The sequence below is a fragment of the Staurois parvus genome, unplaced genomic scaffold, assembly GCF_062004578.1.
Source record: "Staurois parvus isolate SC_StPar_1 unplaced genomic scaffold, SC_StPar_1.0 ptg001718l, whole genome shotgun sequence".
Classification (NCBI taxonomy): domain Eukaryota; kingdom Metazoa; phylum Chordata; class Amphibia; order Anura; family Ranidae; genus Staurois; species Staurois parvus.
Window position 1 is genome coordinate 9,082 of NW_028319514.1, and position 139,773 is coordinate 148,854.

Sequence of the window (139,773 nt, forward strand, 5' to 3'; positions counted from 1 at the left end):
TCTATAAAAGTCTCGACAGCATACTCTTAACCCAATTTTGAGAACAAAAAAAAAGGAAGCCTAAATCTGATTGGTTCCTCTGGGGTGACTGAAAACAGTTCTTCCTTCGTGGTTTTGTAAACAAGACTCCTAAGTCGTTTCTACCATCTTCCTGCCAGCCATCTGCTTTCTATGTCCTTGGTAACTAGATGTGTGTGATGTTTAGTGTTTTTTTTGTCACAATTCTTTTAACTCGTTATTTATATTGTATCCAGGTGACAAACATGGTAAGTTGATGGCCCCACCAGTCCACCACTTGTGACTCTAGTTTTGCTTTGGCACAGTGTTTGGCTATTGGCTTTGGTCTGTGACCCCAGCTTGTGCTACCTTACCCTACAGAACATGATATGGAACCAAATGGCCTTCAGAAGGAAGTCACTGCTATGGAGGAGCAGGGCGTGGCGCCCAGTATCCGACTAGTGTCACCGAGCAGTGGCTTGGCCTATACAAGCATGCAAGCCTTACCAGCATGGTCATCACCTGCCTAAAAGTTAAACCTGCTTAACGACTGCTTTGGTGTGTTTACCATCATGCACCGTTGTCCAATACTGGACATACATGGCCGAATGACCCTTTCCTGTAGCAATACATATGAGTATAGAAGAGGTAGGGTGCAGGTAGCACAGTCTGGCAATAGACTGATATTCACGGATACCTAAACCATTTAACTCCTACCGGACACCTACATGCCAGGGTTTGTCCAAAGTCAAGGTTTAGTTCACTGCCCATCACATCACTGAGGCATGAGTTGCAAAAATTCACTGGTATTGTTTTTTTTCTAGTAATAAGCACACCTATTGATCAGATGAATTGGTAGAGAACTCGTCTCCCATCTGTCCCTTAATTTGGAGGTGCTGTCCCTCTTGGAACCAAATCCCTTTGTTCCTCATTCCTCATTTGTCCCTCAGTTAGGTCTGATATATAGACCTCTATATGAATGTATTTAAAGTGGTTGTAAACCTCTGAAATGAAAAATGAACGAAGCGTATCCCTCAATGGTGTGTACTTGCCTCAATCCAAAACCTTGAGTGTGGTTCCCATCTGTTCTCTTCCCTCTGCTATCTGCATGAGTCACTTCATGTGCCACCTCAGTTGTGCCTGTTTCCCTATGAGACTGTGTAGAGGGGGGTAGGTTCATTCTTTCCTCTCAGGTCTCAGACTACACTCAGTTCCTTGCTCTATGCTGTGCAGGGTGTGACATCAGATCCCTGCCTTCTGGATGGTCTCAGATGTCATTCTCGCCGAGGTAGTGGGAGACTGGGCAAAAGATTAGTTTTAGGGTGAAGGCCCACTTTAAGATATATCTATATATTTATAACTTTTATTATTATTTTGTTTTCTCTCAAAGGATAGGTACAGGAACTCCCCCTTTTAAGTCACCTCTTGTCTCCGCCCCCTACCCACCACCGAGCACCGGCCCTTGGTTCCACCCCCTACCCACCAACGAGCACCGGCCCTTGGTTCCACCCGCTACCCACCAACGAGCACCGGCCCTTGGTTCCACCCGCTACCCACCAACGAGCACCGGCCCTTGGTTCCACCCCCTACCCACCAACGAGCACCGGCCCCTGGTTCCACCCCCTACCCACCAACGAGCACCGGCCCTTGGTTCCACCCCCTACCCACCAATGAGCACCGGCCCTTGGTTTCACCCCCTACCCACCAACGAGCACCGGCCCTTGGTTCCACCCCCTACCCACCAACGAGCACCGGCCCTTGGTTCCACCCGCTACCCACCAACGAGCACCGGCCCTTGGTTCCACCCCCTACCCACCAACGAGCACCGGCCCCTGGTTCCACCCCCTACCCACCAACGAGCACCGGCCCTTGGTTCCACCCCCTACCCACCAATGAGCACCGGCCCTTGGTTTCACCCCCTACCCACCAACGAGCACCGGCCCTTGGTTCCACCCCCTACCCACCAACGAGCACCGGCCCTTGGTTCCACCCCCTACCCACCAACGAGCATCGGCCCTTGGTTCCACCCCCTACCCACCAACGAGCACCGGCCCTTGGTTCCACCCCCTACCCACCAACGAGCATCGGCCCTTGGTTCCACCCCCTACCCACCAACGAGCATCGGCCCTTGGTTCCACCCCCTACCCACCAACGAGCACCGGCCCTTGGTTCCACCCCCTACCCACCAACGAGCACCGGCCCTTGGTTCCACCCCCTACCCACCAACGAGCATCGGCCCTTGGTTCCACCCCCTACCCACCAACGAACACCGGCCCTTGGTTCCACCCCCTACCCACCAACGAGCACCGGCCCTTGGTTCCACCCCCTACCCACCAACGAGCACCGGCCCTTGGTTCCACCCCCTACCCACCAACGAGCACCGGCCCTTGGTTCCACCCCTTACCCACCAACGAGCACCGGGCTTGTTTCCACCCCCTACCCACCAACGAGCACCAGGCCTTGTTTCCACCCCCTACCCACCAACGAGCACCGGCCCTTGGTTCCACCCCCTACCCACCAACGAGCACCGGCCCTTGGTTTCACCCCCTACCCACCAACGAGCACCGGCCCTTGGTTTCACCCCCTACCCACCAACGAGCACCGGCCCTTGGTTTCACCCCCTACCCACCAACGAGCACCGGCCCTTGGTTCCACCCCCTACCCACCAACGAGCACCGGCCCTTGGTTCCACCCCCTACCCACCAACGAGCACCGGCCCTTGGTTCCACCCCCTACCCACCAACGAGCACCAGCCCTTGGTTCCACCCCCTACCCACCAACGAGCACCGGCCCTTGGTTCCACCCCCTACCCACCAACGAGCACCGGCCCTTGGTTCCACCCCCTACCCACCAACGAGCATCGGCCCTTGGTTCCACCCCCTACCTACCAACGAGCACCGGCCCTTGGTTCCACCCCCTACCTACCAACGAGCACCGGCCCTTGGTTCCACCCCCTACCCACCAACGAGCACCGGCCCTTGGTTCCACCCCCTACCCACCAACGACCACCTCCCAGTACTGCCCCTTTTAGGGAGTACAGAACCAAGTATCATTTTGCATTCCCCCCAGCCTCAATAGACCCCCCTTCCCACAGCAAAAGCCCCCAGCAACAAAAGATCCACCCCAGCATTAACAGACCGCCACCAGCAACAACAGATCTCCCAGCAGCCAATAGACCCTCCAATATCAAATAAAGACCCCTCCCTCAACAGTGGACCCTCCCAGAAGCAACAATAGATCCTCCAGCATACCGCGGCACCCCTTGCCATTAGATACATTCAATGCTGAAGGTGCCGGAACTGCGTTTCTCCACGTTCCGTCACCAGCAACAACAGAGCTCCCAACAGCCAGCACCAACAGACCCTCCAATATCAAATAACAAAGACCCCTCCCTCAACAGTGGACCCTCCCAGAAGCAACAATAGATCCTGTGGCATACCTTGCCATTAGATACATTCAGTGCTGAAGGTGCCGGAACTGCGTTTCTCCACGTTCCGCCACCAGCAACAACAGAGCTCCCAACAGCCAGCGCCAACAGACCCCCCAATATCAAATAACAAAGACCCCTCCCTCAAAAGTAGACCCTTCCTAGCAGCAACAATAGATCCTCCAGCATACCGCGGCACACCTTGCCGGAACTGCGTTTCTCCACGTTCCCGCTGTAAAAAAAAAGATATATATATATATATATATCATTTTTTTTTTCTTAATCGGTCAATTCCCCCATTCTCGCTAACAAGTGGATTGAGGGATCTCTACTGCCTGTTGTATTCAGGCAGCCACAGAACCCCCGGCTCCTTGCATACCAAACAGTGACTCCATCTGATTGGATTCATTCATTGTTTGGGCGATAATTTTCCACCTGGCTCGATTTTTAAAATCGACTTTTGAGCTGCTTGGTGCCGACAGGATGGCCAATGGCTTGAGTTATGTCAGGTTCAGCAGGGACTGGCTACAATTTGAGCCAAGTTGCTCGGCTTTAGTGGAAGTGATTTATAAGGGAGATACTATTATCAGCTATGAAGATCTTCCCCTACTTCAATGAAGAGAGATCAATGAAATTTGGGTGGTATAGGAATAGATAAGTTTCTCCTGCCACCACGGCAAATACGGTTTTCAAATCAAATATTCGCAAGCGAAACGTCCCTGTAAGCGCTTTGCGACTTTAGCTGGGTGATTGGGTCACGAGTTCCATTTTTTTTTTTTTTTGGCCTGATGCCCCAGTGATGTGTCTAGGGAAGTGTTGTGTCCCCGGTGCATGTAGGTGTCCCGTACCACGATGACACGATCTGAGAGTGGGGCACTACAGTAAGCTGCCAATAGGTCAGGACCCCCCCCCCACACAGCTGCATGTTTTTTGCTTTTCTTTTGTTTAATATCCACGCTTGTAGCTGCGCAAAAACCCGACTGTCTGCACAGAATTCAGTAACTGCATGCTAACTGTTATATTAAAGGATCAAACCGCCAAGGACAAAGCACTGCAGCACATGGCGGCCATGTCCTCCGCTCAGATTGTATCCGCCACTGCCATTCACAACAAGCTGGGCCTTCCAGGGATTCCTCGCCCGGCCTTTCCTGCTGCACCCGGGGTAAGTGTCCGCTCAGGGCTTTCTGTCATGGTTTCATGGTTAACTAGGTGGAAAAAAAGAAAAGACCAACGTCCATCCTCCCAAAATCTTCAGCAGTTTTGGTGTAGTGCAAGGGTAGGCAACCTGCGGCTCTCCAGCTGTTGTGGAACTACATTTCCCATGAGGCATTGCAAAGATTACAAAACTGACAGTTACAGCTACGACATGCAGAGGCATGATGGAACTTGTAGTCCTGCGGCTCTCAGGTTGCCTACCCCTGGTGTAGTGGAAGGTCAGACTGCAGTATGATGTGACTGCGGCCATATTTACTTTTAAAGGGGAAAAAAAAAAATCTTTCCTGTTCCAATAAAATAGTCTAGATCCAAGGGTCTCCAAACTACGAACTGTTGGCCAAATCTGGCCTGTTGCAAGATTTTATGCGGCCCTCGGATGTAAGAGGGGATCTTGATGTAAGAGGGGATCTTGATGTAAGAGGGGATCTTGATGTAAGAGGGGACCTTGATGTAAGAGGGGATCCTGATGTAAGGGGGGGTTCTGATGTATAGGGGGGCTCCAATGGGAGCTCTGATGGGCTCAGGTTTATTTGGAATTTCTTTGCTTCGTTTACTGATGTTTTTTTTTTCTGTGCTCTAAATCATAGCATGCTGATCACAAAAAAAAAAAACTCTTAAGTAAAACTTATGCAGGCCATAGATGGGTCAAAAACCGGGCGTTTTTAAAAAAAAACAAAAAACAAAAAATCGGTCGTTCGATCGCCCGTTACCAAAAACGGTAAAAAAAATCGGCCGATTTTCGTCCCGTCTACGGCCGGCATTTAATTACTTCTGTCCCTTGCAGAGAGCTCCGCTATTATATTTGACATGAAAAAGTATTGTGGTTGCAACAATGTATCCATTTGTATCCATTTCGGATACAGATGTTTTTATTCGGATAAAAAATAGATACATTGTTGCAACCGCAAGACTTTTCATGTAAAATATAGTAGCGGACTGGAATTCTTCTTCTTCTTTTTCTTCTTCTTTTTATTTTCTTCTTCTTTTTCTTCTTCTTCTTTTTGCAGGTCACGGCTCATGCACAGATTTTTTTATCGGTAAAACGATCGACCGATTTGCCCATAATTGCCGGAAAAATCGGCCGATCGTCAAAATCAGCCGCAAATTTTCCAACTTGACCGATAAAAATAATGTGCCAAAACCCCGAAAACCGGCCGACCAATTAACCCTCTAACGGTGCAAAAATCGCCAGATTTTCGACCCATCTATGGCCTGCACTACTCTTAAATTTGAGCTGTTCGTTTATAAAACTGATTATTTTCGGCCCCTGGATATTTATAAAATATACAGCGTGACCCTCATACTGAAATGTTTGGAGACCCCCTGCTCTAGATGAAAATATCACCATACTGGGCTTTAATGTTTTGGTAGGACAGGTCATAACTTTGAAATATAAAAGGTGCAATGCTAAAGTAATGAATGAATCAAATGAAATTCTTCTAAAAAAAAGTGCATATACATTAAAAAATATTTTATTTTTTATTATTTATTTTTTTTCAGGTACTTATATAGCGCCGTCAATTTACGCCGCGCTTTACATATTCACATCAGTCCCTAACCCTCAAGGGGTGTACAATCTAAGGTCCCTAACTCACATTCATACATACACATACTAAGGACAATTTAGACAGGAGACAATTCACCTACCAGCATGTCATTGGAGTGTGGGAGGAAACCGGAGTACCCGGAGGAATCCCACGCAGGCACAGGGAGCACATGCGAACTCCAGGCAGGTGGGGTTGTGGCTGGGATTCAACCAACGACCCGAGGGTGGGAGGAAACCGGAGTACCCGGAGGAAACCCACGCAGGCACAGGGAGCACATGCGAGCTCCAGGCAGGTGGCGCCGTGGCTGGGATTCAAACCAACGACCCGAGTACTGCCAGGCGTTTGGAGACCCCAATTGTAGAACGTCAGGGTGCCAAGTCAGGAAAGCAATCAGTGATCTTGATGCTGTCATCCTAGAGACACAAGAAGTATATAGTACATTCACATCAGTCCCTAACCCTCAAGGGGCGTACAATCTAAGGCCCTTAACTCACATACATACACATACTAGGGTGGACTGACCATTTGGAAACTCAGGCACTGCCCGAGGGCCCGGGGTCAGTAGGGGGCCCCATGAGGTGCCCCTGGTACCTTTTTCATAGGCTTTTTTGAGTTTGGGAAAGGACACAGGGTCCCCATGATTCCCTATTGCCCGGGGGCCCCATGAGTTGTCAGTCCGCCCCTGCTAGGGCCAATTTAGACAGGAGCCAATTCACCTAACAGCATGTCTTTGGAGTGTGGGAGGAAACTGGAGTACCCGGAGGAAACCCACACAGGCACAGGGAGAACATGCAAACTCCAGGCAGGTGGTGCTGTGGCTGGGATTCGAACCAATGACCCAAATACTGCCAGGCGGAAGTGCTAACCATTTAGCCACTGTACTTATTGATTATTATTGATTTATGTATATGCACATGTTTTAGAACACATGCACATGCACATGTATTTCATTTGATTCACTCATCACTGCAGCACTGCGCCTTTTATATTTCATTCACTAGTGAGGATACCAAGGGCGGTCCTTTAGTGCCAGCAGCTTATACCTTTCTACACACCCATAGAAAAGTAATTTACCTAATCTTTACATGGAGCATGGATATGTTTCTCATGTTATATAGCATAATTATAACTATACAGTACTTGCAACGGCACCAATAGACACTTAATTCTGTAGATCCAATCGAAAATAAAAAGTCACCATCGCTTAAGAATTAAAAAAAAAAAAAAAAAATGGGGGGAGGGGTGACGATTGTCACATATATAGCAAGACCCTCACTGGGTCTTGGACCCAGTGAGGGTCTTGGAGGTCACTGGGTCCCTTGGAGGTCTCACTTGGAGGTCTCACTGGGTCCCTTCTACAAGGCAGCATGGTGACCAACGTCATTGTGTCGTCTTGAAGAAGGGACCTTTCGAAACTCTGAAACATCAACTTGCTATACAGTACATGTGGTCTATTCAGGAATTATAACCACGGAGACAGCTATTTTTACTCTGTTTGCTCTACAAGGTGCAATATTCCCCTATAGATACACTCTAATTACATAGGATGACAGCTTGGTCAGTGCCGGGCCGGCACTTTTCATTCAAATTAACATGCAGACCATTATGGGTTAGACTAGATCACGGGTGTCAAAGTGGCGGCCCTCCAGCTGTTGCCAAACTACAAGTCCCATGAGGCATTGCAAGATTGACAGTTACGAGCATGACTCCCAAAGGCAAAGCCATGATGGGACTTGTAGTTTAGCAACTACTGGAGGGCCGACCAGTTTTGCAGCCCTGGACCAGATGGATGTCTTTTTTTTCCAACCTGACTAACTGTGTAAGACCAAGCTGTCCAGAAAAAAGTGGTATGGTTAGTGACAAACTGCCAGGAGTGGGGGTTGGATCGTCACATATATAGCAAGACCGTTTGGAGGTCTCACAGGATCCCTTCTACAAGGCAGCATGGTGACCAACGTCATTGTGTCGTCTTGAAGAAGGGACCTTTCGAAACTCTGAAACATCAACTTGCTATACGGTACATGTGGTCTGTTCACATTAGTACTGGTCAGGAATTATAACCACGGAGACAGCTATTTTTACTCTCCGTTTTCTCTACAAGGTGCAATATTCCCCAATAGATACACTCTAATTACATAGGATAATGACAGCTTGGTCAGTGCTTGGCCGGCACTGTTCATTCAAATTAACATGCAGACCATTATGGGTTAGATTAGGTCACGGGTGTCAAACTGGTGGCCCTCCAGCTGTTGCCAAACTACAAGTCCCATGAGGCATTGCAAGATTGACAGTTACGAGCATGACTCCCAAAAGCAAAGCCACGATGGGACTTGTAGTTTTTCAACAGCTGGAGGGTCGCCAGTTTGACACCCCTGGACCAGATGTATGTCTTTTTTTTTTTTCCAAGTTGACTAAGGCTGGCCAAACACTACAATTTTCTGTCCAATTTCTGCCCAATTTCCTTTAAATTTACCTTCAACTATGTAGTGCAAGAGCCGGCCTATTTGGATACAATTGAAAGTGTTGTTAGGTTTGCCATCCTATTATATGGTTTTTGGTAAATCTAAACCAAAAATCTCAAGAAAATTTGTATAATGTATGGCCAGCCTAACTGTGTAAGACCAAGCTGTCCAGAAAAAAGTGGTATGGTTAGGGACAAACTGCCAGGAGTGCTTACAGTGGTCACCTTTTAAGGGCCATTTAAAACTGCTCAACCATCTCTGATGGAGTCAAGTCTTATCCTGTTGGTTTTTCTGCATGCCCCTCCATGACATGTATCAATTGCAAACTGTTATCAGAATTAATGACTGTGGTACTTAAAATCAATCTGCTTTGCCACCCAAATATTTTAAAGTGAAAGTCCTGCCTAAGAAGAGACACCTCTGTGTGTCCCTCAGAATCTGGTTTTACTCTACTCACTGTGTGCTCCCAGACTGGACTTTATTTTAAAAGTTTTTCAGTGGCAAAGACCGTATATTCAGATATGCACACCAGCCTTTCAAAGCTATAGTTCCTCCAGACGTTGCTATAAGTTCCTTGAGCAGAATTGATACCTATCTATAATGGGTGGGAGGGGGGTCTTCCACTGACCACCAATAAAAAAGGGTCGTGCTTCCACTGACCACCATTAAAAGAGGGTCATCCTTCTACTGACCACCATTAAAAGAGGGTTATTCTTTCATTAACCACAATTGAACACATTGTCAGAGGGTCCATCTTCCACTGACTACCAATAAAAAACGGTTGTCTTTCTACTGACCACCATTAAAAGAGGGTTATTCTTTAATTGGCCACAATTGTACGCATTGTCAGAGGGTCCCTCTTCCACTGACTACTAATAAAAGGGGGTCGTCCTACTGACCACCATTAAAAGAGGGTTATTCTTTCTTTAACCACAATTGTACATATTGTCAGAGGGTCCCTCTTCCATTGTCTACCAATAAAAAAGAGTCGTCCTTCTACTGACCACCATTGAAAGAGGGTTATTCTTTCATTAGCCACAATTGTACGCATGGTCAGAGGGTCCCTCTTCCATTGTCTACCAATAAAAAAGGGTCGTCCTTCTACTGACCACCATTAAAAGAGGGTTATTCTTTAATTGGCCACAATTGTACGCATTGTCAGAGGGTCCAACTTCCATTGACTACCAATAAAAAAGGGTCACCTTCTACTGACCACTATTAAAAGAGGGTTAGTCTTTCATTAGCCACAATTGTACGCATCGTCAGAGGGTCCCTCTTCCACTGACTACCAATAGAAAGGGTTGTCCTTCTACTGACCACCATTGAAAGAGGGTTATTCTTTAATTGGCCACAATTGTACGCATTGTCAGAGGGTCCAACTTCCATTGACTACCAATAAAAAAGGGTCACCTTCTACTGACCACTATTAAAAGAGGGTTAGTCTTTCATTAGCCACAATTGTACGCATCGTCAGAGGGTCCCTCTTCCACTGACTACCAATAAAAAGGGTTGTCCTTCTACTGACCACCATTGAAAGAGGGTTATTCTTTCTTTAACCACAATTGTACGCATTGTCAGAGGGTCCCTCTTCCACTGACTACCAATAAAAAGGGGCGTCCTTCTACTGACCACCATTAAAAGAGGGTTATTCTTTCTTTAACCACAATTGTACGCATTGTCAGAGGGTCCCTCTTCCACTGACTACCAATAAAAAAGGGGCGTCCTTCTACTGACCACCATTAAAAGGGGGTTATTCTTTCATTAGCCACAATTGTATGCATCGTCAGAGGGTCCTTCTTCCACTGACTACCAATAAAAAAAGGGTCGTCCTTCTACTGACCACCATTACAAGACGGTTATTCTTTCATTAGCCACAATTGTACGCATTGTCAGAGGGTCCCTCTTCCATTGACTACCAATAAAAGAGCATCTTCCTTCCATTGACCACCAATAAAAGAGGATCCTTCTTCCACTGACCACCAATAAAATGGGGTCCTTCTTCCCCTGACTAAAAATAAAACAGGGTCCCTCTTCCACTGACCACCAATAGGAGGGTCCTTTTCCCACTTGCCACCAATGTCAGATGGTGTTTTTTCCATTGACTACCATGTTACTGGGCACCTCTTAATTGAAAACCAATGAGAGGCAACAACATCATTTCACGGTGTTTCTTTAATGGCCATTATTATAATTTGTTATATTTTATAATTATTAATGAATAATGGTGTCACATAGAAGAGCTATGGGTGTCAAGTTGGCTAATCGCATCACATTCCTTATTCTTTTATTAATTTTTTAGGGATCACCTTACTGTCCACAATAATGTACTGTGAGCTGTAGTATTACTAGCAGGGGTTCCTTGAGACCTAAAAAGTTATTTTTAGGGATCCTTTGTGATAAAGAAGGTTTAAAAGGCTGATACACGCCATCATTTTATGTATAATAAAGAAATGACCTCATTTTATATAAATTTGTTTCATTCTCTTTTCACAGTACTGGCCAGGAATGATACAGACGGGTCAGCCGGGATCCTCACAAGAGTAAGTACCGGGGAGGAGATTTGCTAAAACTGGAGCGCTCCGAATCTGGTACAGATGTACATGGGAGCCATTCAGCTTCTAACTTCAGTTTGTCCAATTTCGCTTTGACAATAAAACCTGGAAGCTGATTGGCCTCTGAGCAGAGCTGCACCAGATATGGCATGCTCCAGTTTTAGCAAATATGCTGATTTAATAGGAATGAGATGTATAATAATCTATAGCGACCGGATCTCACTTTTCATCAGTCTACTTTACAGTATGCCAGTGCTTCTCAAATAGTGGGGCTCCGTCAAGGGGGGCGCGTCGCCGTCCCCCCCCCCCCCCCTTCCGACAGAAGGGACACTAAGTACAGGGGTGGGCAGAGGGCTGCTGTCTCTTACCTGGCTCCCACGATGATCCATCCAGGAAGCGCTGCTCCTTCCGTCACTGCGGCCACTCCCTCACTCCTGCCGCTCGGCTCCGCCTCCTCACCGGTGATTGGCCGCCAGAACTGTAGCACCGGAAAGGTACACAGGCGGCCAATCATGGGCAAGGAGGCGGAGCCGAGCGGACCCGCAAAAATCGAGTGAGGGAAAAGCCGGTAAGTGTGCAGTGCAGAGGTGCTGCTGCAACCACATATGCTGGCTGCAGCAGCACCATACTGCAACAGGGGTCAGCAAGTGTCATTAGTGTCAGTGGGAGGAATAGTGCCGCATCATTGGTGTCACTGATACTAATGATGGGGCATTATTCCTCCCACTGACACCAACGATGGGGCACTATTCCTCCCACTGATACTAATGATGGGGCACTATTCCTCCCACTGACACCAATGATGGGGCACTATTCCTCCCACTGACACCAATGATGGGGCACTATTCCTCCCACTGATACCAATGATGGGGCACTATTCCACCCACTGATACCAATGATGGAGCACTATTCCTCCCACTGATACCAATGATGAGGCACTATTCCTCCCACTGATACCAATGATGAGGCACTATTCCTCCCACTGATACCAATGATGGGGCATTATTCCTCCCACTGATACCAATGATGGGGCACTATTCCTCCCACTGATACTAATGATGGAGCACTATTCCTCCCACTGATACCAATGATGGGGCACTATTCCTCCCACTGATACCAATGATGGGGCACTATTCCTCCCACTGATACCAATGATGGGGCACTATTCCTCCCACTGACACCAATGATGGGGCACTATTCCTGCCACTGACACCAATGATGAGGCACTATAGACAAATTATACTATTTACAGTCGCGCGGGGGGGGGGTGCGAAATGTTTTCTTCTTCCTAGGGGGGGCATGACAGAAAATAATTGAGAAGCACTGCAGTATGCCAACTTGTTAAAGCGGCGCTCCACCCAAAAGGGGAAGTTTCGCTTTAAGGACTGCTCCCCCGCTCCCCATTAAGGATTGGCACCTTTGGGGGGGAGTGGGTACCCGAATTTGACAGGTAACCGCTCCCACTTCCGGTCCGATTGCCTAGGCCAGGGGTGGGCAACTGTGGCCCTCCAGCTGTTTGTGAACTACAAATCCCATCATGCCTCTGCCTTTGGGAGTCATGCTTGTAACTGTCAGTTTTGCAATGCCTCATGGGACTTGTAGTTCTACAACAGCTGGAGGGCCACAGTTGCCCACCCCTGGCCTAGGCAACCGGAAGCAGAAGGTGTCCTCCCTCCCTGTAGTCTTTTGGGACACGTGACAGGTCCCAGAAGACTACAGGACCATTCATAAAGCGCAGCGCTACTCGCGCATGCGCAGTGGGTACCCGGCTGTGAAGCCGCGAGCTGTCACAGCCGGGTGCCCACATTGAAGATGCCGGCCTCCAGGAATACAGGACACCCGGTGAAATGGACTGCAGGGGACACACCACGGGACCGAGGAACTGGTAAGTAGCTGTTTTTTAAAAGTCAGCACCTACAGTTTTTGTAGCTGCTGACTTTTATTTTTTGACAGCGTGAGTGGAACTCCGCTTTAACCTCTTCTCACCTGCCACAGCCCTTTTCCCGCTGTCACAATGGTCACATGATTGGGAGCCTGACCCACTGGCTCTCAATCTTAGCTAAAGACCAGGAGCTGTCAGTGACAGCTCAGTTGCTGTGCTGGTAGCAAGCAGCAAGCACACTCTCAGCACAGAAACCTCAAATGCCATAGATGCATATGTGCGGTGTGTGGGCAATTAGGCCCCCACTGCATATAGGCAAGAGGATAAAAAAGCCCTTTGTGTAGAAAATGTGATAAAAAAGTAGTACAGCCTGCACCAATGGCCTTCTCTCCGTGTCACAAGTACTTCTATCCACATATGCAGTGTGACAGGAGTCACTTTGGGTGGGGGGGGGCCCATGGAACCCAGCTCTCTTTGGACCCCTGTCTCAGCTCTCCATATCCCTCTTATGTGTAAGTCACCCTGTGCCTGTTAGGGGTACAGGGTGATCTGTCCTAATATTGGACTGGGGGGGTTGTGGATTGTTTAATGCCATGTGGTTGCATCCCATGGTTCTATTGTGTGTCTTGCTTGGGAGCAAACTATTATGGGATGTATGTGTTTGTGTATTGGCTTGGTGGGGGGTGTCTCCAGCTCCCCTCTCTTCTGATGGGACTGTCTGCTGGTGTGTCTTGTAGTGTAGATTGCCCCGCCCTGTGTCATTATGCAGGGAGGGGGGATTTGTCCCCTGAGTGTATAAAAAGCCAGTTTGAGTTTCAAATAAAGAGTTCCCTGTTTATACAGACTGGTGTCCTCTAGTCTTGTATGGTCAGCGGTGGTGTCTGTGGTCGGTGTTCGGACGGGGAGGCGATAGTCTAACGGAAGTACACAAGTGCAGTCGGGGGCCGTTACATACAGTAAGTCAGAAAGTCAATGGGAATGCAGCTTGAAGGTAGGTCAGCTTAGGTGTGCGATCCGGATCAGCAGATAAGGCCTGATAAAAGAAAACTAACACAGTCACCACATTCATTGACAGTTAAGTGGCAAGATATTCCGGTTTTGTTCTTGGGTTTAGATCGATACAATTTAAAAGCAGAAAAAAAATCAGATCTGCATTCTATATGGAAATATTGTATCTGTTCTCCCCAATAGTTTTTAATTTTACCCCTAAATACTGACCACAAATAAATGTCCAGCTGGGTGTCCCAGTAGATGCATGACGGATATACGTGGAATTTCGCTACTTTGTTTATAACAAATGTTTCTCTGCATTGTTTTTCAGCGTCAAGCCATTTGTCCAGCAAGCATATCCCATCCAGCCCACCGTCACAGCGCCCCTAACAGGTAATATGAGCTATGGCACGCCATACATTATGCAATTTTCTTTCCGTCAACCACGGTTTGAAGGAAAGAAAATAGCTTGATTCCCCCCATCAACACAGTCAGTGCTGATGGGGGAATCCCTCCCGCAGCATTATCGTATTCTGGCAGTGGAAGGTTTCCCAGCTGTCTGCAGGGCCAGGACAAGGGGTGGGTGGAAGGGGCGGCTGCCCTGGGTGCAATGGCTTCCTGTAGGGATGGGGGCACCTTCCTTCTGTTAGAAGGCTGACAGGAGTAGTGACAGTGGCAGTGATTTTGACAAGCGAGTGACTACTAGGCATAAGACTGCTTAACCCCTTCACGCCGGCTCCTCCCGGCCCTTTAAGCGTTTCAGAAGCTGGGACGGGCGGGGCTTAGGGATCATGTGACACGTCACGGCGGTCACATGATCAGGAAAGGTCCTGATCGAAAGAGGAGATCGGGACCTTTCCGTGAGTACCGGACATGTGTGCTGGGAGCGGGCAGGGCGCGCGCTCTCAGCACATATTTTTTTTTTTCATTAGAATGCGAAGACGCTGGGAGGCAACACATTTGTGTGCGGCCGGCGTGAAGAGGTTAAAGTGGAGTTCCACCCAAAAGGGGAAGTTCCGCTTTTAAGACTGGTCCCCCGCTCCCCATTAAGGATTGGCAACTTTGGGGAACAGGTACTCGAATTTGACAGGTACCCGCTCCCACTTCCTCTGCGATCGCCTAGGCGATCGGAAATGGAAGTTGTCCTCCTCCCCCCCCCCCCTCCCTCCCCGAAGTCTTGTGGGACACGTGACAGGTCCCAGAAGACTACGGAGCCATTCAGGAAGCGCAGCGCTACTCGCGCATGCGCAGTGGGTACCCGGCTGTGAAGTTGCAAGCTGTCACAGCCGGGTGCCCACACTGAAGATTCTGGCGTCTGGAATACAGGACCGCTCCCTATTAAGGATTGGCACCTTTGGGGAACGGGTACCCGAATTTGACAGGTACCCACTCCCACTTCCGCTGTGATCGCCTAGGCGATCGGAAACGGAACTTGTCTCCCCCCCCTCCCTCCCCGAAGTCTTGTGGGACACGTGACAGGTCCCAGAATACTACAGGACCATTCAGGAAGTGCAGCGCTTCTCGCACATGCGCAGTGGGTACCCGGCTGTGAAGTCGCAAGCTGTCACCGTGGGGTGCCCACACTGAAGATTCCGGCGCCTAGAATACAGGACGGCCGGTGAAACGGGCAACGGCCGGGGCAACGCAGGATCGTGGGACAGGTAAGTGGCTGTTTTTTAAAAGTCCGCAGCTACAGTTTTTGTAGCTTCTGACTTTTATTTTTTTTTACAGAGTGAGTGGAACTCCGCTTTAAGAATGGTGGGGGGGTTCTGTAGTCCTGTCCTAGGGTGACAACCCTGCTCCTCCACAGATAAAGTATGGTGTGTGTTGTCACCCTAGGAAAAGCTAAAAATAGGACAAAAAGCCTGAAAAAAAAAGAAAACTAATACAGCCACCACATCTAAGGACTGATAAGCTGAAATATATGACAGATTTTGTAGCTGCTGACTTTTATTTTTTTACAGAGTGAGTGGAACTCCGCTTTCAGCTTGCACATCATGAACCTGGGGGGAGGAGGGGTGCATTTTGGCATCTTTGCCCTGGGAGCTGGATGGCCTTGTCCTGCATTGGCAGTCAGAATACAATGATCGCTGCTGGCAGCTATAGCCTTCAGCAGTGATTGAAAAAAAAAATGACCTGACAGGCTGGTTGTACTGAAGTCGATCGATGGATTGACTTCAGTACAACCAGCCTGCCCATAGATGGATTTAAATTTTACCGGTTCCTGCTTAAGCGACCGAATTTCAATCTGTCCATGGCCGGCCTAATGCAGACCATAGACGGTTTGAAAATCGGCCTATTTTTAAAAGATTGATCAGCCAATTTTCGCACTGTTAGCGGGTTAATTGGTCGGCTGGTTTTTGTTTTTTTGCACTTTTGGATTATCGATCGTGTTGGAAAATTTGTGGAAAACTACCGATTTTCACGGAAATGATGGCCGAGTCATACAATCTTTTTAACGAAAAGCCGTGACCTGGAAGGAACAGAAGTTTTGGCTGTTATATGGGGCGAACTTTATGACTCGGTCGGCCGATTTTTGTAATCGTTGGTGGTAACGTCTGTTTAACGAATGACCGATTTTTCATCTATCGTTCGAAAAAACACGCGGTTTTCGAGCCGTCTATGGCCTGCTTAAATCTGAACACCAGGCAGACACAGATATACACAGATAAAATACATGAGAGCTGTATTACCTGCTGAAGGATTTCCATTTCTGTCAATCCATTCCTGATATTTACACAGCTCTGCTCTGTTTGGCCTGTTTTCTCTGATGCAGTTCAGTAACCGTTACTACTCTTGTCTCCCCCCCCCCCCCCAGCCTGTAATTGGACAGTGAAAGCAGAAGCAGCCTGATTGAGCTCATCTCACTGTCCCTTTGCTCTCTCCTCCTATCAGCATGTCCTGTTTTAGCACAAGAACTTCAACACAACTTGATGGCTCCTTGTGCTTCTTCATTAAAAAAACCCAAAAACAAACAAAAAAACAAACGTTCTTTATTGTATTGATGAGCTGTGTAGATATGTCTTTGATATCTGTCTGGAGCAGGGGCGGACTGACCATTTGGAAACTCGGGCACTGCCCGAGGGCCCGGGGTCAGTAGGGGGCCCCATGAGATGCCCCTGGTACCTTTTTTATAGGCTTTTTTGAGTTTGGGCAAACACTCAGGGGCCCTATGATCCCCTATTGCCCGGGGGCCCCATGAGTTGTCAGTCCGCCCCTGGTCTTGTGACCTAGAATGTACCTGACCAGGGGCGGACTGACCATTTGGAAACACGGCACTGCCCGAGGGCCCGGGGTCAGTAGGGGGCCCCATGAGATGCCCCTGGTACCTTTTTTATAGGCTTTTTTGAGTTTGGGCAAAGACACAGGGGCCCCATGATCCCCTATTGCCCGGGGGCCCCATGAGTTGTCAGTCCACCCCTGGTCTTGTGACCTAGAGTGTACCTGACCAGGGGCGGACTGACCATTTGGAAACTCGGGCACTGCCCGAGGGCCCGGGGTCAGTAGGGGGCCCCATGAGATGCCCCTGGTACCTTTTTTATAGGCTTTTTTGAGTTTGGGCAAACACTCAGGGGCCCTATGATCCCCTATTGCCCGGGGGCCCCATGAGTTGTCAGTCCGCCCCTGGTCTTGTGACCTAGAATGTACCTGACCAGGGGCGGACTGACCATTTGGAAACACGGCACTGCCCGAGGGCCCGGGGTCAGTAGGGGGCCCCATGAGATGCCCCTGGTACCTTTTTTATAGGCTTTTTTGAGTTTGGGCAAAGACACAGGGGCCCCATGATCCCCTATTGCCCGGGGGCCCCATGAGTTGTCAGTCTGCCCCTGGTCTGGAGTTCAGCTCTAACATATGTTGCGGCGCCCCCTTCCTTTCATCATTTGAACTCCCCTCCCTTGCCCCCATCTCACCTCACCTCTCGTTCTAGAAATGCCAGCTATACAATAAAAAAGGGCGTTGCAATTCGCTCCTCTCCTGAACACAAATAGTTTCTTTTAATCCGTCTGGCTGTAATCTCGCTGGTACCGCAGAGACATCTTGATGAAATCCTTTCCTTCCAGTGTAGTCATTTCACGAAATGCTTAAATTCCTCCTCTATCCTCGGGGGGGACAGAACACAGGTGCGCCTCTAAGAAAGTGTAATTAACCCCCAGGGGCAAAGCAGCGGGCGGAAGAGTCTCTTCATGTTTTGTCTTCTGTTCTTCGGAATGGACGGACCTTTGAGAATTTATTTGTTTAGAATTTTTTTTTTTTTTTTAAATTTATAGCAATTTTATTTTTGTTTTGTTTAAAAAGACGATTAAAAAGAAACTCTTTTATGGAAAGTAAAAAAAAACAAACAAATCCGTCACATGGATTACTTGCAACATAATGGAGTTTGGAATGACGGCAAGCGTTGTCAACAAAGAGCAGAATAATGGGCCGTGGTTTCCAAAATGATGGAAAATATAATGACGGGTACAATCATTAGACAGAAACAGATGACGGGGCGGGGGGGGGTGACTTTTATTTAGTCGTCTGATATCATTTCAGTTGACATTTGTTTTTTTTAAGTATAGATCAGGGGTGGACTGACAACTCATGGGGCCCCCCAGCAATAGGGGATCATGGGGCCCCTGTGTCCTTGCCCAAACTCAAAAAAGCCTATGAAAAAGGTACCAGGGGCATTTCATGGGGCCCCCCACTGACCCCGGGCCCTCGGGCAGTGCCCGAGTTTCCAAATGGTCAGTCCGCCCCTGGTATTGAGGATTTCCCAGCACAGGAGTGAAGTGATGGAGCAGCGCTTTTACCCCCCCCTCCAAAACTGACACCGTCTGTTTACATTTCAGGTTTTGAAACCGCAGCGCCGCCTGCCTCCTCAGTCCCGGCATGGCAAGGTCGGTCTATAGGCACAAGCAAACTTCGATTGGTGGAGTTTTCAGCGTTTCTAGAACAGCAGCGGGACCCGGACGCTGTAAGTAACTTGTTGTCATGTAATAATTATAATATGTTTTAATTTGTATATCCAGGCATTGCCCGGGTTGGCCCCAGAACCTCGCTCCCCCCTATGGAGCATATAGTTACATAGTCTGGCTGAAAAAAGACAAAAGTCCATCCAGTTCAACCATTAAAAAAAAAAAAGTTATAATCCTATACCCACAGTCAGGGGCGGACTGAAAACTCATGGGGCCCCCGGGCAATAGGGGATCATGGGGCCCTTGTGTCCTCACCCACACTCATCCACACCCAAAAAAGCCTATGAAAGGTACCAGGGGCATCTCATGGGGCCCCATACTGACCCCGGGCCCTCGGGCAGTGCCCGAGTACCCGAATGGTCAGTCCGCCCCTGCCCGCAGTTGATCCAGAGGAAGGCACAAAAAACCCAGCAAAGCACGATCCAATTTGCTCCTGCAGGGGAAACAATTCCTTCCTGATCCCCCGAGAGGCAATCGGATATTCCCTGGATCAGCTTTACCTATAAATATTATATCCAGTTATATTCTGTGTATCCAAGAAAGAATCCAGGACTTTCCTACAGCAATCCACTGAGATGGCCACAACCAACTCTTGAGGGAGTCTATTCCACATTCTCACAGCTCTCACTGTGAAGAAACCTTTCCGTGTTTGGAGATTCAATTTCTTTTCCTCCAGATGTAAAGAGCGCCCCCTTGTCCTCTGTGATGACCTCAGGGTGAATAACTCTACACCGAGTTCACCAGGGGCGGACTGGGAGAGGGGACCCGCACAGGGAGAGAATGCAAACTCCAGGCAGGTGGTGCCGTGGTTGGAATTCAAACGGGGGTGGACTGACAACTCATGGGGCCCCCGGGCAATAGGGGATCATGGGTCCCCTGTGTCTTTGCCCAAACTCAAAAAACCCTATGAAAAAGGTACCAGGGGCATCTCATGGGGCCCCCTACTGACCCCGGGCCTTCAGGCAGTGCCCGAGTTTCCAAATGGTCAGTCCGCCCCTGGAGTTCACTATATGGACCACTGATGGTCACTGCAGGTCACATTTCCTTTCTCTTGTTCCTGTAGGAACATTATCACCAGGCTTGTATGATTCTTGTAAGGGCAGCTACTGGGAGGTCTTTTACTACTGACTTGATATACTCCCAGCCACGCCGAAACTCCTTGGCTTTTTCAGTGGATTTTTATGCATTGTTCCTTAGACATAAAGAAGATTTGTTTGTGTGTAGTGCCGGCTTTTTATCATGATACACATTCCTAGAACCGCATCTCCAAAGAGCTCCCTTCCCTACAGACGCTGTGTAGACAGGCTCCTGGGAGTCCACAGAAGGATCGAAATTTGGCTGGTTCAGAGTGTTGATCATTGGATATACTGTGTAATTATAGAATGTAACTCTTGGACATTTGGTAACAATGTTCATTGTACTTAAAGAGGCTTTTTAAAACGTTGACTGGTTAAAAATGTCAGATTCATCCAACACGTTTCGGGGGGGAAAGGACTGCTCCTTCAGGGGCAACGGATGTAGAAGAAATCGGGTGAGAAAACAGTGGAAGACCTGAATGAAGCCAGGAATGGGACTAGTGTGCTCTGACAGCAAAGTGTAAACTGGCTGACCATTTTTACGTCTATTGCCCAAGCCCTGAAGAAGCAGGAGTTATTTCCCCCGAGGCACGTTGGGTGTTCTTTCCCCTGAAGCGCATTGGATTATTCTGGTGCTCTTACCCACTAAATGTTTTACAAGATTTTGTAAGCAGAGCACATATTTGTGCCGGGTGCTCCATGCCACCCAGCCAAGAGTTGTACGTCTGCTGAGCACTTTGTTCCTTAGGATCAAAAAGGCAGCAGCCAACGACCTACCAATCAGGTCCATACACACCTTAACCTCTTCACGCCGGCCGAACGCAAATGTGCGGCCTTCCGGCGTCTGGGCCTAGACGCCGAGCGGCCGCTCATTTGCGTTCTATTAAAAAAGGACATATGTGCCCTGCCTGCTCCCAGCATACATGTCCGGTACTCACGGAAAGGTCCCGATCTTCTTTTTCGATCGGGACCTTTCCCGATCATGTGACGGTGTGTCACGGCGGTCACATGACCCTAAACCCCGCCCCGCCTTCCGGATTCTGAAACTCTTAAAGGGCCGGGAGGCGCCGACGTGAAGGGGTTAAAGTGGTTGTAAAGGTTCAAAGTTTTTACCTTCATGCAGTCTATGCATTGACACACACAGCGTGGCTCGACCCCACCCTCCAATCTCTCCTCACAGGCTCTGATTGAGAGTAGCAGGAGCCAATGGCTTCTGCTGCTGCCTCTCTCTCCAATGAGAAGGGAGAGAGCTGCTGCTGTAGTGCACATCGCTGGATAGACAGTTGGCTCCGATAAGTATGGAGGGGGATGTTTAGAACCGCTCCCCCATACTATGAGGACACTCTTGCATGCTCACTCCCGTTCATTGACACACAGAGCGTGGCTCAACCCCACCCTCCAATCTCACCTCATAGGCTCTGATTGAGAGCAGAAGGAGCCAATGGCTCCCGCTGCTGCCTCTCTCTCCAATGAGAAGGGAGAGAGCTGCTGCTTTAGTACACACCGCTGGATCGAGATTTGGCTCAGGTATGTATGGGGGGGGGGGGGGAGTTTAGAATGTATAGAATGCATTACAGGTAAAAAAAAAAAAAACTTTCTGCCTTTTAGACCCACTTTAATATCACCGCAGAATTACCTCCCCTAAGGAGAACTTACTCTTCCCCATTTTTCATGAGTCCGGTACTATTCGTATTCACCAGACAATAAATACAATACCTTGATGACCAGGGGCGGACTGACCATTCAAGCACTCAGGCACTGCCCGAGGGCCCGGGGTCAGCAGGGGGCCCCCTGAAATGCCCCTGGTACCTTTCATAGGCTTTTTTGGGTGTGCTTTGAGTGTGGGTGAGGACACGGGCCTCATGATCCCCTATTGTCCGGGGGCCCCATGAGTTGTCAGTCTGCCCCTGGTAGGGGGCCCCATGAAATGCCCCTGGTACCTTTCATAGGCTTTTTTGAGTGTTCTTTGAGTGTGGGCAAGGACACAGGGGCCTCATGATCCTCTATTGTCCGGGGGGCCCCATGAGTTGTCAGTCTGCCCCTGGTAGGGGGCCCCATGAAATGCCCCTGGTACCTTTCATAGGCTTTTTTGAGTGTTCTTTGAGTGTGGGCAAGGACACAGGGGCCTCATGATCCCCTATTGTCCGGGGGGCCCCATGAGTTGTCAGTCTGCCCCTAGTAGGGGGCCCCATGAAATGCCCCTGGTACCTTTCATAGGCTTTTTTGAGTGTTCTTTGAGTGTGGGCAAGGACACAGGGGCCTCATGATCCCCTATTGTCCGGGGGGCCCCATGAGTTGTCAGTCTGCCCCTGGTAGGGGGCCCCATGAAATGCCCCTGGTACCTTTCATAGGCTTTTTTGAGTGTGCTTTGAGTGTGGGCAAGGATACAGGGGCCCCATGATCCCCTATTTTCCGGGGGCCCCATGAGTTGTCAGTCCACCCCTGTTGATGACACAACTGTTACCACAAATTCACATGTAATGGAGGCTTTTCAGAATAAACCTCTTACTGGTGTCACCAAGACAGGACGTAAAGGAGGAAATCCACCATGATAAAAACCCAACAGAGGTTCTAACCTTTCCCACACTCCAGTAGTAGTGTGCACACAGCTCTTGGTGTACCTGTACGTTGTCCTATGGAGTAGGGTGCGGACGAGTATTTGTCTGATTCTCCTGTTCTGAGAATTGGGATTCCAGTGCGGGGAAGGCAGCGAGGGGCACCTGTCCCTTTGGCAGACTCAGCCGGCAGCTGCAGTGTGATCTAAGAGCTGTGTTTAGGTATGTCAGTGTAGATGGCATATAGAATGTCTCATTCCAGGAGCATTCCTGGGAGTCCGGACCGTCTTCTGCTGACACGTCTCTTCTTGTCACTGCAGCCTCTTCTCCAGCACATTTCATACGCTTGTCATTTCACTGTCTGGAGGCCCCAAGTCATTTCCACGTTTCTCCTTCACACACAAGAAAAAAAAAAATGGTGCTTTCTGCAGCAAAACCTCCTAATGTGTCACATTCCTGCTGCTGGTTCTGGGTGGACGGTGAAAGATGCACCCAATTAGGTAAAAGGGACTTGTCAAGAGAGAGATAATAAAGGAGCTGTCAAAGTACATGTACGCCCGATCGCTGAAATCTCATTGAAGCTCGAACATACATCAAAAGTCATTTCAAATGTCTTTAAATCTGGAGCTTTCTTAAAAATAATACCCGATGAGTCTGCCATTTAAGCATTTCCTGTTATACGGTGACAACGCTCTGACCCTGTCTCCTGGCTGCGCTCCTGCATTGTGATATGGGCAGCACAGTGGCTAAATGGTTAGCACTCCCGCCTGGCAGTACTGGGGTCATTGGTTCAAATCCCAGCCACGGCACCTCCTGCCTGGAGTTTGCATGTTCTCCCTGTGCCTGCGTGGGTTTCCTCTGGGTACTCCGGTTTCCTCCCACACTCCAAAGACATGCTGGGAGGTTAATTGGATCCTGTTAACCACTTCCAGACCGGACACTTTTACCCCTTTCCTGACCAGGGCAATTTTCAGCTTTCAGCGCTATCACACTTTGAATGACAATTGCGCTGTCATGCAACACTGTACCCAATTGAATTTTTTACCATTTTTTTTGAGACAGATAAAGCTTTATTTTGGTGGTATTTATTCACCGCTGGGATTTTTATTTTTTTTGCTATGTAAATGAAAAAGTCAAAAAATTTTGAAAAAAAGTGTTTTTTTTTTTTAAATTCTGCAAATAAATAATATTTCATCATAAATCTTTGCCAAAATTTATTCCGTTATCTTTTTAGTAAAAAAAAAAAAAATCCAAATTAGTTTATAACCAAAAATTATAATTTTTAAACATTTTTTTTTACATTTTTATTTTATTTTTTTATATTATTATTTTTTATTTTTATTTTTACATACTGTCACCCTAGCAGTACAGTATCACCATGGTGACACTGTACTACTTGTGGGGGGTGAAGATTTTTTTTTTTTTTTTTTTTTTTTTTTTACACTGATTGCTTTTACACCCATATAGGATGTAAAAGCAATCATTTCTCCTTCTCTCTGGCTGCATTCTTGCACTCATTGAGAAGTACTGAGTGAGCTGTGATTGGTCACAGCTTGTCACATGGTACAAGGCTGTTGTGAATAGCCTTGTACCATGTGACCTCTGTGATCTTTCACAGATTTCACACGTAGTAAGCAATGATGTCACAAGTGACATCTTGCTTACTACTTTGCGTGTGATCACTGATTGGCCAATCAGTGATCACATGATCGGGACCTCGTACAGAGGTCCCGTCCAACGATCGGTGTTTCACTGTGTCTGGAGGACACAGCGGGCACCGGATCGCAGTGCTGCGCGCTCCCAGGGAGCGCGCACAAGCAGGGTGCGGGGAGGCCGTTTATAAACGGCCACCCGACCCTGCAGTGCCACCGTCCGGCCGTTTATATGCAACGGCCGGTCGGGAAGTGGTTAAAATTGTTCCTAGTGTGTGTATGTATTAATGTGAGTTAGGGACCTTAGATTGTACGCCCCTTGAGGGTCAGGGACCTTAGATTGTACACCCCTTGAGGGTTAGGGACTGATGGGAATGTACAATATGTAAAGCGCTATATAAGTACCTGAAATAAAAAAATAATAAATAAAAATAGGTGTCCAATGTAGACTACAAGTGGACATTTCACACATTACAAAGGCCATGGCCTACCAGTGCCGACATCAGGAAACCAACCTTGAGATACACGAATAAAATATGCAGCGCTCATATGCAGTGGGTATTGAAAAGAATCACCCCCCCCTTCTTAAAATAATCCATTTTGTTGCTTTGCACCCTAAAATGAAGACAGACACAGTTCTTGTTTTATCCAGCAGTGTTTACTCAATGCAACTTATAACATCCAAGTGAAAGATATAACACCATCATGTCAGAAAAAAATAAAAAAAATTCAAACACTCACTAAGTTGTAAAAAGGATCCCCCCACTCAGGGGTGGACTGACAACTCATGGGGCCCCCGGGCAATAGGGGATCATGGGGCCCCTGTGTCCTTGCCCACACTCAAAGCACACCCAAAAAAGCCTATAAAAAAGGTAACGGGCATTTCATGGGGCCCCCTACTGACCCCGGGCCCTCGGGCAGTACCCGAGTGCTCGAATGGTCAGTCCGCCCCTGCCCCCACTCCTAAAAATGACTCAGTCAGCAAATCACCTTTTCAATGGCACACAAAGCCATGTGACTCTCAGCTGTGGTCATTTTGATTAGCTCAGTATGAAAAGAGCTTTTCTGGAGCATTTCAGTCCCTGGTAGTGCAATTGAAGCAAACAATCAACTATCTCCTAGATTGTAAGCTCCCAGGATCAGGTCCTCCTAACCCTCTTGTATTGAACTGTATTGTTGCTGTATTGTCTCCCTTATATTGTAAAGCGCTGAGCAAACTGTTGGCGCCATAAATCCTGTATAATAATGGGTGGCAAGTCACTGTCAAAAGATCTCCAGGATAAAATTGTGGACAGGCACAAGTCAGGAGATGGATACAAAAACGTTTTGAAGGCTTTATCAATGCCTAGAAACAGAGTGGAGTCTATTATTAGGAAGTGGAAGGTATTTGGCACAACACAGACCCTCCCTGGATCAGGACGTCGCTTCAAACTGAATGAAAGAGTCAGGAGGAAACTGGTCAGAGAGGCCACCAAGAGGCCTTCAGCAATTCTGAAGCAGTTGCAGGAATTGACGGTCATTGTGTGCATGTGACAACAATATCACAAATTCTCCCCAAATGTGGCTTGTATGGGAGGGTTGCAAGAAAAAAGCGAGTCATCAAGAAAGACCACATGCAGTCATCACTGAGCTTTGCCAAACACACCTTGAAGATTCTGAGGCCACATGGAGAAAGGTGTTCTGGGCAGAGGAGACTAAAATGGAATGATTTGGCCTCAACACTAACCAATATGTCTGGTTGAAATTCAATCCAGCTCACCATCCAATTACCACCATTCCTACAGTAAAGCATGGCGGGGGGGAGACATCCTGTTATAGGGGGTTTGTCTGCAGCAGGGAAAAATGGACGGGTCAAAATACCATCAAATTCTGGAGGAAAATCTGCTGCCCTCTGCCAGAAAGTTGTCATTGGGAAGAAGGTTTACCTTCCAACATGACAATGACCCAAAGCACACCGCAAAAATGAGCCCACAGTGGTTGGAGGAGAAAAAGGTACATGTCCTTGCATGGCCAAGTCAGAGTCCGGACTTAAACCCCATTGAAAATCTGTGGAATGACTTGAAGTCTGCAGTCCACAAACGTCCCCATCAAATGTAACTGAACTTGAGCAGTTCTGCAAAGAAGAGCGAGCAACTATTGCAAAGTCTAGATGTGCAAAGTTAGTAGATGGGGCGCAATTCCTCCCAATAAAACCAATGATGTTGCATAGTTTACTCCCACCAACCATAGTCTTGCCCCCCCCCCCCCCCCTAAAGCCCAAAGTCAACTGGCCCTTTGCTTAAAAAGTTTGGCCACCCTTGGCCTACGTAATGATGCTCAGGGGGTTTGTCCATAGGCTACATAATGATGCTAAGGGGGTTTGTCCATAGGCTACATAATGATGCTAAGGGGGTGTGTCCATAGGCTACATGATGATGCTAAGGGTGCGTGTCCATAGGCTATATGATGATGCTAAGGGGGTGTGTCCATTGGCTACATGATGCTAAGGGTGTGTGTCCATAGGCTACATGATGATGCTAAGGGGGTGTGTCCATAGGCTACATGATGATGCTAAGGGGGTGTGTCCATAGGCTACATGATGATGTTAAGGGTGTGTGTCCATAGGCTACATGATGATGCTAACGGGTTGTGTCCATAGGCTACATGATGATGTTAACGGGGTGTGTCCATAGGCTACATGATGATGTTAACGGGGTGTGTCCATAGGCTACATGATGATGCTAAGGGTGTGTGTCCATAGGCTACATGATGCTGCTAAGGGGGTGTGTCCATAGGCTACATGATGATGTTAAGGGTGTGTGTCCATAGGCTACATGATGATGTTAACGGGGTGTGTCCATAGGCTACATAATGATGCTAAGAGCGTGTGTCCATAGGTTACATGATGATGCTAAGGGGGTGTGTCCATAGGCTACATGATGATGCTAAGAGGGTGTGTCCATAGGCTACATGATGATGTTAACGGGGTGTGTCCATAGGCTACATAATGATGCTAAGGGCGTGTGTCCTTAGGTTACATGATGATGCTAAGGGGGTGTGTCCATAGGCTACATGATGATGCTAAGGGGGTGTGTCCTTATGCTACATAATGCTAAGAGGGTGTGTCCATAGGCTACATGATGATGCTAACGGGGTGTGTTCCTGACACTGTGGGCTCCCAGGAAGGAGTTTGTTGATGCTGAGCGTCCCTCAACATGGAAATCACCATGAAGGACCAAGCTATGGGAGAACAGCTGGCGCATGGAGTCAGAGTGCTGTGTTGGCTTTAAAATATGCAATGACCAGGACAGAGGTCTCCAAATTTCACGAGTGACTAAGTGGACAAGCCTGGGTTAGAATTACAATCCCATTCTAAGAAATAAAAAAAAAAAAAAGGTTGCCATAGTCTGTTTCCATGTTTCCTCCCAGTCTCCCATAACCTACATTTTATTTATTTCAGGTACTTATATAGCGCCGTCAATGTACTCCGCGCTTTACATACATATTGTACATTCACATCAGTCCCTAACCCTCAAGGGGCGTACAATCTAAGGACCCTAACTCACATTCATACATACACATACTAGGGACAATGTAGACAGGAGCCAATTCACCTACCAGCATGTCTTTGGAGTGTGGGAGGAAACCCACACAGGCACAGGGAGAACATGCAAACTCCAGGTGGTGCCATGGTTGGGATTCAAACCAACGATCCTAGTACTGCCAGGTGGAAGTGCTAACCATTTAGCCGCTGTGCTGCCCCGATACTGGTAACCGGCCCAGCGCTCACCCGCTAACACACCCGAACTTTCGGTAACATTCTGCCCATTCGTCTTAACAGGTAACAACTTTTTCCCTCCTGCAAGATGTGGTATTTGGGTTTAACCCTCCCCGTGCCCTCCTTGGCCACATTCCTCAGCACAGCAATCCTGGTCATCCTTGGCAGCCGGGGTGTAAGACGAGCCCTCGTTATTCCCTTAGACAGAGGCCGGGGCATGAGGCTGCGGACCCCCGTAGGGCCATAGTAGGACAAGTCTGGCTTTTTATAACAACTATTTTAAATGGCCTGCACTCATGCACAGCTATTTTGAGAGAGGTGGGATTAGTCACATGCAAGGCCGGGATATCTGACACTCTTTACTTTCCTTGTCTGTCAGGGTCACAGCTCTGTTGTGTCTCATCCTGGAATCTTATATTTATTAAGCTTGTTCGTGCCTCAGTGGGCAACAGGGATTGGTGGTATTATTAGTTCGCCCCTCCGATGGCTTGAAAGGTGGAAACCGCAGACTGCTTTATGTTTTTATAAAGCCCCTATGATGGAGCTTTTGTGTATTCTGACACCAGAACAGAGGACCTGGCTCATACAACTGAATGAATATTCCACCCTACATGGGAGAACTTGGGAGGTCTTATCTGTTGCCTCCACTTAAAGCTGCATTTTACCCAAAAGCTTACCAATGGTATTGCAGCTTACCATTTCTTAGATGTGCAAAGTTAGTAGATGGGGCGCAATTCTTCCTAATAAAACGTATGATGTGGCATAGTTTACTCCCACTGACCATAGTCTTGTTACCCCCTAAAGCCCAAAGTCAACTGGCCCTTTGTTTAAAAAGTTTGGCCACCCCTAGACTACATGATGATGCTAAGGGGGTGTGTCCATAGGGTACAGGATGATGCTAAAGGCAAGTGTCCATAGGCTACATGATGATGCTAAGGGGTGTGTCCATAGGGTAGATGATGATGCTAAGGGGGTGTGTCCATAGGCTACATGATGATGCTAAGGGGGTGTGTCCATAGGGTAGATGATGATGCTAAGGGGGTGTGTCCATAGGCTACATGATGATGCTAAGGGGGTGTGTCCATAGGCTACATGATGATGCTAAGGGGGTGTGTCCATAGGGTAGATGATGATGCTAAGGGCGCGTGTCCATAGGCTACATGATGATGCAAAGGGCGCGTGTCCATAGGCTACATGATGATGCTAAGGGTGTGTGTCCATAGACGTCATGGTGATGCTAAGGGTGTGTGTCCATAGACTACATAATGATGCTAAGGGTGTGTGTCCATAGGCTACATGATGATGCTAAGGGGGTGTGTCCATAGACTACATGATGATTTTAAGGGGGTGTGTCCATAGACTACATGATGCTAAGGGTGTATGTCCATAGGTTACATGATGATGCTAAAGGCGTGTGTCCATAGGCTACATGATGGTGCTAAAGGCGTGTGTCCATAGGCTACATGATGGTAGGAAGGTGTGTCCATAGGCTACATGATGATGCTGAGGGGGTGTGTCCACAGGCATATGTTATTTATATATATATATATATATATATATATATATATATATATTTTTTTTTTTTTAATTCCTAATTAAAACTCAGGAAATAAAAAGAATGTTTTCCAGTCTGCTATCCAATAAAAAACATATATGCTATGTTAAGGTAGACTACAAAACCTAAAAAAAACCATAATACGGTTGATTTACTAAAACTGGAGTGCAGGATCTGGTGCAGCTGTGCATGGTAGCCAATCAGCTTCCAGGTTTTAAGCAGGCCATTACATGGGTCGAATTTCGAATGATTTTTCGATCGAAAACGTTGTTCGTGCTGTAATCCGATGGTGCCACCAATGATTTTGGAAATCGGTCGTTTTTCAAAAATTTTCCAGCGTGCCCGATAAATGAAAAATGGGGAAGTACCACGAAAATCTGCCGCACTAACAGAGCGAAAATCAGTCGACTATTCTTAGGTTCGATTTTTGAATGAAAAATCCTTCGGAAATCGACCTGTATATGGCCGGTGTTAAGGTCGAAACCTAATTGAACAAGCTGAAGTTAGAAGCTGATTGGCTTCCGTGCACAGCCACATTGGATTTTGCACTCTCCAGTGCAGGGGCGGACTGACCATTTGGAAACTCGGACACTGCCCGAGGTCCCTGGGTCAGTAGGGGGCCCCATGAGATGCCCCTGGTACCTTTTTCATAGGCTTTTTTGAGTTTGGGCAAGGACACAGGGGCCCCATGATCCCCTATTGCCCGGGGGCCCCATGATCCCCTATTGCCCGGGGGCCCCATGAGTTGTCAGTCCACCCCTGCTCCAGTGTTACATAATTAGTCTGGCTGAAAAAAGACAAAAGTCCATCCAGTCCAACCATAGGTTGGTAAATCAACCCCAGTGTGTGGAACCGCGGCATCACCAATACAAGGGCGGGTATGGTGGTGGAGGGGTGATGTTCTGTCGTTTGGAAGGCTCCTTGTCTTATGGGTCTCTACAGCTGCTGACTACTACTGAATTCTTCTGTCAACGCTCATTGACACTCGCCCTCCACCGACACCCCCTGTGACATTTGTAGCCTGCCAATTCCTGGGACTCCTCAGGGTGACATGCACTTCGTAGCAGTTTTATGACCTGGGATGCACAAGTCATGGATGGACCGCCAGACATTTATACAAAGTTTACACTGAACACAACGCAACCGACAGACTTGTACAAAGAACGATCCTACGCCTGGAGAGTGCAACGTCCCAAACTATATAGAAGAGTTTATTTATTACAGCTACTTATATAGCGCCGTCAATTTACGCAGTGCTTTACATATATATTGTACAGTCACATCAGTCCCTAACCCTCAAGGGGTGTACAATCTAAGGTCCCTAACCCTCAAGGGGCGTACAATCTAAGGTCCCTAACCCTCAAGGGGTGTACAATCTAAGGTCCCTAACCCTCAAGGGTGTACAATCTAAGGTCCCTAACCCTCAAGGGGTGTACAATCTAAGGTCCCTGACCCTCAAGGGGTGTACAATCTAAGGTCCCTGACCCTCAAGGGTGTACAATCTAAGGTCCCTGACCCTCAAGGGTGTACAATCTAAGGTCCCCGACCCTCAAGGGGCGTACAATCTAAGGTCCCTAACCCTCAAGGGGTGTACAATCTAAGGTCCCTGACCCTCAAGGGGTGTACAATCTAAGGTCCCTGACCCTCAAGGGGTGTACAATCTAAGGTCCCCGACCCTCAAGGGTGTACAATCTAAGGTCCCCAACCCTCAAGGGGCGTACAATCTAAGGTCCCCGACCCTCAAGGGGTGTACAATCTAAGGTCCCCGACCCTCAAGGGGCGTACAATCTAAGGTCCCCGACCCTCAAGGGGCGTACAATCTAAGGTCCCCGACCCTCAAGGGGCGTACAATCTAAGGTCCCCAACCCTCAAGGGGTGTACAATCTAAGGTTCCCGACCCTCAAGGGGCGTACAATCTAAGGTCCCTAACCCTCAAGGGGTGTACAATCTAAGGTCCCTAACCGTCAAGGGGCGTACAATCTAAGGTCCCTAACTCACATTCATACATACACATACTAGGGACAATGTAGACAGGAGCCAATTAACCTACCAGCATGTCTTTGGCAAACTCCAGTCAGGTGGTGCCGTGGTTGGGAATCGAACCAACGACCCCAGTACTGCCAGGCGGAAGTGCTAACCATTTAGCCACTGTGCTGCCCAATATGGTGAGTATTCTGCACACCCCATACCTGTGTGGTGATGGTAATGGGGGCAGCACAGTGGTTAGCACTTCCGCCTGGCAGTACTGGGGTCGTTGGTTTGAATCCCAACCATGGCACCACCTGCCTGGAGTTTGCATGTTCTCCCTGTGCCTGCATGGGTTTCATCCGAGTATTCTGGTTTCCTCCCACACTCCAAAGACATGCTGGTAGGTTAATTGGCTCCTGTCTACATTGGCCCTAGCAGGGGCGGACTGACAACTCATGGGGCCCCTGTGTCCTTGCCCAAACTCAAAAAAGCCTATGAAAAAGGTACCAGGGGAATCTCATGGGGCCCCCTACTGACCCCGGGCCCTCGGGCAGTGCCTGAGTTTCCAAATGGTCAGTCCGCCCCTGGGCCCTAGTATGTGTATGTATGAATGTGAGTTAGGGACCTTAGATTGTACGCCCCTCGGGGGCGGGGACTGATGTGAATGTACAATATATATGTAAAGCGCTGCGTAAATTGACAGCGCTATATAAGTACCTGAAATAAATAAATAATAGCGCACAGTTGATTTTCATGTCTTCCAAGTGTAAGCAGGTCACTGATTGGCTAGCTGGTAAAAGTGTTCATTGGATGAATTTATTGATTGCGAGTATTTCAAAAGTAAAAAAATTATATTCTTTAACCCCTTCAATACCGGGGACTTTTACCCCCTTCCTGCCCAGGCCAATTTCCAGCTTTCAGCCCTGTCGCACTTTGACATTTGCGCGGTCACGCCATACTCAAACTAAATTTTTGTCTTTTTTTTTCACACAATAGTCAAGTGCTTTCTTTTGGTGGTATTTAACGACCACTGGGGTTTTTTTATTGTTTGCTAAATAAAGGAAAAAAAGACCGAAAATTTGGGAAAAAAATAAAGCGTTTTTCTTTCTGTTCTAAAATTTTGCACATAAATAATTGTTCTTCATAAATTTAGGCCAAGATGTATTCTGCTCCATTTCTTTGGTGAACCCAAATCAGTGTTTATAATTTAGTCTGTAGGAAAGTTATAGAGTCCACAATCTATGGGATTTATCCGAAAATCGATCGATCCTGATGTACTGACGGCCAATCTCATTTCTTGAGGACCCAAAATGCCGATTACCGGCTCTTCTCTCCTCTGTCAGCGTGAGGAGATAAATGAGGATAACCGGCATTTCCCTATTTACATGCGATCAGCTGTGATTGGACACAGCTGATCACATGACAGAGCCGACGTCATTGGCTCATTCTGTTGATCGGTGATCCGCTGTGTCCCAGGATTAGAGTGGGAGGACGTCATATGACGTCCTCCTGGAACGAGAGAACCACCTTGCGCCCATCATTACCTTATATGGCAGGTGGGAGGCGGTTAAATTTGTGTGTGTGCTTGTATGTATGTGAGATAGGGACCTTAGATTGTAAGCTCCTCGAGGGCAGGGACTGAGGTGAATGTACAGTGCTGCGTAAACTGTCAATGCTATAGTCCCTGTACAGTAGATCTGGAGCGTGAGATGGAGCAGCAGCACAAGGAGCCAATCAGTGCTGGCAAGAAGCAAGCTGATTGGAGGAGAGAGCAGAATGACGGGTAGATGAGCTCATCACTGTGCTACCTCTCCTATCACTGTCTGGTGTTCTAATGAACATTAGATCGGCGGCATCTTGTACTGCAGGGGTGTCAAACTGGTGGCCCTCCAGATGTTGCGAAACTACAAGTCCCATCATGCCTCTGCCTTTGGCAGTCATGCTTGTAACTGTCAATCTTGCAATGCCTCATGGGACTTGTAGTTTGGTAACAGCTGGAGGGCTGCCAGTTTGACACCGGTGCCTTAAAGCATCTGCCTGTCAGAACTCTCTGGCGGGGTTTGGACCCCCCTATCCCCACCCCTTATCTATGCCCTTGGTGACAACATTTCTTAGAGCAGGGGTGTAAAACTGGTGGCCCTCCAGCTGTTGCGAAACTACAAGTCCCATCATGCCTCTGCCATTGGGATTCATGCTTGTAACTGTCAATCTTGCAATGCCTCATGGGACTTGTAGTTTGGCAACAACTGGAGGGCCGCCAGTACTGGATAGGAAGTACTGCCTGGGAGAGCTCTGGACTGAAAATAATGAATCCAACAAAAACCGCTTGTTACTTTGTATCTTATGGACTATTCTTTTTTTTTTTTTTTTTTGTACTTTATGTCATGGTCTATTCATTTTTATTTTGTTATTTTTGGCTGACGTTATTCTTTAGGGCAGAAATATACCGTGTGTGGGGTTTTACACCCTCTCGAAGCTCAGGATACTAATTTGGATGTTTTGTTAATCATTTGCTGATACAAGCTGCAGCCAAGGCTTCCATAAGAGGAAGTATAGGATTTCCTAATGAGAGATCGAGTTAACTAAGTCGAATTGATTTTCTGGCCATGAAACGTGAGTGTTGGAGGTGGGAGAAGCTGTGGAAATGGCTCAGTTTGGCTTCTCTAATGTATTCCACACTGTATGGTGCAGCAGCTAATCTATAAATGAGGAGGATTTGTTCTGGATTCCTGTTTGTTTGTGTCCATGTGGGGGTTGTGTGCAGGGACCGAGATGGCTGATAGAACCTGGGGCCTGGTTCGTAAGTGCCTGACTTACGATTGTACATCAGCCCCGTTCTAACCGCCAATGGGTTATTGTGATTGGTTGTTCGGGGTCAACACAGACAGATATTATCCTCCCACCCAAAAAGGGGAAGTTCAAGTACAGCTCCCCGTGAGGAATTGGCACCTTTGGAGGGGAATGGGGTACCCAATTTTGACAGGTACCCGCTCCCACTTCCGCTGCGATCGCCTAGGTGATCGCAAGCGGAAGTTGTCCTCCTCCCTGTAGTCTTCTTGGACACATGACAGGTCCCAGAAGACTAGGGGACCATTCACAAGGCACAGCACTACTCGCGCATGCGCAGAGGGAACCCCGCTGTGCACCCACAAGCTGTCACAGCTGGGTGTCCCCACTTAAGGTGCCAACGCTGAGGAATGAGGATGGCCAGTAAAACTGACTGCAGAGATCGAAGGACAAGTGAGTAGCTGTTTTTGTAGCTGCTGACTTTTTTTATTTTTTTTTTGGGGGGGGGGGGTAGCTTTGACTGGAGCACTTTAAAGTGATTCCAAAGGCTCCAATTTTTTACCTTCATGCATGCTATCCATGAAAGTTAAAAAAAACCTTTTGTGCAGCATCCCCCCCTAATACTTACCTGAGCCCCCTTTCTGTCCAGCGAGACTCTCTGGGGACTCTTACACCTGATTGGCCGAGGCAGCAGTTGGAGCCATTGATTGTCAATCACAGCCAATGAGCCATTAAGGAGAGGGAAGAGGCGAGGCCGAGCCGCGGCTCTGTGTGTGAATGGACACGCAGGACTGCAGTACAGGAGTTTGCTTGCTTGGGGGCCCCCAGAGCAAGCAGCTTGCTCTAGGGCAGGGGTGTCAAACTGGCGGCCCTCCAGCTGTTGAGAAACTACAAGTCCCATCATGCCTCTGCCATTGGGATTCATGCTTGTAACTGGCAGTCTTGCAATGCCTCATGGGACTTGTAGTTTGGCAACAGCTGGAGGGCCGCCATTTTGACACCTGTGCTCTAGGGGCACTCAGCAGGAGGGACCGGCCAGGAGCACCGGTGGAGGATCCAGGCTGCTCTGTGCAAAACCACGACACACAGCAGGTAAGTATGACATGTCTGAGTTATTTTTTTAACCCCTAGACGTCGAGCACATGCAAATATGCATCCTCTCGGCATCTGGTTCTTGACGCCAAGCGGCTGCATATTTGCGTGCGCGCTCCCAGCACATATGTCCGTGACTCACGGAAAGGTCCTGGTCTCCCCTTGCGATCGAGACCTTTTCCGATCATGTGACCGCCCACCTCCTGGCTTCTGAAACTCTTAACCCCCCTGGCGGTATTCCCGAGTGTAACTCGGGGTGAAGTTTCAGCACCACAAGCGGTAACTCTGAGCTACACTCGGGAATACACTGCAGCGTTGCTCCGGGATCCCTCCTGCACTTACCTTGTCCTGCGCTCCCGCGATGTCCCCCCTGCAATGTCCCTGGCCATGTCCTCCGACCGATGCCGGCATCCATCTTCCGGGTTCCGTTCCCTGCGAGCGTCGGGACGTACGGGGACGGAACCGGCGGGAAATTTGAAGATTTTAAAAGTGACATTCCCTAAATACACTAAAATCACATAGTATAACATTCCTGTATCAAACCATTTCACATACATTTTGTCCCGAGTGCTTTGTCCGGCGCCCTGCCTGCATTTTTACTGTTCTTTCTGCCTGGAAACTGAGAAACTTCCATGGCGTCCAAAAAGCGTCCCTTTAGGTCAGACGCGGTTTTAGACCGGCTAGAGAACAGCGATAGTAAATCAGAACCACTTGCAGAATTGAGTGATAATGATTGGTGGGGGAAATTCCTCATCAGACACTGAAAACGATTCTGCGACTGAGCTCAGCGATGTGCGAACTTGGCGCTCTATTTCAAATTTCAGCGTTTTTGGTTTGATTATATTATTGAATTAAATTTATTATTATATTTTTTATGATTATTTATTAAATTATAATTTATGATTTCGTGTTTCAAATTTTATCATCCCGGGATGTTTACTAGACTCTTGTTCGGACAGATTTCAGTGAGTTATTCCTAAAAATTACAGCCTACAATAAAAAAAAATACATATTTCCATGCAAACAAATGTACCGCTTTGAGCACAGAAATATGGATATAATCAGACCGCCAGGGAGGTTAAAGGGCCGGGAGGCGCCGGCGTAAAGGGGTTAAACAAGACTTTAATTTTTTTTTAATTTCATTTATTTCAGGTACTTATATAGCGCCATCAATGTACGCAGTGCTTTACATATATATTGTACATTCACATCAGTCCCTAACCCTCAAGGGGTGTACAATCTAAGGTCCCTAACCCTCAAGGGGCGTCCAATCTAAGGTCCCTAACCCTCAAGGGGTGTACAATCTAAGGTCCCTAACCCTCAAGGGGCGTACAATCTAAGGTCCCTAACTCCCATTCATACATTCACAATGTAGACAGGATCCAATTAACCTCCTAGCATGTCTTTGGAGCTCACATGAATGTCCACCTCTGTGGCAACATACACCTTTCCAAGGAATGGAAGTATACTTTGACCGGTTGGTTAATACTTCCCGGTATGGCGGAGCCTGTAAATTCACTTGTTGATTGGCCTGGTTCCGTCGCATGGAACAGAGAGAGCGTCCTTTGCTCTGCGTAAGCTCCAACTTGGCTTCCATTCCTTGGAAAGGTGTCCGTTGCCACAGAGGTGGACATTCACGTGAACCCGTTGCTTCGTCCTGCATGGGAGAAGAATGGGCTCGCTTTGACTCTTCCGGGGCTTCCTTCTGTGCTCTTCAGCCATGCGTTTCCCTCTTCCAGCAGGCTGGTTTATTCCCATTGTCCTGGGCTACAGCACACAGCTGCTGTCTGGATACAATGGAATGCTATGCACAAAGCAGTGCCAAGTCCTATTCAAGGACAGAAGAAATAAATAACTTAGAAAAGAAATCTGTAAAAAAGAGGAGGCGGCCATTGAAAAAGCTGTGCATGTCTAAAAATTATGTCATAGGAATTATACAAACCAATTACGTCAAGTGAAGGTCGTGGAGGGAATAGAAAAGTGTCAAACTCTCTGAAATCCGGGGGGTAAAGAATGGGAAGATTAATAAATAGCGCACATTTGTGTTTGCGGGAGAATAGTCACATTCAGGCAATCTGTCCATTCTTCTCCGGGCTGATGGTAGCTGTCAACATAACAGATAATAGACCAATACTGGAAAACCAACGCACAAAAGGTATTCAGTATGGTAATGTATAATGCGAGTAGTAACTTTCTGCAATCAGAAATAATCTTTTAACCACTTCCCTTCCGGCGCATGTACATAAACGGCCAGACGGTGGCACTGCAAGGTCGGGTGGCCATTTATAAACGTGCTCCCTGCGTTTGTGCGCTTCCTGGGAGCGCGCAGCACCACGATCCGGTGCCCACTGTGTCCTCCGGACACCGATCATTGTACAGGACCTCTGTGTGAGGTCCCGATCATGTGATCACTGATTAGCCAATCAGTGATCACATGAAGAGCAGTAAGCAAGATGTCACTTCCTGACATCATTGCTTACTACGTGTGAGAACTGTGAATGATTACAGAGATCACATGGTACAGGGCCATTCACAACAGCCTTGTACCATGTGGCAAGCTGTGACCAATCACAGCTCACACAGTATTTCTCAATGGCTGCAGGAATGCAGCCAGAGAGGAGGAGAAATGATTGCTTTTACAGACTCTATGGGTGTAAAAAGCAATCGGTGTAAGAAAAAAAAAAATCTTCATCACCCCCCACAAGTAGTACAGTGTCACTGTGCTGACACTGTACTGCTAGGGTGACAGTATGTTAAAAAAAAAACATAAATAACATAAAGAAATTAAAAAAAGCACACTCCTAAACCCTGCACTCTGTACATAGCACACCTCTAAACCCTGCACACTGTACATAGCACACCCCTGAACTCTGCACACTGTATATTGCACACCCCTAATCCCTGCCCTCTGTACATAATGCACCCCTGAACTCTGCACACTGTGCATAGCACACCCCTAATCCCTGCCCTCTGTACATAATGTACCCCTGAACTCTGCACACTGTATATTGCACACCCCTAAACCCTGTACTCTGTACATAATGCCCCCCTGAACTCTGTGCAGAGTTCAGGGGTGCGCTATGTACAGTGTGCAGAGTTCAGGGGGGCATTATGTACAGAGTACAGGGTTTAGGGGTGTGCAATATACAGTGTGCAGAGTTCAGGGGTGCGCTATGTACAGTGTGCACTGTATATTGCACACCCCTAAACCCTGTACTCTGTACATAATGCCCCCCTGAACTCTGCACACTGTGCATAGCAAACCGCTAAACCCTACACTCTGTACATAGCACACCCCTAAACTCTACACTCTGTACATAGCACACCCCTAAACTCTACACTCTGTACATAGCACACCCCTAAACTCTACACTCTGTACATAGCACACCCCTAAACTCTACACTCTGTACATAGCACACTCCTAAACCCTGCACACTGTACATAGCACACCCCTAAACCCTGCACTCTGTACATAGCACACCCCTAAACCCTGCACTCTGTACATAGCACACCCCTAAACCCTGCACTCTGTACATAGCACACCCCTAAACCCTGCACACTGTACATAGCACACCCCTAAACCCTGCACACTGTACATAGCACACCCCTAAACCCTGCACACTGTACATAGCACACCCCTAAACCCTGCACACTGTACATAGCACACTCCTAAACCCTGCACACTGTACATAGCACACCCCTAAACCCTGCACACTGTACATAGCACACCCCTAAACCCTGTACACTGTACATAGCACACCCCTAAACCCTGCACTCTGTACATAGCGCACCCCTAAACCCTGCACTCTGTACATAGCGCACCCCTAAACCCTGCACTCTGTACATAGCACACCCCTAAACCCTGCACTCTGTACATAGCACACCCCTAAACCCTGACCTTTGTATATAGCATATCCCTGAACATAACGCACTCCTGGTATTTATTACCCCTTTACGATCCTCCCACTGTTTTTGCAATTTGGCCACACCCACCATTCCACACGGTTCAGCAGAAGGGGGACGTGGTTACATTTTTGCACGTATTCTGTTGGAAAAAAAGCCCTGGATAAATTTATACAATCTTACAGATACATCCGACCCTTTGAAGACAATTATAATGCTTTTGGGGCCCGCGATGACATTGAGTTTGACACCCCAGGCCTAGACAGCTGATAGCATGTTCCTCCACCGCGGGTTTCTGGATTAGCAGTTCACATGGGCATTTCAGGTTTTTGGCTTTATCTAAAGCATGTGTCTCTGTAAATGTTTTGTTTTTTTAAAACTCAATCCTGCTGAGTAGTCAGCACTTCTGCCTAACACCACCAGGGTCCCCAATATCCTGGTAGGTACACTATCTGCATGGAGTTTACATTTTCTCCCTGTGCTTGCATGGGTTTCCTTGGGGTACACTCTCACTTCAAATACATGCTGGTAGAGCCTTATATTTATTTATTACAGGTACTTGTGTACCGCCGCAGCACTTTACATACATATATTGTACATTCACATCAATCCCTGCAAAGGGGCGTACAATCTAAGGTCCCTGACCCTCAAGGGGCGTACAATCTAAGGTCCCTGACTCACATTCATACATACACATACTAGGGCCAATTTAGACAGGAACCAATTCACCTACCAGCATGTCTTTGGCGTGTGGGAGGAAACCGGAGGACCCGGAGGAAGCCCACGCAGGCACAGGGAGAGCATGCAATCTCCAGGCAGGTTATACCGTAGTTTGGATTCGAACCAACAACCCCAGTACTGCCAGGTAGATGACCTCATGAAAACCTATGACTTCCACTGTATGGATTTAATACATACATGCAAACTCCAGGTAGGTAGCACCATGGTTGGAATTTGATCCAATGAACCCAGTGCTGCCAGGCGAAAGTGCAAATAACTTGGCAAATGTGCTGCCCTATGAGATTAGAGTTCTTAGGGAAGTTAGAATTTACGATTTTTTTATTTTTATTTTATATTTTTTGTTCCATAATATTTTTATTACAAGTTAAAAAGTGAGAAACAAAACGTAATACCAAAGCAGGTCCTCCTACAAGGTACAGGCACAAGTATCAAAGTCCTCAAAACAACCTATGGGACAGCGAAATTTCCGATTTTTAGAAAATCCTGGTGCTGCAGTTTTAAATAACAGGGTGTCCCAAATGTCAGCATACAGAAGGAAAATGGGAAATTGGACAGCAGCTAAATGTACCTTTTATTTACAAAATTTTTATTTATTGCAAAACTTTACAAAATATTCTCTACGTGGCATTCTTTTAGAGTATCTGAAAGTGTAACAAATATAAAAAAAAGATATAAATATAAAATATAATATGAGTTTGTTCATTTTTGGAGACTTTTGGAACACCCTGTATAATATCTCCTAGATTGTACGCTCTGATGAGCCGGGCCCTCTGTGTCCTCTCGTACCAAATTGTATTGTAACTGTAATGTCTCCTTTTATACTGTAAAGTGCTGAGCAAACTGTTGGCGCCATAAATCCTGTATATTAATAATATATATATATATGTGTGTATATACAGGCTTACCTCGCTTTACGAATTTAACTCGTTCTGCGGGACTTTTCGTATTGCGAAACATTTGTAAACCGAAACGCGGTTTTCCATAGGAATGCATTGAAAACCAATCAATCCGTTCCGGAGGTCTGAAAAAACTACAAACAAAAGTCTTTTATCTGTTCAAAACTCTTTATAAAGTGCACTTTAAAGGCATAAATACTGTACAGGGACATGATTAAAAATGAATTCATAAATGCATTGAAAACCAATTAATCCGTTCTGGAGGTCAGAAAAAAGTAAAACAAAGTCTTTTATCTGTTAAAAAGTCTTTATAAAGTGCACTTTAAAGGCATAAAGGGACATGATCAAAAACAATTTTGTAAATGCATTAAAAACCAATTAATCCGTTCCGGAGGGCAGAAAAAAGTAAAAAAAAGTATTTTATCTGTTCAAAAGTCTTTATAAAGTGCACCTTAAAGGCGTAATACTGTACAGGGACATGATTAACAATTAATTCATAAATGCATTGAAAACCAATTAATCCATCCTGGAGGTCTGAAAAAAGTAAAAAAAAAGTATTTTATCTGTTCAAAACTCTTTATAAAGTGCACTTTAAAGGCATAAATACTGTACAGGGACATGATTAAAAATGAATTCATTAATGCATTGAAAACCAAATAATCCGTTCCAGAGGTTAGAAATAAGTAAAACAAAGTCTTAACTGTTCAAAAGTCTTTATAAAGTGCACTTTAAAGGCATACAGGGACATGATTAAAAAAAGGTTTGTAAATGCATTGTAAACCAATTAATCCGTCCCGGAAGTCTGAAAAAAGTTTAAAAAAAAGTATTTTATCTGTTCAAAAGTCTTTATAAAGTGCACTTTAAAGGCATAAATACTGTACAGGGACATGATTAAAAATTAATTCATTAATGCATTGAAAACCAATTAATCTGTTCCAGAGGTCAGGGAAAAGTAAAACAAAGTTTTTTATCTGTTCAAAATTCTTTACAAAGTGCACTTTAAAGGCATAAATACTGTACAGGGACATGATTAAAAATTAATTTGTAAATGCATTCAAAACCAATTATTCCGTTCCTGAGGTCAGAAAAAAGAAAAAAGTAAAGTGCACTTTAAAGGCATAAAGGGACATGATTAAAAAAAAAATTTGTAAATGCATTGAAAACCAATTAATCCGTTCCGGAGGTCAGAAAAAAGTAAAACAAAATTATCTGTTCAAAAGTCTTTACAAAGTGCATTTTAAAGGCATAAATACTGTACAAGGACATGATTAAAAATTATTTTGTAAATGCATTCAAAACCAATTATTCCGTTCCAGAGGTCAGAAAAAAGAAAAAGTAAAGTGCACTTTAAAGGCATAAAGGGACATGATTAAAAAAAAGTTTGTAAATGCAATGAAAACCAATTGATCCGTCCCGGAAGTCTGAAAAAAGTTTAAAAAAAGTATTTTATCTATTCAAAAGTCTTTATAAAGTGTACTTTAAAGGCATAAATACTGTACAGGGACATGATTAAAAATTAATTTGTAAATGCATTGAAAACCAATTAATCTGTTCCAGAGGTCAGAGAAAAGTAAAACAAAGTTTTATCTGTTCAAAAGTCTTTATAAAGTGCACTTTAAAGGTATAATACTGTACAGGGACATGATTAAAAATTAATTTGTAAATGCATTCAAAACCAATTAATCCGTTCCGGAGGTCAGAGAAAAGTAAAACAAAGTTTTATCTGTTCAAAAGTCTTTATAAAGTGCACTTTAAAGGCATAAAGGGATATGATTAAAAAAATCGTAAATGCATTGAAAACCAATGAATCCATCCTGGAGGTCTGAAAAAAGTAAGAAAAAAAGTATTTTATCTGTTCAAAACTCTTTATAAAGTGCACTTTAAAGGCATAAATACTCTACAGGGACATGATTAAAAATTAATTTTTAAATGCATTAAAAACCAATTAATCCGTTCTGGAGCTTAGAAAAAGTCCAAAAAAGTCTTATCTGTTCTAAACTATTTATAAAGTGCATTTTAAAGGCATAATGGGACGTGATTAAAAAAACAATTGTAAATGCATTCAAAACCAATTAATCCGTCCTGGAAGTCTGAAAAAAGTAAAAAAAAAAAAAAAAAGTATTTTATCTGTTCAAAACTCTTTATAAGGTACACTTTAAAGGCATAATACCCCTTTGTAATGTACAGCGCTGAGCGAACTGTTGGCGCTTTATAAATACTGTATAATAATAATAATACTGTACAGGGACATAATTCAAAATTAATTCGTAAATGCATTCAAAACCAATTAATCCATTCCGGAGGTCAGAAAAAAGTCTGTTCAAAACTCTTTATAAAGTGCATTTTAAAGGCATAATACTGTACAGGGACATGATTAAAAAAAAAATCGTTAATGCATTGAAAACCAAATTAATCCGTTCGTATTGCGAAAAAATCTAAAGGCATAAAGGGATATGATTAAAAATGAATTTGTAAATGCATTGAAAACCAATTAATCCGTTCCGGAGGTCAGAAAAAAGTCTGTTCAAAACTCTTTATAAAGTGCACTTTAAAGGCATAAATACTGTACAGGGACATGATTAGAAAAAAAATTATTGCGAAAAAAATCTGTGAACCCGAAGCATTATTTTCAATGGATTTCATTCGGAAACCGAACATTACGTTAACCGAGGTCTGCCTGTATTATAAACTTGTATCTGATGTATTAATTGTAGCATAGGGAGGGTAGGGCTGTTTTCTCATTTCTGGTCCATTGGTGGATCAGAATGAAGCTATCATCAGACGTCTTGTGTATGTTGAGCAAATGCATGCGAAGTAATGTGTGTGAACCACATCTAGAGGGAGAGAATGAAGTGCGGCGATGGGCCGATCGATAATGTGAAATGAATAGGGAGGTGTAGTATGTACGGCTCTGGGGAAAACCGGGAGCTGCCGTAACATGGCGTCGGGGATGTAGGAGTATTGATCACCGTGTCCTCTTCTATTACAGTACAACAAACACCTCTTTGTGCACATCGGACAAGCAAACCACTCGTACAGCGACCCCCTGCTCGAGTCTGTAGACATCCGCCAAATTTACGACAAGTTTCCAGAGAAGAAAGGGGGCTTGAAGGAGCTGTTTGGGAAGGGTCCGCAGAATGCCTTCTTCTTAGTAAAGTTCTGGGTGAGTGACTCTGGTGTCTTCATAATATTCCATGTTATATTATTTATTTATTTCAGGTACTTATATAGCGCCATCAATTTACGCAGCGCTTTACATATATATTGTACATTCACATCAGTCCCTAACCCTCAAGGGGCGTCCAATCTAAGGTCCCTAACCCTCAAGGGGTGTACAATCTAAGGTCCCTAACCCTCAAGGGGCGTACAATCTAAGGTCCCTAACCCTCAAGGGGCGTACAATCTAAGGTCCCTAACCTTCAAGGGGCGTACAATCTAAGGTCCCTAACCCTCAAGGGGTGTACAATCTAAGGTCCCTAACCCTCAAGGGGCGTACAATCTAAGGTCCCTAACCCTCAAGGGGCGTACAATCTAAGGTCCCTAACCTTCAAGGGGCGTACAATCTAAGGTCCCTAACTCACATCCATACATACACATACTAGGGCCAATTTAGACAGGAGCCAATTCACCTACCAGCATGTCTTTGGAGAGTGGGAGGAAACCGGAGTACCCGGAGGAAACCCACACAGGCACAGGGAGAACATGCAAACTCCAGGCAGGTGGTGTCATGGTTGGGATTTGAACCAGGGACCCCTAGTACTGCCATGTGGATGTGCTAACCATTTAGCCACTGTGCTGCCCTGTATATATACTTACTGCAGTACAGCGGATGGTGAGTGTCCATGTGGTATCTATGACTTTGGAACAAAAGGAGGAGAAAGTGAGAAATGGTAATATTTTCAGTTTCGTTGTGTAAAATTACAAAAGCCTGCATCACATAATAACATCAGGGGCTTAGGCCCTGCCAACCTCCAGCACCTCACAATTGGCCCATAACAATGATGGGTGGGTTGCTGGTCTGAGCTTTCAACTGTTGAAGCTGGTAGAAATTTGCATACACATTACAAGATAGATAGATCCACATGCTGCACCTCTAGGTGCCTGCTTCCAGTAGCTGCTGATGGCATCACTAAAGGGCCCTCACAAAAAAATTACCGTATTTTTCGCTCCATAAGACGCACCTGACCATAAGACGCGCCTAGGTTTTAGAGGAGAAAAACAAGAAAAAAAATATTCTGAACCAATGGACTGCAGACATAGTACAGGAGATGACCAGAGACTGCAGACAGTACAGGAGATGACCAGAGACTGCGGACACAGTACAGGGGATGACCAGAGACTGCGGACACAGTACAGGAGATCACCAGAGACTGCGGACACAGCACAGGAGATGACCGGAGACTGCGGACACAGCACAGGAGATGACCGGAGACTGCGGACACAGTACAGGAGATGACCAGAGACTGCGGACACAGTACAGGGGATGACCAGAGACTGCGGACACAGTACAGGAGATGACCAGAGACTACGGGCACAGTACAGGGGGTGACCAGAGACTGCGGACATAGTACAGGGGGTGACCAGAGACTACGGGCACAGTACAGGGGGTGACCAGAGACTGCGGACACAGTACAGGGGATGACCAGAGACTGCGGACACAGTACAGGGGATGACCAGAGACTGCGGACACAGTACAGGGGATGACCAGAGACTGCGGACACAGTACAGGGGATGACCAGAGACTGCGGACACAGTACAGGGGATGACCAGAGACTGCGGACACAGTACAGGGGATGACCAGAGACTGCGGACACAGTACAGGGGATGACCAGAGACTGCGGACACAGTACAGGAGATGACCAGAGACTGCGGACACAGTACAGGGGATGACCAGAGACTGCTGACATAGTACAGTGGATGACCAGAGACTGCAAACATAGGACAGGAGATGACCAGAGACTAGGGACACAGTACAGGGGATGACCAGAGACTGCGGACACAGTACAGGGGATGACCAGAGACTGCGGACACAGTACAGGGGATGACCAGAGACTGCGGACACAGTACAGGGGATGACCAGAGACTGCGGACACAGTACAGGAGATGACCAGAGACTACGTACACAGTACAGGGGGTGACCAGAGACTGCGGACAAGGTACAGGGGGTGATCAGAGACTGCGGACATAGTACAGGAAAAATGCCAGGGACTGCGGACATAGTACAGATGACCAGAGACTGCAGACAGTACATGGAATGACCAGAGACTGCGGACCTAGGGAGGGGAAGCGGGTACCTGAATTAGACAGGTACCTGCTCCCACTTCCGCGGAGTTGTCCTTCCTTTAGTGTGGGCACCCGGCTGTGACAGCCGGGTGCCCACTGCGCATGCGCGAGAAGTGCTGCGCTTTGTGAATGGCCCGGCGTCTTCTGGGACCTGTCATGTGTCCCAGAAGACGCCAGACCATTCACAAAGCACAGCGCTTCTCGCGCATGCGCAGTGGGCACCCGGCTGTCACATAAGCCGGCACGGGAAGGCTGTACAGCGCTGGACCGAGGAACAGGTAAGGTCCTGCAGCAGAGAAGAGCAGACGACCGGCCCGGTATTCTGACATGGTGGCGGCGGAAATACCGGACCGGCCACTCCATATTCGCTCTATAAGACGCACTGACATTTTCCCCCCTTTTTTGGGGGGAAAAAAGTACATCTTATGGAGCGAAAAATACGGTACGTGAATGTTCAGTGTCGGAGACAGCAAGAATACAACAGAATCCAAAGAACAGAGGTGTACCGCTCAGGCAAACAATCCAGATCAATCCTAACAGTAGTGCAGCGCTAAATCAATATTAAGATCATAAAATTGATAAAAATAGCACAATATTTATTAAAAAGATGCTGTGATAAAAGTTCATAAAACAGAATAATATTGTAGTTCATAAAGTGACTTTCAGTGCTCTTAATGGTGCTTGTTATTCTGGTATGTCTGTGCTTGTGCAGTGATATGGAGAGAATTGCGCACTCACCAGACGCGCAGTATATATGCGCCAGTATAGATATATCCTGAAGTCATCAAGGTAGTTATGATGTTAGGGTGACTTCCCTCTGAAGGGCAGGGTAGTGGAACAATCAGGTCCTGGGACATTAAGTGCTGACCCAAAACAGCCAGAGTTCCCCTTAAGGGATAGATGGATGCTGCTTCCTGGATATGCAGGAGGATCCCTCTGGGTACTGGGATGGATCTTTATCTCATACAGGGCATCTGAAAATGAATACTCCTCTCGGGAGTTCAGACACAGGAATATGCCCATAGTGTAGTAAATTAAATCTCCATTTATTGAGTATTGCATTCAGAAACGAGGTAAAATCGCGATAAGAAACAGGACTAACCGTCCTTCAGTAAAGATGGCAGCCGGAGCTCCACGTTGCTCCGGCGGCGTGACGACGCGGCGTAATTGGCTCCTCCGGCGGCGTGACGTCATGGTGTAATTGGCTCCTCCTTACGCGTTTCGTGCACCCGCACGTCATCAGTGGGGATCGCCAATAATTGTTCATCCCACACTGACTACTGGAACCTGCTCAACAGAAGCAGACAGAAGCAATCAATGCACTGAGCTTAGGGGGACCAGCAGAGCCCAGAAGATGTAAACAAAGCTCCATTTAGCTAGGGACACTCCAGCCTATAGCGGGGTCTCTACAAACAACCGGCACGCCTGCCAAGCATTGCATCACTCTGTCCCCGGCCTCCATCTGCAGCACACAGAGGAGACATTCTGGGTCTGTGTGGCTCAGGCATGTTGAATTCATATGATGAAGCCCCAGACGCAGGCGTGTGGCATGAAAGCCCACCCATACGTGTTTTGTGGGCCTCAAGGGGTTAATGGACCATATAAAGGGACCAAATAAGAGAACTTCATTGCTTACTTAAAGTGAATGCAGACTCCGCCATACACTGCGGCTTCAGCCGCGCCGGATTTTCTGTCCTGACAACTTCGCTTTAGCTGCCCCCATTTAAATTTGAGGCTCGCCTGTAAAATCCTCAGACGGTTATTGAAACAACTGACTTTGACTTTGTGCTATTTTTGTCAGAAGCAAAAGAAAACAATCGTCCTTCTCATCGAATCCTGTGGAGACTTGTATAGTAATGACTGGAGGATTCCCTGTTGTTTGATGCCCCCTAGTGGTGCCCTTCCTTTTTTTTTTTTTCTTTTTCTATTCAGCAAAGACAGAAGGCTTCATTTATTGTATCAGTGATAAAAAAAGGTCACGCCCCCTTGGATTGGATTCATTGCATTCTACCCCCCCCCCCCTCCCTGGTATGAGGTTGCTCCCTCCCCTTCCCTGTTATCTGATATGGGGTATACGGTTTATCTGATATGGTATCCTGGTATAGGGCCACTTGCCCCCCCTCCCCTGGTATGGGTCACTCCCCCCTCTCTCTTGGTATGGGGTCACTCCCCTCTCTCCTGTTATCGGCTCGCTCCCCCCCCGGTATCCTGGTATGGGGTCGCTCCCCTCCCCCTCTATAGGGTCGCTCCCCCCCCCTCCCCTGGTACCTGGTATGGGGTTGCTCCCCCCTCCTTCCCTGGTATGAGGTGCCCCCCCTTTCCCTGGTATGGGGTCACCACTCTCTCTCTGGTATGGGGTTACTCCTCCTTTGGTTTGGGGTCACCGGTCCCCTGGAAAGGGGTCGCTCCCTCTCTCCCCTGGTATGGGGTCGCTCCTCTTCTGTTTTGGGGTCGCTCCTCCTCTGGTTTGAGGTTGCTCCTCTCTTGGTTTGGGGTCGCTCGTCCCCTGGTGTTGGGTCGCTCGTCCCCTGGTATGGGGTCCCTCCTCCCCTCCCGTTATGGGGCCACTTCCCCCTCTCTCGTTATGGGGTCACTTCCCCCTCTCTCCTGTTATGGGGTGGCTCCCCCCGATATCCTGGTACGGGTTCACTTCCCCCCATATCCTGGTATGGGGTTGCTACCCCCCCCCCCATATCCTAGTATGGGGTCGCTACCTTCCCCCGGTATCCTGGTATGGGGTCAGTCCTCACTGCTCCCCTGGTTTGAGGTTGCTCCTCCCCTGGTTTGGGGTCGCTCCTCCCTTGGTATGGGGTCGCTCCTCCCTTGGTTTGTGGTCGCTTATCCCCTGGTATGGGGTTGCTCCCCCTCTTCCCTGGTATGGGTTTGCTCCCCCTCTCCCCTGGTATTGGCTCGCTCCCCCTCTGGCCTGGGGTCGCTCCCCCTCTGGTTTGGGGTCACTCCCCCTCTGGTTTGGGGTCGCTCCCCCTCTGGTTTGGGGTCGCTCCCCCTCTGGTTTGGGGTCGCTCCCCCTCTGGTTTGGGGTCACTCCTCCCCTGGTTTGGGGTCGCTCGTCCCTTGGTATGGGGAACTCCCCCTCTCCCCTGGTTTGGAGTGGCCACCTCCCCTGGTTTTGAGTGGCACCCTTCCCTTGCCCTGTTTGGAGTGGCTGCCTCCCCCTTCCCTCCCCTGGCTTGGACTCTCCCCCTCCTTCCTGTGGCTTGGACTCTCCCCCTCCTTCCTGTGGCTTGGACTCTCCCCCTCCCCTCCCCTGGCTTGGACTCGCCCCCTTCCCTCCCCTGGCTTGGACTCGCCCCCATCCCCTTCCCTCCCCTGGCTTGGACTCGCCCCCATCCCCTTCCCTCCCCTGGCTTGGACTCGCCCCCATCCCCTTCCCTCCCCTGGCTTGGATTCGCCCCCATCCCCTTCCCTCCCCTGGCTTGGACTCGCCCCCATCCCCTTCCCTCCCCTGGCTTGGACTCGCCCCCATCCCCTTCCCTCCCCTGGCTTGGACTCGCCCCCATCCCCTTCCCTCCCCTGGCTTGGACTCGCCCCCATCCCCTTCCCTCCCCTGGCTTGGACTCGGCCCCATCCCCTTCCCTTCCCTGGCTTGGACTCGGCCCCATCCCCTTCCCTCCCCTGGCTTGGACTCGCCCCCATCCCCTTCCCTCCCCTGGCTTGGACTCGCCCCCATCCCCTTCCCTCCCCTGGCTTGGACTCGCCCCCATCCCCTTCCCTCCCCTGGCTTGGACTCGGCCCCATCCCCTTCCCTTCCCTGGCTTGGACTCGGCCCCATCCCCTTCCCTCCCCTGGCTTGGACTCGCCCCCATCCCCTTCCCTCCCCTGGCTTGGACTCGCCCCCATCCCCTTCCCTCCCCTGGCTTGGACTCGCCCCCATCCCCTTCCCTCCCCTGGCTTGGACTCGCCCCCATCCCCTTCCCTCCCCTGGCTTGGACTCGCCCCCATCCCCTTCCCTCCCCTGGCTTGGACTCGCCCCCATCCCCTTCCCTCCCCTGGCTTGGACTCGCCCCCATCCCCTTCCCTCCCCTGGCTTGGACTCGCCCCCATCCCCTTCCCTCCCCTGGCTTGGACTCGCCCCCATCCCCTTCCCTGGCTTGGATTCCTCCCCATCCCCTGGCTTGGATTCCTCCCCATCCCCGGGCTTGGATTCCTCCCCATCCCCTTCCCTCCCCTGGCTTGGACTCGCCCCCATCCCCTTCCCTCCCCTGGCTTGGACTCGCCCCCATCCCCTTCCCTCCCCTGGCTTGGACTCGCCCCCATCCCCTTCCCTCCCCTGGCTTGGATTCCTCCCCATCCCCTTCCCTCCCCTGGCTTGGACTCGCCCCCATCCCCTTCCCTCCCCTGGCTTGGACTCGCCCCCATCCCCTTCCCTCCCCTGGCTTGGATGGTTTGGGGTTGCTCTGCCTTAACCATCAGTTGGAGTGAAAAGGTGATTGTCATTGGCAGTTGTGGAGAATGACTCCATAGTTCTGGCATTAGCCACTATGGCTATGTAGTAGCCCAAAGCATCCTCATTCCAGCTTTCACTCAGAAGAATCAGAGGAAATGTGTCTTATGAGATACGTGGAGACATACATTGTCATCATCACCGTTCTCTCTGAGAGGTTCGCCTGGATCCTTTGATCACTTCACTTTATTGATGAGCATTAGGGAGAAAAATTCTATTTTTCCAATCTCGACAGAAAATAAAACAGTAAAGTATTTTCTGACTATTCAGTCTGTAAAATGTTAAAATATTAGTTTATATGCAAAATATCCTCTTGGAACTGTGCAGTCATGAATAAAAATGGAATCATTTATACAGCCGTCTATAAATGAGGGGACGGGCTGCGATTGGTGGGGAGAGCTCTACAAACAGAACATCGATTCTTTGTTTTGCAGGAATTTGAATTGCAAACAGGATGCTCCTGAATACGCGGCCTCTTGCAATCAGAGAAACCTATCAAGATTCTTTGATGTAGTGCCGCTTATTTGGGAAATATCATTTAGACGAGGAGCCTTTTCAATTAATAATTCTGGTTTACTGGCCTCAATGTTTGGCAGAAGAAGCCCGACCATTGCTGTAGACTTTGTGAGGGATATGCAGGAAAGAATTTGACTGTTTTTTACATGGAAAACCCATGAGTGGCCCTCAGACTCTGGTGCAATGTCCTAACAAATAGAAACGGTAATTAGACGCCACCCTCACTATTACAATCAAATATTTATACAACATCAAAATAAAATATAAACCGACTAGAAAAGCAGCACCGCTCACGTGCTTCTGTCAGATATACCAGCCAGTTCAAACACTGCTGCTTGGCCACCAATAAGAGCAAGGCTTGGGGTCGCTCCCCTCTGATTTGGGGTCACTCTGCCTCTGGTTTAGGGTCGCACCCCTCCCCCCCCGGTTTGGGTTGCTCCTCTCTTGGTTTTGGGTCACTCATCCCCTGGTATGGGGTCCCTCTCCCTCTCCCATTATGGGGTCACTCCCCCCCCTCTCCTGTTATGGGGTCACTCTGCCTCTGGTTTGGGGTCCCCCCCGGTTTGGGTTGCTCCTCTCTTGGTTTTGGGTCACTCATCCCCTGGTATTAGGTCGCTCGTCCGCTGGTATGGGGTCCCTCTCCCTCTCCCATTATAGAGTCGCTCCCCCCCCTCTCCTGTTATGGGGTCACTTCCCCCCTGCTCCTGTTATGGGGTTGCTCCTCCCTGGTATGGGGTCGCTACCCCCCGTGTATCCGTCACCTACCCCCCCCCCCCGGTATCCTGGTATGGGGTTGCTCCCCCTTACTACCCTGGGTATGAGATGCCCCCCTCCCCCAGTATCCTGGTATGGGGTCACCACTCTCTTTGGTATGGGGTCGGTCCTCGCTCCTCCCCTGGTTTGGGGTCGCTCCTCCCCTGGTTTGGGGTCGCTCCTCCCTTGGTTTGCGGTCGTTCCTCCCTTGGTTTGCGGTTGTTTGTCCCCTGGTATGGGATCACTCCCCCTCTCCCCTGGTATGGGGTCACTCCCCCTCTCCCCTGGTTTGGGGTCGCTCCTCCCCTGGTTTGGGGTCGCTCCACCTCTGATTAGAAAGGTAATTAGACGCTCCCTCAATATTACAATAAAATATTTATACAACATCAAAATAAAATATAAACCGAATAGAAAAGCAGCACCGCTCACATGCTTCTGTCAGATATACCAGCCAGTTCAAACACCGCTGCTGGGCCACCAATAAGAGCAAGTCAAGCCTGTCCATATAGTCACAAATGTTTCCCAGGACCTCACACCAATACAGACAATCTGAAAATGGCTTCAGCTGGCTAATCTTTTGCCCAAGTAGGGCGTAATCATAGAGGCCTGACTATGATTGGTGTGTGGCCCTGGGAAACATTTGTGATCAAAATTAAACAGGTTTTATATATATATAATCCAAAAATATTGCTAACAGTTGCCTTATCCCAATTTATTACTTGAGTGCAATAGAGGCAGATAAAAAAAGTTTGCTTGATGGTTAACATTTTGCAGACCTTGGACATGCTAGGCACAAACTGCGAGTCCTGTTCCAGCCGTGTTGGCTCTTGGGCATGCTACATACACCATGAAAGTCCTGCTCCACCATGAAGAACCTTGGGTTTGCCACATACACTCTGGAAGTCCTGTTTCAGCTGTGTTGGACCTTGAGCTTGCTACATACATACTGAAAGTCCTTTTCCAGCTATGTAGGACCTTGGGTTTGCCACATACACTCTGGAAATCCTGTTCCAGCTGTGTTGGCTCTTGGGCATGCTACATACGTCCTGAAAATCCTTTTCCAGCTGTATAGGACCTTGGGCTTGCCAGATACACTCTGGAAATCCTGTTCCCGCTGTTTAGGACCTTGGGCTTGCCAGATGCACTCTGGAAATCCTGTTCCAACTGCTTTGGACCTTGAGCTTGCTACATACGTCCTGAAAGTCCTTTTCCAGCCCTGTAGGACCTTCAGGGGCTCTTGATCATGCTACACAGTGATGACATCAATGGCAGCCCATCATAATTGCTCCCAATCATTGGTCGACCATGAGCGTTAGGTGACAGGTCAGCCACAGTTCCGAGGTTGCCAGTGGAGGGGCTCTTGATCATGCTGCACAGTGATGACATCAATGGCAGCCCGTCATAATTGCTACCAATCATTGGTTGACCATGAGCGGTAGGTGACAGGTCAGCCACAGTTCCGAGGTTGCCAGTGGAGGGGCTTTTGATCATGCTGCCCAGTGATGACATCAATGGCAGCCCATCATAATTGCTCCCAATCATTGGTCGACCATGAGCGTTAGGTGACAGGTCAGCCACAGTTCCGAGGTTGCCAGTGGAGGGGCTCTTGATCATGCTGCACAGTGATGACATCAACGGCAGCCCGTCATAATTGCTCCCAATTATTGGTTGACCATAAGCAGTAGGTGACAGGTCAGCCACAGTTCCGAGGTTGCCAATGGAAGGGCTTTTGATCATGCTGCCCAGTGATGACATCAATGGCAGCCCATCATAATTGCTCCCAATCATTGGTCGACCATGAGCGTTAGGTGACAGGTCAGCCACAGTTCCGAGGTTGCCAGTGGAGGGGCTCTTGATCATGCTGCACAGTGATGACATCAACGGCAGCCCGTCATAATTGCTCCCAATCATTGGTTGACCATGAGCGGTAGGTGACAGGCCAGCCACAGTTCCGAGATTGCCAGTGGAAGGTTAATGTATGGGATTAATGCAGTAGTAGGTGGCACTTTGACCACTATAATATCAACCTTGAATTCTCTGGATGATATTTCTTGAGCAGATCTTTCAGCGGAGGTGTGTGAGGTCCGCTATGTCCTGTCTCTCTCTGTTAGAACAGTCATTATCACCTGATTCCTCCCCACTCGGCCACACTCTACAGGTTACCAGATGTGTGTTTTATAGACGCCATGGGCAGCCCCATCAATCAATATGTCTTAAGCATGGAAGAATCTAACACATTTTAAATGGTGTTCCATTTCTCTCTGTATAAATTGCCCATCAGCTGTCTCTGTGTAAAGTGTCTTCGTATCAAAAGAAGTGGGAGATGTGCTGTGCCGCAATTACCCGGTAATGGCAGAGAGCCGTAATTGGGCCATAGGCAAGACATACAACGTGCAGTCCTATGGCTCAGCACACGGCCTCCTTTTGTGTAGGACATTCACCACAGCATGAGAAATCTCGCCACTACTTCTAGCCAACTTGGAGTATTTTTAGCCCACTTTGGCTTTTTGTGTCTCCTAAGAGAAGAACGTTTTACTCAAAACAGGGCAGAAGCAAGATTTTCATGGCAAATTAAAAATGTGTATTTTAAAACCCAATTAGTTACATTGGTGAACAGTGGGAAGAATGTCCCTTACATTGGTGGTCAGTGGGAAGAATGTCTCTTACATTGGTGGTCAGTGGGAAGAATGTCCCATACATTGGGGGTCAGTGGGAAGATTGCCCCTTACATTGGTGGTCAGTGGGAAGAATGTCCCTTACATTGGGGGTCAGTGAGAAGAAAGTCCCTTACATTGGTGGTCAGTGGGAAGAATGTCCCTTACATTGGGGGTCAGTGAGAAGAAAGTCCCTTACATTGGTGGTCAGTGGGAAGAATGTCCCATACATTGGTGGTCAGTGGGAAGAATGTCCCTTACATTGGGGATCAGTGGGAAGAATGCCCCTTACATTGGGTGTCAGTGGGAAGAATGTCCCTTATATTGGTGGTCAGTGGGAAGAATGTTCCTTACCTTGGGAGTCAGTGGGATGAATGCTCCTTACATTGGTGGCCAGTGGGAAGAATGTCCCTTACATTGGGGATCAGTGGGAAGAATGTCCCTTACATTGGGGGTCAGTGGGAAGAATGTCCCTTATATTGGTGGTCAGTGGGAAGAATGTTCCTTACCTTGGGAGTCAGTGGGATGAATTCTCCTTACATTGGTGGCCAGTGGGAAGAATGTTCCTTACATTAGTGGTCAGTGGGAAGAATGTTCCTTACATTGGGGGTTAGTGGGAAGAATGCCCCTTACATTGTTGGTCAGTGGGAAGAATGTTCCTTCCATTCATGGTCAATGGGAAGAATGCCCCTTACATTGGGGGTTAGTGGGAAGAATGTTCCTTCCATTCGTGGTCAGTGGGAAGAATGCCCCTTCCATTCGTGGTCAGTGGGAAGAATGCCCCTTCCATTCGTGGTCAGTGGGAAGAATGCCCACCCACTTACTGTGATTTTATAAGGTAAAAGATCATTGGGTTCAAGTCACTGGCTCTGCCAAGTGGCAAAGTACCTGGGACTCTGTGAGCACCATCAGATGGGAGGTCAATCAGCTTCAGTTGAAGGAAACCCCTTAAGCAACTTCTAAAGCAGCCATTCTCAGCTCTCATTCCTCCAGAGGTTGTAGGTGTTCCTGGGACTGTGGCTGAATGACCTGCATAGTTCCAACACCACTTGGCAAAGCCATCCGCATGACTCCCAGTAATTATTTTAACTGTGCAGGGAGCATTTTTCCTTTTGACCACCTACTGTATCTATTGGTTTTAGCAAGGGTTTCCCTAAATCTCAAAAATATTTCAGGTGGTTCCTTTGGGGAAAAAAAACAGCTGAGAAACCTCCTCCTTACCTCTTGTGTTTTCAAGACAGAATGTAAAGGGAAATCTTCCCAGTGGGAAATAGCAAAATATAAACTAACATGTCTGAACATACTCCACCCAAAGCAAAAAAAAAAATGCCTATAGGTCAGGGGCGGACTAACAATTCATGGGGCCCCCGGGCAATAGGGGATCATGGGGCCCCTGTGTCCTTGCCCAAACTCAAAAAAGACTATGAAAAAGGTACCAGGGGCATCTCATGGGGCCCCCTACTGACCCCGGGCCCTCGGGCAGTGCCCAAGTTTCCAAATGGTCAGTCCGCCCCTGCTATAGATATATTTAACTGCAGCACCTTAAAATTTGGTCTCCTCTCATGCCAGACAGAGCTGTTCTGTGGGGCAGGTCTGTGTAAATCTCAGACATGGATGGACAGAAGCAAAAACCCTTTGGCAGGTAATACAGTTCTTTCATTTTAACTGTGTGTTTGGATATTTTCAGCTTTAAAAAAAGGTTTACAATTTATTAACCAAATGTAAAGTTTAGGCCTTTGGGTACACATGGTTAGACTTTTACCCCGCACCATCCCTTTATGGATATCGGCTCCTTTTAGCATTCTTCCAGCGATACATGGAAGTCCTCTTCTCGGCTACAATGTGCACAGACAACTCAACTTCTAATATAAACCTGTACTGCTGCTCCTTCAACGTTTTGTATATTATTCTCAGATTATACACTTTAACCAGCAGGGTGCATGGCTGTATAACTTGTCAGAAAACAATGTAGTACTGATTTAAAGATTCTATACCGGTGTCTTAAATAGACACACAGCGCCCCCTGCTGACCTGGGCTCTGGTACTGCAATACCGCTACACGTGGATTGCTATTCTCCCTTGCCTTAGTGATATATTATTATTATACAGGATTTATATATTATTATTATACAATATTTATATATTATTATTATTATACAGTATTTATATAGCACCAACAGCACTTTACAATATAATGGGAGACAATTCAGCAAGGATACCGTTCAATACAAGAGGGTTAGGAGGGCCCTGATCCTGGGAGCTTACAATCTAGGAGGGAGGGGTTCTTTAAAGTGTTTAAATTAAAAGCCATTCTGCAGACCTAGGATAAAACGTTACCACTTAATCCAGTCACATTTTCTATAATAATAAATGTTTTAAAGCAGACATTGCATGAAAATGCATGGTCTATCTTGCACGCCCCACCCCCATGTAAAAATCCTAATTGAAAGCAATAAATAAAATTAGAAAATAAATTAAAATATTAATTACATATATATATATATTTATTTATAATATTATACAGGATTTATATAGCGCCAACAGTTTGCTCAGCGCTTCACAATATAAAGGGAGACAATACAGCAACAATACAGTTCAATACAAGAGGGATAGGAGGGCCTGATCCTTGGAGCTTACAATCTAGGATATATATATATATATATATATATATATATATATATATATATATATGGCAACTGTTAAAACTGTTAAAAAATGTTTTGTATTTTTATTTATTTATATATATATATATATATATATATATATATAATTTTTTTTTTTCAAAATTTTTGGTCTTTTTTCATTTATATCTCAAAAAATTAAAAACCCAGTGGTGATCAAATACCATCAAAATAAAGCTCTACTTGTGTGAATATAAATTTTGTTTGGGTACAGCGCTGCATGACTGCACAATTATTTTTTATATATATTATATTTTATTTTTTATTTTTTTTTTACTGCACCAATGACACAAAGGCCTGGTCATGGTGTTGTCAGGCATATTGTAACTGGGCTTTTTTGTGACATTGGACATTGGCCTTTCTGGCACCTCCACCAAACAGCTCATTTTTGTTCAAGTATCACCGTATTGTACTCCTTCAAAACAAGCACACCATCTTCTTCCAGAGCAGCCTGTATTTCTTTTGAGGTTACCTGTGGGTTTTTCTTTGAAAAGTTCCATATGTTATTATTTTAATTTTATTTGTTTCAGGTACTTCTATAGCGCCATCAATTTACTCCGCGCTTTACATATATATTGTACATTCACATCAGTCCCTAACCCTCAAGGAGCGTACAATCTAAGGTCCCTAACTCACATTCATACGTATACATATGGCGTTAGAGAGGATCCAATTAACCTATAGCATGCCTTTTGGAGTGTGGGAGGAAACCAGAGTACTGGGGGGAAACCCATGCAGGCACAGGAAGAACAATCAGACTCTAGGCAGGTGGTGCCATGGTTGGGATTCAAACCAACGACCCTTGATCAGCCAGGCGGAAGTGCTAACCATTTACCCCCTGTGGTGCCCCTGTTAGTGTATGAACTGGTTTTTAAAGCAGACATTGCATGAAAATGCATGGTCTGTCTATCTTGCACCCCCATGTAAAAAATCCTAATTGAAAGCAATAAATAAAACTAGAAAAAAAATTAAAATATTATATATTTTTTTATTTTTATATAATATTTATTCTGCACAGTCTCTGATCCAGGCTTTCTTCAGTAGGCACCCTAGCTAGGACCTCAATGTCTTTAAAAAGGCACCTCTGTCTTTTTGCCCTGGGGGCAGAGCCCACAGCACAGGGATCAACTCCAGAAGGCTGATACTTTTCTCCTTGGCTACCAGGCCTCAGAATATGTATGGGCCTCCACTCCACCTTCTGGGAACACCTCCCTAGGGACTGGCCAGAGCACCTTAAATATTCAAACTGCCTGTGAGACACTGAACTGCCACAAGCAATCAACCCCTTCTCCACTCTTTGCAGAGGAGCTAACTAAATTTACCTAACAGCCTACCGTGAACAAGGAGGGGAGGGTGCTACATTGGGAAAACATCATGCTAGCTATTGAGATGACCTGAAATTGTTACTGAATATGAATTCTGCTCTCTTTATACAGGCCGACTTGAACTGTAATATCCAGGACGATGCCGGGGCGTTCTACGGTGTAACGAGTCAGTACGAAAGCTCGGAAAATATGACCATCACCTGCTCAACTAAAGTCTGTTCGTTTGGGAAACAAGTGGTGGAGAAGGTGGAGGTACGGCACGACGTATTTCACACGTACAGGGAATGGTGTCCTTTGTGTGGGGTCATGTCTGGAATGATTGGATCTGACTGTTTATATTCATCTTCGGATCTTCCCTCTCTTGTGTTTACAGACAGAATATGCAAGGTTTGAAAATGGCCGATTCGTGTATAGGATAAACCGCTCTCCCATGTGTGAATATATGATAAATTTTATCCACAAGCTGAAGCACTTACCGGAGAAGTACATGATGAACAGCGTGTTGGAAAACTTTACTATTTTGTTGGTAGGACATTTCTTTCATAACAGATGCTCTATCTATGCAAAACCTGATTTTGGGTAAGGCTACCCCTGCATCCTACTGACACTCACCTGTCCAGCACTCGCCCACTGCTCCTTTCACCATCATGGACACCACCAAAATACCCGATGTTGGAGCCTACAGGAGGCAGCGACATCCCACATGGAAGAAAAATATATTTTAAAACTATTATTCTCAAATATATTGACATATATTTGAAATACTACACTTTAGGACGCACGCACGCACGCACGCACGCACGCATGCACACACACACTCGAATGTTCAGTGTATTGTAAATAAATTCAGCAGAAATGCATGTCTAACAAATGATGACTGATCTGCATGTTCATGAGGGAAATAAGACTTAGTACTTGGTGGCAAATCCCTTGTTGGCAATCACAGAGGTCAGACGTTTCCTTTAGTTGGCCACCAAGTTTGCACACATCTCAGGAGGGATTTTGGCCCATTCCTCTTGGCAGATCCTCTCCAAGTCATTAAGGTTTGGTGGCTGACGTTTGGCAACTTGAACTTTCAGCTCCCTCCACAGATTTTCGATCGGATTAAGGTCTGGAGACTGGCTAGGCCACTCCAGGACCTTAATATGATTCTTCTTGAGCCACTCCTTTGTTACCTTGGCCGTGTTTTGTCATGCTGGAACACCCATCCACGACCCATTTTCAATGCCCTGGCTGAGGGAAGAAGGTTGTCACCCAAGATTTGATGGTACATTGCCCCATCCATCGTCCCTTTGACGCGGTGCAGTTGTCCTGTCCCCTTAGCAGAAACCCCCCCCAAAGCAGAATGTTTCCACCACCATGTTTGACAGTTGGGATGGTGTTCTTGGGGTCATAGGCAGCATTCCTCCTCCTCCAAACACGGCGAGTTGATGTCAAAGAGCTCGATTTTGGTCTCATCTGACCACAACACTTCCCACCAGTCCTCCTCTGCATCATTCAGATGTTCAGTGGCAAACTTCAGACGGGCCTGGACATGTGCTTTCTTGAGCAGAGGGACCTTGCGGGCACTGCAGGATTTCAGTCCTTGTCGGCGTAGTGTATTACCAATTGTTTTCTTGGTGACTGTGGTCCCAGCTGGCTGGAGATCATTGACAAGATCCTCACGTGTAGTTCTGGGATTATTCCTCACTGTTCTCATGATCATTGACATTCCACGAGGTGAACGATTGCACCAACTGTTGTCACCTTCTCACCAAGCTGCTTGGCGATAGTTTTGTAGCCCAGTCCAGCCTTCTGTAGGTCTACAATCTTGTCCCTGACATCCCTGGACAGCTGTTTGGTCTTTGCCATGGTGGAGAGTTTGGAATCTGATTGTTTGATTGCTCCTGTGGACAGGTGTCTTTTATACAGGTAACAAAATGAGATTAGCAGCACTCCCTTTAAGAGACTGCTTCTAATCTCAGCTTGTTAACTGTATGAGAGACACCTGGGAGCCAGAAATCCTGCTGAATGATAGGGGATCAAATCCTTATTTCCCTCATGAACATGCAGATCAGTCATCATTTGTTAGACGCATTTCTGCTGAATTTATTGTTGCTATTCTGTCTCTCAGTGTTACAATACACCGAACATTCGATTTTTAGACCGATCATTTCTGTGTGAGGGGCAAACATTCAACATCGGCAGGGGAGCAAATACGCATTTCCTTCACTGTATATATATATATATGTATGTATGTGTATATATACATACATACTCACATACACACACACACTATATGTTGAAATGCGTTTTTTATAGATTACAAAATATATGAAAAATATTTTAAAAAAATATATTTTTTTAAATATATTCTGATTTTTTTTTAACCTATAAAAAAGTCATTTTAACATATATTTGTAAATACATTCCAAAAATGTAGATTAAGTGCATTTTTAAAGACTGGCCTGGTCAGAAAGGGGGGGGGGGGGGGAATCCTGTGGAGGGCGAGGGGTTAAGTTCTACTTTACCACAACGTTGTGCCATTTTGCCGTTTAACAGTTTCTTTTTCTCTCTCTTTTTTTTTTTCAAGGTGGTAACAAACAGGGATACACAAGACACACTACTGTGCATGGCGTGCGTATTCGAAGTGTCAAACAGTGAACACGGAGCACAACATCACATCTACAGGCTGGTGAAAGAATGAATGTAGTCTCTGCTCCCCCCCCCCCCCCCCCCCCCACCCCCACTCCATATATCCCATTTAGACAAACACTAAAAAAACTTCACAATGGACACTGACTAAAACCTCAACACTAGCGGCAGCGCCTAAAGCCCACCCAACGTTTCTCTCTGCTCTGTTTATTTCAATGGCGTCATTTCTAATTTGTTTATAAATTAATTGTAGCTGTGAAACATTACAGTTTGTAAAGATTTCTTAAAAAAGTGGAAAAAAAAAGCAAAAAAAAAAAAAAAATGTTGGGGAGAACGCGTTGTTGCCTTGCAGAGCAATCGCACAGCGTAGTTATCCAGCAGTGACACAGTTAAATGGTGCCACAGCTACTTAAAGTAGTCTCTGTCTGTGATCGCTTATCATAAAGGAATTTAAAAAAAAAAAAAATCAAATCACCGATTTTTCTTTGTAAAAAAAAAAAAAAGCCTTTAATGTTTTTTTTTTCTTTTTTTTAATGCTTGGACAATACAAGCAAGATACATTTAAAATGTATGAATGTAAACAGACATTTTTAATTGTAAACCTTTATTTTTTTTTTTTTTTTAACTACCTGAGGGAAATGCATACGGACGAATGTAATTCTCTAAGTTATTTTAAGGAATTTTTTTTTCTGTTTTAAACCAAATGATATATGCTTCAGATGTGCCTGAAATGAGGCGGGAGGATTTTTTTTTTTTTTTTTTTTATGTTTAGTCCACAACACTATTTTAAAAACCGGTACAGCAATTTAAACCAGCCCTTGTAGAAAAATATCTAGTATATTCAAATGTAACGTACTGTACTAATTCAAAGATTTTAGGATAGCAAAACAAAGATGGCTTATTTTGCAATAAATTAACTTTTTTTTTTATTTTAACTTACACAAATTATTTTTCGTCTTTTTAGATGTTTTATATTTAATTTTAACAGAATGGAGTGAAAGTAATTCTGCTGTAAATCTGTTTTTTTTTTAATATAAAATTTGTACAAATGCAGGGTTTTAATGGACCTAAAATCAACACCACTGAAATAGCCTTCAGCCCATGCGTGCTCCATCTGGGTCCCACAAGTTGCTCCCGGTGTGCCCTCCATCTGGAATCCACAAGTTGCTCCCAGCGTGTGCTCTTTCTGCGTCCAACATGTTGCTCCCAGTGTGTTCTCCATCTAGGTCCCATGAGTTGCTCCAGTGTGCCCTCCATCAAGGTCCCACGAGTTGCTCTCAGTGTGCCCTCCTTCTGGGTCCCACAAGTTGCTCCAAACGTGTTCCATCTGGGTCCAACACATTGCTCCCACCGTGTGATCCGTCTAGGTCCCACGAGTTTCTCCCAGTGTGCCCTCCATCAAGGTCCCATGAGTTTCTCCCAGTGTGTCCTCCATCAAGGTCCCATGAGTTTCTCCCAGTGTGCCCTCCATCAAGGTCCCATGAGTTGCTCCCAGTGTGCCCTCCATCTGGTTCCCACATATCGCTCCCAGCATGTTCTCTATCCGGGTCCCATGCGTTGCTCCCAGTGTGTTCTCTATCCGGGCCCCACGCGTTGCTCCCAGCGTGTGTTCTCAATCCAGGTCCCATGCATTGCTCCCAGTGTGTTCTCTATCCGGGCCCCACGCGTTGCTCCCAGCGTGTGTTCTCAATCCAGGTCCCACGCATTGCTCCCAGCGTGTTCTCCATCCGGGTCCCATGCGTTGCTCCCAGTGTGTGCCTCATATGGGTCCAACATGTTTCTCTAATTGTGTGCTCCATCTGGTCCCACAAGTTGCTCCTAATCCTTTCCATCTGTTTGGCATGGCCATGTATAGAGCAGAGGCATTGGTTGGTTACCTCTACCTGTTTAGCCTTTCAGCTTCACAGAAGACATGCACAGAAGGCTGGGCTCCAAGAGATTCTTAAGGTTAAAAAAATACATCTCTCCATCATATGGGGTATCCCTAGGGGCTCCCAGAATAGTCCAAACAAAGTATGAGAGCACCACAGGTCTGTAGGATCTCAAGAAAAATGTATTAATCTTGATAAAAGGTTAGACAACAAAGCCAAAACATTGCAGGGGCTCAAAACTCCTCCATCAGGACTGACAAAGATCATATGAAGTAGTATAAATCAGAAGATCTAAATTTGGTGAATACGTGTATAGTTATGGAAGCATGGTCTACTGTGAAACCAAGTATGGTTATGCAGTAGACCAGCTTTTTTTAACCAAGGTTCCTCAAGAAGGTACAAGGGGTTCCTAGAGATTTGGCTGATTGGCCTTCCATTTGATGGCACCTGCATAATTCTGGGGCCAATGCCACTTGGCAGAGCCAGCTGCATGACCCCAATGATCTTTTTAGCTGGATGTAAGGGTGTCATTCAACACCACTGTAAGGGGGACATTGTTCCCTCTGGCCACCAATGTAAGGGGGCATGTTTGCCACTGTGCCTCAATTAATTGGTTTTAGCAGGGGTTCCCTAAGACCTAAAATTATTTCAAGGGTTCCTCTGGGATAGAAAGGTTGAGAAAGGCTGCAGTAGACCATACTTTCATAATCGGTGATGAGTGGCCTTTCAGCATTGAGGGTCCACACAGCATCAGACTAAAAGTCCTGACTTGAATTTAGGTTCACTTCATCAAAAAGAACAGGTCTCTGAAATCAGGGCAGGGGGGGGACTCAATTCTAGAGGTCTTTAAAAAGAAATCTCACTCAATTTTCAATGTTTCAGAATGGCAAGTTATATCCTAGACTGCCTTCCTCTACCATAACAGCTGTTTGCCAAGTAATGTCCTGGAACTGCACTTTAAATATCAGGTATAGGGATGACCTAGGACATGCACTTGTCCCATTTTACCAGGGTAATGATCTCCCATGTACAAACTGTACACTCTTAATATCACATACTCCTCCATCATCCATCTAATCATGCTGCTTCCCTGTGTTGATGAGAAACATTAATTTGTTAAGAATAGCCATTCTCAAGGAGCATTCTGTGGAACCCTACAGTTCCTCCAGAGCCAAGAGCAATGGTGGATTGACCTCACCTTTGGGGGTGCCTGCATAGCTAAAGGTCGAACACCATTTGGCAGAGGCAGCTGCATGACGCCCATGATCTATTCAGCTGTCTGTTGGGTGGCAATTTGACCAATGATGTAAGAGGGCATTGTTCTCTCTGACCGTCAATGTAAGGACCATTCTTCCCGCTCAACACCAATGGTAGGGACATTCTTCCCACTGATCACCAATATAAGGGGCATTCTCCCACTGACCACCAATGTAAGGGGCATTCTTCCCACTGACCTCCAATGTAAGGGGCATTCTTCCCACTGACCTCCAATGTAAAAGGAATTCTTCCCACTGACCACCAATGTAAGGAGCATTCATCCCACTGACCTCCAATGTAAGGAGCATTCTACCCACTGACCACCAATGTAAGGGACATTCTTCCCCCTGACCACGAATGTATAGGACATTCTTCCCATTGGCCACCAACGTGAGGAGCATTCATCTCACTGACCATCAATGTATACTCTTCCTACTGACCGCCAATGAATTGTATTTAAGGGGTTCCTCTAAACCTGAATTTTTTTTATAAGTATCCACTGGGGTAAAAAAGGTTGAGAGACCACTTTAGAATGTTTAAAAGAGTGCAACAGGCTGAATTTAAAGCAGAACTTCAGTTTGCCTCCTAGGTGGCTCTTCCCCCTTGGGTGGCACCATTATGGTACATGCCCAGATGTGCCCATGATCTCTGCCCGGTCTTTCGTCTCCTCGCCGAAGTAACACAGGGATCAGCAGGGAATTGCCTTACAAAAAAATTGCACGCACCCCGTTCATTCTGAGCAGTTTGGAATAAAAAGCTAAGAACGTGTGCATTTTGTACCCCTCTCCCCCCCATCACCCTCTAACTTATTTTTGTAAGCCTCATTAACTAGAGGATAAATGTATAAATCTATATGTGTGTTTTATATACATGTTCCATTTTGATAACAGCAGCATTAAAGCAGAATACTTTCACTCCAGGTCTGTCGGTTTTATAACACTAACCCCCGGCCGGGTCCTCGGATGGGTGTATAAGCCTTTGTGTTAACAAATGTTTGGTGGGGGAGGGGGGTGGGGTGTACTTTCTGATTCTTTCAAACACTTGTATTTTAAGTTAAACACTACTTCTTAAATTACTGTTTTTTAATGTTTATGTATCTGTGACAACTTCAGTGAAAACTACAAAGCCAACTCCACTCAAAACATAAAATATACATTTTGGATGTTTAGCATTTTTTTTGGGGGGGGGGGGGAGATCAAATCCCCCTCCTGTGAACAACGAACAATGAGATTTCCCTGTAGTAGTTTGCACCTGCCCCAAGACCTAAAGCTGTCCATGTTGCAGCCATCTGAAACCATGGAGGTGGGAAAGCACCAATTTGTAGATGGCTCCACCCTACAGTCCCTGGGTAATATAGTAAGCCAGCTTGTGGTTTTTTTAGGGTGGGGTAGCGCCAACCTGAATTCCTGGAGATGCCTCCACTCCAGAGTCTCTGAGTGATACAAGAGGCCAGCTTGTGGTTTCTTTCGGTGGGGGGGGGGGTGTAGTACCAGCCTGAATTTCTGGAGAAGTCTCCACACTGGAGTTCCAGAGTGATACAAGAGGCTAGCTTGTGGTTTGTTAGGGTGGGGTAGCGCCAACCTGAATTCCCTTAGATGCCTCCACTCCAGAGTCTCTGAGTGATACAAGAGGCCAGCTTGTGGTTTGTTAGGGTGGGGTAGCGCCAACCTGAATTCCCTTAGATGCATCCACTCCAGAGTCTCTGAGTGATACAAGAGGCCAGCTTGTGGTTTTTTTTCGGTGGGGGGAGGAGGGGGGGGTGTAGTAGCAGCCTGAATTTCTAGAGAAGTCTCCACACTGTAGTCCCAGAGTGATACAAGAGGCCAGCCTGTGGTTTGTTAGGGTGGGTAGCGCCAACCTGAATTCCTGGAGATGGCTCCACTCCAGGGGCTCTGGGTGATACAAGAGGCCAGCTTGTGGTTTCTTTTGGGGGGGGAAGAGGGGTGTAGTACCAGCCTGAATTTCTGGAGAAGTCTGCACACTGGAGTCCCAGAGTGATACAAGAGGCCAGCTTGTGGTTTGTTCAGTGAGGAGCAGCACCAACCTGAATGCCTGGAGATGCTTCCACACTGGGTTCCTTAAGTGATTTAAAAAGCCAGTTTGTGCCAGTTGTTTTACCCCTGCTGAGGGAAAATGGATCATGATTTGCTGGGATTTTTGCTTTCCTCTGGATCAACTGTGGGTATAGGATTATAACTTTTTGTTTTAATGGTTGCACTGGATGGACTTTAGTCTTTTTTTTTTTTCAGCCAGACTATGTAACTATGTGGTTACTTCAGTTGGGGTGAGTGGGTGGGTAGTGCCAACCTAAAATTCCTGTAGATGATTCCACACTGGAGTCCCTGAGGGATATAAAAGGCCAGCTTGTGGGTTCTTTGTTGGGGAGGTATCACCGACCTAAATTCCTGGAGTTGCCTCCACACTGGAGTCCCTGAGTGATATAAGAGGCCAGCTTGTGGTTTCTTTGTTGGGGAGGTATCACCAATCTAAATTCCTGGAGTTGCCTCCACACTGGAGTCCCTGAGTGATATAAGAGGCCAGCTTGTGGTTTCTTTGTTGGGGAGGTATCACCAATCTAAATTCCTGGAGTTGCCTCCACACTGGAGTCCCTGAGTGATATAAGAGGCCAGCTTGTGGTTTCTTTGTTGGGGAGGTATCACCAATCTAAATTCCTGGAGTTGCCTCCACACTGGAGTCCCTGAGTGATATAAGAGGCCAGCTTGTGGTTTCTTTGTTGGGGAGGTATCACCAATCTAAATTCCTGGAGTTGCCTCCACACTGGAGTCCCTGAGTGATATAAGAGGCCAGCTTGTGGTTTCTTCGGGTGGGATTAGGGAGTAGTGCCAACTTGAATTCCTGGAAATGCCTCTACATCAAGTTCCTTGAATGATTTAAAAGGCCAGTTTGTGGTTTTCTTCACTGGAACCCACAATACGTTATTGGGTGGAGTTGGCTTTGAAGATCTACAGGTGGAAGCATAGAACCGCAGAACTGGGTGGATGCCTTGCCTTTCTGTCCTTCACACTGTGAAGGAGCAAATATTTTATTACACTACTTTCTAAATGGCCTAAACAACAAAAAACTGTCATTTTTCTGAATAGCCTTAACCCTCCTCTATGTACTCACATCGAAAAAGTGTCCTGTAACTATGAGCCCTTTTATAAGCTGGAAGAAATTAATTTATCATCTAGAACTTTTTATTAAAGATTATTATTACCACTCAAAGCTGCCAAAGCATTTTTGAATGCAGTGCCTTAGAGATAACTTCAGAGAGCCTGTCAAATGCGTGGAACAGTTCTCAGTCCCAAAACAAACCAAACTTTTTGTTTTTGAAAATGTACTCTTGTTTGCTGAACATATTGGGTGATGGAAGGTTTAATTCTGGGTGAGATTTGTACAGTGTGGCCCCATATTTTCTATGAATATCGGGGCTTTTGAAAAGAAAGAATGTCCATTCACACCTCTGCGTTCTAACATCCATCTCACAGTTGAGGGCACTTGGCAATGTGCTCTGGATGTGGTTCAGCGCAATGCATTGCAGGTACCTTGTTGGTGCCTCGTAGCAGCACAAAAAACAGTTTACTGTTCTCCAACAAATCAGATGGGCTCACTATTATTATTTTTTATATCAAGCATGCCTAATGAAGAATTAATTTATCAGAATGTTCTGGCCTTACACAAAGCTATATTGTAGAGAGTTGTAAAATTGTAACTTGGATAGGAAGAGGGTGAGGGGTCCTATTTATGAAGGGTCAATAGAAGATTCACCATATATATTACCTAATCTTTGGTGGAAGGGGGTAAGGGGTCCAATATATGAAGGGTCAATAGAAGATACACCAAATACATTAACTGGTGTTTGGTGGAAGGGGGTGAGGGGTCCTATTTATGAAGGATCAATAGAAGATTCACCATCTACATTAACTGGTGTTTGGTGGACCCTTCATTAGAAGAGTCACCATCTACATTAACTGGTGTTTGGTGGAAGGGGGTGAGGGGTCCTATTTATGAAGGATCAGTAGAAGATTCACCATCTACATTAACTGGTGTTTGGTGGAAGGGGGTGAGGGGTCCTATTTATGAAGGATCAGTAGAAGATTCACCATCTACATTAACTGGTGTTTGGTGGAAGGGGGTGAGGGGTCTTATTTATGACGGGTCAGTAGAAGAGTCACCATCTACATTAACTGGTGTTTGGTGGAAGGGGGTGAGGGGTCTTATTTATGACGGGTCAGTAGAAGAGTCACCATCTACATTAACTGGTCTTTAGTGGACCCTTCATTAGAAGAGTCACCATCTACATTAACTGGTGTTTAGTGGAAGGGGGTGAGGGGTCCTATTTATGAAGGGTCAGTAGAAGATTCACCATCTACATTAACTGGTCTTTAGTGGACCCTTCATTAGAAGTCACCATCTAAATTAACTGGTGTTTGGTGGAAGGGGGTGAGGGGTCCTATTTATGAAGGGTCAGTAGAAGATTCACCATATGACATTAACTGGTGTTTGGTGGAAGGGGGTGAGGGGTCCTATTTATGAAGGGTCAGTAGAAGATTCACCATATGACATTAACTGGTGTTTGGTGGAAGGGGGTGAGGGGTCCTATTTATGAAGGGTCAGTAGAAGATTCACCATCTACATTAACTGGTGGTTGGTGGAAGGGGGTGAGGGGTTCTATTTATGAAGGGTCAGTAGAAGATTCACCATCTACATTAACTGGTGTTTGGTGGAAGGGAGTGAGGGGTCCTATATATGAAGGGTCAATAGAAGATTCACCATCTACATTAACTGGTCTTTGGTGGACCCTTCAATAGAAGATTCACCATCTACATTAACTGGTCTTTGGTGGACCCTTCAATAGAAGATTCACCATCTACACTAACTGGTGTTTGGTGGAAGGGGGTGAGGGGACCTATATATGAAGGGTCAATAGAAGATTCTCCATCTACATTAACTGGTGTTTGGTGGAAATGGGTGAGGGGACCTATATATGAAGGGTCAATAGAAGATTCACCATCTACATTAACTGGTGTTTGGTGGAAGGGGGTGAGGGGACCTATATATGAAGGGTCAATAGAAGATTCTCCATCTACATTAACTGGTGTTTGGTGGAAATGGGTGAGGGGACCTATATATGAAGGGTCAATAGAAGATTCACCATCTACATTAACTGGTGTTTGGTGGAAGGGGGTGAGGGGTCCTATATATGAAGGGTCAATAGAAGATTCACCATCTACATTAACTGGAGTTTGGTGGAAGGGGGTGAGGGGTCCTATATATGATGGGTCAATAGAAGATTCACCATCTACATTAACTGGTGTTTGGTGGAAATGGGTGAGGGGACCTATATATGAAGGGTCAATAGAAGATTCACCATCTACATTAACTGGTGTTTGGTGGAAGGGGGTAAGGGGGTCCTATATATGAAGGGTCAATAGAAGATTCACCATCTACATTAACTGGTCTTTGGTGGACCCTTCAATAGAAGATTCACCATCTACAGTAACTGGTGTTTGGTGGAAGGGGGTGAGGGGTCCTATTTATGAAGGGTCAGTAGAAGATTCACCATCTACATTAACTGGTCTTTGGTGGACCCTTCATTAGAAGATTCACCATCTACATTAACTGGTGTTTCGTGGAATGGGGTGAGGGATCCTATTTATGACGGGTCAGTAGAAGATTCACCATCTACATTAACTGGTCTTTGGTGGACCCTTCAATAGAAGATTCACCATCTACATTAACTGGTGTTTGGTGGAAGGGGGTGAGGGGACCTATATATGAAGGGTAAATAGAAGATTCACCATCTACATTAACTGGTCTTTGGTGGACCCTTCAACAAAGCTTCACCAGGTTCTTTTTTACTAAGAGTTGTCATACTTCTAACATAGCGACTGATCCAATGGCCAGTCAACTGGTGAATCTGTCTAACCTGTTCACTTTTATTTATTGTGGATTTACCATCTGCATCCCGTCTTGACCACCTTAACTATTGCCAATGGTGTTGAGAATCTTCCATCCTTCATCAGTAGACCCCAATAGTCCTTTTATTGTACTGTAAACATCCACTGCTGGCGAGATGAAGAAGCAAAATGCCACAATTGGATTTTTTTTTTTTGCTTCTTATCTGCCTCCTGACCAAAATGTTTTTTTTTGTTTTATCCTGATCTGAACGTGCCTTTGAACCGAAATATTCCAGCTTACAAAAGTGCTGTACTAATGTGTATGGAGATTTGTAGAGACCAAAAATACAGACAGATCACCACAATGCCTTTTTTTTTTTTTTGGTTGGACGGTTGCCACAAAAGCAGCTTCAAAAGGAACACCACGCGTGTATGCCTAACTGCCACAGCTCTGTTCCACGGCAGGGAAAAGAAAAAATAAAATCATTGCTGAGATCCGTAGCGGGACATGAGCTTTTTTTTTTTTTTTTTTTTTTTCTTTTTTTTTTTGGGTGATGTGACAGGTTGTTAATTCCAGCTACCAGCTCTACATGCTTGGCCATTCGCTTTACATATTGCCTTACGTTACTGTTTCCCAAAGCTGTCCTCTAGTCCCACTAGGGACATATTCACACGGAAATACTACAGCATACACCCCCAGCAAGGGCCACGTTTGCATGCGCGGGGATGGACAGGCGTTCCATGCATCGCCAATTGGGATGGAGCTGCTGGTTCCAGTTTGACAGCCGTGCGTATGAGGCCATGCATCTGCCATATTGGGAGTGGCAACTGTGTTCATGCAACCACTGCATCCCAATGGCTATGAATGGGATTGCCCGCCCAGGACACCTATGCCTCCCTGCGTGGGCAAAAACCACCCTCGCACCCAGCGTACGCTATAGTGCGGCTGTGTGAACAAGGCCTAACCCGTCATGAGGTAAACTGCATGACAGGTACACTTCATTAATCCACCTGTACATAGGTGGCGCTACGACTACAACAGGCACTCCTAACGGGGGCTTCAGGACTGTCTGGGGAAACACTAAAAACCATAACCTGCATTGCTGCCCACCGGCTAGCGTCGGCCATGTTTGCCGGGCGGAGCGGTGCACGGTAGCCCTGAACACTGTTACAAATATTTTTTTATAATGGTCTAACTCAATGCCTTCAAATGCCGTTAGAGCCAGATGCCTTTATAAAAATCCCTTAAATTCCCTTTTAACCTTCTGAAGAATTAAAAAAAAAAAAAAAAAAACTTTTTAAAAAAAGGGAGATTTTTACAACATCAAAATTTTCATCATCTTATTATTACACCCATGTTTTCTATTTACAGTTTATATACAATGTTATTTATCATGTAAAATTGCCTGGCTTCAATTTTTTTTTTTTATTTTATTTTTAATTTTGGCTTTCTTGAATTTCTTACTGCTAAACAAAAATTAAAAAAAGTATATTGCATCCACACGCTCCATACTCTTGTGCTCTTAGGATGAAAAGTTTACATTTTCAGTACAAGAAAATAAATAGATCCTACATATATACTGTGATGTAAAAAAAAAAAAAGTTAAAAATTAAAAAATAGTCGAGATTCTTCCTATGGAAGTAATTTCTGTTGTGATAACATTTTTTTTTTTTCCTTTAGGTTTCCGTCATAATAAAGATTTTTTTTTTTTTTTTAAACACATCTGCCCTGTGATGATAGAAATCCACATTTAAAATTTCATTTTATTTCGCTGTATTTTTTTTTTTTCCTCTTAACCATATTTGCTTGGTCAAGTGTTAAAGAGAAATCTTACACCTGGCTGGAGAGACGAGGAAATTTCAGAGTAAACCAGTCCCTAATTCGTGTCTAGCCTCAACAATCATCATGCCCAATATGGCTACTTATTTATAATTAAAAAATATATATATATTTACCAGCCACGGTGAACCCTGGGTCATCAGAGGTTCTTTTTGGTATATTTGTATATTTTATGGCTGCATTATTTTCCTAGCTTATTCTAGGTTAAAAAAAAAAAAAAAAAAAAAGGAAAATTATATTAAAAAAAAAAAAATCAAAATGTGCCTAACACAAACAAAAATTTTATAACTCTCAAACCCGATAGCCTTTACTGCTTAAATATGACTTTGTTGTGTGTAAACTGTTTTGCCATAAAACTGTGTTCACATTGTAAGTGTCTTTAAAAAATTCTCGCCTTCTGTTTTGTGTACTGTTTAAAAAAAAAAATAAAAAATAAAAATAAAGGAATAAAAAAAAAAAAAATGGTTTTGTGAATCTACATATTCATATATATGGTCAATGGTTAATTTAATGTTGTAGCCGGTTTTGTTCATGCAGAAGCTGCCTTGTTACCTTTATAAATTCACAACAAAAAGCTGTTTTTTTTGAATGTTTTTGTACCATTTTCAAATTTTCCGTCGAGGCGACATCAGTCAAGGCCTTTTAGCAGTTCAATTTTTTTTTATTTTTTTTTTTTTTCCTGTTTGTCCTTGTGTAGGTACTGGTACCTTTATGTTGTTAAAAAAAAAAGAAAAGAAAAATATGTTTCAAGTGTTGGCTTTAAAGTGAATTTATCTTCTAGAGAGATAGTTAATATGAAATTATAGGGTTTGTGTGGAGAATTTTTTTTTTTTTTTTTTTTTTAAACGGTGCTTTGTTTGAATAAAAAAAAAAAAAGATAAAAATAAAATAAAATTGTATTCTAGCTTTTTGGCGGTACATGTGTGATTTAATATCTATGACAGTTAAGTGCAATTATTTCATCACTCTAAAATGCTATTTTTGTGTTGGTTACTGCAGGTGTTTTAATGTCTTTGCAAAGTGACAGATTTTGATGCCTTCTTGATAGTGGTAGATTTTTTTGTAGCTTTTTAGAAACTTTGTATTCATACAGTATCAATTGAAAAATAAAAACCATTAAATTGTTCACGACTTTGTTCTGTTCTTCGGTGTGGGATGTGGGAGGCAGGCGGCGTGAAGAATACGCCATTGTGGAGGGATGTGTAATTCAACTATTGAAAAAAAATATATATTTTGCGGTGACATTTAAAGCTGAAATTCAATTGGACAGGATTCTTCTTGACTAAAATTGCTAACTCTGACTTGCTAAATATGTATCAAACTTGCGCCAAGGAAATACGTGAAAAATTAAGTGAAAAATTAAATGCTGCTGTTCAAGGATTGACTAAACATAAAAAAAATAATAAAAATAATACAGCGCAAATAATCAAAACTGTGAAAAAGTCTTTGGACTTTCACGAATAATTTTTCACAGTTTTGATTATTTGTATTATTTGCGCTGTATTATTTTGGTTATTACTCTGACTTGTGGCAGCTTCTAATGCACCCTGTGAGAAGCTCACAGCATGCAGTGAAAGACATCCAGCAATCCTCTAGCTCACGTGTCAAACACAAGGCCTGTGGGCCACGTTTGGCCTGCCGTGCCATTTCATGTGGCCCTGCAGCTGCGGCACCTCCCTCATCTCTGCCCCCACCTTGTCTCAGCAGGGAGGAGAAAAGAACTCCTCCACTAGATCTCGAGCTTCTCCATGCAGCCATGGAGAGGCTTGTCTCTTCTCCCCCCCCCCCCCCCTCCGCCATATCAGCAGCAGAGAGGACGACAGAACTCCTACAGATTCTGTGAGGCCACACCACACCCCCTCATCTCCTCTCTGCTGCTGAATGCTGAGACCAAGGGAGGAGGAGACAAGGGAGTGCTGTAGCTTTACAGAGAGGTGCAGGATCTGTAGGAGGAGTTCTGTCCTCCGCCTCCCCTGGTCTCTGTATTTGGCAGCAGAGAGGAGGAAAGAACTCCTACAGATCCTGCACCTATCTGTGAGGCACACCCTCCTCTCCACCGTCCTCGGTCTCCATGTTTGAAAGCATGGAGGAGGACAGGACTCCTCCTACAGATCCTGCACCTCTCTGTGAAGCTACAGCACACCATCTTCTCCGCCCCCTCGATATTCATGTTTGAAGCAGCGAGGAGGACAGAACACCTTCTACAGATCCTGCACCTCTCTGTGAAGCTACAGCACACCCTCATATCGCCCCCCCCCCGATCTCCATGTTTGAAAGCAGCGAGGAGGACAGAACTTCTCCCACAGATCCTGCACCTCTCTGTAAAGCTACAGCACACCCTCATCTCTGCCCCCCTGATCTCCATGTTTGAAAGCAGCAATGAGGACAGGACTCCTCCTATGGATCCTGTACCTCTCTGAAGCTACAGCACACCCTCATCTCCGTCCCCCTTGATCTCCATGTTTGAAAGCAGCGAGGAGGACAAGACGCCTCCTATGGATCCTGTACCTTTCTGTGAAGCTACAGCACACCCTCATCTCCCCCCCAGTCTCTATGTTTGAAAGCAGCGAGGAGGATAGAACTCCTCCTACAGATCCTGCACCTCTCTGTGAAGCTACAGCACACCCTCGTCTCTTCTCCCCCCCCCCAGTCTCCATGTTTGAAAGCAGTGAGGAGGACAGAGCTCCTCGTACAGATCCTTCACCTCTCTGTGCAGCTGCAGCACACCCTCAGCTCCAACTTCTCTCAGCACTCAACAGACTCCAGCCCTCCTTTAGTCTTCCTCCAGAACCTGCACCTTCTGCTTCTTGGCAGTAGCACAAGGTAAGGGGGGCTGAACTGTGATGAGAGGGTGGGGAACTTTTGACTTCTGATGGGGGGGCTCTTGACATCTAGTCTTACAGAGACAACCGGCCCTTTGAGGGCAACCATAATGCTGATTTGGGCCAAATTGAATCTGCGTTTGACACCCCTGCTACTAGCTTTTTCCTCCCAAGTCTGACTGTTGCTGGCGTACCCCATTCATTCATCGGATTTCAGTTCTTTCAATCATGGAGGGTGTTACTTAGGGTGGTCTGCATGCCTAGGAATGCTCACTGCTTCACACTGACACTCGCCCATCGAGGCATTTTGATGTTTGCATAACTCCTCCCAAGAGCCAACCCACTGCTTGCACCAGGACTGAGGGCCTTAAGAGGAGTAGTGAGGCAGGGTGCTGTGTTTTCAGGAAGCTATGTACAGCACCCTGCCGGCCCCTCCCACCAGATCTGTCTGCATTGCATAGCGAGCACAACAGGGCCAGATCTAGCCTGTGGGGGGGCTAGTAAAAAATGTCACGGGGGCACAGGATATGAGGTCAGTAGGGCAGTGTACAGGGGTTAGCAGGGCAGAGGATGAAGAGGAGAGGGTCCATGCTGGTAGGACATCCAACAGAGCTCCTCCTTCCATCCATGCACTGCACACAGCCTGGGCCCTCAGCAGATCTCCTGCTACAGCTCATAACTGAGATTGGATTTCCTTACGGACACAGCCTTGATCTGCACAGTGTGTAGCTGGCTACTGCAGCTGTGCTGCCATTCTAATCTGGGAGTTTCGAAGGTCAGAATTGTGGCATAGCAGCCAGGCACACACTGCGCAGATTGAGGCTGTGTCTGTAAGGGAATCCAATCTCAGCCATGTGCTGTGTAGGAAGCAGGCCCTTCACAATCTGCAGCATAATTGAGTCTTACCTTTTATTCCTTCATTCCCTCCAACACAAACCCAATGTGAAGGGCCTGCTTCCCACACAGCACATGGCCGAGATTGGATTCCATTACAGACACAGCCTCAATCTGCGCAGTGTGTACCTGGCTGCTATGTCACAATTCTGACCTGTGAAACTCCCAGATTAGAATGGCAGCACAGCTGCAGTAGCCAGCTACACACTGTGCAGATCAAGGCTGTGTCTATAAGGGAATCCAGTGTGTACCTGGCTGCTATGTCTGTAAGGGAATCCAATCTCGGCCATGTGCTGGCACACAAAGGCCCACAGTTTGGAGACCACTGATCTACGATACGATATGTTAATGAATCTATACTGGATTACTTAGACTTGTGGTGCTCTTATCCTTTACACTTTCTTTGGATTGTCCTGGGGCCCCGTGCAGTTACCACACATGATAGAGAGCTGTCCCTCAAGCTGGGAGATTACAGCCACAAGATCATACTTGCCATTGAGTCTCACGCTCAGTCAGGACCCACTTTGAAATATCTGCAGGAGAATAATCTGCATCTGACTCTTCCAGTTGTGTCAGAAGTCTGGGGTTCCGCTGCTCTATGTGGTTCCATCCACCAGCCCCCCCTATGTCACTACCATCCCTCCCACTGACAAGGTAAGGGGGGCTGAACTGTGATGAGAGGGTGGGGAACTGACACCAACCACGGGGCACAATTCCCACTGGCACCGACGGGGCACCATTCCTCCCACTGACACCGACTGGGGACCATTCCTTCCACTGGCACCGATGACAGGGCACTATTCCTTCCACTGGCACCAACGATGGGCCCTATTCCACCCACTGACACCAACGACAGGGCACTATTCCTCCCACTGACACCAACGACAGGGCACTATTCCTCCCACTGGCACCAAGGATGAGGCAGTATTCATTTCACTGACACTGATGATGGGGTTCTATTCCTCCCACTGACACCAGCAATGGGACATTATTCCCTTGACACCAATGATGATGCACTATTCCTCCCCCTAATGCCAAAGATGCCCTGTTTACTCCCACTGACACCAGGACAATTTCAACTCCCAATGGCCACAGTCCAGCTCCACTAAAATCTGAAGGACAGTAAACTGGTAAAGTTTGGAGACCCCTGTTGTCTACAGGAGACACCAGGAATAATGGAGGAGTACAGCCAAAGCTCTTTGGGCTGTACTGTTCCTTGGGATCACAGGAGTTCATTCTGCACTCCTGTGACCCTTTTTCAGCTGAGGGCGGGCTGAAGATCGCTGTCGGCTGGTCTCATTCAACCAGTCCAGACTGGGAAAAGATCCCGCCATTAAAACCAGGCTCAGCCTCTCAGCGAGCCAGCCACTCCCTTCCCCTCCTCAGTCCAGCGCTCCAGTGAGTGCTGGGGGGGATGGAACAGACAGCTCTCTGCTCTCAGTGGCGATGAGAACAATTAGCGGTTACGTGATCGCGGAGTTCTCCCATTTTGGAGGTGGCGGAGACCGATGCTGCATCCACCTAGGCAAGTATGATTTGGGGGGAAAAAAAATCCCATACCTGTCTTCTAAGCACCATCTTTTGTAGGCAACTTTCCAAAACAAATATTATGACTAGAGTTGTTTTACCGGATTCCACCCAACATCTGAGGTCCTCCCATGCTGCTTTGTTTGGAGTCAAACCTTTGTAAACACCCCGAGGGCTACAACACAGAAGACAAATCTCCTGCCAAAGGGCTAATTGGAGGAACCCGTTCTGAAGACAAGGTCTGTGTGTATCTCCTGCCAATGGGCCAATTGGAGGAACCCGTTCTGAAGACAAGGTCTGTGTGTATCTCCTGCCAATGGGCCAATTGGAGGAACCCGTTCTGAAGACAAGGTCTGTGTGTATCTCCTGCCAATGGGCCAATTGGAGGAACCCGTTCTGAAGACAAGGTCTGTGTGTATCTCCTGCCAATGGGCCAATTGGAGGAACCCGTTCTGAAGACAAGGTCTGTGTGTATCTCCTGCCAATGGGCCAATTGGAGGAACCCGTTCTGAAGACAAGGTCTGTGTGTATCTCCTGCCAATGGGCCAATTGGAGGAACCCGTTCTGAAGACAAGGTCTGTGTGTATCTCCTGCCAATGGGCCAATTGGATTAACCCCTTCTGAAGACAAGGTCTGTGTGTATCTCCTGCCAAAGGGCCAATTGGAGGAACCCGTTCTGAAGACCTAACCAGCAAATTAATCATTCTATTAAACGAGAGTGGAAGAGTGATGCCGTTTCATGAGCTGCAATTAGGACATAAACTGGGGATGTGGAAGGACTCATCCTACCTCAGGCACAAATCTAACAGCAAGCGCCATTTCCTGGTAATTAATAGATGAGTACCTGAGAGTCCGGGATGGATGGCACTCCTGGCCTTCCTCCTCCACTTGTCTGAACAAGGAGGATTGTGTCACCTTGACATTTCTGGTTGGGGCTGGAGCCGGCCAGAAACTTTCATCTTCCTTCAGGAATGACTGTGGGTGTTATCAGCCGTCCCGATCTGCCTATATACTATCTATACTGAGAAATGACAGTTGTTATAGCTTAGTGGATTGTGAGGCAGTTGGATTGTGTGTGGACATTAATATCCAAGTCCAACTTGAAGTGGACCTGTATGGGTATGAAGTTATTGCTGGGACTTGTGTTGTAACATTCACCCAGATATGTGTACGTGCAGTTCCAGATAGCCTTGAAGTTGACCTCCAGCCTCCCCTTCAGTCTTGAACAGGTGTACTGGCTCCTCCCCTTCAGTCTTGCACAGGTGTACCGGCTCCTCCCCTTCAGTCTTGCACAGGAGTACTGGCTCCTCCCCTTCAGTCTTGCACCTGTGTACTGGCTCCTCCCCTCCAGTATTGCTCAGCTGTACTGGCTCCTCCCCTCCAGTCTTGTACAGTTGTACAGGCTCCTCCCCTTCAGTCTTGCACAGGTGTACTGGCTCCTCCCCTTCAGTCTTGCACAGGTGTACCGGCTCCTTCCCTTCAGTCTTGCACAGGTGTACCAGCTCCTCCTCTTCAGTCTTGCACCTGTGTACTGGCTCCTCCCCTCCAGTCTTGCGCAGCTGTACCGGCTCCTCCCCTCCAGCCTTGCACAGATGTACCGGCTCCTCCTCTCCTGTCTTGTACAGTTGTACAAGCTCCTTCCCTTCAGTCTTTCAGTTTTACAGGCTCCCCCCCTTCAGACTTGCACAGGTGTACCTGCTCCTCCCCTTCAGTCTTGCACAGGTATACCGGCTCCTCCCCTTCAGTCTTGCACAGGTGTACCGGCTCCTCCCCTTCAGTCTTGCACAGGTATACCGGCTCCTCTCCTGGACTGAAACGGCTTCCTCTGATTTCACTGCACACTGCGAGCTTCTCACAATGTGCATTAGAAGCTGCAGCAAGTCAGATAGAGCTCCGCCCCATTTCATGACTGGAGGACATCTGGCATCATCTTGCTTTTCTATATCCCGCTCTGACTGTCTCTGGCCCGCCCCTTCCATTTATTGGCTTTCAGTTCTTTCGATCATGGAGGCTAAGCATCACATATGCGCGGTCTGCATGCAACTATATCCTATCTAGGAACCCCCACTTCTCCATACTGACACCCACCCATCAAGGTATTGATATTTGCATAACTCCTCCCAACAGCCAGCCCACTCCTTGCATTAGGGCCAAGATCCCTTACATAGTTACATAGTTAGTCTGGCTGAAAAAAGACAAAAGTCCATCCAGTTCAACCATTTAAAAAAAAAGTTATAATTCTACACCCACAGTTGATCCAGAGGAAGGCAAGCCCTTGAGAGAGATACCGAGGCCGGGGGCTGTGATGTCTTCAGGAAGCTATAGAGAAGCTCAAAAACCCATTAATGACCTCATTGGGTCTAAAACAAGATCAAACCTTTCAGTTTTCAGTGTTTTTTTTAAAAAAATGTAATTGACGCGTGTGTGTGCGTGTGTTGGGAGGGGCTGGGAGTGTTTTATAAAAACAAAGTAAGGGAAACAGGTTTTTTTTTCAACTCTTTTTGGATTTTTCTTTTGTACAGTAAAAAAAAAAAAAAAAGCCCTCGTGGTTAATAAACACCATCGAAAGAAAGCCCTGTGTTGGAAAAAAAAAAAGCTAAAAAAATTGATTTGGGTACAGTGTTACATGACAAAGTAATTGTTGACCAAAGTATGGCAGCACTGAAAACTGAAGCATGGCCTGGTCATGAAGGGGGTGAAACATGTCGGTACTGATCTGCATCTTGTTTTTTAAAGCCTAATTCTGCACAAACACCTGGCATTACGAGGATTAATTGCTCATTAAAGTCTAGGGAGAACAATAAAAAGGAAATACAAGGACCCTCCTCTCCTCCTCACAGCTAGACCAGTATCCCCCCACCCTTCCCCCGCAGCTTCTGTCCTCCATGAGTTCTGATGTAAAAGACCAGAGCAAGGTCCATAGCACTGCCTGGATGTAAGGACGCCGAGGGGCAGCCTACTGCCAGATCATGGGGGAGCACCACCTGCCAGAGGATTAGGTAAGTAAAATGGTTTCTCCCCTCCCCTGGACAAAAGGTGCAACCAACCATTGCAGTGCAGCCACAACCCCGCTGCATGGGATTTTTTTAATTTGCCTGGAGTTGGCCTCCAAGAAAATATGGAAATGATAATGGGAGGCATAACAAGGACACTTTGCAACACAAGTCATTGGCCAAGTTTCATAGAAACCAGAAAATACTTAAAAGAGCTATTAACTTAGGAAGAGACAACACCCACCCCAGCCATGGGTCACTTCTGTTCCTCAGGGATGAGTCATGTCTGTTCCCCAGCTCCTCCATTAACATAACAATGGTCCCAAACATCTAGACAACAGTTTGGCCCTCAGGTAGGCTCTGCAGTGTTTGTTGTGAATTCATTTGATGGTTTTGTTGGCACCTGTACAGCCTGGTTGGGTAAGGACCAAAGTCTGGTCGGACCGGATTTTCATCTTCTCCCAAAATACATCCAACTCTCTAAAGTCAGCTTTCCTTGGCTCACTCTACTGGGCCAGCAGAAGGTTCAAGACGTCAGGGAGAGAGCAGGCCAGGACGGTGGAGATGTACCAGGACAAGGTAAGAATGTGACTGCGGTGTCCTTCACGTAGGTTCATATTGGGGCCATGCGGCAGCACACATGCATTGCTGCCTATTACTGTGCGTTGCAGCGGGGCAGCCCATTCATTTGACTTTGTTATCGTGCAGTTTGTGCAATTTTTCACACGCTTCTGAAAGTTGCATCGGGGTGCCATAACCACTTCCCATCCTTCGGGCCATTTATAAACGGACTATGGTTTTAGTCAGGGGTCTCTAAACAAAGGGCCGTTTACTGTTCTTCAATCTTTAGGACGACCGCAGTGGACAGTGGGTATAAAAAAATGCCCCGGTGTCAGTGGGAGTAAACAATGTCTCGGGCTTGGTGTCAGTGGGAGGAATAGTGCCCCATCATTGGCATCAGTGGGAGGAATAGTGTCCCATCATTGGTGTCTATGGGAGGAATAGTGCCCCACCATTGGTGTCAGTGGGAGGAATAGTGCCCCACCATTGGTGTCAGTGGGAGGAATAGTGCCCCACCATTGGTGTCAGTGGGAGGAATAGTGCCCCATCATTGGCATCAGTGGGAGGAATAGTGTCCCATCATTGGTGTCTATGGGAGGAATAGTGCCCCACCATTGGTGTCAGTGGGAGGAATAGTGCCCCACCATTGGTGTCAGTGGGAGGAATAGTGCCCCACCATTGGTGTCAGTGGGAGGAATAGTGCCCCATCATTGGCATCAGTGGGAGGAATAGTGTCCCATCATTGGTGTCTATGGGAGGAATAGTGTCCCATCATTGGTGTCTATGGGAGGAATAGTGTCCCATCATTGGTGTCAGTGGGAGGAATAGTGCCCCATCATTGGTGTCAGTGGGAGTATTAGTGCCCCATCATTGGTGTCAGTGGGAGTATTAGTGCCCCACCATTGGTATCAGTGGGAGGAATAATGTCCCATCATTGGTATCAGTGGGAGGAATAGTGCCCCATCATTGGTATCAGTGGGAGGAATAGCGCCCCATCATTGGTGTCAGTGGGAGGAATAGTGCCCCATCATTGGTGTCAGTGGGAGGATAGTGCCCCATCATTGGTATCAGTGGGAGGAATAGTGTCCCATCATTGGTGTCAGTGGGAGGATTAGTGCCCCATCATTGGCGTCTGTGGGAGAAATAGTGCCCCATCATTGGTATCAGTGGGAGGAATAGTGCCCCATCATTAGTATCACTGGGGGGTAATAGGGCCTAATTTATCAGTGGAAGGAAAAATGCCCCATTGCTTGTGTCAGTGAGAGATATGGTTCCCCACTGTTGATGTCATTGGAGGGAATGGTGCCTCCTTGTTGGTGTCAATGGGAGGAATAATGCCCCAAGGGCCGGAAAAAGGCAAGCAAAGGGCCGCATTCAGTCCAGTTGGGAGACCCCTGGTTTAAGTGTTTATAACAGGATAATGGTTGAGGCTACAATATATAAAAAAGTGAAAACAGAAACAACACCTCCTGTGCTCAGGGACCCAGATCAAGGGTGGGTGGGTGGATAGACCACTTATGGAAGTTTGTCCATCAATAGATCAAAGGTTGTGCAGCTCTTAACAAGGCTGGGGAAGCCCGACCATCAGGGGCGGACTGACCATTTGGAAACTGCCCGGGGTCAGTAGGGGGCCCCATGAGATGCCCCTGGTACCTTTTTCATAGGCTTTTTTGAGTTTGGGCAAGGACACAGGGGCCCCATGATCCCCTATTGCCCGGGAGCCCCATGAGTTGTCAGTCCGCCCCTGCGACCAATACTGCAAAGTGATTTTATTAAAATAAGATATTTACTCACAAACAAGCGTATAAGATCCTCTAAAGGAACATTAAAAGTTCAAGTCACATCCAGAAAGGCGCGTATGAATATCTGAGCCCCGAGCAAACTCTCCTCGTCTCCTCATAAGAAACATGACACCTGTTCCTACTTTGATAATAGAATCGTTATCTACAAGTGTGAGAAGAAGGTTGTCTCACTTGTCAGGTCATCACTCATGGTAGGTGACACGTCTGATTCCAAAGGTATTATTTATGACATCCGTCAATTCATTACCTGCCCTACAGATCATGTGCTAACCTGTTGTATGTGAGCCGTACAATACGTCCCCTACGGAAAGGAGTTGGTGAACACAGAAGAGGGGAGCAATAAACACAGAGTCCCCAGGAACTTCTTACATCTCCATAATACGAATTTCAGTTTTTTTTTTTAGAAGTTATGGCCATAGGACAAGTCCCTAAGGGAACTCTCACTGACAAGGACAGGCTAGGCCTCCTATGTAGGAGGGAAACCCTTTGGCTATTTAAATTTGGTTCTATGGCACCCAATGGCCTCAATGAAGATTTAGAGGTCCATAGTATCATCTAATATTGGATCTTGTTAAATTCCAATTCAGTCTAACGGATATTTATATGGTTTCCGTGGATTTGTCATTATGGCTCTTCTTTGTCTCCTTGTCTGCTGCTGGCTTGATTTATTACTACTCTGCATATTAACCCCTTGCCCCCCAGAGAATCCCCCCTCCCTTCCTGACCAGTCCATTTTTGCGTTACTTTAACTGACAATTGCGCAGTCATGCAACGCTGCGCCCAAATGAAATTTATCTAATTGTTTTCCCACAAATAGAGCTTTCTTTCGGTGGTATTTGATCACCTCAGCGTTTTTTTAAATTTTTGCGCTATAAACAAAAAATGACAATTTAGAAAAAGAAAATGATTTTGCTATAAAACATATCCAACAAAAAAATTTCAAAAATAAAATGTTTTCAGCAATTTAGACCAAAATGCATTCTGCACCGTGTCTTTGCTAAAAAAAATCCCAATAATGGTAAATTAATTGGTTTACGTGAAAGGTATAACGTCTACAAATGGCGGTATATATACTGGAATTTTTTTTTTTTAGATACTAGTAATGGCAGTAATCAGCGACTTATGGAGGGACCAGGGTCAGTAGGGGGCCCCATGAGATGACCCTGGTACCTTTTTCATAGACTTTTTTGAGTTTGGGCAAGGACACAGGGGCCCCATGGTCCCCTGGGGTCAGTAGGGGGCCCCATGAGCTGCCCCTGGTACCTTTTTCATAGGCTTTTTTGAGTTTGGGCAAGGACACAGGGGCCTCATGATCCCCTATTGGCCGGGGGCCCCATGAGTTGTCAGTCCGCCCCTGGGAGGAACTGTAGCAGACATTCTAACACTGGGGGGTGGGAACTGAGTAACGGCCACTGACATCCCCAGTGACACCAATATAGTGATCAGTGCTAATAAAAAGCACTGACACTGTACTAATGGCACTGGGCAGGAAGGGGTTAACATCTGGGGCGATCAAAGGGTTACCTGTGTGCTGTGAGTGTTTTACTAGGGAGACGTGCTGTGAAGAGAAGTACAAAGCAGGATGTCCTTGTTGGCAGGAGAGAGACCTCTACACACAGGTCTCTCCCCTGTCAGCTTTGCCGATAATCACCAAGCCCCGACCTGGAATAGCTGGCTGGGACCCGGTGATTGACATCCCCAGCCACCAATAGCGGTGCGGGTAGGGCGGAACCAAGATGTTGCCCATTTACTGGTGTGTTTGGGGTCGTTGTCAAGTATTCTGATGGATTCAAACTGATCCATGATCCCTGGTATGCGATAAATAGGCCCAACACCGTAGTATGAGAAACATCCCCATATCATGATGCTTGCACCACCATTTTGGCTATTCTTCTATCCATTCCAATGGTAGTTTTTCGCTTTCTTCCACGTCTTTCAGGTTTTGGTTGCCATTTTAAAGCATTTGCCATCATTTTAGCTGAGCAGCCAATCATTTTCTGCACTTCTTTTTATGTTTTCCCCTCTCCAATCAACTTTTTAATCAAGGTACGCTGTTCTTCTGAACAATGTCTGGAACGACCCATTTTCCTCAGAATTTCAGAGAGAAATGCACTGTAACCAGCATGTCCAATATTTGCTGCCTTCCTTCCTTAAATAAGGGCAATAATTGCCACCTGTTTTTCAAAGAATGAATGAGCTCACTAATAGAACTCCACACTGCTATTATTTTGAACACGCCCCTTTCAATGAGTGATTCAATGACACAGAATCAGCAGCATGCATGTCATGACTGTTGGGTCTGTTGGATTTCTATTACTCTACTACACCTGCTAGGAAATTATTTGCCATGTAGAAATATCATTTCTACCAAAAACAGTGATTGATCCGGTTAGTGATGTCTGACTGCTATTATTTTGAACACAACTATATATACACACACAGTTGTGCTCAAAAGTTTGCAGAATTTGTGAAATGTTGGCATTGATATTGAAAAAATGACCGATCATGCCAAAAAATGCTCTTTTATTGAAGCGTGATGTTCAAGAGAGAGGGGGGAGAGAAGGGAGAGAGAGAGAAGGGAGAGAAGAGGGAGAGAGGGGGGAGAGAAGGGAGAGGGGGGGGGAAGGGAGGGGGGGGAGAAGGGAGAGAGATGGGGGAGAGAAGGGAGAGGGGGGAGAGAAGGGAGAGAGAGAGAAGGGAGAGAAGAGGGAGAGAGGGGGGAGAGAAGGGAGAGGGGGGGGGGAAGGGAGGGGGGGGGAGAAGGGAGAGAGATGGGGGAGAGAAGGGAGAGGGGGGAGAGAAGGGAGAGGGGGGAGATAGGGGAGAGAGAAGGGGGAGAGGAGAGAGAGGGGAGATGGAGAAGGGAGAGAGAGAAGGGGGAGAGGAGAGAGAGGGGAGATGGAGAAGGGAGAGAGAGAAGGGGGAGAGGAGAGAGAGGGGAGATGGAGAAGGGAGAGAGAGGGGAGATAGAGAAGGGGGAGAGAGGGGAGATAGAGAAGGGGGAGAGAGGGGAGATAGAGAAGGGAGAGAGAGGAGAGGGGAGGTAGAGAAGGGAGAGAGAGGAGAGCGAGGAGAGGGGAGATAGAGAAGGGAGACGGGGGGAGGGAGAGAGAGGGAGAAGAGGAGAGTGAGAGGGAGAGAGAGAGGATAGGGGGGGAGAGAGGGGAGAGGGATAGGGGGGAAAGAGGGGAGAGGGATAGGGGGGGGAGAGGGATAGGGGGGAGAGAGGGGAGAGGGAGAGGGAAGAGAGAGAGGAGAGGGAGAGGGGGAAGAGGAGAGGGAGAGGGAGAGGAGAGGGAAGGGAGGGGGGAGGGAGAGGGAAGAGAGAGAGGAGAGGGGGAAGAGGAGAGGGAGAGGGGGAAGAGGAGAGTGAGAAGGAGAGGAGAGGGAAGGGAGAGGGGAGAGAGAGGAGAGGGGAGAGAGAAGAGAGAGAGGGGAGAGAGAGGAGGGGGGGAGAGAGGGTAAAGGAGAGGGGAGAGAGAGGAGAGAGTGGGGAGAGAGAAGAGAGGGGAGAGGGGAGGGAGAAGAGAGAGAGGAGGGGGAGAGAGAGGAGAGGGGAGAGGGGAGAGAGGGGAGAGATAAGAGAGGGGATATAGAGGGGAGAGAGAAGAAAGAGAGGAGAGGGGGGAGAGAGGGGAGAGAGAGGAGAGGGGGGGAAGAGAGAGAGGAGATAGAGTGGAGAGAGAGAATGAATATTTCTATTTATTACAATGTTGTTAAATGATTCTATATATATTCTTTTAGCAAGTATTTGTTTAGCATGTTTTTATGACACCTATGCCCCTCCTTCTTTCTTGGGAGTCTTAGTTCCACAATATACAGTTGTGTCCAAAATTATTCAACCCCCAATGCTGTAAAGGGGTTTAGGGACTATAGTGTACATTTGGAATTGTATTCAGAATCAAATCCTACAAGGACGTTGTAACTACCCAAATGCAACTAAAATGACATCAATTGTTTATGTAATACAGTAGTAAATGGTTCTTATGTGGTTTCTTCATTGCCACAATTATTCAACCCCTTAAAGACTACCACTCTGAAGAACAGAGGTTCATACAGGTGCTTTCCATCAGGTATTGAAAACACCTGTGGATGTCACCGAGCAGCAATCAAGCATAATAAGCACCAATTAGGCAGCTTTAAAATGACTGTGATACTCAGCTCCTTCTAGACATTTACTGGTGTGGTTACAAACATGGTGAAGGCAAGAGAATGGTCCAGGAAGACAAGAGAAGAGGTGATTTCTCTTCACAGGAAGGGCAATGGCTATAAGAAGATTGCAAAGATGTTAAACATACCAAGAGACACCTTAGGAAGCATCATTCGCAAATTCAAGGCAAAGGGCACTGTTGAAACGCTACCTGGTCGTGGCAGAAAGAAGATGCTGACTTCGACTGCTGTGCGCTACCTGAAGCGTAGAGTGGAGAGAAGTCCCCGTGTGACTGCTGAGGAACTGAGAAAAGATTTGTCAGATGTGGGTACAGAAGTTTCAGCCCAGACAATAAGACGCACACTGCGTAATGAAGGCCTCCGTGCCAGAACTCCCAGGCGTACCCCCTTGCTGTCTCCAAAGAATAAGAAGAGTCGACTGCAGTATGCCAAAAGCCATGTGGACAAACCACAAAAGTTGTGGGATAGTGTTCTGTGGACTGATGAAACAAAATTAGAACTGTTTGGGCCCATGGATCAACGCTATGTTTGGAGGAGGAAGAACAAGGCCTATGATGAAAAGAACACCTTGCCTACTGTGAAGCATGGTGGAGGGTCAATCATGCTTTGGGGCTGTTTTGCTTCTGCAGGTACAGGGAAGCTTCAGCGTGTGCAAGGTACCATGAATTCTCTTCAGTACCAGGAGATATTGGATGGAAACGTGATGCAGTCCGTCACACACCTGAGGCTTGGGAGACGTTGGACCTTTCAACAGGACAATGATCCCAAGCATACCTCCAAGTCCACTAGAGCATGGTTGCAGAGGAAAGGCTGGAACATTTTGGAGTGGCCATCGCAGTCACCAGACTTAAATCCGATTGAGAACCTCTGGTGGGACTTAAAGAAAGCAGTTGCAGTGCGCAAGCCTAAGAATGTGACTGAACTGGAGGCCTTTGCCCATGAAGAATGGGCGAAGATACCCGTAGATCGCTGCAAGACACTTGTGTCAAGCTATGCTTCACGTTTAAAAGCTGTTATAACTGTAAAAGGATGCTGTACTAAGTACTAAGATTGAATGTCACTTGGGGGTTGAATAAAACTGATAATGCTGTGAGCACAGAAAAGACATTTGTGGTTATTTCATTATAACTGTTATGTTATATTTGTCTGACCTACAAGTGCCTCTTTAATGTAAATGTAAGCAAGATGACTGAATGATCAAAAGCAATGTCAAACTTGCCAAAACACTCAATTTCAGTGGGGGTTGAATAATTTTGGACACAACTGTATATAGAAGAAGGCACTCATGGTTTTGTTAGCTCTGAGGAAGAAGGGACCCCCCCCTTTGAAACGCATCAGCGGAACTTTGAGAGTCTCCCCCTCCTTGATGCGACTTGCACTAGTTTTTCACCGTAATGTTCCTTTGAGGATCTTATACGCTTGTTTTATTGCTTTGTTTGTGAGTATTTAAGGTTGGTGCGCTTTTTGTTTCACTTTGCAATATAAAAAAAAGTGACTCCCTATCAGGTAACAGTGATCCGAGCAGCTATATAGCCACTAGATCACTTTTATAGGCGGCGGAAGAGGGGTCCCTGCCTTTACCGGACTCTTCCGTCCCATCGGGAAAATCAAATGCAAACGTGTCGCGCTCCACTAATAGAGATTAAATGTGAAATATTCACAAAAGGATATATAACATAAATAAATGAATAAATATAATTTTAAATGACATTGTGAGTCCGGCTTCAGTCTGCAATCCTACTAAAGCTGCGTATTTATTTCAAAACAATCCGTGACTTATGTTGCGTCTTCCACTAGTGAGAAATATGAAAAAAAACACAAAAACTTTAACTCAGGAGCACACAAGTTAAAGTTTTTGTGGACTTTTTCATATTTCTCACTAGTGGAAGGCTCCCTGGGAGTGCGCAGCACCGCGATCCGGTGCCCGCTGTGTTCTCTGGACTCAGTGGAACACCGATCGTCGTACGTCCCCTCTGTGCGAGGTCCCGATCATGTGATCACTGATTGGCCAATCAGTGATCACATGCAAAGTAGTAAGCAAGATGTCACTTCTGACATCATTGCTTACTACATGTGAAATCTGTGAATGATCACCGAGGTCACATGGTACAGAACTATTCACATCAGCCTTGTACCATGTGACAAGCTGTGACCAATCGCAGCTCTCACAGTATTTCTCAATGAGTGCAAGAATGCAGCCAGAGAGAAGGAGAAATGATTCCTCTTACAGCCTAAATGGGTGTAAAAGCAATCAGTGTAAAAAAAAAACAAAAAAACCCATCAGAAACCAGACGCGATGACGTCACTTTCTGTCTCACATAAACAAGCCATTACCATTTTTTCAAAGCATCAGATCAAACCAATCTCCGTTTGATCAGATGCTTTGGAGGCCACAGGAGAGATCTGGGGGCTCTCTTTTTAGCAGAGTCCCCCTGCAGTGTCAGATTGCCTGCCGCAGTCCCGCAATAAGTCGCTGATCGCCGCCATTACTAGTATTAAAAAAAAAAAAATGATGCTGGTACATTGAAGTCTATTATACTCAAAATGCAATCTGCTGCGGGAAAAAAGTCCCTGACCCTTTAAAAAAGAAACCCTCCCCAAAAAAAACGTATTGGCTCAAAACGCACCAATGTCGCCTAGATCCGTAGGAAATCATGTTCAGTGGACCGGTAGGTGGATTTTGGTGCGTTTTCCAGTTTGCAGACCCTACGGTTAGGCGCTCTGATTGGATTTCACTGCCGCAGATTTTCTGGCCATGAAGGGGTTAGCTGCAGGTTGAAGTATCGGACCAGAACAGGTTTGAAGTAAAATGGAAAGTTGTCCAACGCCCGGGAGATCTACGGTCAGGATGAAGCCTCCATGGACAGGTAAATATTTGCTGGGTGAAGGACCGAGAGCGGATGTATTGGGATGAAAGTGTTTGTTAAAGGATAACACCCCCCCCCCGCCCCTCCCCCGTTATGGCTGAACACTCCTTTTAGTTTCTACTTGGAAGAAATGATTGACCGTGCCGAAACAATCAATTCATACATTACATGGGCCAGAGTAGGTGCAGGAACTCTCCCTCTATGAATCAAGACACTCCAACCCAGAAATGGATTCCCTCCAGCGACAATAGATCCCCCACCATCAACAGTCGACCTCCCCAGCATCAAGACACCCCAACACCTGGCAGAAATAGACCCCCTACAGCGACAATAGATTCCTCACCATCAACAGTCGACCTCCCCAGCATCAAGACACCTCCCCCAACCCCTGGCAGAAATGCATTCCCTCCAGCGACAATAGATCCCCCACCATCAACAGTCAACATCCCCAGCATCAAGACACCTCCAACCCTCTGCAGGAATAGATCCCCTCCAGTGGAAATAGATCCCCCACCATTAACAGTCGACCTCCCTAGCATCAAGACACCCCCAACCCCTGGCAGAAATGGATTCCCTCCAGTGACAATAGATCCCCCACCATCAAGAGTCGACCTCCCCAGCATCAAGACACCCCAACACCTGGCAGAAATGGATTCCCTCCAGCAACAATAGATCCCCCACCATCAACAGTTGACCTCTCCAGCATCAAGACACCTCCAACCCCCTGCAGAAATAGATCCTCTCCAGTGACAATAGATCCCCCACCATCAACAGTCGACCTCCCCAGCATCACGACACCCTCAACCCCCTGAAGAAATAGATCCCCTCCAGTGACAATAGATCTCCCACCATCAACAGTCGACCCCCCCAGCATCAAGACACCCCCAACCCCCTGCAGAAATAGATCCCCGTCATCAACAGTCAACCTCCCCAGCATCAAGACAGCCCCCTGCAGAAATAGTTCCTGCAGCAGAAATAGATCCCCCACAATCAAAAGTCGACCTCCCCAGCATCAAGACACCCCCCCCCCAACCCCCTGCAGAAAGAGATCCCCTACAGCGACAATATATCCCCCACCATCAACAGACAACCTCTCCAGTATCAAGACATCCCCAACCCCCTGCAGAAATAGTTCTTATCCAGAGACAATAGATCTCCCACCATCAACAGTCGACCTCCCCAGCATCAAGACGCCCCCCCCCAACCCCCTGCAGAAATAGATCCCCTCCAGCAACAATATATCCTCCACAGTCAACCTCCCCAGCATCAAGACACCCCCAACCCCCTGCAGAAACAGATCCCGTTCAGCGACAATAGATCCCCCACCATCAACAGTAATCCTTCCCAGCATCAAGACACCCCCACAGTTACAGCGGTAAACAAAGCTGTCATTCATGATGTCTTTCTTCCTACTGTGTGATCTGTGATTGGTCACAGTGTGATTGGCCCCGTACCATGCGATCACTGTGACCAATCAGAGTGATCACAGTTACAACAGTAAACAAAACTGTCATTCATGACGCCTTTGTTACTACTGTGTAGAAAAACCAGCCATCATCTCTGATTACCACCACAGCAGTATAATGTCACCAGACCAGTGCTGCTAGTCAGTATTTCTAATCCCTGCCACAACAGTGTCCCTAATCCCCATCCCCCACTTACAGTGTCCCTAATCCCCATCCCCCACTCACAGTGTCCCTAATCTTCGCTGCACCAGTCTGTGTCCCCAATCACTGCTACAGCAGATACAGTGTTCCTGATCACTGCCACATCAATCTCATTGTCCCTGATCACAGCCACACCGGTCTCATTGTCCATGATCACCGCCACACCGGTCATATAGTCCCTGATCACAGCCACACCGGTCATATAGTCCCTGATCACAGCCACACTGGTCATATAGTCCCTGATCACAGCCACACCGGTCATATAGTCCCTGATCACAGCCACACTGGTCATATAGTCCCTGATCACAGCCACACCGGTCATATAGTCCCCTGATCACCGCCACACCGGTCATATAGTCCCTGATCACAGCCACACCGGTCATATAGTCCCTGATCACAGCCACACCGGTCATATAGTCCCTGATCACAGCCACACTGGTCATATAGTCCCTGATCACAGCCACACCGGTCATATAGTCCCTGATCACAACCACACCGGTCAAATAGTCCCTGATCACAACCACACCGGTCAAATAGTCCCTGATCACAACCACACCGGTCTCATTGTCCCTGATCACAGCCACACCAGTGCATTATCTTAAAAAACATTTAGTGAAATGATAAAAAATAGGTATCATACTCACAATTGACAAAAATGTCAAAGGCACATCACAAAGAACAGCACTGGCCAGTCCACACTACATGTCAATCCGCAATGGGAACCCTGGATTTCCAACAGTCTAACGCGTTTCGAGGGCTTATCCCCTTCCGCAGAACCAACAGACATTCTGTTACATCGGGGTGTTTACTTTCCAAAATGAAGTCGTTTTGTGGGCATCCTGGTGCTCTAGCACCTCCAAAACTGTGATAGGTAGTCAGGACATTAAATGCGTAATTTATGCCCCTAGGACGTCTGAAGGTGCTCCTTGAATTTTGGGCCTCTCTGTGTGGCTACGCTGTAAAAAAAAAACAAAAGTCTCGCATATGTGTTATCGCCATACTCTGGAGGAGTAGCAGAATGTGTTCTGAGGTGTAATTCTAAGTGTGCCTATGATGTGTGTGAGAAATATCTTATTAAGTTGCCAACTTTGTGTAAAACAAACATTTTCATTTTCTTTCCGCGTTTTCCAAAAACTTGTGGCAATAAAATGAAGGTAAGGAATCTCGGATGAGAATCTTAAAGAATGCTAGACATCTGTTCATTGGTCATCATAGCATTCATCAGGGTCTTCACCCCCTGGAGCAGGGGCGTCCCTAGGCAGGTGCGGGGGGGGCGTGTCGCACCGGGTGACACCGGACCCGCTCCACAAAAAGGTAAGTTGTAAAGCAAGCCGACGATCCCCGCAGGATGGATCGGATCTGCGGATTGAGCATAATGGATCGGACTCTGATCCATTATGATCAATCCGCAGATCCGATCCATTCTGCGGGGATCGTCGGAGGGGCAGGGGCGTCCCTAGGGTTGGTGTCACCCGGTGCGATAACACTTGGTGACACCCCCTCCGACGATCCCCGCAGGATGAATCGGATCTGCAGATTGAGCTCCCCAATCCGCAGATCTGATCCATCTTGCGGGGATTGTTGGCATGCAACCTATATGGGGTGACACCGGACCCGCTCCTCGAAAAGGTAAGTTGTAAAGAAAGCCGACGATCCCCTCAGGATGGATCCAATCCATCCTGTGGGGATCGTTGACTTGCTTTACAACTTACCTTTTCATGGAGCGGGTCCGGTGTCACCCCATATAGGTTGCATGCTGACAATCCCCGCAAGATGGTTCGGATCTGTGGATTGAGCATAATGGATCGTAGTCCGATCCATTATTCTCCCCAATCTACAGATCCCATCCATCCTGCGGGGATCGTCGGCATGCAACCTATACGGGGGTGACACTGGACCCGCTCCACGAAAAGGTAAGTTGTAAAGAAAGCCAACGATCCCCGCAGGATGGATCGGATCTGCGGATTGGGGAGCATAATGTATTGGACTCTGATCCATTATGCTCAATCCGCAGATCCGATCCATCCTGCGGGGATCGTCGGCTTTCTTTACAACTTACCTTTTCGTGGAGCGGAGCGGGTCCGGTGTCCCCCCCGTATAGGTTGCATGCCGACGATCCCCGCAGGATGGTTCGGATCTGTGGATTGAGCATAATGGATCGGAGTCTGATCCATTATGCTCCCCAATCTGCAGATCCGAACCATCCTGGTGGGATCGTCGGCATGCAACCTATACGGGGTGACACCGGACCCGCTCCACGAAAAGGTAAGTTGTAAAGAAAGCCAACGATCCCCGCAGGATGGATCGGATCTATCCTGCGGGGATTGTTGGCTTGCTTTACAACTTACCTTTTCGTGCAGCAGGTCCGGTGTCACCCCGTGCGGTAGGTGTCACCCGGTGTGGCGCGCACCCCCTGCACCTGCCTCGGGACGCCACTGCAGAGGGTTGACAAGTGTTACCGCACCGGGGTGACACCAACCCTAGGGACGCCCCTGCCCTGGAGGACAACCAAAGGGCTTCTCCAAGCTTGAGCTATAGCACGTTTAGCAGCTTTATTTTTCTTATATTTAGTGACGTCTGCGCGCTTACTGGCAGCCTTTGTATAACTGAATACGCTATGACCATCAGCACGCTGGATCTCTTCGCTTAGAACACCTCCCAGCCTATTCTTAGCAGCCGGAGACAAAGGCTCCCTTATGGTGACGGCTCCTCTGTCCCTTGTTATTATTCCAGGGCCGTGTCTTCAGGTGATATTTGACAAGTAGGACCATGGCGGCAGGGAACGGAACAAAGCCGAGGTGATCAATGTTTTCTTTTACAGGAACTGCAAATTAATATTTCATGAAGGAGCGGCACACCCACAACACAGGCGCTTCCCTGCTGGCCAGTCGTTCCTCCAGCACACTGAACACACTGCACAGATGACGGACTGACAGCGCCGTAAGTAACCGTCCCTTTATACTCTTCTAAACAAAATGCAGCAAATAGACGATCTGCTGGGCAGGAAAGGAACATTCTTCCCAAAGAAAAGAAAACTTTGTAACTTTTGTTTTTTTTTCCTGATTTCCTCAGCTGGGTGAAGCTAGATCAGCTTATCACGCATTTGTTTTCAAGAGAAAAAGAAAAGTCTTAAGACTCATTGCCGCCAATGTCAAAAAAAAGTTTTATTAACTCTTCGGGGGTTAAAGAACCTTTTCCTTCAGGTACAGCGATGCAGTCAGGATCTGGTTGTTTGAAAGACGAATTCTTGCCATCTAGTATAGGAACATGCTTTCTGTGATCTTGTTCAGGCAAAGCTCAGGTGCCCAACCTTTGGCCCTTAGGGACTTGCCGTGTGGTCCTTGGCCCCCAGCAGGCTGTGGTGGGAGTGGCATCTGTGATCTGTACAGGGGTGCTAGCCGGAATCTCTTCTAACATCATGTAAAACGTCCTCAGTCTCTCGCAGCATGTCCACAGTCTCTGATCACCATATTATTTATTTCAGGTACCCTCCCTCCTAGATTGTAAGCTCCCAGGATCAGGGCCCTCCTATCCCTCTTGTATTGAACTGTATTGTTGCTGTATTGTCTCCCGTTATATTGTACAGCGCTGAGCAAACTGTTGGCGCCATAAATCCTGTATAATAATAATAATATATAAATCCTGTATAATAATAATAATACTTATATAGCGCCGTCAATTTACATATATATTGTACATTCACATCAGTCCCTAACCCTCAAGGGGCGTACAATCTAAGGTCCCTAACCCTCAAGGGGTGTACAATCTAAGGTCCCTAACCCTCAAGGGGCGTACAATCTAAGGTCCCTAACCCTCAAGGGGCGTACAATCTAAGGTCCCTAACCCTCAAGGGGCATACAATCTAAGGTCCCTAACCCTCAAGGGGCGTACAATCTAAGGTCCCTAACCCTCAAGGAGCGTACAATCTAAGGTCCCTAACTCACATTCATACATACACATACTAGGGACAATGTAGACAGGAGCCAATTCACCTACCAGCATGCCTTTGCAGTGTGGGAGGAAACTGGAGTACCCGGAGGAAACCTGCACAGGGAGAACATACAAACTCCAGGCAGGTGGTGCCGTGGTTGGGATTTGAACCAACAATCCCAGTACTGCCAGGCGGAAGTGCTAATATTTCAGATACTTATATAGCGCCATCACTTTACATATATATTGTACATTCACATCAGTTTCTAACCCTCAAGGGGTGTACAATCTAAGGTCCCTAACTCACATTCATACATACACATACTAGGGGCCAATTTAGACAGGAGCCAATTAACCTCCCAGCATGTCTTTGGAGTGTGAGAGGAAACTGGAGAACCCAGAGGAAACCTACACAGGCACAGGGAGAACATGCAAACTCTAGGCAGGTGGTGCCGTGGTTGAGATTTGAACCAATGACTCCAGTACTGCCAGGTGGAAGTGCTAATGTTTCAGGTACTTATATAGCGCCATCAATGTACGCCGCGCTTTATATATATATTGTACATTCACATCAGTCCCTGACCCTCAAGGGGCGTCCAATCTAAGGTCCCTAACCCTCAAGGGGCGTACAATCTAAGGTCCCTAACCCTCAAGGGGCGTACAATCTAAGGTCCCTAACCCTCAAGGGGCGTACAATCTAAGGTCCCTAACCCTCAAGGAGCGTACAATCTAAGGGCCCTAACCCTCAAGGGGCGTACAATCTAAGGTCCCTGACCCTCAAGGGGCGTACAATCTAAGGTCCCTAACCCTCAAGGAGCGTACAATCTAAGGTCCCTAACTCACATTCATACATACACAAACTAGGGACAATTTAGACAGGAGCCAATTCACCTACCAGCATGTCTTTGCAGTGTGGGAGGAAACCGGAGTACCCGGAGGAAACCTACACAGGCACAGGGAGAACATGCAAACTCCAGGCAGGTGGTGCCGTGGTTGGGATTTGAACCAACGACCCGAGTACTGCCAGGTGGAAGTGCTAATGTTTCAGGTACTTATATAGAGCCATCAATGTACGCAGTGCTTTACATATATATTGAACATTCACATCAGTCCCCGCCCCCGAGGAGCATACAATCCAAGGTCCCTAACTCACATTCATACATACACATACTAGGGACAATTTAGACAGGAGCCAATTAACCTACCAGCATGTCTTTGGAGTGTGGGAGGAAACCGGATTACCCGGAGGAAACCCACACAGGCACAGGGAGAAGTGCGTGGGGTGCCATGAAGACTGATTTGAAAATGATCGGCATTGCTACTCGCCCGCCAGAGGGATGAACGTATTGTTGAGTATTGCGGGAACACGCACAGTTTTCCATGCATTCCCACATTGCACAAACGCCTTAGGATCTCTATAGCCATTGACAACCCTCCCTACAATGTGGCTCACCATACACGTTACAATTTCTGTACTACTAACCAAAATGACGTTGTATGAGGACCTACCTAAACTAGCCAATCAATTTCCATCCAATCAGGCAGACCTTGGCACTACATGACCCAATTATGATCATACATGCTTCGATAAATGATAGATTTAGTTTGCGGCAGATCCAGGGGCGGACTGACCATTCGAGCACTCGGACACTGCCCGAGGGCCCGGGGTCAGTAGGGGGCCCCATGAGATGTTCCTGGTACCTTTCATTGGCTTTTTCATAGGCTTTTTTTGGGTGTGGGCAAGGACACAGGGGCCCCATGATCCCCCATTCCCCGTTGGCCCCATGAGTTGTCCATCCGCCCCTGGGCAGATCTATAGTTGACAGCTCATTCAATCGATAGGACACTGGCAGGATATGAAACAATTATGACCAGGGGCAGACTGACCATTTGGAAACTCGGGCACTGCCCGAGGGCCCGGGGTCAGTAGGGGGCCCCATGAGATGCCCCTGGTACCTTTTTCATAGGCTTTTTTGAGTTTGGGCAAGGACACAGGGGCCCCATGATCCCCTATTGCCCAGGGGCCCCATGAGTTGTCAGCCCGCCCCTGCACGCAGCATCAAATCACATCAATATAGATGAGGATCCGACTTGGGGGGGGCGACTTCCAATAAAGTCTATGGGCGCAAGTCAGATAGAGGTCGCCGTGAAGTAGCACAGGAACCTTTTTCATAATCGTTGTGACATGAGTCGTGGCAAAATGGACGGTTCCATTCAGGGGAGTATTTACCACAAGGCAAACAAGGCATTTGCCTAGGGTGGCATTTTTCAGGGGGGCAGCGCTGCTCCCTGAAAGAAGGGATACATGCGGCATGGGGACCAGGTGGGATCTGAGAGAGGTTTCGGGCTGCTTGATGGAGTATGCAGAGCCTGAATCTTGTTCCCGGGGATGTCCCCCCCCCCCCCCCCGAAAGAAGGGATGGCAGAATGGACACGCAGCATGAGGACCAGGTGGGATCTGAGAGAGGCTGTGGGCTGCTTGATGGTGTATGCAGAGCCTGAATCTTGTTCCCGGGGATGTCCCCCCCCCCCCCCCAAAAGAAGGGATGGCAGAATGGACATGCAGCATGAGGACCAGGTGGGATCTGAGAGAGGTTTCGGGCTGCTTGATGGCGTATGCAGAGCCTGACTCTTGTTCCCGGGGATGTCTGGAGCTGTGAAGGTGAGTGGCTTCTCTCTTGCCGGGGTGGGTTGCGAGTGTATTGGGGGGGGGGGGGGCAGTGGTAGTGGAAGGCTCCCTCGGGTGGGGGTGGGGCGTTGTTGGTCAATGTCAGGCTCTTTGCGGGGGAGAGGGGTGTTGGTGGGTGTCAGGGCCTCTCCGTGGGGGGGGGGGAGCCGGTTTTTGTGTTGCCTAGGGCAGAACGAAACCTAAATCCACCACTGTTTCCATTGCAGGGAACGGGTGAAAGTTGTCATGCTATTTGGAACCAGGGGCGGACTGACAACTCATGGGGCCCCCGGGCAATAGGGGATCATGGGGCCCCTGTGTCTTTGCCCAAACTCAAAAAAGTCTATGAAAAAGATACCAGGGGCATCTCATGGGGCCCCCTAGTGACCCCGGGCCCCTCGGGCAGCACCTGAGTTTCCAAATGGTCAGTCCGCCCCTGTTTGGAACTGTCAAATCGCTCAGGTGTGAAGGGGGGCTAAGCCGGCTCTCATTGACTAACATGGGATTTCACATGTCATGCAACTTGGGGGGGGGGCTCAAAAGACAGATCCCAAGTGGCGGCAGACCGCAGTGTGAGCCGAGCCTTCATGTCGTTGGTATTATTACTATATTAATACTATAATATATAATAATTCTTGTTGTGTTCCTGTAATTATTATTATTGTCTTATTATAATTAGTATCATTGCTGTGACTAAACCTCATAAAAAAGTCGCTGCGTGAAATCCTTCTCGGAAGTTCGTCAAGTTCCACTCCCATGAAATAAAGTATTTTTCAATGTGCAAATTAGGAAATCAGCTTATCTTTCCATCGGTTTGACATACTTTGCGGGATGACCTATTTACAAAGATTATTAGCCGCTTAGATTGCAGGTTTTTTTTAATAGGTTGCTTCGAGCTTGAAGATATTTAAAGAAAAAAAAAAATTCTCACATTTGGCTGATTTTTATTCGATTATAAAGCAAACAGATTAATTTAAAAAAAGAACATTATGAAGCGAGGTGATTGCCAATTTTCTTTGACCTTTTTGTAACATTTTATTTTGTTACAAAGAGTTGTCTCTTTTTTTCCCCGCAATTCTGCCGCCACGTCTCACAGCTCCAGCAAGTCTTGGTAGACGGTTCATTTTAATAAATACCTAACAGGAACAATTGAGTCCTGACGTGATACTTTTTTTATTTTCACTAACATACAATTTTGAGGACAAGCTTTCAGGGAATGTCACCTTCTTCAGGTCTAAGCACTACTGATACTGATGGGACCTGAAGAAGGGGACATTCCCTGAAAGCTTGTCCTCAAAATTGTATGTTAGTGAAAATAAAAAAAAGTATAACGGACAGGACTCTATTGTTTCTGTCGCAAATGCACTAATAGGGCCAGGGGCGGACTGACAACTCATGGGGCCCCCGGGCAATAGGGGATCATGGGGCCCCTGTGTCCTTGCCCAAACTCAAAAAAGCCTATGAAAAAGGTACCAGGGGCATCTCATGGGGCCCTCTACTGACCCCGGGCCCTCGGGCAGTGCCCGGGTGCCCAAATGGTCAGTCCGCCCCTGAATACGGCTACAATCACCTCAAATAAATACCTAAAAAGTCTGTCTACAAACACGAGTTGTACTGTTGGCTGATTTTGTTATATTTATTATATCATTTTCCTGAAAGAGGCTCAATATATGAAAATCGCTCTATGTTTAACCCCTCGCCTACCGGACACTTTCCCCCCCTTCCAGTCCGGACACTTTCACCCCCTTCCAGTCCGGACGCTTTCCCCCCCTTCCAGTCCGGACGCTTTCACCCCCTTCCGGTCCGGACACTTTCCCCCCCTTCCAGTCCGGACACTTTCCCCTCCTTCCTGTCCGGACGCTTTCCCCCCCTTCCAGTCCGGACACTTTCCTCCCCTCTCCATTCCGGACACTTCCCCCCCTTCCAGTCCGGACACTTTCCCCCCCTTCCAGTCCAGACTTTTTCCCCCCCTTCTAGTCTGGACACTTTCACCCCCTTCCAGTCTGGACACTTTCTCCCCCCTTCCAGTCTGGACACTTTCACCCCCCCCTTCCAGTCCGGACACTTTCACCCCCCCCTTCCAGTCCGGACACTTTCACCCCCTTTCAGTCCGGACACTTTCCCCCCCTTCCAGTTCGGACACTTTCACCCCCCTTCCAGTTCGGACACTTTCACCCCCCTTCCAGTCCGGACACTTTCACCCCCTTCCAGTCCGGACACTTTCACCCCCTTCCAGTCCGGACACTTTCCCCCCCCTTCCAGTCCGGAAACTTTCCCCCCTTCCAGTCCGGACACTTTCACCCCCCTTCCAGTCCGGACACTTTCACCCCCTTCCAGTCCGGACACTTTCACCCCCTTCCAGTCCGGACACTTTCCCCCCCTTCCAGTCCGGAAACTTTCCCCCCTTCCAGTCTGGACACTTTCACCCCCTTCCAGTCTGGACACTTTCACCCCCTTCCAGTCCGGACACTTTCACCCCCTTCCAGTCCGGACACTTTCACCCCCTTCCAGTCCGGACACTTTCACCCCCTTCCAGTCCGGACACTTTCACCCCCTTCCTGTCCAGGCCAATTTTCAGCTTTCAGCTCTATCACACTTTGAATGACAATTGCGCGGTCATGCAACACTGTACCCATAAGAATTTGTTAGCATTTTTTTGAGCCAGATAAAGCTTTATTTTGGTGGTATTTATTCACCACTGGGATTTTTATTTTTTTTGCTATATAAATGAAAAAGTCCAAAATCTTGAAAAAAAGTGTTTTTCTTATAAAAGTTTGCAAATAAATATTTCATCATAAATCTTGACCAAAATTTATTCCGTTATCTTTTTAGTAAAAAAAAAAAAAATAACCCAAATTATTTTATAATCAAAAATTATAATTTTTTTAACATTTATTTTTACATTTTTATTTTATATTATTATTATACAGTATTTAAAGCGCCAATAGTTCGCTCAGCGCTGTACATTACAAAGGGGGACAGAACATGTGACAGAACAATACCAATACAATGCGATACACGAGGGGATCGAGGGCCCTGCTCCTTGGAGCTTACAATCTATTTATTAATTTTTTTTTTTTTTTTTTTATACATACTGTCACAGACAGAGAGAGCTTTCTTTTGGTGGTATTTAATCACCTCAGAGTTTTTTATTTTTTGCTAAACAAACCAAAAAACGACAGAAAATTTTGAAAAAACATTTTTTCTTAGTTTCTGTTTTAAAATTTGTAAATAAGTGATTTTTCTCGTTCACTGATGTGTGCTAATGAGGCTGCACTGATGGACACTGATAGTTGGCACTTATGGGCATTGATGAGGAGGCACTGGTGGGTGGCACTGATGGGCATTGACAGGCATCACTGATGGGGCACTATTCCTCCCCATGACACCAATGATGGAACACTATTCCTCCCACTGACACCAATGATGGGGCACTATTCCTCCCCCTGACACCAATGATGGGGCACTATTCCTCCCCCTGATACCAATGATGGGGCACTATTCCTCCCACTGACACCAATGATGGGGCACTATTCCTCCCACTGACACCAATGATGGGGCACTATTCCTCCCACTGACACCAATGACGGGGCACTATTCCTCCCACTGACACCAATGATGGGGCACTATTCCTCCCACTGACACCAATGATGGGGCACTATTCCTCCCACTGTCACCAATGATGGGACACTATTCCTCCCACTGACACCAATGATGGGGCACTATTCCTCCCACTGTCACCAATGATGGGACACTATTCCTCCCACTGACACCAATGATGGGGCACTATTCCTCCCACTGACACCAATGATGGGCACTATTCCTCCCACTGACACCAATGATGGGGCACTATTCCTCCCACTGACACCAATGACGGGGCACTATTCCTCCCACTGACACCAATGATGGGGCACTATTCCTCCTACTGACACCAATGATGGGGCACTATTCCTCCCACTGACACCAATGACGGGGCACTATTCCTCCCACTGACACCAATGACGGGGCACTATTCCTCCCACTGACACCAATGACGGGGCACTATTCCTCCCACTGACACCAATGACGGGGCACTATTCCTCCCACTGACACCAATGATGGGGCACTATTCCTCTTACTGTCACCAATGATGGGGCACTATTCCTCTCACTGATACCAATGATGGGACACTATTCCTCCCCCTGATACCAATGATGGGGCACTATTCCTCCCCATGACACCAATGATGGAACACTATTCCCCCCACTGACACCAATGACGGGGCACTATTCCTCCCACTGTCACCAATGATGGGGCACTATTCCTCTTACTGTCACCAATGATGGGGCACTATTCCTCCCACTGACACCAATGATGGGGCACTATTCCTCCCACTGATACCAATGATGGGGCACTATTCCTCCCACTGATACCAATGATGGGGCACTATTCCTCTCACTGACACCAATGATGGGGCACTATTCCTCCCACTGATACCAATGATGGGGCACTATTCCTCCCACTGACACCAATGATGGGGCACTATTCCTTCCCCTGATACCAATGATGGGGCACTATTCCTCCCACTGACACCAATGATGGGGCACTATTCCTCCCACTGATACCAATGATGGGGCACTATTCCTCCCACTGATACCAATGATGGGGCACTATTCCTCCCACTGATACCAATGATGGGACACTATTCCTCCCACTGACACCAATGATGGGGCACTATTCCTCCCACTGATACCAATGATGGGGCACTATTCCTCCCACTGATACCAATGATGGGGCACTATTCCTCTCACTGACACCAATGATGGGACACTATTCCTCCCCCTGATACCAATGATGGGGCACTATTCCTCCCCATGACATCAATGATGGGGCACTATTCCTCCCACTGACACCAATGATGGGGCACTATTCCTCCCCCTGATACCAATGATGGGGCACTATTCCTCCCCATGACATCAATGATGGGGCACTATTCCTCCCACTGACACCAATGATGGGGCACTATTCCTCCCAGTGACACCAATGATGGGACACTATTCCTTCCACCATTGGAAGTTCTAGACGTTGGCTATCGTCATCAGATCAAGAAATCGAATGCCCGTGTATCTCATGGTGCAGAATTATGTACTGGGCTTCGATTTTATACATGAGATCTGAAACTAAGAAGCTTCTTTTTGTTTCTCTTCTGTATCTACCAACCACAGCAAGTCAACTAGATTTACCAGATATCTTCCTCAGGTATGCATCAGTAACCAGAGCTTTCCCATCACTCCAGATTATGTAAAAATGACAATTTCTTCCCGTCAGTCATCTTCTTTTCTCACTCTTACCTAACCCCGTCACGCCTGAGGGGAAAACAAGTCTAAATGCCTAAGCACAATTTTTCAACGTTGACCTGTGTTAGTAAAACCGTACCGATCATCACAACTACTTTGTACATCCAGGTGGGTTACACCACGTATTTTACAAGACAAAATTGAGTTTTCATTTGGTGATAAAATGGTAAAGAAATGCCCGCAGCGATAAAAGAAGAAAAGAATTAGCGCAGGGCAGGCATGACTAGGCCCAGAGTGGGAAGGAAGACGTGTAAGGGTTAATGATAGTATTAGGGTTGGTAAAGGATAGCTGGGGGATCTGGTTGGTAGAGGAGAGTGTAGGTGGGGTCTCCTGCACTTTAGGGTGGGGTGTTCTGGGGAGGGGCGTCAGTTGGGAGCTGGACGTGGGAGAGAGAGCTTCCCTCCCGCCCGCCCTGTTTGGTGAATGTTGTGTTCCTCCTGGGGGGGGGGGGGGTGATTTTGGTTCCTGGGCGGTGGTTGGTCTTTGGAGGCGGTTCTTATCTTGGAGGTACAAAATGGTGTGGGACCCATCGGTGGTATGGTGTGCCCAGGAACATTCCAGTTAACCAAGGTTTAACTGGAAGGTGGTGGTGCTGCACTGCGGACGGTATGGTTGTCTCCGAGCTGGTTGGTTGCGGCTGGAGGCCTAGTGGAATATGGTTGTCCGCAGGTGCATTTCGGATCGTTTTGGGGGTGCCTTCAAAGACCAACGACAACTCTTTATGTTTTCTGTTATAAGGAACGGTTGATGTGTTTAAACTTGATTTGTTAATAAAAGGCCGTGTTGGCCATTTTACTCCAAAATTGGTGTTGTGTTTTCTGTAAGTATAGTAAGTAAAGGGGATTGGTATGGAAGGGTAATGGTGGTGTAGTGGGGTCTGGATGAACCTATCTCGGGTGCACTAGTCATGGCTATCTCCTGATTTTTTTTTTTGATTATCAAAGGAAAACTGGAACAAAATCATAAAAAAGGGAAAAAAATTAAATTTAGCTCCGTGTTTCTTTTTTTAAATTTTTTTTATAAATATTTATTAATTATTCAAATCATACAAAGCATTTCAACATTTCTATTAAAATAGTTATCAAAACCGTATTTTCTCCTTATATAATTTATTTATATATAACTTCCTTTTCTTACCATCCCCCCCACCCCTATCCCCCTATCCCCTGCTCCCCCCTCCCTCCCATGCTCCACATTTTCTCTTCTCTGATTAAGTCCATATTATTCTGTTGTTCCTAAACCCACTTCCAGGGATATTATCTCTTCATATATTTCACCTTTTCTCTATATTCTTCCCAGCCTTTCCATTTTTTATTATACATCTCCAACTTGTCCTCATGCGTATAGTACAATCTTTCTGTCCCTGAAATCTGATTTACTCTTCCCATCCAATCCTCCTCCGTTGACACCTCTCTCTTCTTCCAGAACCTGGGTATCAGGCTCTTTGCTGCGGTCAAGTAATGCCATATCCCCGAACTCCTATATGTTTTCACTGAGAGTTCTGAGATATGGAGGAGACATAGTTCTGGATCTAATCCTGTATTGATTTTGGTAATTTTCCCTATCAAATAAACTATCCTCCGCCAGAACACCTGTATTTCTGGACACTCCCACCACATATGATACCACGTGCCCACCTCTCCACATCCTCTCCAACACATTTCCGTATTTCATTCCCGAAATTTCCGTATTCATCTCGTGCTCCACATTAGGGGTAATATGCCATCTATTCAAACACTTATAATTTATTTCTACTTCCCTCATACTAAAATTTTCGTGAATTAATGTAAACATTTTCCTCTGCTCCTCCTCCTCTATTTTTCTTCCCATATCTCTTTCCCATTTCTCTATGTGCATTCATTTTGTGTCGGTGTCAAGTTCCATTAGTATCTTATGTATTTTTGACGTTCCGTGTCTACCATTTCCCCGTGACTTAAATATTCTCTCAAATGGATTCCAGTCTTTTCTAGTTCTTATAGGCTTTGGAAGGCTCTCAAAAAAGTACTTCAGTTGGTAATATCTTAGTCTATCCATCTTATTAAAGACTTCTCCCTTTCTTTCCTTCATATCCTTGTATGACCCGATTTCCTCTCCTACCATTATATCTCTCAATTGCGCCTCCTGTTTTATAATCCATTTCCCTGCTATGCTATCCTTACCCGGGGTGAAATATTTTGTGTTCCTAAGTGGTATTAATTGTGAATTAAAAACCCACCCCTTTTGTCTGTGTAATAAATCCCACTTCTCTTCTCCATCTACACCTCCTCACTTGGCCAACTCATACACTCTCACGGCTTCAACTACCACCTCTATGCCAACAACACACAAATCTATCTCTCAACCCCCCACCTCACCCCCTCGGTCTCCGCCCGAATCACACACCTACTGAGCGACATATCAGACTGGATGTCGCTCCACTTCCTTAAACGGAACCTCTCCAAAACCGAGTTCCTTGTCTTCCCCCCAGCCCAGACACCACCCCCCATTGACTTCTCTATCACATCCAACAACGCCACCATCAAACCCGCCGCGCAGGCCAGAGTACTTGGTGTCATTCTGGACTCCAACCTTTCCTTCCAGCCCCAAGTCCAAACTTTAACAAACTTGTGCAGACTCCACCTCCGCAACATCGCCAAAATCCGCATGTTCCTAACTCCAGAAACCACTAAACAGCTCATCCACTCCCTCATCATATCACGACTTGACTACTGCAACTCCCTCCTCACTGGCCTGCCTCGCCGCTGGCTATCCCCGCTTCAGTCCATCCTGAATACGGCTGCCAGACTCATTCACCTCTCCAACCGCTCCATCTCCGCCACCCCCCTCTGCCAATCCCTCCACTGGCCTCCACTCAGTGTCCTCCACCCCCCTCTGCCAATCCCTCCACTGGCTTCCGATTGCGCAACGGATCAAATTCAAAATCCTAACACGGACGTACAAAGCTGTCCACCATACTGCCCCGAACTACATCACCGACCTGGTATCCAGGTACCACCCAACACGCACACTCCGCTCCTCACAAGACCTCCTTTTCTCTAGTTTCCTGGTCTCCTCCTCCCATGCCCGCCTCCAGGACTTCTCCAGGGTGTCACCCATCCTCTGGAACTCCCTGCCCCAACCCATCAGATTATCACCTACTTTCCTCTCCTTTAGGCGCACCCTGAAAACCCATCTCTTCAGGGAAGCCTACCCCACCCCCTGTTAACTTGCTGACCTCCTCCACTCTTCCTACCACTCCATCCCCCACAGCTATCTCCTCCTGTGCCACCATCCCCTCCCTCCTAGATTGTAAGCTGGAAAGAGCAGGGCCCTCGATCCCCTCGTGTTTTGCATTGTATTGGTATTGTTCTGTCACATGTTCTGTCCCCCTTTGTAATGTACAGCGCTGAGCGAACTATTGGCGCTTTTTATACTGTATAATAATAATAATAATTATTTTAAAACATTAAGAGTGTATATGCTGGTGCTCTTCTCTAATTCCCTATATTGTGCGGGTACCCAAATACTTTTACTTAAGCTTATTCCACTCAGTGCTTTCTCAATTTTAACCCAACTTTTCTCCGGATTATGAATTCAGTCGAAGATTCTCACGATAATCCCCGCTTTATAATATCTCCTAAAATCTGGTACCCCCAATCCTCCTCTTTCTTTACTTCTAGTCAACATTTCATAACCTATTCTAGGCTTTTTATTCCTCCATATACCTTTTATTATCATTTTCCTAAGTTCTTTAACCATTAGCCGCCCGGCCAATGGCCGTTTGGCGGCTTGAAATGCGCTCTTAAATTCCGGGTGCACGCCATTTGGCATGCTCCCGCACATGCGCAGTTTGTGGCACAGCAGAGCGGCGCAGCAGCGGGGTCTGTCACGGGCCGTGCACCTCGGACACGGCCGATGACAGATCCGAGTACCGGCTCCCGTAGCTGTTACCATGTGACCTGCTGTGACCAATCACAGCAGGTCACATGATAGTTGTATACAATGGATGGCTTCATTCATGATGCCATCCATTGTATACTAGTGCCTAGCTGTGAATGGTCACAGCAGGTCACATGCACATGTCATGTGATTAGCTGTGACCAAATCACAGCTAAGCACAAAAAAAAAAAAAAAAAAAAAAAAAGCTGAATGAATCGATTTCATTCAGCTAAATGCTTGCTTATAGCAAAGTAATTCTTTGCTATAAGCAAACTGTGTATAAAAAAAAAAAAAAATACTGATCACTCCCCCAAAGTAGTACAATGTTACTATGGTAACATTGTACTACTTTGGTCATAGTAAAATATGAAAAAAAAATCTTTAAAAAAAATGTAATAAAAAATTAAATATAATAAAAAAATAAAAAAAAATAAATAAATATATATATATATTTTTTTTTCATACTGTCACCAGTCAGTGTCCATGTTCACCACCATGCCAGTTATATGAAGATGCTGTACTGCACTGGTGACAGTATGTAAAAAAAAAAAATAGTGAAAATAATTTTTTTAATTTTTTCATTTTCCGAAAAATTATGACAAAAAAATACAACTTCAAAAAACTCGCCATGCCTCTTATGAAGTACGTCGGACTGTCTACTCTGCAAAAAAGGGTAATTTGGGGATATCTGTACTGTTCTGACATTCTTGGACCTCAAGAAATTAGATTGGCTGTCAGTACTTCAGGGTTGATGACTATTCAGATCTATACCATAGTTTGTGAACTCTATAACTTTCCTACAAACTAAAAAATACATCCTAATTTGGGTTATTTTCACCAAAGACATGTAGCAGAATACATCTCGGCCTAAATTTATGAAGAACAATTATTTATTTGTAAACTTTTATAACAGAAACAAAGAAAAATGTGTTTTTTTTTCAAAATTTTTGGTATTTTTTTGTTAATTTAGCAAAAAATAAAAACCCCAGCAGTGATTAAATACCACCAAAAGAAAGCTCTAGTTGTGTGAAGAAAATGATAAAATTTTAGTTTGGGTACAATGTATGACCGCGCAATTGTCATTCAAAGTGTGAGAGCGCTGAAACCTGAAAAATGGCCTGGGCAGGAAGGTGTAAAATCACACGGTATTGAAACGGTTAAAATATGCCTCTGGGAGTTTGATTGGGATCATTTGAAATTTGTATAATACTCTGGGGACAATTACCATCTTTATCAAGTTTATGCGACCTATCCACGATGGGTTTCCATTTCCCACTTTCCTCAGCTCCTCCTTAATCTCATTTAATAATGCTATATAATTGGCTTTATATAGGTTCTTAATTGAGGCTGATAGTTTTATTCCTAGATATTTTCATTCTTTGTCTCTCCAAAGGAAAGGGAATTTCTCTTGTAATTTTTCCTTTTCGCTGTTTTTAAGGTTTATATTTAAGATTTCGGTCTTCCTCGGGTTAATTTTCAGGTTCGACAGTTCTCCATGCTCCCTCAGTGCTTTCATTAAATTTGGAAGTGATGTTCTGGGTTTTCCAACATAAAACATCAGATCGTCCGCATAAGTGTCAGGAATGGACTTGCCAATAATGGTGGGACTCACCTGCCTTTTGGGCTGCAGTACCAGGGCTGGCCAGCGGGTGCTCTCAGCAATCAGAGACTCACCCCCACAGTCAGCCAAACACCTGAAGCTGATTGCTGGGGTTGTATTTAAGGAATGGCCAGACTCACAGTCAGGGCCTTGGTGTGTGTTTTTCCATGGGCCCCTGTATCTTGTATCCTGTGTTCCTGCCTGACTTGTTGCCGACCCTGCCTGATCCTGACCTCTGCTGACTTCTCCTGTTTGATCCCTGGCTTGTGACCCTGACCATTCTCTGCCTGACCCTCTGCACCGCGCTGCCCGTGAGTTACTGAACCCAGCTTGTGACCCCGACCACTCTCCCGCCTGTTCCTGGTACTCCGTTTGCCCGTTTGCTACTGACCCGGCCTGCCTGATGACTCTTGCATTGTATGTATTGTTATCTGTAGTTGGTTTGGTTTGTTTGCACTGTGTTTATGTTTAGTTTTGCACTGCGTTTTGTATTGTTAGTCTTAACAAATCATATTGTTTATACCATATCTGAAGCCTGCGTTTCCCTGTGTCAGTCCACACACCTCTGGTCATACCCGGAGCCCTGACAATAAGCCATTACCTTATGTTCTCTATCTCCTATCTTTATTCCTTTTATGTCTATGTTCTTCCTAATCATGGACAATAAGGGCTCCAGTGATAACACATAACAATGGCGACAATGGACATCCCTGTCTTGTACCATTTGACATCTTAAAATACTCCGATCTTCCTCCATTTACCATTATGGTAGCGGTAGGCCCTCTATATAACTCTCCAATCCACCGTCTCATTCTATTTCCAATTCCTAACGCTTCCAGGGCATCATCATAAAACCCCAACTCACCCTGTCAAATGCCTTCTCAGCATCTATCGACATCAGTATCATTGGGGTTTTCCCTTTTTTACCCTCCTGTATAAGCAACAGTGATCTCAAAGCATTATCTCTACCCTCTCTTCCTGAAACAAACCCCACCTGATCTCTATGTATCCACTCCGGCATCAACTCTTTCAGTCTATTTGCCAGAACCTTTGCATATATTTTAGTGTCTACATTCAACAGCGCTATTGGTCGATAACTCGCACATTGCGAGGGGTCTTTATCTTCCTTCTGTATCAATACTATATTAGTCCGTAAAGATTCTCCCCTTATCTCCATCCCATTCCCCAAGGCGTTCATGTAGATCTTCATCTTGGGTATTAAAAGCTCTTTATATTTTTTATAATATTTAACCGTATATCCATCTGGACCTGGACTTTTCCCTCCCGCCGTGCTTTTTAACGCTGTTTTTATTTCCTCTGCAGTTATTTCTGCCTCTAAAGAGTTCAGTTGTGTTTCTCTTAATTTCGGTAGGCCTGCGTCCTCTAGGTATGTCTTTCTTTTCCCTCTATTTACTGTTTCCGTTTTCTTAAACGTATCCTGAGGTATGATATTATACAGCTCGTTATAATACTCTTTAAATATTCTAGCAATATCCTTGGTTGAGTGTACAAATTCCCCCTTGGGATTTCTTATTTTCTCAATATAATTTCTATTTTTCTTCTTTCTTAAAGTTCTCATTAAATACTTTCCCGGCCTATCTCCCCATCTGTACCTTTCACATGTTATTTTATTAAAGACTCTTCTTTTTTCCTCCTCCATTACATTCTCTAATTCTTCTTTCTTCTTTATTAACAGCTGCATTATCTCCTTAGATTTTTCCCTTTTATGCACCTGTTCAAGATCATATATTTCATTTAATAATCTATCTATCTTTTCTCTCCTTTCTTTTTCTTTTTTGTCCCCATTGCAATGAGTAAACCTCTGATGTAGGCTTTATGTGCTTCCCACACCGTTGCAACCGACACATCCTCTGTTTCATTCTCTTCAAAAAACCATTCAATTTCCCTCTCAATTCTTTGGCCAATCTCTTCATCCATGAGAAGTGCCTCATTCAACCGCCATACATATCCTTCTCTCCACTCTCTACCCCATCTTAACTTCATTGCAACCGGGGCATGATCCGACAGGGTGCTTCCTCCAATTTTTACTTCCACCACCACTCATTCGATGTTCTACTAATATGTAATCTAATCTAGAATAAGTCTCATGTACATGCAAAAAGAAAGTATAATCTCTCTCCTTCATATTCCTAATTCTCCAGATGTCCACCAGTTGACACTCATGGAACAGTTTCTTTAACATTCTCAAGGACTTGCTTTCCTCCCTCCTCACACAGGAATTAGTATCCATCCGCGGGTCCATACAGATGTTAAAGTCTCCCGCTACTATCATACACCCCCCTTTAAAATCCATCAATCTCTTCAACACTTCTCTCATAAACATCTCCGGCCTCTTATTTGGACTGTATATGTTTGCTATTGTACACTCAGTCCCCTGTAATTTACCTCTCAAAAATAAAAACCTTCCCTCCAAATCCGTTAATCTCTCCTCCACCTCAAACCTTATATTCTTTGCAAAGCCTATAGCAACTCCTTTCACTCTTTTAATTGGTGAGTCCGCATAAAACCATGTTGGAAAATGTCTAGTCCTCAATCTAACCTCTGATTCTATCTCTAAGTGTGTTTCCTGCAGAAATATCACTGAGGATTTTCTATGTTGTAGTTCTTTAAATAATCTAAATCTCTTTCCTGGACAGTTTAACCCTTTTACGTTGTAGGTTATGTATTGGATTTCTTCCATCTTACTCTTTTCCTGCTGATTTATCCTTCCTCTTCCTTCCTTCTCTTATCCTGCAGAGTTTTACTACCCCCCTACTCTTTACCTTTCCCATGTCCCTGCACCCCTCTCCCAATAGCCCCTTCCACCCCACCCCCCCTCCACCCTCTCCCCCACCTTTCCCACCCCCCACCCCACTAGGCCTACTAATTGCCTTCTAATCATTTGTGGACCTAATGCCACATTTGATTTTTGACCCTGGGGTTGAGCTCTGACCATGGTCGGTTCACCTTCCCTCCATTTCCTCCAAAGTTCCCCTATCTATCAATTCTCTATTTCTCTTTCTAACTTGCTGCCATTCCTCTTTTCCTCCAGCATATATCCCTCCTTCTTCCTCCTCCCAACCTGGAATCTCTATTCTCTGGATATTGAGTTTATCAAAAAAGTCTCTCAGTTCCTCAGGAAATCTTAAGTATGCGGTAACTCCATTCTTCCATCCAATTAAACACATCGAGCTACTCCATCTATATAGAAATGCCCGCAGCGATAAAGAAGAAAAGAATTAGCGCAGGGCAGGCATGACTAGGCCCAGAGTGGGAAGGAAGACGTGTAAGGGTTAATGATAGTATTAGAGTTGGTAAAGGATAGCTGGGGGATCTGGTTGGTAGAGGAGAGTGTACGTGGGGTCTCCTGCACTTTAGGGTGGGGTGTTCTGGGGAGGGGCGTCAGTTGGGAGCTGGACGTAGGAGAGAGAGCTTCCCTCCCGCCCTCCCTGTTTGGTGAGTGTTGTGTTCCTCCTGGGGGGGTTATTTCGGTTCCTGGGCGGTGGTTGGTTTTGGAGGCGGTTCTTATCTTGGAGTTACAAAATGGTGTGGGACCCATCGGTGGTATGGTGTGCCCGGGAACATTCCAGTTAACCAAGGTTTAACTGGAAGGTGGTGGTGCTGCACTGCGGACGGTATGGTTGTCTCTGAGCTGGTTGGTTGCGGCTGGAGGCCTAGTGGAATATGGTTGTCCGCAGGTGCATTTCGGATCGTTTTGGGGGTGCCTTCTAAGACCAACGACAACTCTTTATGTTTTCTGTTATAAGGAATGGTTGATGTGTTTAAACTTGATTTGTTAATAAAAGGCCGTGTTGGCCATTTTACTCCAAAATTGGTGTTATGTTTTCTGTAAGTATAGTAAGTAAAGGGGATTGGTATGGAAGGGTAATGGTGGTGTAGTGGGGTCTGGATGAACCTATCTCGGGTGCACTAGTCATGTATATTCTGTTTTTTCATCTGTTCTAATAGTGGTTTCAATGATCTCTTTCTCCACAATGTCTCAGCTGTCAGGTCTGCAAAAACTTGTATATTTTTCCCTTCATATTTAATACTGGTTCTTCCTTTTATCTTCTTCCATACCTCTTCTCTCTCTCCATTTTTATGGAATTGTACAACTACATCTCTCGGTCTCTCTTCCACCCGATCTCGTTGGAGCCTTCCTATCCTGTATACATTGTCCAATTCAAATGTCTCAGTACTAGGTTTATCCATAATGGAGTTTAAAATTGTATGTATTGTCCCTCTTAAATCTTCTCCTTGTGCAAGCTCCGGGACTCCTTTTATCCTGAGGTTATTTTTCCTATGCATGTTACCTTGTATCTCCAACTTATACCACAGCTTTTTTTGTTCTTTCCTAATCTCCAATATCTGATTTCTCAATTCAGGGATGGCTTGAGCATGTTTTTTAATTTTTTCTTCTATTTCTTCTAATAAATGTCCCAAATCATTCCGAATGATTCCCATCTCTTGTTTAATAGATTTTTCCAAATTTCTAAACATTTCTGCCATCTCCTTTTTTTATTTGGAATTTGTAGTTCTCCTTCATTTTCTCTTAGCTGTGTTCCCTCTGGTATTAATTGGCTATTATTATCCATTTCCACAGATGACCTGACGCTCTTATCCATACTATTTTCCATTATACTTCTTTCACATATCCCCTGAGTTCTTTCTGGGGTCACATTACCCTGGGACCAGGGGCGGACTGACCATTTGGGAACTCAGGCACTGCCCGAGGGCCCGGGGTCAGTAGGGGGCCCCATGAGATGCCCCTGGTACCTTTTTCATAGGCTTTTTTGAGTTTGGGCAAGGACACAGGGGCCCCATGATCCCCTATCGCCTGGGGGCCCCATGAGTTGTCAGTCTGCCCCTGCAGGTAGGTGAAGTTGTCTGCAAATCTCCACTTTCTCTATCAAGTTGGGGTACCCCTCCTAAACGTCTCAATTGGAACACAAATGCAGGCCACAGACGGGTCGAAAATCAGCTGATTCTTCGGCTGAAAAAAAAATCGGCCGATTTTTGCACTGTTAGTGGGTTAATTGGTCGGCCATTTTTCGGGGTTTTGGCACATTTTTTTTTATCGGTAAAGTTGGAAAAAAATCAGCTGATTTTGCCGATCGGCCAATTTTCCCGGAAATGATGGGCAAATCGGATGATCGTTTTACCGATAAAAAATCTGCGCATGAGCCGTGACCTGCAAGAAGAAGAAAAAGAAGAAGAAGAAAAATTCCAGTCCGCTATTATATTTTATATGAAAAGTCTTGAGGTTGCAACAATGTATCCATTTGTATCCGAATAAAAACATCTGTATCCGAAATGGATACATTGTTGCAACTGCAATACTTTTTCATGTCAGATATAATAGCGGAGCTCTCTGCAAGGGACAGAAGTAATTAAATGCCGGCCGAAGACGGGGTGAAAATTGGACATTTTTTTTACTGTTGGTGGTAATGTCGGTCGAATGACCGATTTTTCATTTTTTTTATAAAAAAAGGCCAGTTTTCGACCCATCTATGGCCTGCATTTTATATTCATAAAAATTCCGCATAGCTGTTCTTCCATTAAACCTGTGTAACTTTATACTAGGCTTTTTTGGGGGGTGGTTTGAGTGTGGGTGAGGACACAGGGGCCCCATGATCCTCTATTACCCGGGGGCCCCATGAGTTGTCAGTCCGCCCCTGCTGCAGACTAACTCCCATAGGTCCTCTGCAAAGGCCCACGTGGCTCTACTCCCCCGCCTTGCAAAGCCTCCTGGTCCCTGTAGTCCTGTGCAGTATAAAGTTCCATTGTCACCATTTTTTTGGTGTGGTTTGAGTTTGGGCGAGGACACAGGGGCCCCATGATCCCCTATTGCCCGGGGGCCCCATGAGTTGTCAGTCCACCCCTGCCTGGGACATATATTTTCTAATCGTTCCAGATTGGGAGTGCTTGGGACCGCTCCCTCTACTATTTTTACTCTTCATATTTTCTATAGGTCCGGTCTCTCTCCTTTAAAACTTTAGGGCATGTGCTGTAATAAGTCCTTTAAAGAAGTTCAATTTCTTCTGCCCCCTTGGCAATCCCCCCTTTTCTCTATATATTCCTCTCCTGCTTCAGTACAGTCTATATACAGATTCAGTATACAGTTCAGCCACTCTCACTCACCCTTCTTCCGACTGCTTTTTCAGGAAGGCTGCCCTTCAGGCTCGTTGTCCTCTATTGAGGGGTCCCTTCAGGCTTTATTTCCTCTTTTGGGGGATCCCTCTCTTTTTCCTTTGCCCACCTCCTCCACAGGTGACCAGCAGGCAGGGCTCCCCTCCGTTGGGCCGGCGTCTCCCCGATTCCTTAGGATGCCGGCCGGCTTTCAGCCTGCTGTTCTCCCTGAGCCGGGTCCACGTGGCCTGTCTCCCTATGACTAGGAAAGCCAGCCGACTTCTCTTCCTCCCAGTACTCCCTTGCGGAAGGTCACGTGACCGCCTCGCGTCCCCTGGACTCCCAGCAGCCCGCTGCCTCGGACGGGAGACTCTAGCCGTCCCACTGCTGCGGTCCCCGAAAGCTCCGTCCTCTCCACTTCTCAGGCGGGATCCCCCCTCTCACAGGTAGGGCTTAACTGGGCTCCTCGGCAGCATTGTTATTGGAAACATTGGGGTGAAGGTGGCTGTCCAACGGAGAACGCTCACATCACACTCTCCCCTGCCGCCATGATCAGGCTCCTCCCCCTACCAGCAACTGAGGTCTGTGTTTCTTGTTACAGTTACTACCATAACCTACCTCCAAAAAACAACCCAAAATAAATTCTCCAGCTGTTGACGATCGCAGAGATACCATATATGTGTATGTTATTTGTTGTTTGTACCCAGAGTACAGCCCAGAAACATTTGGGGGTTTTTATGTTTTGATTTTTTTTTTTTACCTAAAACACACTGACACTGATAGCAATAATAAAAAAAAATCCTGACTTTTGACCCTGACCTTGACCTTTGACCCTGACCTTGACCCAAACACTAACCCTGGCACTGAACTAGATCAAACCTTGATCTAGGTTTTTTTTTCTTTATTTTTTTAATATTTATTTATCTTTTTTTTTTTTTTTTTTTTTTACAAACTTTTTTTTTCTCTATGCCAGGAGTTAGAGAGATACAATGTATATCTCTCCTCCATTCATAAAGAAAAGAAAAAAAACAAGGGGGGGCGGGCTATACAGTGATTGATCACTGTGGTAGCGAATCAGAGACTATCACAGTGATCATGTGATCTGGAATCCGATCGTTAGAACGGGTCCCGGGGCTCTCAGTGACAACTCCGCGGGAGTTGTCCCAGCACAAAGACAGGTACGCAAATATGCGGCCCCGCGGAAAAAAGCCCAGTTCTGTGAGGCCACATATTTGTGTGACGTTGGTGCCAAGGGGTTAAGGTGACAGTAAAATCGTATTTTTCATTTTTTTTAAAAATAAAAACATGTTATATTTACCTGCTCAGTGGTTTTGCAGAAAGCAGCCCAGATCCTCTTCTTGCCAACGCTCCGGTCCCCTCCCTCCTTTCAGGTGCCTCCTCAGCAGGCAGCTTGCTATGGGGGCACCCAAGCAGGAGCGCTCCTGAGCTGCAGCTCTGTGTGTCCATTCAAACACATAGCCACGGCTCTGCCCCACCCCTTCTCTCCTGATTGGCTCACTAGTTGTGGATGACAGCAGTGAGAGCCAATGGCTCCCACTGCTGCCTCAGCCAATCAGGTGTGAGTCGCTGGAGAACAGAGGCTCTTGTGGACATGGCTGGATTGGGATGGCGTTCAGGTAAGTGTTATGAGGGGCTGGTGGGGCTCAGGTAAGTGTTATGGGGGGCTGGTGAGGCTCAGGTAAGTGTATGGGGGTCTGGTGAGGCTCAGGTAAGTGTATGGGGGTCTGGTGAGGCTCAGGTAAGTGTATGGGGGGCTGGTGAGGCTCAGGTAAGTGTATGGGGGTCTGGTGAGGCTCAGGTAAGTGTATGGGGGTCTGGTGAGGCTCAGGAAAGTGTATGGGGGTCTGGTCGAGCTCAGGTAAGTGTTAGGGGGGACTGGTCAGGCTCAGGTAAGTGTATGGGGGGCTGGTTGAGCTCAGGTAAGTGTATGGGGGGCTGGTGAGGCTCAGGAAAGTGTATGGGGGTCTGGTGAGGCTCAGGAAAGTGTATGGGGGGCTGGTTGAGCTCAGGTAAGTGTATGGGGGGCTGGTGAGGCTCAGGTAAGTGTATGGGGGGCTGGTGAGGCTCAGGTAAGTGTTAGGGGGGCTGGTCGGGCTCAGGTAAGTGTTAGGGGGGCTGCATGAAGGTAAAACATCCTGGAGCCTTTATAACCACTTGAAGAACTTGATTTCGAAGTTCTCTCCTGACTCAGACAATGGAAAAGCAGAACAAAACTCAACAAGAACATTCTTGGAATCCTTATGCTGCTAACATTACTAAAGAGAAAGGAAGGTGTATCATATTTACTTCTTTTAAACGTTTTCTACATTTCAATTGCTTCCTGGTTCCTGGTCTACAGCCCAATGTCATCATCCCAGGAGCCTTCATCTGAGAGGAAGGGCTTCCTCACCCTTCTGCCTGCATGCCTGAGCAAAGGGCAGATGGATTTCAGAAAGTAAATCATACATGAATCATCTGCCCTTACTCAAGATGGCCGTAGCTAGAAATGCCAGGGAGGTGTTTTTCGAAGTGATTTCACAGCAAAATAAAATCATGGAGACACGGATGGATTGGGGGGAGTTTGTTTTAAAAATTAAACATGAATGAAACTAATGTTCTCAGTTTGTGGCGCTCAAATACAATTAAGTTCTAATTTAGACTAAACGATTGCAGGACTTCTGTCTTGTAGAGCCACAACAAGAAATTAATGTACGGTATAAGTCTTAATAATGAGATCTCTCCCGGAATCGTCATGGATCGGCAAGCAGGAAGTCATTATTTTTACATTGAATAGCCCTTCAATGTGCCAAAAGAGAAAAAAGGTATCTAAAACAATGCTGATTGTCATAGCTTGTGGTTTTAGTCTGTTCATACTGGAGGCATACTATTCTACATAAAGGGCATTATAGAACTGCACAACAATTACATGCAGTGGTCGGCCATGTTGGGGGTGTCGTGTTCTATGTATAGAGTGTAATAGAATTGTATTATGATGGTGTCCAGTGGTGGGTCATGTTGGGGGTGTCGTGTTCTATGTATAGAGTGTAATAGAATTGTATTATGATGGTGTCCAGTGGTCGGCCATGTTGGGGGTGTAGTGTTCTATGTATAGAGTGTAATAGAATTGTATTATGATGGTGTCCAGTGGTGGGCCATGTTGGGGGTGTGTTCTATGTATAGAGTGTAATAGAATTGTATTATGAGGGTGTCCATTGGTCGGCCATGTTGGGGGTGTAGTGTTCTATGTATAGAGTGTAATAGAATTGTATTATGATGGTGTCCAGTGGTGGGTCATGTTGGGGGTGTAGTGTTCTATGTATAGAGTGTAATAGAATTGTATTATGATGGTGTCCAGTGGTGGGCCATGTTGGGGGTGTGTTCTATGTATAGAGTGTAATAGAATTGTATTATGAGGGTGTTCATTGGTCGGCCATGTTGGGGGTGTAGTGTTCTATGTATAGAGTGTAATAGAATTGTATTATGATGGTGTCCAGTGGTGGGCCATGTTGGGGGTGTAGTGTTCTATGTATAGAGTGTAATAGAATTGTATTATGATGGTGTCCAGTGGTGGGCCATGTTGGAGGTGTAGTGTTCTATGTATAGAGTGTAATAGAATTGTTTTAGGAGGGTGTCCAGTGGTCGGCCATGTTGGAGGTGTAGTGTTCTATGTATAGAGTGTAATAGAATTGTATTATGATGGTGTCCAGTGGTGGGCCATGTTGGGGGTGTAGTGTTCTATGTATAGAGTGTAATAGAATTGTATTATGATGGTGTCCAGTGGTGGGTCATGTTGGGGGTGTAGTGTTCTATATATAGAGTGTAATAGAATTGTATTATGAGGGTGTCCATTGGTCGGCCATGTTGGAGGTGTAGTGTTCTATGTACAGAGTGTAATAGAATTGTATTATGATGGTGTCCAGTGGTTGGCCATGTTGGGGGTGTAGTGTTCTATGTATAGAGTGTAATAGAATTGTATTATGATGGTGTCCAGTGGTTGGCCATGTTGGGGGTGTAGTGTTCTATGTACAGAGTGTAATAGAATTGTATTATGATGGTGTCCAGTGGTCGGCCATGTTGGAGGTGTAGTGTTCTATGTACAGAGTGTAATAGAATTGTATTATGATGGTGTCCAGTTGTCGGCCATGTTGGGGGTGTAGTGTTCTATGTATAGAGTGTAATAGAATTGTATTATGATGGTGTCCAGTGGTCGGCCATGTTGGAGGTGTAGTGTTCTATGTATAGAGTGTAATAGAATTGTATTATGATGGTGTCCAGTGGTCGGCCATGTTGGGAGTGTAGTGTTCTATGTATAGAGTGTGATAGAATTGTATTATGATGGTGTCCAGTGGTGGGCCATGTTGGGGGTGTAGTGTTCTATGTATAGAGTGTAATAGAATTGTATTATGATGGTGTCCAGTTGTCGGCCATGTTGGGGGTGTCGTGTTCTATGTATAGAGTGTAATAGAATTGTATTATGAGGGTGTCCAGGGGTCGGCCATGTTGGGGGTGTAGTGTTCTATGTATAGAGTGTAATAGAATTGTATTGTCAAATGGTCAGATATTGCTGGTGGTGTAGTGGTTTGGAACCACCAGAGATATCCATAAGCTGGTTCCGTTACTACTATAAACCTCACATTCATGCCCCTTTATTCCCATCCCTGCACTCTACTACCCAAAGACAGTCGAATTCCAGTAAGCAAACAGCCCTCCCCACAATGGACCCCAATTCTACAGACTTCCACCACTCTAGCCCAGAAGGTTACCCTGTACTGAACACAGATTTTGGGGGTGATTCCGTGTTCCAGCACAATCAGGATGAACAATCTTGTGAGTGCTTCATAAACTTAGACACAGAAAAACCAGAAGAGAGCTTCTGCAGATCCCCACCCTCTGCAGTAAAGTGGTTCACCATCACTAGACAAGTCTCCTTAAGCACACAGTTGCATAACATCTGAGTAATTGTCTTTCTAACCAAGGCAGGCCGTAATTATTAATGCATTCTGTATCAGTATATGGTTTTCTAAGATTTATGGTGCCATAAAATGCATTCATCTAGCTGAGATATTGCAGGGTGATGAAACAAGGCAAACCAACTGTAGCTACTAATGTACCTGAGACAGGGGCGGACTGACAACTCATGGGGCCCCCGGGCAATAGGGGATCATGGGGCCCCTGTGTCCTTGCCCAAACTCAAAAAAGCCTATGAAAAAGGTACCAGGGGCATCTCATGGGGCCCCCTACTGACCCCGGGCCCTCAGGCAGTGCCTGAGTTTCCAATGGCCTGACCTGAGACGTATATAACTATACCTGAGGGGTAGGCAGAAGAGGCGGCTGTGCCTTGGGTTCTTTGGGGGGGGTCAAAATGGGTAGGAGTGTCTACTTTGTGCTGCAGCGGTAGTTCACTGCTCAGCTCATAGTGAGAAACAGACTCCCTATCGTCTCGCTATAGACCAGTGGTCTGCAAACTACAGCTCACTGTCAGCAACACTGGGCCATAGTTCCTGCCACTGACGCCAACATCAAAGCACTATTCCTCCCACTCACACCAATGCTGGAGTACTATTCCTCCCGCTGACACCAACAATGGGGCACTATTCCACCCACTGACACCAATGATGGGACACTATTCCTCCCACTGACACCAATGATGGGGCACTATTCCTCCCACTGAATCCAATGATGGGGCACTATTTCTCCCACTGACACCAATGATGGGGCACTATTTCTCCCACTGACACCAATGATGGGGCACTATTCCTCCCACTGAATTCAATGATGGGACACTATTCCTCCCACTGACACCAATGATGGGGCACTATTTCTCCCACTGACACCAATGATGGGGCACTATTTCTCCCACTGACACCAATGATGGGGCACTATTCCTCCCACTGAATCCAATGACGAGACACTATTCCTCCCACTAACACCAATGACGGGACATTATTCCTCCCACTGACACCAATGACGGGACACTATTCCTCCCACTGACACCAATGATGGGGCACTATTCCTCCCACTGACACCAATGATGGGGCACTATTCCTCCCACTGACACCAACAATGGGGCACCATTCCGCCCACTAACACCAATGATGGGGCACTATTCCTCCCACTGACACCAATGACAGGACACTATTCCTTCCACTAACACCAATGATGAGACACTATTCCTCCCACTGACACCAATGATGGGGCACTATTCCTCCCACTGACACCAATGATAGGGCACTATTCCTCCCACTGACACCAATGATGAGACACTATTCCTCCCACTGAAACCAATGACGGGACACTATTCCTCCCACTGACACCAATGACAGGACACTATTCCTCTCACTGACACCAATGACAGGGCACTATTCCTCCCACTGACACCCACGATGGGACACTATTCCTCCCACTGGCACCAATGACAGGGCACTATTCCTCCCCCTGGCACCAATGATGGGACACTATTCCTCCCACTGATACCAATGACGGGACACTATTCCACCCACTGACACCAATGATAGGGCACTATTCCTCCCACTGACACCAATGATGAGACACTATTCCTCCCACTGAAACCAATGACGGGACACTATTCCACCCACTGACACCAATGACAGGACACTATTCCTCTCACTGACACCAATGACAGGGCACTATTCCTCCCACTGACACCCACGACGGGACACTATTCCTCCCACTGGCACCAATGACAGGGCACTATTCCTCCCCCTGGCACCAATGATGGGACACTATTCCTCCCACTGATACCAATGACGGGACACTATTCCACCCACTGACACCAATGACGGGAGACTATTCCTCTCACTGACACCAATGACTGGACACTATTCCTCCCACTGACACCAATGACTGGACACTATTCCTCCCACTGACACCAATGATGGGACACTATTCCTCCCACTGGCACCATGATGGGACACTATTCCTCTCACTGACACCAAAGATAGGACACTGTTTGCTCCCACTGACACCAAGACATTTTCTCCTTCCGCTGGCCACAGTCCGGCTTCCTAATGTTTGAAGGACAGTAAACCGGCGCTTTGTTTAGAAAGCTTGGAGACGCCCGCTAAAGAGAAACAACCCACAAATTGAAAGCAGTGCTCCGAATCATGGACATTTCTCATTATTATAAAGCCATCTATGACCATTCTAGGCACATTGATCCAGGGCCGGGACAAAGGGTGGGTGTACTGTATGGATGGGGGGCGCTAGTGAACTCATTCTGATACAAGGCATTTGACAAGTGGACAGGGGTGGACTGACCATTGGGGTACTCGGGCACTGCCCAAGGGCCCAGGGTCAGTAGGGGGCCCCATGAGATGCCCCTGGTACCTTTCATAGGATTTTTTGGGTGTGGTTTGAGTGTGGGCGAGGACACAGGGGCGCCATGATCCCCTATTTCCCGGGGGCCCCATGAGTCGTCAGTCCACCCCTGCAAGTGGATGACTGCTGGGGGCAGCATCCCCAAAGCTTGCACAGTTTGGATTCTTTGCCACTTGGCTAGAAGATGACACAAGAGGTACTCATTTTCTTGCTGCTCAGGAAGCCCAGTCTCTGACACCCAGCGACCATCATGACTTTTTTTGGGATTACTGCAAATATAAGAAAATGCAAACTGTGGGTACTATTATGCACCTACATGAAGGCAATATAATGGGTTCTGGGGCAGGGAAGGTCGCCTGTAGAAAATACTGAAAAGCAACGACTAGGAGAAGAAGTGTACTTTGGCCTTCTCACATTGGTTGCTAAAGAACCTTGTCCCAGCACTGATAACTAATGATATGCATGGAATGACAGAGGGAGTAGCTGTGGAGGTAGTGAGTCAACAGTAAGAGGATAGAAACATGACCAGGACAAAAACGTTCCATGGAAAAAAAATTACACAAAAATTTATTTGAAAAAAGAAAAATTGGGGTAGACTCAGTAGACCACTTGGCCTTTGTTCTGCCATCACTCTTCATTGTTTCTATGACAGTGATACATCCAGCGATATACAAGGACAAGGCGTTGTTCTACCTTGTAAAACCTAATTTAGTCGTATAAACAATCAGCGGGTAAAGGGAAATTCCTTCTTGTGAGTTGTCAGCAGAGGGGGTGAATATCCACACCAAGGACACGGCAATAAAAACCTGGCAGAGGGTCAAAACCTTCTACGTTCTACCTAAAACCAAAAATAATTGGCTTTAGATATACTTTGGATCTCATCTCTGGAATTTGCAAAAAAGTACCCTCGCAGTTTCTCCGCCCCACCCCGCTGAAGGTAAATGCCTCATAACTCTAGTGCAGGGGTCCCACAGACACCAATGATGGGGCACTATTCCTTCCACTGACACCAATGATGGGACACTATTCCTCCCACTGACACCAATGATGGGACACTATTCCTCCCACTGACACCAATGATAGGGCACTATTCCTTCCACTGGCACCATCGATGGGGCACTATTCCTTCCACTGACACCAATTGATGGGACACTATTCCTCCCACTGACACCAATGATGGGACACTATTCCTCCCACTGATACCAATGATGGGGCACTATTCCTTCCACTGGCACCATCGATGGGGCACTATTCCTTCCACTGATACCAATGATGGGGCACTATTCCTCCCACTGATACCAATGATGGGGCACTATTCCTTCCACTGACACCAATGATGGGGCACTATTCCTCCCACTGACACCAATGATGGGGTACTATTCCTCTCACTGATACCAATGATGGGACACTATTCCTCCCACTGACATTAATGATGGGGCACTATTCCTCCCACTGATACCAATGATGAGGCACTATTCCTCCCACTTACACCAATGATGGGGCACTATTCCTCCCACTGATACCAATGATGGGGCACTATTCCTTCCACTGATACCAATCATGGGGCACTATTCCTCCCACTGATACCAATGATGGGGCACTATTCCTCCCACTGACACCAATGATGGGGCACTATTCCTCCCACTGATACCAATGATGGGGCACTATTCCTCCCACTGATATCAATGATGGGGCACTATTCCTCCCACTGATACCAATGATGGGGCACTATTCTTTCCATTGACACCAATGACGGGACACTATTCCTCCCACTGACACCAACGATGGGAAACATAATTTAGTCGTATAAACAATCAGCAGGTAAAAGGAAATTCCTTCTTGTGAGTTGTCACCAGAGGAGGTGAATATCTACACCAAGGACACAGCAATAAAAACGTGGCAGAGGGTCAAAACCTTCTACGTTCTACCTAAAACCAAAAATAATTGGCTTTAGATATACTTTGGATCTCATCTCTGGAATTTGCAAAAAAGTACCCTCGCAGTTTTTCCGCCCCACCCCGCTGAAGGTAAATGCCCCATAACTATTCCTTCCACTGACACCAATGATGGGACACTATTCCTCCCACTGATGGGACACTATTCCTTCCACTGGCACCATCGATGGGGCACTATTCCTCCCAATGATGGGGCACTATTCCTTCCACTGACACCAACGATGGGGCACTATTCCTTCCACTGACACCAATGATGGGGCACTATTCCTTCCACTGACACCAACGATGGGGCACTATTCCTTCCACTGACACCAATGATGGGGCACTATTCCTCCCACTGACACCAATGATGGGGCACTATTCCTTCCACTGACACCAACGATGGGGCACTATTCCTTCCACTGACACCAATGATGGGACACTATTCCTCCCACTGACACTAACGATGGGAAACATAATTTAGTAAACAATCAGCAGGTAAAAGGAAATTCCTTCTTGTGAGTTGTCATCATTGGTTTCATTAGAAGGAATGGTGCCCCAAAATTGGTATCAGTGGAATGAATGGTGCTGCATTGCTGGTGTCAATGGGAGGAATAACGTCCCAGTGGGAATGATGCCCCGTCACTGGGGTCAGTGGGGGAATGATGCCCTGTCATTGGAGTCAGTGGGGGAATGATGCCCTGTCATTGGGGTCAGTGGGAGGAATGATGCCCCCTCATTGGGGTCAGTGGGAGGAATGATGCCCCGTCATTGGGGTCAGTGGGGGAATGATGCCCCATCATTGGGGTGAGTGGGAGGAATGATGCCCCATCAAGTTGTGGATGCAATAGTGTCCCAAGGGCCAGATAGAGGCAAGCAAAGGGCCACAATTTAGATCATTGGTATCATTAGAAGGAATGGTGCCCCAAAATTGGTATCAGTGGAATGAATGGTGTTGCATTGCTGGTGTCAATGGGAGGAATAACGTCCCAGTGGAAGGAATGATGCCCCGTCATTGTGGTCAGTGGGGGAATGATGCCCCATCATTGGGGTTAGTGGGAGGAATGATGCCTCATCATTGGGGTAAGTGGGGGAATGATGCCCCGTCATTGGGGTCAGTGGGGGAATGATGCCCCGTCATTGGGGTCAGTGGGGGAATGATGCCCCATCATTGGGGTCAGTGGGGGAATGATGCCCCGTCACTGGGGTCAGTGGGAGGAATGATGCCCCATCATTGGGGTCAGTGGGAGGAATGATGCCCCGTCACTGGGGTCAGTGGGGGAATGATGCCCCGTCACTGGGGTCAGTGGGGGAATGATGCCCCGTCACTGGGGTTAGTGGGGGAATGATGCCCCATCACTGGGGTTAGTGGGGGAATGATGCCCCGCCATTGGGGTCAGTGGGGGAATGATGCCCCGTCATTGGGGTCAGTGGGGGAATGATGCCCCGTCAGTGGGAGGAATGATGCCCCGTCATTGGGGTCAGTGGGGGAATGATGCCCCGTCATTGGGGTCAGTGGAGGAATGATGCCCCGTCATTGGGGTAAGTGAGGGAATGATGCCCCGTCATTGGGGTAAGTGGGGGAATGATGCCCCGTCATTGGAGTCAGTGGGGGAATGATGCCCCGTCATTGGGATCAGTGGGGGAATGATGCCCCGTCATTGGGGTCAGTGGGAGGAAAGATGCCCCGTCATTGGGGTCAGTGGGAGGAATGATGCCCTGTCATTGGAGTCAGTGGGGGAATGATGCCCCGTCATTGGGATCAGTGGGGGAATGATGCCCCGTCATTGGGGTCAGTGGGAGGAAAGATGCCCCGTCATTGGGGTCAGTGGGAGGAATGATGCCCCGTCATTGGGGTCAGTGGAGGAATGATGCCCCGTCATTGGGGTCAGTGGGGGAATGATGCCCCGTCACTGGGGTCAGTGGGAGGAATGATGCCCCGTCATTGGGGTCAGTGGGGGAATGATGCCCCGTCATTGGGGTCAGTGGGAGGAATGATGCCCCGTCATTGGGGTCAGTGGGGGAATGATGCCCCATCAAGTTGTGGATGCAATAGTGTCCCAAGAGCCAGATAGAGGCAAGCAAAGGGCCACAATATAGATACCACTGGTATTGTGTATATAAATATACAGGTAAAAACAGACTTGAAAACGTCTTATGAAGATTCTCAGATATATTTTAGGGCGGCTGTAAAATGGGAAATATTTTAGATCCATAGAAAATCTCAGACCTGGACTATTGCACCGCGGGTCAGAGAGCTCAGGAGAGGTTTTTATGGCCGCCAGAGGATTATATTGAACATTATGTTCGTTTTACTACCCGCCATGGGCTCCGCCAGTTGGAACATACCTGGACCCAGAATGCACACAGAGCCAGGTACTGTCACTTTTCTGCAGACAGGAGGGAGCGATCGCCGGTTTATCTGATCAATTGGGCGTAAGCCTGCTCTCTGGTTGCACAATGTGTGTCAACACCGATGACTGTCCGCTCCATCAGGATTGCATGTGATGGTGACATTGCAAAAGCACAACTGAGAAACCCGTGCATCTAAATCCTCTATACATGTAACACTCTTCATAAAACCTTTATTACAAAAAGAAAAAAGAAAGGAAAAAAAGAAGAAAAAGAAAAAAAAGAAGAAAAAGAAAAAAAAGAAGAAAAAAGGAAAAAAAAGAAGAAAAAAGAAAAAAAAGAAGAAAAAGGAAAAAAAGAAGAAAAGGAAAAAAAAGAAGAAAAAGGAAAAAAAAGAAGAAAAAAGAAAAAAAAGGAAAAAAAAGAAGAAAAAGGAAAAAAAGAAGAAAAAAGGAAAAAAAGAAGAAAAAGAAAAAAAAGAAGAAAAAAGAAAAAAAAGAAAAGAAGAAAAAAGGGAAAAAAAGAAGAAAAAGGAAAAAAGAAAAAAAGGAAAAAAAGAAGAAAAAGGAAAAAAAGAAGAAAAAGAAAAAAAAGAAGAAAAAGAAAAAAAAGAAGAAAAAGAAAAAAAAGAAAAGAAGAAAAAAGGGAAAAAAAGAAAAGAAGAAAAAAAGGGAAAAAAAAAGAAAAAAAAGAAAAAAAAAAAAAAAAGAAGAAAAAAGAAAAGAAAAAAAGAAGCAAAAGGGAAGAAAAGAAGAAAAAGGAAAAAAAGAAGAAAAAGAAGAAAAAAGAAAAAAAGAAGAAAAAGAAGAAAAGAAAAAAAAAGAAGAAAAAAAGAAAGAAAAAAAAAAGCTGTTTGCTGTAACGGATTATAAAGCACGAGCAGGAGTTTGGCTTCAATTTGTTAGTGTATGTAAATCTGCTAGTCCATCTAACACTCCTCTCCCCTGAGGCTGACCGCTGTTCAAAGATGCCCCTGTGCTCCTTCATCCAGAGTGGAGGCGATATAATACAAGAGGTGTGTTACTGGCCAGATCACCAGGTTAAAACAGAGGGGGGGATCCGGCTTTCAGCTGCTGCAGAGGGAGCCATACAGGGGATCTGCTCCGGTAATTGCCCCGCCCCCGCAGTGCCGATTACCCTCCCTTTCCATCCAATTCACTCAGCCCCTCTGCTGGCCTGGGCTCCATACAGGAGGACGGGTGGTACCCCACCCCCCCCCCCTTATCCCCGGTCCTGCCACCAGATCATCAGGTGAAAACTGAGGGGAAAAAAGGCTAAAAAGAAAACTAATGCAGGCGCCACATCTAATGATTGGTCAGCGGCAATATATGAGACATTTCTGGTTTAGGGTTTGATATTGCTTTCCTTGGTTTGATGGTGCAGAACGACGTTCTGGGGGCGCCGTGTATCTCACTTTCTTTGTACTTTTATGTTTCTTTCTCGTGTTTTTACACCTTTGTGGCGTTTATTACGGTTATATCAATAAATCACTGCCTGTGTGATCCTCTGACAGCCTTCTCTCATGTAACACAGGTAAATCATTAACCTCGCAGTCATTCTTGCTGCCGTCTTACTGGTTATTTACATTTTTTTTTTTTAGACACCACATAGGGAAGGGTCGGTAGATTTCCGGTTTTACCGCTGAAAGTGTCACTTGGCCTAAAGTTGGCCGAAAGTTTCAACCGGTTACATTCCGCTATCCCTGGTTCCTCCTTTATGCCTCGTTATTACATTTTTAAACAAAATCTGTTTTCATGACGCCAGGTGAGGTCATCAGTCTCTGTGCTTCTCTATGCACTGCAGGCAGATCATGGCTGGTGGGAGGGGCTGGAAGGGTGCTGTACATGGCTTTCGGAAAACATCACAGCACCCGGCCTCAGTAATCGTCTTCTCATGAGGTCGCAGCTCTGATGCAAGAAGTGGGCTGGCTCTTGGGAGGAGTTAATGCAAATATCAAAATGCCTTTGTGGGTGGGTGACAGCCAGGAGGGGGTGGGTGTGCCTAGGCAGGATGCAGGGGCGGACTGACCATTTGGAAACTCGGGCATTGCCCGAGGGCCCGGGATCAGTAGGGGGCCCCATGAGATGCCCCTTTTTCACAGGCTTTTTTGAGTTTGGGCAAGGACACAGGGGCCCCATGATCCCCTATTGCCCGGGGGCCCCATGAGTTGTCAGTCCGCCCCTGGCAGGATGTATTTGCATAGGGAATGTCCAGTGCACTCAGGGGGAAAATGAGAAAACTGCCCCCCCCCACAATGGGTGATGCTCATAAGTGTCCAAAGCAAGTCAAAACACAAATGCTGTAATTTCCCTCCTTCCAGCATAAATCTCTCACCCCATCCCCCTCCCACACTTAAATCCTGTTTCCTTCCCATTCCCCCCCCTCCCAGCACAAATCACACCAACGATCAAATCCCCTCAATCCCCCCTCCCAGCACAAATCCCCCCCCCAGCACAAATCCTCCCCCCCCAATCCTTCTCAGCACTGATTCCCCTCCCCCACCCCCAGCACAAATGCTCTCCCCAAATTCCCTCTCCAAGCACAAAATCCCCTCCCCCAATCCCCCCTCCTAGCTTAAATCTTCCCCTTTAATCCTTTTCAGCATTAATTGCCCTCCCCACCCCCCGCACAAATGCTCTCCCAAATCCCCTCCCCAAACATATCCTCCCCCAGTCCCCCCTCCTAGCAGGAATCCCCCTCATCATTCTCAGCACTTATTCCACCCCCACCCCCTCCCCACACACACACACCCCTACTAGCACAGATGCCAAATTCTTCCCCCAAATTTCCTCCCCAAACACAGCATCCCCTCCCTCATTCCCCCCTTCTAGCATAAATCCCCACCCCAAGCATATCCTCCCCCAATCCCCCCTCCTAGCAGGAATCCCCCTCATCATTCTCGGCACTTATTCCACCCCCCCCCCAACTCACCCCTACTAGCACAATGCCAAATGCTTCCCCCAAATTTCCTCCCCAAGCACAGCATCCCCTCCTACAATCCCCCCTCCTAGCATAAATCCTTCCCCTCAATCCCTCTCAGCACCAATTCCCCCCCACCCCCCACCCCAGTACAAATGCGCTCCCCAAATTCCCTCTCCAAGCACAAAATCCCTTCCCCCAATCTCCCCTCTTATCTTAAATTCCCCCCCCCCCCAAATCCCTTTCAGCACTAATTGCCCTCCCCACCCCAACACAAATGCACTCCCCAAATCCCCTCCCCAAGCATATCCTTCCCCAATCCCCCCTCCTAGCAGGACCTCCCCCATCATTCTCAGCACTTATTCCACCTCCCCACCCCCCTCCTAGCAGAAATGCTTTACCCTAATTCCCTCCCCAAACAGAGCATCCCCTCTCTCAATCCCCCCTCCTAGCAGAAATCCCCACCCCAAGCATATCCTCCTCCATTCCCCCTCCTAGCAGGAATCCCCCTCATCATTCTCAGCACTCATTCCACCCCCACACCCCTACTAGCACAAATGCCAAATGCTTCCCCCAAATTTCCTCCCCAAGCACAGCATCCCTTCCCCCAATCCCCCCTCCTAGCATAAATCCTTCCCCTCAATCCCTCTCAACACCAATTCCCCTCCCCAGCCCCCCACCCCAGTACAAATGCTCTCCCCAAATTCCCTCTCCAAGCACAAAATCCCCTCCCCCAATCCCCCTCCTAGCGCAATTCCTGTTTCCCCTCCCTCTCCAAATCCCACCTCCTAACACAAATCCTCTGCTCCCCAGCATGATTGTTTGTTGCATCCCCCCTCCCACTGTGTCCCCCCCCGGCCTTGAAACTTACAGACCTCAGATGCTACAACTGTGGGGACTTGCTACAGGAGTAGTGACAGCATCAGAGAGGAGGAGAGAGCCGGGAGGAGGTGCCGACTGTGCTCTCCCTCCCCCCCACTAGCAAATCTCCCCTGTCAGTATACAGGAGCGGACACAGAAACAGAATTGGGACTGCACACGTTTTCTGCTACCAGGACAGGAGCAGTCTAGGGGGCGGGTAATCAAACCTTGGAATCTCGGGTCTGGTAGCATCCCTACAGCGCCCCCCGACATGAGTCCACTGCGCCAGGGAGCAGCCACCTGATGAAGAGGAGATCACTCCTCGAAACTCGTCAAATTTCCAAGTGTCCTTTTCACATGTGGGGCTCGTGCACTTTTCAGACCATGGACCATTGTTGGTCATCATATGACTGTTTAGATTTGTCGTTTGTGAGCAGGGGCGGACTGACAACTTATGGGCCCCCCGGGCAATAGGGGAGCATGGGGCCCCTGTGTCCTTGCCCATACTCAAAAAAGCCTATAAAAAAAGGTACCAGGAGCCAGGGGCGTACTGACAACTCATGGGGCCCCCGGGCAATAGGGGATCATGGGGCCCCTGTGTCCTTGCCCAAACTCAAAAAAGCCTATAAAAAAGGTACCAGGTACCAGGGGCGGACTGACAACTCATGGGGCCCCCGGGCAATAGGGGATCATGGGGCCCATGTGTCCTTGCCCAAACTCAAAAAAGCCTATGAAAAAGGTACCAGGGGCATCTTATGGGGCCCCCTACTTACCCCGGGCCCTCGGGCAGTGCCCGAGTTTCCAAATGGTCAGTCTGCCCCTGCCAGGGGCATTTCATGGGGCCCCCTACTGACCCCACGCCCTCAGGCAGTGCCCCTGTTTGTGAGTATACAGCTACTATTTTTCACATACTAGGGCCAATTTAGACAGGAGCCAATTCACCTACCAGCATGTCTTTGGCGTGTGGGAGGAAACCGGAGTACCCGGAGGAAACCCGCACAGGGAGGTAATGCAAACTCCTGGCAGATGGTGCCGTGGTTGGGATTCAAACAGGGGTGGACTGACAACTCATGGGGCCCCCGGGCAATATGGGATCATGGGGCCCCTGTGTCCTTGCCCAAACTCAAAAAAGCCTATGAAAAAGGTACCAGGGGCATCTCATGGGGCCCCCAACTGACCCCGGGCCCTCGGGCAGTGCCCGAGTTTCCAAATGGTCAGTCCGCCCCTGGATTCAAACCAACAACCCCAGTACTGCTAGGCTGATGACCTCACAAAAACCTACATCCAATCGTCCTCCACTGTATGGACTGAATACACACGCGGGGTACACGGCTCGACTTTCAATTCATTTATAGAAAATATTCCTCCAACAGACCCAGCGGGTCGGACTTCTGCTGGCGGCATCAGGATTGTGTTTGAACATTATTTCAGGTTTCTCTGGCAACTAATGGCTGTAATTGGAAGCTGGGCAACCCTTTGCTCCGCAGAAAGAAAAATTCTGCAGAATATTATCGTCCCGGGTAATCGCTCTATACACGGGGCCGAGGAAACACAGCCGTCTTATCACTGGTATTCTCTCCCCGCGCAGCAGCTGCGGCTCCATGAAACGTACAGGATGTGAACGATCAAGATGTGACAATAGGAAGCGGTGCGCATTCTTAGGTGGAGCGCACAGGAACCGCGGTAGATCTGGATGGTGTCCAAAAAAAGAGGAGCACCGCATAGGTAAAGGGGTATTAAACCCAAAAGTAAAACATTTATTATACAGCAGCTTACCAATTCTTAGAAGAAAGTCTAAAAAGTAAAACTAATGCAGCCATCACATCTATTTTCATATGGAGATCCAGACAGCAAGTCTGTTTTTTCAACAGAAAAGCACTGATGCAGCCAGCAAGTCTGTTTTCTCAAAAGAAAAGCACTGAACCAGCCAGCAAGTCTGTTTTTTCAACAGAAAAGCACTGATGCAGCCAGCAAGTCTGTTTTCTCAACAGAAAAGCACCGATCCAGTCAGCAAGTCTGTTTTTTCAACAGAAAAGCTCTGGTCCAGCCAGCAAGTCTGTTTTCTCAACAGAAAAGCACTGATTCAGCCAGCAAGTCTGTTTTCTCAACAGAAAAGCACTGATCCAGCCAGCAAGTCTGTTTTCTCAACAGAAAAGCACTGATCCAGCCAGCAAGTCTGTTTTTTCAACAGAAAAGCTCTGGTCCAGCCAGCAAGTCTATTTTTTCAACAGAAAAGCACCGATCCAGCCTGCAAGTCTGTTTTTTCTACAGAGAAGTACTGATCTAGCCAGCAAGTCTGGCAAGGGGTTAACATCTGGCGCAATCAAAGGGTTACCTGTGTGTTGTGCTTTACACTGTAAACACACTGCTTTGTATGGGTGCTATGCAGAACCAAACCTCAAGCCACCCCTGAAGAAACCTCAAGGCACCCCTGAAGAAACCTCAAGGCACCCCTGAAGAAACCTCAAGGTCCCCCTGAAGAAACCTCAAGGCACTCCTGAAGAAACCTCAAGGCACCCCTGAAGAATCCTCAAGGCACCCCTGAAGAAACCTCAAGGCACCCCTGAAGAAACCTCAAGGCACCCCTAAAAAAACCTCAAGGCACTCCTGAAGAAACCTCAAGGCACCTCTGAAGAAACCTCAAGGCACCCCTGAAGAAACCTTAAGGCGCTCCTGAAGAAACCTCAAGGCGCTCCTGAAGAGACCTCAAGGCCCCCCTGAAGAAACCTCAAGGCACCCCTGAAGAAACCTCAAGGCCCCCCTGAAAAAACCTCAAGGCACTCCTGAAGAAACCTCAAGGCACCCCAGGGTGCCTGGGCACCCTGGTTGAGAAAGGCTGCCCTAGACAAAGCCATTATTGGTCGGTGTGCACGAGACGGTGCTTGTGGTTGGCATCCTCTAGCAAGGGAGACCTTGGTAAATTCCCAGTGGTCACCTCCCCTACAGCGTGCCACCCGGACACACCTCTCCATCATCATCGCCCAATGAAAGGCCGTGCCAGCTACTCTTGTAGCATCCTTTTAGATGTGCCATATCGAGACAATGGCCAACTCTTCCTTCCCCGGAGACGAAGTGCAATGATTGTCTTCATTGAGGCTCATCAAGATGCCTATCTTGGAGCAAAAGTTCATTCTGCTGGCAGCTGTTCAACTATTTCCTGGGAATAAAGGTGGGGTTTGTACATTTTTTCATGCGTTTCTAATGCCAGTTTCATAGACCTGTGTTTGCATAGCCGGTTATACTTCTTTACCTGTGCCAGCAGACAGACGGGGGCGAGGCGTGTACGATGGCAGCTTCCAATGGGTTGTGTACGATGGCGGCTTCCAACTGAAAAGCTTCCAACAGAAAAGGTTGTGTACAATGGAGGCTTCCAATGGGTTGTGGACAACGGCGGCGGCTTCCAATGGGTTGTGGACGACGGCGGCTTCCAATGGGTTGTGGACGACGGCGGCTTCCAATGGGTTGTGGACGATGGAGGCTTCCAATGGGTTGTCTACGACGGCGGCTTCCAATGGGTTGTGTACGACGGCGGCTTCCAATGGGTTGTGTATGACGGCTGCTTCCAATGGATTGTGTACGACGGCGGCTTCCAATGGGTTGTGTACGACGGCGGCTTCCAATGGGTTGTGTACGACGGCGGCTTCCAATGGGTTGTGTAGGACGGCGGCTTCCAATGGGTTGTGTACGACGGCGGCTTCCAATGGGTTGTGTACGACGGCGGCTTCCAATGGGTTGTGGACGACGGCGGCTTCCAATGGGTTGTGTACGACGGCGGCTTCCAATGGGTTGTGCACAAGACTGTTGAGACAAAAGCAGAAATTTTCCATTGTTCAGTGTAGATGATGTCAATTACCACGAAAGCCATAATCAGGGTCGGACTGACCATTTGGGCATTCGGGCACTGCCCAAGGGCCCGGGGTCAGTAGGGGGCCCCATGAGATGCCCCTAGTACCTTTAATAGGCTTTTTTGGGTGTGGTTTAAGTGTGGGTGAGGACACAGAGGGCCCCATGATTACATGCAAGCAGTGTAAGTCCCAAAAGTTGACTTGGTATCAGCCTCTTGTAACCAGGGGTGGACTGACAACTCATGGGGTCACTGGGGAATAGGGGATCATGGGGCCCCTGTGTCCTCGCCCATACTCAAACCACACCCAAAAAAGCCTACGAAAGGTGCCAGGGGCATCTCATGGGGCCCCCTACAGACCCTGGGCCCTTGGGCAGTGCCCATGAGCCCAAATGGTCAGTCCGCCCCTGCTTGTAACCTCAAATATAGCACAGATCTCAGGCTGGGAAAAAGGAAAAAATCAGCCAATTAGCTGTGCTGCAGTGCTAACAAGGGACATGCGGATAGGAGCAGAGAGCAGAGAGACAAGCTCACCTCTCTGCTGCTTCTCCTTCACTGTGCAATCAAAGGCTGGGGAAGGGACAAGACCTGCCCGTGGTTGTACACCCTTAGATGTCCCCACTGAAGAGACTGGCCTCAGGTGATGCAGGGATGTGAAACAAATTCTCCTACATAAGTTGTATCTGTTTATCTGCCGCACTCATTCCTCTACAGCACAGGTGTCAAACACAAGGCCCGCAGGCCGAATCCGGCCCTCCAGGCCATTTCATGTGGCCCTTGAACCTCTCTTACAGCTACGGTACCCCCCCTCGTTTCTGCCTCCACCTTGTCTCAGCAGTCAGCAGAAGAACTCCTCTGCCAGATCCTCTCAGTGCAGCTGCAGCGCCCCCTCATCTCCGCCTCCCCTGCTCTCAGCATTCAGCAGGCTCTGGTAACTGACTCCACTCCTCCTCTGGTCCTCCTCCAGACCCTGCACTTTCTGCTTTCCAGCTCCACCCCCAAAGGGTGATGTCAAGGAGGGTGGGGATTCTTGCAACCATAATTTTGATATGGCCTGCGATGAAAGGGAGTTTGACACCCCTGCCCTGCAGCCTAAAATACACAGATCAACGACTATTATTATATTTATTTTTTTATGATTTATTTCAGGTACTTATATAGCGCCATCAATGTACTCTGCGCTTTACATATATATTGTACATTCACATCTGTCCCTAACCCTCAAGGGGTGTACAATCTAAAGTATACAGGATTATATCGCGCCAACAAAATGAAGGCAGATGTTACAGTTACAATACAATTTGGTACAAGAGGACACAGAGGGCCCGGCTCCTGGGAGCTTACAATCTAGGAGGAAGGGTTGAGTGCAGGGGCGGACTGACCATTTGGAAACTCAGGCACTGCCTGAGGGCCCAGGGTTAGTAGGGGGCCCCATGAGATGCCCCTGGTACCTTTTTCATAGGCTTTTTTGAGTTTGGGCAAGGACAGAGGGGCCCCATGATCCCCTATGGCCCGGGGGCCCCATGAGTTGTCAGTCCGCCACTGGTTGAGTGATACAAAAAGGTAATAGGGGCAACACAGTGGCTAAATCGTTAGCACTTCCGCCTGGCAGTACTCGGGTCTGTTGGTTCAAATCCCAACCACGGCACCAACTGCCTGGAATTTGCATGTTCTCCCTGTGCCTGCGTGGGTTTCCTCCGGGTACTCCAGTTTCCTCCCACACTCCAAAGACATGCTGGTAGGTGAATTGGCTCCTGTCTAAATTGTCCCTAGTATATGTATGTATGATGGGAGTTAGGGACCTTAGATTGTACGCTCCTCGGGGGGCGGGGACTGATGTGAATGTACAATATATATGTAAAGCGCTGCATACATTGATGGCGCTATATAAGTACCTGAAATAAATCAATAAATAAATAGCTGTCTCTCAGCTACAGCAGGCAGGGGGTGCCGATCTGACATCACACATTATTATTATTATTATACAGTATTTATAAAGCGCCAAAGGGTATGCTCAGCGCTGTACATTACAAAGGGGGACATAACATGAGACAAGACAGTAATAATACAATACATGAGGGGTGCGAGGGCCCTGCTCCTTGGAGCTTACAATCTAGGAGGGAGGGGATAGTGGTACAGGAGGAAGTGGCTGTGGGGGATGGAGTGGTGGGAGGAGTAGAGGAGATCGGTTGTTAGGTGAGGGTGGAGTAGACTTCCCTGAAGAGGTGGGTTTTCGGGGAGCGCCTGAAGGCGAGGAGGGTAGGTGACAGTCTGATGGATTGGGGTAGGGAGTTCCAGAGGATGGGGGAAGTCCTGGAGAAGTCCTGGAGTCAGGTGTGGGAGGAGGAGACCAGGGAGCTGGAGAGTAGGAGGTCCTGTGAGGAGCGGAGGGCACGGGTAGGGTAGTATTTGGGTATCAGGTCGGTTATGTAGTTTGGGGCGGCGTTCTGAATGGCTTTGTAGGTCAGAGATAGCAGTTTGAATTTGATGTGCTGGGCAATCGGGAGCCAGTGGAGGGATTGGCAGAGGGGGAGGCAGATGTGGAGCGGCTGGTGAGGTGAATGAGTCTAGCCGCTGAGTTCAGGATAGACTGGAGTGGGGATAGCGTTTGCTTGGGTAGGCCGGTGAGACATTATTGCAGAGCTGAGAGTAATCTGAGACCCGAGTGGAGGGAATGGACACCCCCCACACCACCACATCGTCTGGACAGTTGCATTAGGGAAACATGCACAGCTGAGGCTGTCAATCACCTTCTGTGGGCTGGAGGGAGGAGCGGTCTCACAAGATTCAGCACTGTGAGACGTGACTAATGTAGATCGCAGAGGGAAGAGACAGAAATCACACCAGGGGCTTGGATCAAGGCAAGTACACATTATAGAAGGATATGATCTGTTCATTTTTCGCTTCAGCCATTTACAATGAGTTTAACAGCAACAGCCTGGGTCCTATGCCTTGCTAGGCAGGGCTGTGCTGTATGGCAGAGCTATGTAAAACTCAGGACTGGATGAACAAAAAAAATACAAATCCCTTGGGAGGTCAAATTGCTTCCCAAGAAGTATTTAATCTGTGAGTTTAGTTTTAGTTTACCTGGAGCTCGGCTGTAATACAATGTACATTAAACAGAGCAATGTTGCTGTGTCCCACGGGGGGCCCTTTGTGCGTGGCCCTCTGTAACTTGGAGAATGCCACCTGTGTCCCACGGGGGGCTCTTTGCGCGTGGCCCTCTGTAACTTAGAGAATGCCACCTGTGTCCCACGGGGGGCCCTTGGTGCGTGGCCCTCTGTAACTTAAAGAATGCCACCTGTGTCCCACGGGGGGCCCTTTGTGTGTGGCCCTCTGTATCTTGGAGAATGCCACCTGTGTCCCACAGGGGCCCTTTGTGAGTGGCCCTCTGTATCTTGGAGAATGCCACCTGTGTCCCACGGGGGGCCCTTTGTGCATGGCCCTCTGTAACTTGGAGAATGCCACCTGTGTCCCACGGGGGGCCCTTTGTGCGTGGCCCTCTGTAACTTGGAGAATGCCACCTGTGTCCCACGGGGGGCCCTTTTTGCGTGGCCCTCTGTATCTTGGAGAATGCCACCTGTGTCCCACGGGGGCCCTTTGTGAGTGGCCCTCTGTATCTTGGAGAATGCCACCTGTGTCCCACGGGGGGCCCTTTGTGCGTGGCCCTCTGTATCTTGGAGAATGCCACCTGTGTCCCACGGGGGGCCCTTTGTGCGTGGCCCTCTGTAACTTGGAGAATGCCACCTGTGTCCCACGGGGGGCCCTTTGTGCGTGGCCCTCTGTAACTTGGAGAATGCCACCTGTGTCCCACGGGGGACCCTTTGTGCGTGGCCCTCTGCAACTTGGAGAATGCCAGCTGTGTCCCACGGGGGGCCCTTTGTGCGTGGCCCTCTGTAACTTTCTACAGTAAAACAACCCATATGGAAGAAAAATATATTTGAAATACTACAACCTTGGACGTATTCAATATATTTGAATAGAAAAAAATATGATATATATATACACTGTATGTTGAAATGCATTTTTATTACAAAATATGTGAAAAATATTTTTAATAATATACTGTTTGTCTTTAAACATACAAATCTACATTTTTGGAATGCATTTATAAATATATGTAAAAATATATGCGAAAGTGAAAATGTTAAAAACAATCTGAAGAATGTATTTGAAAAAAAGGGCAGGGCCGGATCTAGGAGAGTGCTGGGGCAGATTGTGCCCCCCTCTGAGAGCACATCCATTGATCCATGAGCCAGTTTGATGCAGAAGGTTGATGTAAGGAGGCACTCTGCTGGGGGCAATCCATGTACAGGGCACTCTGATGGGGGCACCTGGTGTAAGGGGGCACCTGATGGGGGCACCTGATGTAAGGGGGCACTCTGATGGGGGCAATCCATGTATGGAGGCACTCTGATGCGGACACCTGATGTAAGGGGGCACCTGATGTAAGGGGGCACTCATGGGGACACCTGATGTAAGTGGACACTCTGATGGGGACACCTGATGTAAGGGGGCACTCTGATGGGGACACCTGATGTAAGGGGGCATTCTGATGGGAGCAATCCATGTATGGAGGCACTCTGATGCGGACACCTGATGTAAGGGGGCACTCATGGGGACAGCTGATGTAAGGGGGCACTCTGATGGGGACAGCTGATGTAAGGGTGCACTCTGATGGGGACACCTGATGTAAGGGTGCACTCATGGGGACAGCTGATGTAAGGGGGCACTCTGATGGGGACACCTGATGTAAGGGGGCACTCTGATGGGGATAACTGATCAGATGTGAGGGAACATTCTTATGAGGACAATTTATTCAAGGAGGGGCTCTGTTAGGGAAACTGATGTAAGGGGGCACTCTGATGGTGACACCTGATGTACGGGGCACTCTGACGGTGACACCTGATGTAAAGGGGGCACTCTGATGGGGACACCTGATGTAAAGGGGGCACTCTGATGAGGACACCTGATGTAAAGGGGGCACTCTGATGGGGACACTTGATGTAAAGGGGGCACTCTGATGGGGACACTTGATGTAAAGGGGGACTCTGATTAGTAGTCATGATGTAGAGAAGGACTGAGGACTCCTGATGTAAACGGACATAGGTACCTTTTTCATAGACTTTTTTGAGTTTGGGCAAGGACACAGGGGCATCTCATGGGGCCCCCTACTGACCCTGTGCCCTTGGGCAGTGCCCGAGTTTCCAAATGGTCAGTCCGCCCCTGCTAGACCCAGCCCTGTCCAGAAGACCAGCAACACTAATGAGTTTCATTCACACAATACCTTACTCATTATTATTATTATACAGGATTTATGGCGCCAACAGTTTGCTCAGCACTTTACAATATAACGGGAGACAATACAGCAACAATACAGTTCAATACAAGAGGGATAGGAGGGCCCTGATCCTGGGAGCTTACAATCTAGGAGGGAGGGGCTAGTGGTACA

The 139,773-nt window shown here is 47.0% G+C and overlaps 1 protein-coding gene across 1 annotated transcript; it reads left to right on the forward strand.

Annotated features, from left to right (window-relative positions):
- Nucleotides 1-3,697: 3,697 nt before the first annotated feature.
- LOC149434658 (transcriptional enhancer factor TEF-1) lies at nucleotides 3,698-73,314 on the forward strand. Its single transcript, XM_089663549.1, has 8 exons — nucleotides 3,698-4,586; nucleotides 11,142-11,188; nucleotides 14,404-14,465; nucleotides 18,902-19,026; nucleotides 43,999-44,172; nucleotides 58,798-58,938; nucleotides 59,060-59,212; nucleotides 61,259-73,314. The coding sequence occupies exons 1-8, from the start codon at nucleotides 4,431-4,433 to the stop codon at nucleotides 61,370-61,372; spliced, it is 972 nt and encodes a 323-aa protein (XP_089519675.1). The 5' UTR covers nucleotides 3,698-4,430; the 3' UTR covers nucleotides 61,373-73,314.
- Nucleotides 73,315-139,773: the final 66,459 nt, after the last annotated feature.

Bases quoted from the DNA above. Each gene is read 5' to 3' on its own strand.
- LOC149434658 (XM_089663549.1), top strand. From the start codon at position 4,431: ATGCTAACTGTTATATTAAAGGATCAAACCGCCAAGGACAAAGCACTG. The intron at 19,027-43,998 runs GTAAGTAACTTG...CTTCTATTACAG, and splicing joins AGCAGCGGGACCCGGACGCT to TACAACAAACACCTCTTTGT. The intron at 59,213-61,258 runs GTAGGACATTTC...TTTTTTTTCAAG, and splicing joins AAAACTTTACTATTTTGTTG to GTGGTAACAAACAGGGATAC.